This window comes from Tursiops truncatus, chromosome 11, assembly GCF_011762595.2.
Source record: "Tursiops truncatus isolate mTurTru1 chromosome 11, mTurTru1.mat.Y, whole genome shotgun sequence".
Taxonomy (NCBI): Eukaryota; Metazoa; Chordata; class Mammalia; order Artiodactyla; family Delphinidae; genus Tursiops; species Tursiops truncatus.
Genome location: NC_047044.1, coordinates 34,319,686 through 34,463,864, shown reverse-complemented (window position 1 = coordinate 34,463,864; position 144,179 = coordinate 34,319,686). Strand labels below are relative to the sequence as shown.

Here is a 144,179-nt window from a genome sequence, read left to right as displayed (position 1 = left end):
AAGTGATATTATAGATTTTAAACAGCCAAAAAGAAAAATTCCTAGCAACTGCTTTTTTTTAAATCTAAGCAAATCTGCTTCTGCCCACTCTTCAACCTAGATCCCAGATTCCTCTTACCAAATAATTTTTAAAAAACAAACAAAACAAAACAAACAACCTCTGTCATTGAATCTTCCTCTCTTTACCAGGTTCCTGAGAAGGTCTTGAAGCTCTTTCCCATGTTAATACAAGTGAAACGAGGTCCCCTAGTTTTTGTTTGTTTGTTTGTTTTATTAAAGATTTTTCTGATGTTGACCAGTTTTAACATCTTTATTGAATTTGTTACACTATTGCTTCTGTTTTATGTTTTGGTTTTTTGGCCGCGAGGCATGTGAGATCTTAGCTCCCCAACCAGGAATCGAACCCACACCCCCAGCATTGGAAGGCAAAGTCTTAACCGCTGGAGTGCCTGGGAAGTCCAAGGTCCCCTAGTTTGATCAGTTAATTATATAATTTCATATGGTCCCGAGGTGGTGGAAATCTTCATTGCTTTAGTGTCCATTGGGAATTCTTGCCAGGACATGAAGCTCCGTGTTACCTTCTTAGGCACAGCAAAGTCCATGGATCCACTCCCTTCTGAGGTCCCACTACCACTCCACAGTGGCACTGTTCTGCTGGGCTCAGGTCTTGCTATAAGGAATAAACCATTATCCCCTTCTCAGCATTGAGAATGTTTCTGTTTTGCCCCACCAGGATTGGTAGCTTTCACTTCTCCCCTACAAACCCTTTCCTCCATACCCTCTCTTTTTGGTGATGGAAGTCTGGATCCTTCATAATTTCACTTCAAAGAACCTTTAAAAATATAATGTTGGTCTCTTTTTCCTATTGTTTGACAGCCAGTTAAAAATGCTGAAATTCAAGTTTTGTGTTTTTGTTTTGTTTTGTTTTTAACTAGGTCCCCTTGTTACATTAACAAAGCATACACAGTTCAACACTAGCAAAAAAATTTTAAATAGCTGGTTTGATTTGTTAATATTTTAGTTTGTGGAAATGTAAACGGAGAGAGATAGTCTTGGAACTTAGAACTTTCACCAAGCCTGTTAACCTGAGACTACTGTCTTTCTAACAGCAGACAATAGTAATAGTATGCACTGCACATTATTGGACATGAGCAAAGTTAGAAAAAAATCTAATAAATTATCTTACTTCCCTTCTTGTTAAATTCCAAATTGGCCAATTTCCCTATGAATCACATTAGCTCTAGATGAAAGGAAGTTCTGTTCATTATTTATAATAAGTGTCTGACATCATGGATCAATTAATTAAATCATACAATTGACAGTGCTGGCCTTTCCTGAGTTATTTACATGGAAAATTCTAACTAAAATGAACTATGACGTAGAACTGAGTTATTTTTAAAGTTTAAAAATGTGTTTTGGGAATGATAAAACAGTATCCAGAGCACTCACATCAGCTTGAAATAAAATGGAAAATATTCATGAAAAAAATCCAAATCATACATGCTGAACATGAATAACCTGAAAATATCACCATTATAAGATGTCATGTTAAGGTAAGCAAAAGATCTGGAAGTTTTCCTTCTCTGGAAACCCCCTACCTACTGAGGACATTGTAGAAAAAGGAAGAAGACATTCTTAAACATTTGTTGCTACTGCCACAGACGAATTATGTTCATTTTAAGAGTCTTATAGAATGGATAGACCAAACGTTTCATTTTATGCTTGACAATCTACAGAGTTTCATCAGCCTGATTAAAGTCTGTCAAGATCAATTCCAAACAATGTGTAGGAAATTATGTAAAATAAGATACTCAGCAAAAAAGATATTATGCTGAGTGTCCCAACTTTTACAAAGACATTAGGATATCAAGCCTAATTTTGATTAGTCAAAATCACATGTTTCTTAAAAGAAATAATGTGACATTATTAAGGAAAATTGAAATAATGTATGCTTTTAAGTTTATAGTCCTGGCACTTAACATTAGGTCTCCTCTCCATAGACCCTGCCTAGTTCCATCCTGTGCTATAAATAGCTATATAATTAAAGAAAATATTTTCTCAACTTACTATTTCCGTTCAACGTGTGTGTTGTACATAGAACATATATTTGCTTGTCCATGCTACATGTTAGCTTCCAAAATTTGTGAAAAAGTATTCCTAGGAAGAACTAATTTTAAGTAAAATATTTATTTTAGGCTCTTAATACATCTAAATACCAGCATGTTCATATTGTGTTTATTTTATTTTAATCTGAATGCTTGAAATAATATATAAATTGTGGTAGATAGACTTCCAATACGGCACAAAAAGAGTCCAACCTCCTGATGTTCATGGCCTTGTGTAATCTCTTCCCGAGTAATGTATTCTAACCAAGAGAATATGGAAACACTGAGAGGGAGTTACTTCCATGATTAGGCTACAAAAGATTACGACTTTTGTCTTGCTAATAGATTCTCTCTCTCGTTGGCTTTGATGAAGTTAGATGCCATATGGAAAGGCCTGTGTGACAGCACTGAGGAAAAACTCCAGCCAACACCTTGTAAGGAACCAAGAGCCTCAGTTCAGCAGCCCACAAGGAACTAAATTCTGTCAGGATCCATCAAATGAGCTTGGAAGCAGATCCTTGCACACTCAAGCCTTCAGATAAGACCCCAGCCCTGGCTGATACTTTGTTCCCAGCCCTGTGAGAGATCCTGAATCAGAGGACCCAATTAGGTCATGCCTAGATTCCCAACCAATAGGTACTCTCTCTCTCTCTCTCTCTCTCTCTCTCTATATATATAGTATATATATACTTATATATATACTTTATATATATATATATATTAAACAATAGTTTTAATCACTGAATTTGTGGTAGTTTGTTATGCTGTAACAGATAATGAATAAGAGAACAGCATAGCAATGAAAATCAATTAAAAGAATAACATTTTAAATTGTTATATAAATTGTCATTATGAAGAGTTTCTTTGTACTCAAAAGTACATTTATATTTTCTGAGATATTCTCTGTATTAGCTTGGGTGTGTGGACCTAGCATTAATAATAACAAAATACAACCATCTGCTCAGTGGCTTACATCATGGTTCTTCTATCCTTGGCCCCTGACATCTATTTAATCAGTGAGCGCAGTTGATTCACACTCAAAAATTTTCTCATTTCCACCCACTTCTCTCCTTTTCCACTCATTTCACTATTACCTGGCATCTGAAACACTACATCATGCCCTCTCTATTCACTTTATAGGCCCTCTTTCTCCTACTTGTCCATTTTATTCAGATAATCCAGGGCAAAATTTTAAAATTCATGTCTGATCATGTTTCTAACATTTTATGGGTTTTGTAGAATAAAGTCCCAAATCTTTAATGGAATGCACCTGTGTAAATATAATGTGGCACCTGCTGACCTCTCCAGGTTTCATGTGATGGATTGCACTCCATACTTTACATAGACTGGCATTTTGTTTTCACTTTTTCAAATGGGCCATACTTTGTTCTTCTACATGATTCTTCCTCTGTCTGGAGTACTCTTTTCTTCTATACTCACTCCCCTTTCTCAGTCTCCTCTGATTAGCCTCTTCTTTTAGAATACTGATATTTCAGCTTACGATGACTTCGAGAAGGGAAAATTTTCCAGCCCCTAGTTTAGGTTACACTTCCCTGTTACATACTTTAATTTTAGCCTATAGTTCTTCATAGCACTGGTTTAAAATACTAATTCAGTATCTCTCTTTCCTACTAGATTTTAGTTTTTTGAGGGCAGGAAGAAAGCTTCTCATTTATTTTGTAATCTCAGCATCTAGCAAAATATGTAGGCCCCAACAGATATCTCTTCATCATGTTTCTTAACAGGGGTGTGGGGGGGTGTGATTTTTCCCTCCCAGGGCACACTTGGCAATGCTTGGAGACATTTATAGTTGTCACAACTAGGCAGAAGGTGAAAGAAAAGGGTGGGTGCTGCTAATGTCTAGTGAATAAAGATGAAGGATGCTGCTGTTCATCCTACAACTCACTGGGCAGCCCCCACAAGAAAGGACTATCCAGCACAGAATGTCAATAGTGCTGAGATTGAGAAACTCTGCTGTACAAGTTAATATGTATTGAACGAATAAGTCAAAAACTAATAAATAAACTAATTTTTCATTATGAAGAAAAGCAAGATTCAGAAACATGAAGAAACAAAACCTTTTGTTTCTACTAGTATATAATTTTCCTTTGCAATTTCTTTAATAAAGATAGATTCATTCATTCACCCAGTTTTTAAGTATTAATTGACTCTGAGGCATTGTGCTTGGTGGTGGTAGGGATTCTATGATAAACCAGGACCCTGTACTTGAGGATCGTAAATACCAGAGGAAGAGAGCGATGATAAACTCATAAATAATTAGGTTGTGATAAGTGTTAGAGACTAAATAAACAGAATAATATAATAGAAATTGATACAGGAGATAAAAGTTGCCAGCACTTTAACAAAGATATTCAAGGAGGCAGTCATGCAAAGAACTGGAGGGAGAATATTCCAGGTGTAGAAATAGTGAATGCAAACTCCACTAGACAGGAAAGACCTTGGTGTATTCAGGAAACTTAGGGAATTCCAGTAGAGTTGGATCATACACATTTGAAATTATTTCAGAGGGCAACGAGAATTTATTGAATGGTTTGTGGAAGAAGAATAACGCGATTTGGCTTATATTTTTAAAATGTCATTCTGCTGTGTGGAGAATGCATGAGGAGGGAAAGAGATACAGAAGGGAGTAAAATAAAACATTGCTTGCAACAGGCCAGTGAAAATTAATAGTGATCTGGAGATGAAAAGAAATGAATGGTTATGAAGTACATTTTGGAGATAGCATTTGTGTGACTTGTTGAGAAATTGAATGTTGATAATGAGAAGAAAGAGAGATATAAAAATTAACACTAATTTTTTTGCTTGAATAAATTAATTAAAGGTGATACCATTCATTGAATTTGTAAAGACTGAAGAAGAAAAACCTGTGACAGGGAAAATCAAGAGTGCTGTCTTAGATATGAGACATTTGAGATACCCATGGGTAATTCTATAAGAGATTTTATAGACCAAGTTCAGCTCGCTATAGGTCAAATATGGTGCACTACCTGGTCTTGTAAGTAAAGTTTTATTAGAACACAGACATTCTTATTCGCTTACATATTGTCTCTGACTGCTTCTCTGCTACAACAGCAGAGTTGCAGCAGGGAGCATATGGTCTGCAAAGCCTAAAATATTTTCTGTCTGGCTCTTTACAGTAAAAGTTTGTTGAGCCTGCTATATTTATTTATGTGATGTATCCCAAGCATCAAAAAGAAAAGTGCCTGGCATTTCATAGGTGCTTAATAAGTGTGTGTTATTGGAATGAATGTCAAGCGGACAGTTAGGCTTATAAACTTGAAGGTCAGAGATCAAGTCTTTTGAGATATACATTTTGAGATCATCAGCATGTTCAACATCTGAAATCCTAGAATTAAATAAATTGCCTAAAAGCACCTTGTTAATGAAAAGAAAGAAAAAAGAGGAGAGAATAGATGTAACAGAAGAAATAGTAAAGAGGAAGGCAAGGAAAAGGGAACAAGAGTTGAATCTCAGAAACAAGTTAAAATGTAGAGATGTCATAACAAAATACAATAAGGAGAAGCCTGTAAGGTAAGAAGAAAAAGTGTGTATGGTACTTCATGCTGAAACCGGGGATTGAGGAAAGAGAAGAAGATGATTTGTGTTAATTTGGAAATGGTGCTTCGAAGTAAAGGGGTAACAATGTGAAACAGATTGGAGTATTCCAAAAAGAGAAGTAAGTGATTAATGACAGTGTAGACAATACCTCCACTCTTTGCTGAAACTCAAGCAGAGCAATGTAATGGCATTTGGAGGATGGTGTAAAGGCAAGGGAAGAATTTCTTTTAAGTGATTATTCTTTAAGTGGGAGATACTGGAAGGTTTCAGTGAAAGGAATTATAGAAAGGGGGAAAAAAACTAATGTTGTAACTGTGAGGGAATAACTGAAGAACTTCTTGAGAAGTTGAGAGAGTTGGGATCCAGAGAACAAATGGAGGGTTTGTTGTTTGACAAGGGGAGGAACATTTATTCCATTGTAATAGGTGTTAAAATGGAAAAAAGGAAGCAAATGAAAGAAAAATTGAAGATTTGGTCATTGAAATATACTATTTTCAATTTCAAATAACAAAACTAAAGTTCAATGTGTTTACTTAAAAGAATGGAATTTACTATCTCATATAAGCTGAAAGTTCAGGAAAACTAGTTCCAAGAGTCTTTAAATCAGTTATAACAATGAATCAGTTATAAAAATATAATTATACCTGGTTGCTCTCTCTTGGGCCTGCCTCTATATGTGCATTAGTTCTCTGTAGTAGCCTATGGCATTGCATTAATGGCAGCAGCTTCAAATCTTATACATTTTTGCCACCTAATCTGAAAGAAATTGCAAACTTCATTTTCCTAGAAGCATCAGAAAGAAAGATCTTCCATTTCACTCTCTTTGATTGACTACATATTTTTCATCACATCATCTTTATGTAAGGATAGAGTATAAACGAATTGGTTTAACCCTATATTGGGTGGGGGTCAATTCTACCCAGACATATTGCTGAGTATTGAGAGGATGATTAGGAATTCCAGTGAATTCTAGAAGTATAGTAACCAAGAGAAAGGTGAATGATTGCTGATGAGCACAAACCATATAAGGTGAAGTTTTTGTATGTATGAATGATGTGAATTTTAAATTATACAATAAAATATTAATAAATCTTACTTTCTATGTACATTCTTTAATTATGCAAATATCTCAATTTTAAACACTCCAGAATTTGAGTAATTTCAACTATCAGAGACTAAGTGAACTGTAAACTATGTGTACTGTATTTTCACTTCGTGGAATCACTTTGAAAGATAACCCCAGAATCTGCCCCTGTAAGGGATTTTTTTATTCTTATGCTATTATTTCAATATCATTATATAATTTAAAATGTTGTCTTATAACAGTGTCACCTGAGCACTCATTAATTTATGAGTCTGGTACTAAAAATACGCTTAATACCCAATAACTTTAGAGAGAAAGTTAGAAGCCATATAAGCTAATGAAGAGGACAGATGACATTATTATGCACCATGTAGTTTATTTCAGGGATCACGCAGTGCAGAATACAAGAGAATTCTGCACAAATAAAAATCAGCATCAAAGAGAAAAATATATTAATGCTTTTAGATTTATTTGCTCCAAGAATGAGCACATGCAGACACATGTGCATGTTCATTCTTTGTATTCAGATGGAAATTTTAATCTTGAATTATGTAGACTTTGAGTACGAAATGTGGAAAAACTGTGCCTACAGTGTGTATCCACTACAGAAGTATCCGCTACAGAAATTTCCCCTTTAAAACAGTTTCTAAAGGAAGAATAAAATGTGGTCATTATGTAAGATTGAGAAAAAGAAAGAATTATCAGGCAGTTTCCCTCAAAGAGAAATCATTTAATACTATGGTAAATATGAATTATAGGCCACAAATGCCCTTTTGCAAGAAGTTGCATCTCTTTACTTTCTATTATTCATTTTAATTTCTGACTAAAATTTCCCAATCCAGGCTTTTGAGAAACTTAAAGTTGGAGCTTCATAGTATTTTTTTTCTTTTCAGTAGAGAACTTCAAACATCAAGAGAAAAGTAATATTGATTATCTAAACACACTGTGAAAATGTAGTGTAATTTTAAAACATTTTGAGTACTCAGCTGAGGTTTTGTGGTGATTTGTTTAAAGTGATGAGTCAGCTTAGGTGTGTGGCTTCTCTAACAGCTTTCAGCTGCCGGAGAGCAGGTGCAAACGTGGTGACTATTTGGATGAAGCCAGGAGAAGAGTGTTACCAGATGAGGGCCGTGGCAGGAGTATGCATCCAGGAAGTTGAGGTGTGGTTATACACTGCCATGGTGAGGTATCAACTGTAGATTGATAGTTGTCTTAAGATACGGAGATTGTTTATGTGGTATTTAAACTTTTTTAATGGCATAATGTGGAGGAAGGAGAATGGGCACCAGTCTCCCAACAGAATTGAATATTCAAATTTTATCCTAAAAGCTTTCAGAGTCCATATATGTAGCTACTCAATGTATGTATCTACTGAACATGTAAGTAGATAGCTCAGATAAAGTTGGCTCACATCAGGGATTGAAATTTGGTTTCTACTTTAAGATTTGGTAGCTTTCTGTTTTTATCATATGTGTGTATTAGAGTTTTATATATAGATATCGATGTATATGTGCATGTATACATGTATATCTAATATATATTACCAATATGAGGTAAAATATGGAATGCAATTAGAGGTATATTTTTCACGTAACCAAAACAGTTATTTTGACAATGATGAAGTTGTCATCAATATAAGAAAATAATCCTTAAAAATTTATCTTGACATCATAACTACATGACTCTTCCCCATATCTCTTGCTTACAATAAGTCCACATTAGAGTTTCATCTGTTTTATGCTGCTAATGCAGGTGTACACACACACACACACACACCCCCCCACACACACCCCTCTAGCAAGAGGCCAGTGTTTTCAGATCCTATTGATGTAGTTTGTTTCTAGTTCCAAGTGAATCTTCTATAAAATCTGCTAGAGGGAACACAAAGATAAACTGCTTTTACTCCTTTCATTCCATTTAACACTAAGGAAATATTGAACACTGAAGGGACTCTCAAACTATGTTGATGGATGAGGCAAATATTGAGTGTCCAAATTCTAAAGTCAATATTTACCTTGAGCAACAATATATCTTAATACTTCCTCAAGCAAGAAACCAATATAATATAGATCTCTGTTATCATATTATCTTGTCTATGTGTCATAGATTTGAGAGCATTAAAGTGTTTCAGAAATTATCCTGACAGTTTCCATCTGGAAATTTTCTATTACGGATATACTATAGAATATTTTAGTTTGTTTTATTTTTGAAAGATTATTACAAGAGTTCTGATTTTAACTGCTTAGCGTCTATAACTAGTGATTAATACATCAAAATAATTACGTGATTTTCACTTCCTCTTTAGACATAATTTTATGAACTTTATATGATTTTACTCTCTTACTAAATCATGAAAATAAAGTTTCTATAATAATGCCTCAAGGTTTTAGGCATAACATATACTCTCTGTATATAGAGTGAGTGACTATTGATGCATATCCACAGATGCAAATAAAACTTAGGAGGAATACATCAGAAAAAAATCATGGGGTCCCATGGTTAATATGTATTAGTTTCCTAGGGCTATTGTAACAAATTACCAGGAACTTCGTGGCTTAAAAATTTATTTAGGAAGTCTGTTCTCTCACAATTCTGGAGACAAGTCTGAAATCAAGGTATCCACAAAGTTAGGTCCTTCTGTAGGTTCTGAGGGAGAATGTATTCCACACCTGTCTCCTAGCTTCTGGTGGTTGCCTGCAATGCTTGGTGTTTTTTGGTGTGTAAGATACATCACTCCAATCTCTGCTTCTGTTTATCACATGGAATGATACTTGTGTGTGTTCTTTTCTGTGTCCCATCTTCATTGTTTACAAAGACACTGGTCATACTAAATATAGGGTCTCCTTTAATCTAGTATGGGCTCATTTTAACTTGATTACCCTACAAAGAACTTATTTCCAAATAAGGTTATGTTTGCAAGTTTCAGGTGGACATGAATTTTGAGGGGACACTATTCAACTCAGTACAATATACAACTAGACTCGTGAGGTGGCTGGTCCACATGCACTGTGTAGAACTAGGCTCACTTACCAGCCCATATTAAATATACAGAATTAGTTTAGGCACTTCTATTTCTAGAAACATGATAGACTAGATAACTAATGAAATCCATTCAAAACTGGAAAATTAAAAATTATGAGTCAAATATTTATTAATGTGCTTTGAATTTATAGCTGAACTAGCAATAAAGGGAGGGGAATTCTCAGAGAACAAAATCACAAAAAAACATGACTCTGGCGAGGCCAACAAGAACTAAAGCCAACAGCTGCCCTTAAGAAATCTGCCATTCCTTCTCTACAACTTTCCATTTTGAAAGTTCACATAAATGTGGGATGGAAAGAAAAGTCTAGGACCTGTGTGAGAAGAGAAGTTGGATGGATACCTTAATATGATGCCATGACCCAAAAGGAGATGTTATGAAAGATTGTCTCTGCCTTGGTTCTGGATAAGTAGAGGGGAAAAAAAAAATCTCCCTGAAGAATTCCTAATCACAAACCAGAATTGAATTTAAAATAGTTACAAATTGGTAGTGTCCCAGATGCATGGCAAGAGGAAACTCCTCCCTGGAAGAAATAACCTTCAGCCTGGAGCTCAATGTCTTACCACAGGGTAAAGTCCTGTGGAAATTAAGCTCACAGTAAAAGCTATAAAAAACAATGAAACATGCCAGCATGAGAGTAAGAAATAATAACAAACAGAAACAGATTCAAGGAGACTGCAGATTTTAGCATTATAATAGTTGACGTTTAAGTTGACATTTCAACTTAAATAAGAATTATTTAGTTGGTTTAAAATTAAAAAGAAGGTACTTAATATATGAAAAAGGAACAAGAGACTTTAAAAAAAGACCCAGAAGAATTTTTAAAAGAGCCAAATAGCCCTTCTAGGAATGAAAAAATAAAGTAACAATTACAATTAAAAATTCCTTCATAAACTAAACAGTACATGGGAAATAGTTGAAGTGAGAACTCGTGAGCTAGAAAATTTATCTGAAGGTTTTTTCCCATAATTCAGAGAGATGAAGAGGTTAACCATGAGAAAAAGAGAACGAAGAGATTCAGAAGGAGAAAACAGAGTATGAATGAGAAATGAAATTCAAAGAGCTATTGGATGAGATATCCAGAACTGTCTTAAAGTACAAATAATTAGATTTAGAGAAGCAAAAAAAAAACCTTACTATGATGAATGAAAGGAAATATAAGGCACATTATAATGAAACTTCAGATGAATGAAGATAAAGAGAATATCTTAAAAGAAGCCAGAGGAAAAAAGACAAACTATGCCCACCCCCCACAATTAAAGACAAATAAAAATTAAACTGACACTTGACATTTTCAACTGCCACAATGGAAATCAGAATTATATCCTCATATAACCAAGAAAAATAATTGGCAGTCTAAAATCATATATCTAGGGAAATCATTATTCAATGAGAGCATATTAAAAACAGTTTTTGGAAAACTGAGATGGTACAAACATTAGACCCTTGCTGAAGAAATTTTTTAGATTATATAGATGCAATTAGCAAAATGAATACAGAAGAAAAGTTGAAAATACAAAAAGCAATGCTGAATAAAGAAAATCCAAAAAGATGAATCTAAACAAACTTTAGCTGTACAAGATATTAATGATATATGTTTTATGAGATTATAAAACAAAATACAGGGGCTTCCCTGATGGCACAGTGGTTAAGAATCCACCTGCCAATGCAGGGGACGTGGGTTCGAGCCATGGTCCAGGAAGATCCCACATCCGTGGAGCAACTAAGCCCACGTGCCGCAACTACTTAGCCTGAGCTCTAAAGCCCGCGAGCCACAACTACTGAAGCCCGCATGCCTAGAGCCCGTGCTCCGCAACAAGAGAAGCCACCGCAATGAGAAGTCTGTGCACTGCAACGAAGAGTAGCCCCCGCTCACCACAACTAGAGAAGCCTGTGTGCAGCAATGAAGACCCAATGCAGCCAAAAAATTAATTAATTTAAAAATCTAAAATAAAAAAATAAAACAAAATACAATTAAAATACTGTACAACCTTATGAGTCATGAGGTTTCTAACTGGAATTAATATCTCTGAAGTTCCTTACGTTGTTTAAATGGAAGATGTAAATATATCTCCCAGTCAACAGAAAAGAGTAAAAACTGGGGAGCTGGGGTGGACAGGAGGCAGGGGGAATGTAAAAAGTAGGACAAAGAAAAACACATTAAAATGGTAGTAATCAATCCAAATTTTATTAGTAACCACATACCAAAACAAAACAAAAACAAAAAAGAACTATCCCACCTAAGTTATGTTTACAGAGGCATACCAAACATAAGGATCAATTTTGAAAGTAAATTCCTGGAACAGTATGCAGACACATGCAAGTCAAAGGAAAGCTAGAGAGCCTATAGTAATATCAGACCAAAATATTTTTAGGCAGCAGGCAGTACCAGGGAAACAGCTACACGTTATTTAAATACAAGACAAATAATTGGGAAATAAGTCACAAAAAGAGAACACAATTAGGGTAGCTGGATTACGCCCAGGGAACTCAATGAGTTTTGTATAAACTTAGAGGTTCCAAAGTTTCCTTGAGGATGGATAGCTTGGCGGCTTAGTTCTCAGAAATAATAGGCCTTCCTTTATGTACCTAGTCTGCAAAGTGTTGTTGAGAATTGAAGTTGTCTTGAGACATAGCTTGGACTTGTCATGAGTCCCAGACTTTTAGTGCATATGGCAGAACAGGTATAAAATGAGAATGTTATTGATGGTGGGGAAAAGGGGAGATTTTACTGAAAGCTTTGGACTACGCTGCAATCAAAGTTAATAAAGAATGTATATTATTTAAACACAAGAGAAAAGTTATTCATCTAACCAAGAGAGCCGTGTGCTAGACTATTGGTTTGGAATTGGAAAACTAAGTTACCTCATCATATAAGACAGAACACTGTGTAGATTTCTCTTCTGCACCCTGAACTTCAGTATATTCGATCACAGATAGTATTACATCAAAAATTTTAAGGAAAGTTTTTTTTTTAAATTTTGATTTAAAAATCTCATCAGACAGGATTATCTTATATAGTTATAGATTAATCTCAAAACAGGTATATTTCTAGAGATCCTAGAGTCTTTGTGATGAGTTTTATTATTATTATTAATTTTAGTTATGGTTAAAGGTCATGCTTTATAAAATATTTAAGCAATATTTTTTAACGTTAACTTATGCTCTCCTGAAAATCACGGGAAAGTTCTTTGTATTTACATAAAGATTATGCCACCCATACTCATTACCTTACATTACCATTACCATTCTCATTACTTTAACATTCAGGATTTTCTAAGCTTAAATTGCTCAGAGAAATAATGTTGGTTTGCCTCAAACTGGTTTCCTACTGCATAACTAAAATGAAGTGAATAAAGCATTAAAATCCACTGAGAATAAATATCCAAGGATGAAGCTAAAATTTTCTAATTATGAACCCATGATTTGATTTTTTCTTAGATAACTTGAGGTATGTTTGTTACTTTAAAGGAAATATCAAAGCTGCTTAAAAATAAAGTATGTTCTAGAGTCAGAACTACACAGAAACAGAAATGTAAATGTTTTGCTCTGTTTAACTAGTAATCATGTAAATGTAATTAAAAGACATATTGGGTTATTTCCTGTTCCTGTTAGCTAAGCTCATTCTTGGATTGTTTATAATGATACTAATTTGCATCAGCTTATTTAACATATGGGACTTTTTTTCTCTAAGCAGGAAAAAAGCACTTAGAAAATTTTACTATTTCATTATAGAAGTTTCACTAAAATGCCTTCGCAGATTGTCATTGTGAAGGGTAAAAGTAATCTTGAGAAATTTCTTTCAATTTCTGTTGTACATTTTTGTCTGTATACAAAGATTTTTCCATTGGTTTCTTCAGGGAGTACACATCTGTTATAGCACACATATCTGGAGCACTGCTATTTCTCAAATTGAGTACATGTGTATTCATGTCTACATATACTCATCTTGATAGTTATAAATCAAAGGAAGCATTTCAAGAAGTCATCTGGTCCATCCTCACATCTCCAGGCATAACTGCCTTGGAAAGAGGCCAGAAAAGGAATGATTTGGCTTAGCATTAATAACGTCAGAGAAAATGATTCCACACCCAGCATAGTTGTCCTCTCTAGCATTCCAAACCTTAAAAGACTCCATTTCTACCCGCTCTAACTTAAATACTTTTTGACATTTTTAGAAACCCACTAACTTTTGTGTCCCACGCTCATGATCACTATTTTCAACTACTCTGTAAAAACTAGTAAAATAATTTTTGCCTGCACTTTCTTCCCCAAGTCCTGTTTCTTTTCACTGATCTTTTTCTTTTTTTTTTTTTCACTGATCTTTTAAAACCAGAAAAACACTGTTCAAGTTCTTATTCATCTTTATTATAAAGATATTTACTATGTTTTTAACATATATAAAAAATTGAGGACTGAGTGAAGCAGGGCTCTGAGTTGGAGAATTTTAAAAATTAGCCGATGAGTATAGGAGGAAGGGAAGATCATGGTAGTCATTTTCCTTAGATTTCTTACCAAAAACTGACAGAATGTCACTTATTATTATGGCTCTACTATAGTTGAAGTGTGGATGTATGTGTCAGACTACTTTCTCGAGTGCTGAGAATAAGCTCATATTTCTTCTAAGATATCGTTATTGAGGTAGATATATAGATATAGCTATTGAACCAGATCTATCAAAAGTCCTCCATATTGCCCACAGTTTTTCAGTTATACAAATAAAAAACCTGTAATAAGAATAATGGCATAAACAATGAACTATAACAATGATTCATAAATTCTAATAACCAGGATGATATAATGTAAATTATAATTGTTTTGAGTTTTTCAATTTAATTTTTCAAAAACAAATGACTTTCCCTGAAAGAAAACTTTGATATTTTCCCTAAACTACTAGCCCTGTACATACCACATAAACCCTTCCTTTATGGTTTATAGTCCTTGATTTTCTCTTTATTGACATTCACTGAATCTTAGAACCGGCCAACTTAATAGAATACACTAAAATATAAATTTGTTTACTATGGGGAAACCATTGTTAGGGACCACTTGAATTCAAAATGAGCAAGCAAATATAGTACTCAAGAGTGTATTCTCTGGTAGAAGAAATGTTTTTAAAAGCTACATATAAATATTTCATTTGCAAATGAGTGTCAGGAACTCAGTTAAATTGGACTAATCTGAGATTGAGAATTTTTTTGGCTCAAATAACTAAGATGTCAGGCTACCACATCACAAAATTCCTGGAGGTACCACTGATACAGAATACAAGTGAACATTGTTCCCTGTAGTTATGCAATACAGAATTCCTAAATCCAGGGTCAAAATTTTTTCATTAGAATTGGCCTTTTTTCTCTTCATCCTCATTTTTCTCAATTCCATTTTAATCTACGTTGACTTAATTCCCAGGCCAGTCCTCTTCATGACATTAATTCTGTCACTTACATGACTCTAGTAGGAGGTGAACACATCATTCTTTATAGTGTCAGAAAAATCCAGATGTTGATGCTTGATTGTTCTACCCTCCTCTCTTGGATCATAAGCCAGTTAACCATGGCCATGGGAATAGGTTAATCCTATGTGAATGTAATCCTAGAACCACATGGCCTAGGTAGTCACCTAATTTTAACTAGGCTGCCATTAACAGAAGCGTATGGAATGGATGGTGAGCAGGCAAGCAATATATACATATATATCAACTAAAGTACCTAAATATGATAAAGAAAAGAGTATGTAAGTGCTATGAGGGAGGTCTGAAGGTACTTCAGAAGAATGAAAAACAGAAATGATCTGCAAGTAGAGAGAATCAGGGAGAGTCTAATTGAATAGACAGTATTAAATCTATAGCATGAAAGATGCCTCAGATATTGACATTGAGGAACTAAAAAGGTGATGTTCCCAAGTGGGAAAAATAAAAACATGAGAAAGAACATTCAGTCAAGAAATAGTGGAGTAAAAACCGAAAACTGCCTGTTACATAATTATTCAAACTGTGATGAAACATAAAAAAAATAAGGTAAGAAAAAATTGATTCAAAAGGGCTTTGAATTTCACAATAAAATTTGGGACTGTAAGTAATGACTAGTCCATGATGGCTTTTAAGCAAGGGAGTACTGTGTTCAAATTTGAGATTTGAAAAGATTCATATTGAAACTGTTTATAAAAGGCATTGTGCCAGGGAAGGGCTATTTAGGAGGCTATGGCTGTAACCCAAGTAAAATAGAATGAGGCTGTGAACCAGGAAAGTGGTACTAAAAAGAGGAGTGAAATTTCACAGCTTTTTCAGGTAACTTTCCCTTGACCTCTGACCCTCATCTTTTCTATCACCTGGTATATGTGTATGAAATATTGGACCTCCTAATGAAAAACCCAATGACCTCTCTGAAATCTTATCTTCACGGAGTTCTTTTCATTATTTGTCACTGTAAACCAGTAATTCTTTTAAAAAATCATTTTTCTCTTGGCTCTCATGGTACTACACTATAATATAAAGATTAATTTTTATCTGTATCCCTCACTTCTACAAATATTCCTTTTTTGAATCTCTCTCTCTCCCTCTCCCTCTCCCTCTCTCTCTCTCTCTCTCTCCCCCCCCACTTCTCTCTATGTTCTCATTATTTTCTCACTCAGATATTCTTAGGTCAAACGCTCCCTCATCCATGAAGGCCCTTCTGATATGTCTGACCATGCATGCTAATTCCTTCTCTAAAGAGCCAGTGTACCTGATGTATGCTTGTCATGTCATATACTTTAATACATTCATTATTTTTTTGGTGAATGCAACAAATATTGATTAAGCCTTATGTGTTTAGGCTCTATGCTAGTAATTGAAAAATATAACATTAAACACACCACCATCATTCCCTGCTTTTATGGAACATTTATATCCAATTGTAACGTCCTTGTGTATAGACTGTGTATTTGTATCTAGCACAGGAATTGTCACATAGGGTTTTTGTAATAAATATTAGTTGGATAAATTAATTAATAAATGGATGAGTTATCAACTTTATTTTCTTTAATTGAAGTATTTTGAGTGTTCGTACATAAAACATTCACAGTATAAGATTCTAAAGACAGGGTTGTGCTTTACTCCCTTCCATACAGAAAGATGGATTCCATAAAACTCTTCAGTTAGCCTTAGTGACTGGTAATAACAAGATTGTCTTTACCTTAGACATGGTTTCCTAACCTTGACACTATTGACATTTTATTCCAGATAATTTTTTGTTGTGGGAGCTGTCCTGTGCATTATACATTCAGCATATATGTCCTCTGCCCACTAGATGCCAGTAGCACCCCCAGACATAGCAATCAAAAATGTCTTCAGACATTACTAAATATCCCTGGGGTGGAGAGGTGAGGGGTGCAAGAATTGTACTGCTTGGGAACAAATGACCTTAGTGATATAGAATTATCCCAAATCTGCTGGAACTGAAACAGGAGTCATTTTTTTTAAAAGAAATTTCCTGAGAAACTGACAATGTGTTTCAAATTAACTAACTACTTTTTCTGATTTGTGTGACTATTATGCAATAAGAAATATACAAACTTCCCCTTTGATTCTCTGTAAAGATAAATCCTTCCTTGCTCTCCACAAGACTGCCAGTCCCTGGCTCTCTTTGGGGAGAACTGAATGTGATTTCATATTTTCAAGTGAACTTGTCTGACAAGACTTGTCTCATGAAAAATAAAATTACTATACATAATGTGAAAAATAAAAATACATTAGGAAAAAAATGTTTGTTTTTCCCAAATCATAATAAATTCCATACAGCCAAAGAATTTTGTAACAATAATGTGATTATTCTCAACAAGTAGGTTGTGCTAATGTTGTTTTGCTTTTCTCTGAGATAAAAAACTGAAAGGTTTTCTTAGAAAATTTAATTGATAAGCACTTTGTGACATAAAAATATCAAATATATTCCAGGCATTTTTGAGCTTTCATTTAAATAAAGGCACAAGAATATTTTATATTAGTTACCACTGTCTTGAAAAAGAAAACAAACACAGAATAAATGGAAATGTAGAGAGTAATATTTATCTTGCAAATGTAGCTTCGAAGGTAACAATTTGGAATTTTTTCAATCACATTTATATGTCCACTTGATTGTTTTCCCACAGTGGATTTAAAGAGTTCAAATAACAATTCCCTGGGCAGAGCAATTTTGCATGTGCATTTATATCTCCTATAATGAAGAAAACAGAGCTAAAGGATGATGTTCCTATCATTTAGAGCCATTTTCTTTCACCTAAATAAAAAGAAATAAAAGAAACTTAGTCTGTAAGACAGGAAAAAGATAGAAAAAAGTACAATGTGTTGAGCAGTGGCAATTATGACACGCTGATTATTATATTTTCTATTTTTAGGAGAAAATGCAAAATAAATGAAATACCTGGCAAGCCTGAATAATGACCGGGGGGCACTATTCCACTGCAGGTCTCCAAAGATTTCATTAAATGCCATGAAACCGTTTGCATCTGGTTTGGGCTCCAGAAGACAAGCACGGGTTAGAAATAGGGATGATGGTATGCATTGTCCTTTAGAAGCTATAATTTTCTGAACTGAAGTATCTTCATTTAATCCAACAAGAAACATGATCTTGAGGCCCATTTTAAACAGATGTTCAAACAGCTTTAGATCAGTGAATCAATTTAGATTCGTGATGCAACACCTTTTTCTTCTTATTAAAAATTGTCCTAGTTTTCATGTGCTGTTAGTTGGACTCTTTTAAAATATTTAATTTTGACTAATCAGCTGGGCTGCTACAACTATACATGTAGAAGGGTATCTAAAATATAGACAAATAAAATATAGATTAAAATAACAGTCCTATTTATGATTTATGCATCTTCAGGGAATTCCCTTAGTAGTCAAAACAACTTTGCTAGAATCTTTAAAATATCTTTCTTTTCAGAAGAACATTGTCTCAGGATTTATTTTTATCTTTGTCACTTAACAACTATTATGTATTTTCAACAACTACAGTAAGTCACTCTAAGGTAAAACAAGCTTATAAATGTATAAGAAATTAATTCAGCGCCCTGCATTAATAGTCATATAACTACATATTTGGTTGAAGATGAAGACCAACAAAGTCTATTTTAACAGAACTTTCTAAAAAAAACTTCCATATTATTGTACACTTAGAACTTTAAAGTAAGTTCCCATGTAACATACATTTTGTTAATTTATTTTATGTCTTTCTCTTACCTAAAATGTAAAAAACTCAGTGAGGTTCCAGAGTTTTGTCTGTGGTTATTGCTTTAGACCTTATATGTATCAAAACACCTGGTACATATTTGGTGCATAATAACTATTTGCTGAGTGAGTGAATAAAGTCTACTCAAATATGACTACAGAAAAAAGTGAAAGTTTTCCCTCATTTAGAAAGATATAAATGCCAAGGTCTAACATGAAAACAGTTTTACTTGTAAATCCAAACTTTTAATGTACCATAGGTTTTATATTCAGGTCAATCTGAGTATAAATCTTGATTGTTGCCACAGACTTTCTGTAACCTTAAGCAAGTAACTTAACCTCTCTGAGTTTCTATTTCTTTGTCTGTAAAATATAGCATCTACAAAAGTACCTGACAAAAGGTAGCTATTCAAATAAAAGCTATTTTCATTCCCTTTCAGAAATTTTGGGAAATCACTTAAAGGGAAAAATACTACTAGTATATGCCAAATGGAAATAGAATAGTATTTTATGGTATGTCCTTTTAATACTTACACCACTGAAGTAGCTGAGAAATTATGTATTTTCTCATCCCAAGCAAAAAAGTAAACTATCACCCTCTTAAATTGACCTGTTCCACGTGTAGTCTTGCATATAGTAGGCCTACTGTGTAGTTGATGTGGTTTCACGTTAGACTTTGTGCCTTGTGTAATTATAGCAATAGGAGTGTTATGCCAACTGTCAGAGCACATTAATCTATTCTCACACCAAAGTGGGAAGAGTATTTTTGAACAGTTTTCTTAAGGTGATATAAAATGAACACCTAGAGTCACATGAAACCCTTTCTACTTTGTCTTTTCCATCAGTGAAGTTCTTTAATTAAATTTAAGACAAGTAGGAAGAAAAGAAATTATGCAGATAGAGAGCAGCTGTTTTGTAGGAGTGAAGTTGAAGTCAGTCAAACTGGGTTCTAATCTAGGATTTACTACGTAATAGCTGGACAAAATTAATCAAATTATTTAACCTCAACCTTCCCAAATCTTATTATCTTTACCTGCCATAGTCCCTTCAGCACAGTATATGCTGGATTATTTAAATTTTTTGAGGAAATATGTAAAACATCAGTGTCCAAATCTTATTTGATATTTAATAAATTGTAGTTATTACTATTGTCTGCCTACACCTATGCCTTCATGTCTAGCATATAATAGAATTCTACAGCTAAAGCCAAGACTGATAAGCTAAGGGCATTTTATTGTCTTGGTGGCAGTTCCCAATGACTCACTCTGTGTTCATGCTCCTTCTTGGTTTATTCTTTCATCAAACTCCTGGCCCTCAGATTATATTTTATTTTTTGATGCTATATTGCCCATCGCACTTATCTTGATTCTTTTCTTAGTGGCTTGATTCCTAGCACTTACTAAAGTTTGTGGCTTAGAAATTCCTTTAGAAAATTCTGGTTAGGAAATTCTACTCTCAACCCTTACCTAAAAGCTCTCCAAGGTCAAAAAGGTTCACAGAAGTCATCACAGTGATTTACATTGGGTAAGAAATCAGATTCTGTATTAGAGTAAACCCCAAATAAAGATTTATTTTTTGTTAATTTTAATTTGTTATTTTCCTGATCAGAAAATGGTTCTCCTCCATATAGTAATTCAGGAATGCAGCTCCTTTCCATCTTGTGGCTCTAATATTTTCTACATTTTCATTGTCATTTGCATTAAGCCTTCCTAAAAGAAAGAGAATGGTGGTCTAGCAAGAACACACACTACTTCTACTTTCTTTCCCTTGGCTAGAATTTAATCACACAGGCCCTCCTTTACTTCAAGAGATGCTGGGAAACATAATTCTAGCAGTCTTCCTATAAAAAAAAGAATGTGGATTTTAGTAAATAATCTTTACCACAACTGTTAGATCTAGCTTTTAATGATCTATCGTATGTCTAGTTTTGTCATCTATCAGTTTCCTTCTGCTCTAAACTCAATTAGCTTCTTTCTTTGCCCCAAACATTTTTGTGGCATTGAATTTGCTGTTTCTTCTTGCCTGGAGTATTCTACCTCTAGATTACTCATTTCTGGATCTTTCTGATCCTTCAGATCTCAGCTCCAATGTCAACCCTGGGAGCCATTTTTGATTTTCCATTCTAGATATTAACTCACAGATACTGCCTTTCTTAGCACCTTGTTTAGCTGCCCTGAAAGCACTTACCTTTCTGCAATGACTTCTGAGGCTGACTACTGGAGTTAGGACAAATTTCATAGATTAAGGGCACAGTCTTTCACAAATCTGCCATCACTTCAGACACCAGCCTCAAGCTTGGGGTTCCTAAGCCACCTACAATTTCTGTCAAACTAGCTGCTACCAAGTTGGGGGTTCCCATTACCCCTTCATGTTTGATAATTCACAAGAACAAACCACAGAACCGAGAAGAGTGCTATACTTACTATTTCAGTTTTATTATAGCAAAAAGGATACAAATAAAGATCAGCTAAAAGAAGAGACACATAACGTGAGGTCTGGGAGGATCCCAAATGCAAATCCCCTGGTTCCCTCTCCCTAGGGAGTCAGGACAAGTCACCCTCCCTGCACATAAACGTGTATTACCAACCAGAGAAGCTCATCCAAGCTTTGTTTTCCAGTTTTACTGAGATTTTACTACATTTGTTGGAGGTTCATTGATTGAGTCATTGGTCATATGATTGAATTCAATCTCTTAGCCTCTCTCCTCCTCTCAGAAATCAGCTGCTCTCAATGAGCTCAAAACCCAAAGCTCTAATCGCATGGCTAGTCTTTCTGGCATGGCCAGCGCTTATTCTGAATCTTCTCATTTGTGCAAACTATCTGGGGGCCCACCATAAATCATTTCATTAGCATAAACTATCAGTATCTACCATGAAAAACAAAGACACTCCCATCACTTAGGAAAAGGATTGAGACTCCTCCTCAGGAACTGAGGCAAAGGCTAGCCATATTCTTTGTTATACAACACTTTCCCTGAAAAGATTCTGTGCATTTAGTTTTCAGTCTCTACTCTTTCTGAGCATAAGTTTCATGAGGCCAAAACCTTTTTCTGCTCTGTTAGTGCAGAAGAGTAACTGGCAAATAGTAAGTGCTAAATAAATACTTATGAATGAAAAAAACTATGAATTGTCAGTTCTGGCCTGGACAGTTCAATGGAAAGTTGTCGGTAATCAGTTGGTTCTTAAGGCAGCTTGAAGCAGTGATGTGTGGACCCTAAAATAATAGCTTCATTGAAGTTTTAATTATGGAGAAAAATTTGTCTTTGCTCATCGTTGTCTGGTCTTGAATCTCAGTTCTACTACTTACAGACTGTGTAGACTACTCTGTGCTTCCTTTTCCAATTTCAACACAGTGATAATAATTCTTTCTACCTCTTAGTGAGGATCAAATGAGATGTCATCTAAAAAGCTGTTAAAATCTTTAATATTAAAATCTTTAATAATCATTATTTATTGTTGAGAACAGTGTGATTATTGCGTAGAAAGGTGTAAAGTCATTGAAATGGAAGAGTCACTGAAGTAAATCAAGCATCATTATTAACCTTACAGAGATCAGTACAATCTAACCAAAAGCATTCATTAAATAACTTTGCTGTGCACACAGAAGCGCTTAATTAATAAGTTATTTAATTTAATTTGAAATTCACTATACTAGATGTGCTGTGGGAAAGTCAGATGGCCTATCCCTTAAAACTATACAACATAGCTAGAGGAAGAAAAAAGATTGACATCAGGATTATACCAGAATGCCCTTGAAAGCAGGGGATGTGTTTATTCAGATTTGTCTCTCCCCAGTATCTTAACTGGTACCTGACAGTAGGACCTAACTAAGTGAAGTAAATTTAAGAGATTAGATACATTGAATAAATGTATATATTATATGTTAAAATGTGTGTACTATATTAGGTTATATATATTTATGAAATTACTACCATGAAAATGGTTTCCAAATCACAAAAAGGTTGGGAAATTCAATGTTGGACCTTTTCATTTTAAATCTTCAACTGTTGACTATGACAATATTAAAATTTAATGTCTAAAAACAAAAGATGCATTAATAATAAAAGTATTTTTATTTTAGCAGTTTCAAAAAGCCATTCTTAAATATGTAGTCTTTACTTTTATAATTAAAAAAGACTAAAAAACAAAAGCTAATAACTACTTTTTTGTTTACATATCATACAAAACTGACAAATTTTATTTCTCATAAAATTAAAAATGCTTGACCTCATTTAGGAAAATCACATTTTCTCCTTTCTATACCAAGAATTTTATATTGAATTTTATTTCAGAGCAAATAGGCATTGCATTTTGAATGCTATAAAGAGGTTCTGCAGACTTCTTAATTCATGCAATAGGTATTTATTGAATGTCTAATACGTGCCAGACCTGCTCCTAGATGCTAAGATATACATTGAACAATGCAAGAAAAAATTCCATTCCTCATGGAGCTTTCATTCAAATCATGATACTACTTTGGGGGAAAAAGTCTATAATTTAACCAACATAAAGCCATATATCATTTTCACCTTATCATTCTGTACTACTCAGTATTCCTTCGATATCTGGACATTTATTTTATGCCGTCTAAGTGTGAAATACGTACTGAATCCTGAGAATACTATATTGAACAGGGGATAACTGATCTGTGTCATGATGAAACAAAGAAATTACAGAACAGAATTTCAAGGATAATAGAATTTTTAAATGGCTCTGCAAATAATGACTTGATTAAAGTTTTAATTACAGTGAGAAATATATCTTCACACTTTGTTAAATTTGAAAGGAGCTACCTTAGGAAGGACCTTTTTTTAAATTTATTTAAAGAGAAAGATGCTGAGTTTCTAAAAGATTACATTATTTGCTCTGGTTAAAGATAGAAATAAAGATAAAACACATCTCCTGAGTCCGAAGCCAATATTCTCTCTGGTGTAACACCCTCTTTTCAGTTCCTCATGAAAACACAAGCTCCACAGTATGTTTGGAAAGATTCAACCCTAGTATCTCCATGTCTTGAAAACGTTGAGCAGATTAATTAGCCTACTTTCCAGACTGATTTTTCTTTTTTTCTTTTGCAAATGTGTGTTCTTTGGAACAAGGGTGGAAGAAAAAGGAGCTCATGCCCCACTCAGTGAAGTTCAAATTTTAGGATTCTAAAAAGATTACAGAAACAAAACAGTCTGGGCACCATTGTGAGTGTCCAGCTTCAGCTGAGTGGATTAGAGCTCTAAATAAACTAGAAAGAAAATGATCTTCTTTCAGCATCCCAATAATACGTTTTATATTTTCAGGTTGAAACAGTGATAATCGGGGCTTCTTTGTCTTTTAATTCAAGTAGGGTTGCCAGTTAAATTTGAATTTCAGATAAACGATGAATAATCTTTTGTAAAAGAATGTTCCATGAAATATTTCTATCTGCTAAAATTACCAATCCTACTACAAAAAAAAAAGAAATTGCAATTGTTCTAGTCAGTGAAAGATTTTTTAAGAAAATTTTAAAACAGAAAAAGAATTCTATAGTATTTTTCTGACACACTCATGCTGACATTTAAAAAGAAGGGGAGGGGGCAACAAAAGTATTGGAATAGTTAGTAGTTGTTTATCTGACTCAGGACTCTGGTACCAAGACACCCATAGACACTTGGTTCAGCTTCATTGTGAAGTGCTGCACATCAAGATTTCCTCAGAGCTTTCTCAGTGAACTGTTGTTTTGCCTGGTATTGATTTTGCATCTGTATTTTGGGTGAATCAAGTTGAGTTGCTCCCAGTTTTCTACATATTTAGCATTTATATTTGTATACTGACTGAGCCTGACCAACAAAATAAATATGCCTTCATCTTCCACTGTCAATTTCTCCTCAGCTGAACTGTACCTGGGCGCAGAATAGTGAATAATTTTACAATGAACAACTTGTGTGAACTCTTTTCTAAATATTGTTCTATGGCCAATTTTCATAGTCGCTCTTGATGATTTTATCACTATAGAGAAATATGCCCTATGGCATGTTGAACCTGCTAATTTAAAAAAATTAACATTAAAATTTAGACTGGGAATTATATTTTCAGTTGCCTATGTTATTCAAAAGCATATACTTGAAGAGATCAAAGTGCCAATGGTCTTTGGTAATCAACATGCTCATTTATTTTGATAATAAACAAACCTGAATTCTCAAGGATAAATCAATACTGATAGAAAAAGTTGCTTATTTAATGGAACATCTTCTGTTACATAATTCTATTTAATATCTAGTATTACCAAATTTAAAATATTATAATTTTATTGATGAACTATAGCAGTGAATGTTTTCCTTTACCTTCTTTAAAGAATAAAAGTTAAATCAGCTACAGTCTCACATAAAATATAATGTTACATTTGTACCTTCATTAAAAAACACACACATATTTATAAAACTGAAAGGGATGCTGCTATGTCCAAAAAAACAAAAAAAAAACCCATTTGAAAATACATTAGGAAACTAAAATAAAATGAACTTTAAGGAATCTCTCTGAAAATACCTTGACCCAATTGCTGAACACTGACAGCTGCCTTTCTTCATGAAGATATGAGCTGATTATAGCCAGAGAATCCCATTCACCTGTCTTGACATCAAACAAAATGATCAGAGATAGAGGACATGTAGAAGAATCATCCACAAGATCGATAAAATAACCATAGGAAAAAGCAAGACTCCTGGCATTTTCAAGAACTGGTTTTCAGTCTAGGAAAAATAAATATTGTAGGTAACAGGGAATATGAACTTATATTCATTCATCAGCTGAATTAGATAAGAATGTAGTGTTTAGGGACTTACGTGGTGGTCCAGTGGTAAAGAATCTGCCTTACAATGCAGGGGACAGGAGTTTGATCCCTGGTCAGGGAACTAAGATCCCACATGCCGCTGGGCAACTAAGCCTGTGCACCACAACTACTGAGCTTGCACACCTCAACCAGAGCCTGCGTGCTGCAAGCTACAGAGCCCACGCACTCTGGACCCCACACGCCACAACTACAGAGTCCATGCGCCCTGGAGCTTGTGCACCACACTAGAGAGAGAAAACCCACACGCCGTAACTAGAGAGAAGCCCGCGCATGGCAATGAAAGATCGTGCGTGCCTCAGTGAAGATCCCACATGCCACAACTGTGACCCAATGCAGCCAAAAAATACATAAAATAAAATAAATAAATAATAAATAAATCTTTTAAAAAAATGTAGTGTTTACACAATTGGAAATTTCCCAGTTTTACTCTATGGCAATTGTGGAAACCTTGGCACCTCTCTCTGAAGAGTATTCAAACTCATTATAAATTACTTATCAAACAACAGATGTAAATTGCCTGCCAGAGCATCTTAGGCAGTGCCTCCATCTTGGCTTGAATATCTCTAAAGGGAATAGATCTTTCAAATCTATTCCGAACAGCCTAACACTTGAGCTCTTCTTGATGGGAGAAAAGAAACACCTTGTAATAAACAAAATATAGAAAATGGTGCACTCCCAAATCTCTAGGTCAAAAAACATGTTTTATTTCCTCTTTAGTTAATAGGCATACAATTTATATAAAAAATAATCACAGGGCTTCCCTGGTGGCGCAGTGGTTGAGAGTCCACCTGCCGATGCAGGGGACACGGTTTCGTGCCCCGGTCCAGGAAGATCCCGCGTGCCGCGGAGCGGCTGGGCCCATGAGCCATGGCCGCCGAGCCTGCGCGTCCGGAGCCTGTGTTCCGCAATGGGAGAGGCCACAACAGTGAGAGGCCCTCGTACCACAAAAAAAAAAATAAAAATAAAAATAATCACAGTGTAAGTATTCAACTGAAGGAACAACCAATGTGCAGTCAGGGAAAAGGCAGAGTTGAAACTTGAGATATAATTTACTGAAATTGTGCTCCATTTGATTTGAGTGTGGAGAGATCAAGTATTGTTCCTAACAGAGAATAATGAACATAACAGAGAAACTATGGAAGTTTTAGCATACAGCTGTAGAAATAGTCATGAAATGAACGGATGTTTTTGTTTCATTTCAACATTGTCTGAATTGGTTATATACTAAACACAGTATTCAGAACCACAACCACAAATAGAATAATTCATGGAAATTATTCATAGAAAAATTGTGGTAGTACAGCTATAAATCAATAATTAATAACAATTTGCAATTTCTCTAATGCTCTAGAAAATCTACTCTAGGACACTCACAGTAAAATATCCGTCTAGGTAACCATTTCTTTCACCACTGTTCCTAGTATACTCCCTGGAAAATTCAATAAATAATTGTTTAATGAATGCATAAGTGAGTTGTGAAATAGCAGAAGAGAGAGTAATTAGTTCTGCCTGGGAGAAGTCTAGAAAGGTTTCAAAGAGAAGTTGACCTTTGATTTGGGTCTTGAAAGATAAATAAAACATTAACAAGCAGTCATAAAGAGCAGAGCATCCAAGCCAGAAGCAACAACAGCAAAATATGTTCAATTTCCTGCTCTACTCAGGAATAGTATTTGGTCTGGTTTTTTGAGCTGTAAGTTGTATATGGAAGTTGAGAGGTCCATGGTAGAAGATGATATGAAAATGTAGATTAAAGGCAGATTGTAACATGATCTGAATTCAGGTCAGTTTTTATTTATATAACAGTAAGTTCATACAATTTATTTAAACTTTCTGGGCTTAAATTAATATTAATATTTTAACATATTCATTCATTTAACATCTATTGATCAGGTCTCACTATGAGGCAGACACTGGTCTAACCACAGGGGCACAGTCTCAAACAAAACAGATGAAAGCCCATTCTTATGTGGCCAGTATAGCCTAATGTATGTGATAGGTGGTTAGGGAGACAGAAACAAGCAAAGGTACCAAAAGTCTATAATATTTATTTATTTAGCCAATATTTGTTGAGCACCTCTGTGCGCCAATCACCATTTAAATCACACAAAAATCCTTGTACTACAGATTTATTATTTATTAGATTTTTTAAAACGTTAAGGAAAATAAAAGCAGGATATGGAGCTAGAGAGTTACTGAAGCCAGTTTTGGAAAGTTGGCTATTTTTAATAGAATCATCAACAAAGACCCCTTAAGAAAAGAGGACATTTGAGCAGAGACTTTAAAAAGGTGAGGAAGAAGAGTCAAAAGAACATGGTAGAAGTAACCCAAAACTGGAGTAACTTTGTTGTGGTCCAGAAGACTCTGTGGATAATGTGGCTGAAGTAAATCAGATGAGGGAATGAGAGGAGCTAAGGTCACAGAATTATCTGGGGCCATGATAATGAGTTCCTTGTAAGCCAGTGGAGTAAAATGAGGACATATTACTCATATAACCTCATATAAAATAATCTCATATAAAATGAGGGTTTTGAGCACGGAAGTAAGGATCTGATTTATTAATTTACATAATCCAATTGCTGTGTTGAAAAGGGTTAAAGAGAGCTAAGTATAGAAAGAGAGAAGTGAATTAGATGTAATTGTAATAATGCTGGTAGGAGACACAGTGGATTGGTCACACTGTAGACGACTTTCAAAGGTAGAATCAGCAGGATTTATTGATAAACTGGTTGTGAAGAATGAGAAAAAGGAAATATCAAGGGATGCACTTGATACAGTGCATCAAGGATGATCTGAGCAAATGGAAAAACAAGAGTTGCCATATACTCAGGAATGAGCATTTTTGTGAGGAAAAGAACAGAAGTGAAGTTTTGTAAACATTAATATTGGGGGGGTGTACCAGTATATTCAAATTTTTTAAAAGGTAAATAGGCAGTTGAAATATTTAAATGTGGAATTCAGGAGAGTGCACTTGGCTGAATGTGTAAATTTGGAGTAATCAGCATTCAGATGGTATTTACATATATACTCTGGATTAGGTCAAAATAGATTAATTGTAGATTATTTTTAATTGTAGATTTATTATGTAGATTTATGTAGATTAATTGTACATAAATCTAGATTTATGTAGATTAATTGTAGATTTATGTAGATTAATTGTAATTATGTAGATTATTATGTAGATTAATTGTAGATTTATTATGTAGATTAATTGTAGTTCTACAGGGACTGAGCCTGTAGAACTGCATTATTTAGAAGTCAGGAAAACAAGGAGAAAACTGCAAAGAAGAAATATGTAGGTAGTAAAGTAAGAGAACTACGTGAGATTGATATTCTCTATTCAAACGCTAAAAGGGTTCCAAATAGTGGTGTGGTTAGCAGGTTAAGGGCTGCTGACTGGTTAAATAAGATGTGGAATGAAAATTGACCCTTGAATTCCATAATGTAGAGATCACTGGTCACCTTGACGAGAGTGGTGTCAGTGGAATGATAGTGACAAAAAATATATATTGGAGTGGGTAATATGAGAATGGGAGGAGAATACTGAAACTCTCCAGAGAAATTTAGAGAATTGGTGTGTTAGATCAAGGGAGTGTGGGGTTAAGGGAGAAGTATTTTAAGAAAAAAGCTAACATAATATGTTTGTGTTTTGATGGAAGAAAGAGCAGAGAGGGAATATTGATGACACAGAAAAGAAAGTGAAAAAAATCATAAGTGATGTCCTTGAAGAGGTGAGAGGGGATGAGATGAACAAGTGGAAGAAGTGGCCTGAGAGCAAGAATGGTTCATTCTTTGCAATTAAAAGAAGAAGAAATATGTAGGTACTGACTCAGATAGAATGATAGATATAGTGATAGAATTTTTAGAAATCCTCTTCTAATTGCATCTATCTCAGTAATTGAGAAGCAAAGTTATCAGCTGAGAGTGAGGAAAGGGAAGGGTTGTGAAATAGTCATGTAAAAAGTAGGAGAGTAAACTGATGAGGGAAATGTGGTAAAATTGCCTGGCAGTGCTAAGGGCCCACTTGAGATTCCTGGTCATGAATTTAAAGTGAGATCAGCCAGCATGGTTTTCTATTTTTCTGTAGCTATTGTCAACTGCTGTCATGGAGTAGAGTAGGTGGTGAAATGAATTTAAAGATGAATTGCAGTTATTATAACAGTTGCTGAGGTTGCTACAGGATTCAAGTAACCAAACATATGTGAAAGAACTTTGAAAGCTGTAAACTATCATAGAGTTATACTTCATCACTGGGGTCCAATACCGTAAGGTCCCATGTAGTAGCTTTGCTTTATGAATGCAAGTCAGAGTGCCATTATTGGTGCCAATCTTTAAAGTAAATCAAAGATGCCTAGTAGTCTCACGAGTCTTGAAGCCTGTACCTGACAGATCATAAAGTAAATTAAATTTCACATTACTAGATGAGAAGAATTAAAAGGACCTGGCCAAGAATGTACGTATATGACTGAGACAAAGGCTGTGGCATTTTCATTTTTCAGGATGCTTGCAAGCTCCCTTGAAGCCAGTATTACTGTGGGAATCTAACCGACAAGCTTTGCTTTAGGATTTAAAATGTCCATGCTTTCTCTTATATGTCATGTTAATAAGTTTCCTTCCATGAAAAAAAAAAAGATGCTTTTGCCAGTTATTTCCCTGAAGATTCCTCTGTGAAACAAGTGTTGCACTCCAAGAAATTCTTTTCATATTGCAAGATTAGATCAATTTCATTCATTACCATCACCCTTGGCAATCCCTGTACAACTTTTTGGAATAATTGAGTAATTCAACAAATTCAGCAATGGCTTCAGCTTTCCCATAACTGAAGAATGGTTCTTTATACTCTTCATTTTTCACTCAGAGCTTTGGGAAGGGAATTGCAATTTTAAAGGAAAGAAAGAATATACATTTGATTGAATGGATTTTCAGTATTTGGTTTGAAAATAAGATCTTTCTGAGCAAGTAACATTTTCTCATTCCTTTTCAATCGCTTTTCTTTTAAACTTCCTACATTGCCTCTTAGTTTCATATATTCCTTTATATTTAAACACATGCTCTTTCTCAGACAATTACATTTACTTATTTTAGGACTACATTAAAATTGGTGTTTAGTTTTTTAAACAATTTTTGAAAACATCTGATTATTAATATTATAAAAATATCAATATGATTTGAAAATTGGTCATGATCAAGCAAATTCTTAAAATTGCTTTAACTAAGATGCACCGTTAGGTACCATTGTAACTAGTGTAACTCAAATATAAATTCCTAAGATCAATCATCAAGAGAAAAAGAAAAGAAGAAGAAAGAAAGAAAACTAATTACTATGTACTTATGAGCTTTACACTAGGAACAAAAACAATTAGCTATGTATGTTGTGATCCCAAACTTAGCTTTGTAAATTTTAATAAATAGTTGAGGAAATAATTTGATTTAGTCCAAACTTCAGTAATTATAGATGTAATTCTTATTGAGGTTTTATTTTGGTATGTATAACTAGGTTTTTTCTATGAGATTAATGTATTATAGTTCTGTGACCAATCAGGGAAAAATATAAAATTGATTTCAAATGAATAATAAAGTTAAAAAGAAGTAAGAATTTTTCTTCTCAAAATATTGACTCTATTTGAAATTTAAAAAATCTTAAATTGCTAAGAAGTAAGAGCATGGCATCATATACTGTATTGGAAATGATGCAAAGAATCACAAACCTGGAAGAAGCTCATACAGTTCCTCCTCTTTTTATGAAAATGAGGATAACGGGTATCCCAGAGAGGGAGGAGAGGAAGAAGGGAGAAGAGGCTTTAATTAAAGAAATAATAGCTGAGAACTTCACAAACCAGGGGAAAGAACTGGATACACAAGTCCATAGAACTAAGAGACCACCTAATTACCTCAACACAAAAAGACCTTCTCCAAGACACATTATATTAAAACTGTCAAAAGTCAATGATCAAGAATTTTAAAGACAATCAGAAAAAAAGGATGGCAAGCAACAAAGGAACCCCCATAAGCTATCAGCAGATTTCTCAGCAGAAACTCTATAGGCCAGGAAATTGGAATGATATACTCAAAATATTAAAAGATAAAAACTGTCAGCCAAGAATACTGACATCTAGCAGTGTTATCATTCAGATATGAGGAAGAAACAAAGGCTTTCCCAGTCAAACAAAACTGAGGGAGTTCATCACCACTAGACCTGCCTTATAAGAAATGTTGAAAGGAGCTCTTCTTCCTGAACCAAAAAGGCAAATGTATACAAAACTTTGAGTAAGTTGATATAAATAGATTGACAGAACCAGAAAATTGCAACTCTATATATCAGAATAAGTTTTAAAAATGTTATAGCATGAAGATTAAAGGGAAAAAATCAGTAAAAATAACTATAGCATTACTTCAGTTTGGTAACAACCTCACAACATAAAAAGGAATAAGTTGAGACAACAAAAACATAAAAGAATGAAAAGGATAGAACTTGTATAGGCAAATGAAGGTAAGATGCTATCAGCAGAAAAAGAACTATTTTATTTATGAGACATTTTATACAAACCTCATGATAACCACAAAACATAAATCTAGAGGAGAGACACAAAACATTAAAAAAATGAGGAAACAGAAACATCGTAGAAAACCACCAAACTAAAATATCAGACAGAAACATAAGGTAAAAGAAATGGGGAGATATAGAGCAACCATAAAACAAAAGATAAAATGGCAGTACTAAGTCCTTATTTACCAATAATCACTGTAAATGTAAATGGATTGAAATCACCAATCAAAAGACACACAGTGACTAGATAGATGAAAAAAAAACAAGACTCAACTGTGTGCTGCCTCCAGGAGACTCAACTCTAATGACAAACCTAGGCTTAAAGTGAAGGGATGGAAGATGATACTCCAAGGGAATGGCAACGAAAGTTGCCATTGCAGGTGCAGCCATACTCATTTTAGACAAAATAGATTTTAAGCCAAAAATGGTAACAAAAGAAAAAATGAATAATATATAATGATAAAGGAGACAATTCATCAAAAAGACATAGCAATTACTAATATATATGCACCTAACATAGGAGCACCAAAATATATAAAGCAATTAGTGTCACACCTAAAGAGAGAAATTGTCAGCAACACAGTAATTTCAGGGGACTCTAACAGCCCACTTACATCAATGAGTAGATCATCCAGACAGAAAATCAACAAGGAAACAGCCTCCTTAAATAAAACATTAGGCCAGATGGACTTAATAAATTTATACAGAACGTTCCATCCAAATAAGGCAGAATACATTCTTCTCAAGTGCAAATGGAACATTCTCAAGGCTGAACCATATGCTGGGATGTAAAACAAATCTCAATAAATTTAATAAGATTGCAATCATGTCAAGCATCTTTTCGAACCACAATGGTATGAAACTAGAAACAACTACAGGAAGAAAGCTGGGAAAAAAACCCCAAATATGTGGAGACTAAACAACATGCTACTAAACAACAATTGGGTCAATGAAGAAACCAAGGAAGAAATAAAAAAATACCTAAAGACAGATGAAAATGTGACAAAGCAAAATTATGGGATTCAGCAAAAGCAGTATTAAGAGGGACGTTTATAGCAATACAGGCCTACCTCAAGAAATGAAAAATTTCAGACAATCTATACTTACACCTAAAGGAACTAGAGAAAAAGAACAAACAAAGCCCAAACTCAGTAGAAGGAAGAAAATAATAAAGATCACAGCAGAAATAAATGAAATAGAGACTTAAAAGACAGTAGGAAAAAAATCAATGAAACTAAGAGTTGGTTCTTTGAAAAGATAAACAAAATTGACAAACCTTTAGGTAGACTCACAAAGAAAAAAAGAGATAGGCTCAGATAAGTCAAATCAGAAATTAGAGAGGAGAAATTACAATAGATACCACGGAAATACGAAAGATCATAAGAGAATACTATGAACAGCTATACACCAACAAATTGGACAACCTAAAAGAAATTAATAACCATTATACCATACACAAAAATCAACTCAAAAATATTTGAATGTAAGACCTGAAACCATAAAACTCCTAGAAGAATACATAGGCAATACATTATTTTTTTTTTTAAACATCTTTATTGGAGCATAATTGCTTTACAATGGTATGTTAGTTTCAGCTTCACAACAAAATGAATCAGTTATATATATACATATGTTCCCATATCTCTTCCCGCTTGCGTGACCCTCCCTCCCACCCTCCCTATCCCACCCCTCCAGGCGGTCACACAGCACCGAGCTGATCTCCCTGTGCTATGCGGCTGCTTCCCACTACCTATCTACCTTACGTTTGGTAGTGTATACATGTCCATGCCTCTTTATTGCTTTGTCACCGTTTACCCTTCCCCCTCCCCATAGCCTCAAGTCCATTCTCTAGTAAGTCTGTGTCTTTATTCCTGTTTCACCCCTAGGTTTTTCATGACATTTTTTTTTTTCTTAAATTCCATATATATGTGTTAGCATACGGTATTTGTCTCTCTCTTTCTGACTTACTTCACTCTGTATGACAGACTCTAGGTCTATCCACCTCATTACAAATAGCTCAATTTCGTCTCTTTTTATGGCTGAGTAATATTCCATTGTATATATGTGCCACATCTTCTTTATCCATTCATCCGATGATGGACACTTAGGTTGTTTCCATCTCTGGGCTATTGTAAATAGAGCTGCAATGAACATTTTGGTACATGACTCTTTTTGAATTATGGTTTTCTCAATACATTATTTGACATCAATCTTAGTAATATCTTTCTGGATATGTCTCCTCAGGCGAGGGAAACCAGTGCAAAAATATACAAATAGGACTATATCAAACTAAAAAAGCACTTCTGCCTAGCAAAGGAAACCATCAACAAAATGAAAAGACAACCTACTGAATGGGAGAATATATTTGCAAATCAGATATCTGATAAAAGGTTAGTAAGGAGTCTGTCATACAGAGTGAAGTAAGTCAGAGAAAAACAAATGCTAACGCATATATATCGAATCTAAAAAAAAAATGGTACCAATGAATCTAGTGGCAGAGCAGGAATAAATACGCAGACATAGAGAATATACTTGAGGACGCGGTGGGAGGGGAGGGGGAAGCTGGAGCGAAGTGAGAAAAGCATCGACATATATATAATACCAAATGTAAAATAGATAGCTAGTGGGAAGCAGCAGCGTAGCACAGGAAGATCAGCTCAGTGCTTTGCGATGACCTAGGGAGGTGAGATAGTGAGGGTGGGAGGGATGCTCAAGAGAGAGGGGATATGGGGATATATGTATGCATATGGCTGATTCACTTTGTTGTACAACAGAAACTAACACAGCATTGTGAAGCAATTATACTCCAATAAAGGTGTATAAAAATATATATATAAAGAACTCACATAGATCAACAACAAAAAACAACTTGATTAAAAATGGGCAGAGAGCTGAATAGACATTCCTCCCAAGAAGACATACAGATAGCCAACAGACACATGAAAAGCAGTTCAACATCATTAATTATTAGGGAAATGCAAATCAAAAGCATAGAGAGATATCACCTCAAGCCCTTTAGAATGGCTATTATCAAAAAGGCAAGAGATAACAAGTGTTGGAGAGGATATGGAGAAACAGGAACCCTCTACACTAGAGGTGGGCATGTCAATTGATGTAGCCACAATGGAAAACAATAGGGAGATTACAAAAAAAAATTAAGAGGAGAACTACCATATGATACAGCTATTCCACTTTTGGGTACTTATCCAAACAATATGAAAACACTAATTCAAAAAGATATATGCACTCCTATGTTCATCGTAGTATTATTTACAATAACCAAGATAGGGTAACAGCCTAACTGCCCATCATTGGGTTAATGGGTAAAGAAGTTTTGGTATTACATACAATGGAATACTACTCAGCAATAAAAAAAAGATGAAATTTTGCCATTTGCAGCAACATGGATGGACCTTAAGGGTATTATGCTAAGTGAAAGAAAGTCAGATGGAGAAGAATAAATACCTCATGATTGCACTATATGTGGAATATTTAAAAAGTAAACAAACCAAACCAAACAAAAACAAATACAGATACAGAGAGCAGAATGTGGTTACCAGGAAGAAGGGGTTTGGGGGAAGGCAGGATGGGTAAAGGAGATCAACTGTATGATGATGGATGTAAGCTAAACTTCTGGTGGTGAGCACACTGTAGTGTATACAGAATTTGAAATGTTTTACATATAAGACTTATATAATGTTATAAACCAATGTTAGTTATCTCAATAAAATAAATAAATAAAATATCACTACATACCTGTCAGAAAGGCTGAAAAAATAGTGATAACACAGAATGCTGGCAAGATTGTAGGTTATAAAAGGGTAAATGTTTTCCACGCTGGACAAGAGTTCAAATGTTTCTTGTAAAACTAAACATGTAATTACTATAAGATCGAGCAATTGCATTCTTGGGCATTTGCTCCAGATAACTGAAAACTATGTTCACAAAAAACTTCAGTTTATCTGTAAATGACTCTTCAGAGCAGTTTTCTTTGTTATAGCCCCAAACTGGAAACAACCCAGATGTTCTTCACTGGATGAATATTTAAGCAAACTGTGCATGGGGTACTACTCAGCAATCAAAAGGAAGGAAATATTGGTACATGCTACAACTTGAATGAATCTCCAGGGAATTATGCTGACTGAAAAAAGCTGATACCACAAAATTATATACTATACGATTCCACTTACATAATATCATTGAAATGAAAAATTATAGAAATGAAAAACAGACTAGTAGTTGTTAGAGGTTCGAGTTGGAGTTCGGGGGTGGTAAGGATGACAGGCAACAGGGCAAAACAAGGTATCCATGCTATAATGGAATTGTGTTGTATTTTGAATGCGGTAGTGGATGCCCAAATAGATATGCAAAAATTTTTGTAGTCCGAAATAAACATACACACACACACACACACACACACACACACTAATGAGTATATGAAAAACTGGGGAAATCTAAGTAAGACAATGGACTGTAGCAATGTCGGTTTCTTCGATGGGATATTCTTCTGTAGCTTTGAGAGATGGTATCACTGTATGAAACTAGATCAAGGGCACATAGGATCTGTCTATATTATTGCTGACAACTGCATGTGAATCAGTTCACATGAAATCAGTTCAATTACCTAAAAAATGAAAGGAAAAAGAATAAAATGTGTGTGTATTTGTGTGTATGTGTATATGTATTCTATTTTATTGATTTCAATATTAACTTTTCCATTTTAAGCTATCTGAAATTAAGATATATGTGTACTTTTTTACAAATGACAGTATGTTGTTATTTGGTATTTTTTTAATTGCACATAAATTAAAGATGTATTTACTATTTATGGCATCTTAATGAAGTACAATAATATTCTTTTAGAATATTATTTTTAAATCATATATATTCAACATTAAGTAGAAAAATACCATCAATCACTTCTAAATCACCAGGGAATCCATACACATATTTGTATTTTCAGATTTTCTATTAAAATTTTGAATTCTTAATATACTTTTGAAAGGTATTCATCAGATCTACTAAATATAAAGCAGACCAGGCAATTAATAATGTGAATTTCTTCAATGTACTTCAGTAGGTTCTACATTTTCATATAACCTCAGGGAAGACCAGAGAAGCACTTGATTATTAAAAACCCCCTTCTCCCATGTCAAATGGCCTTTCTAACTCTGAAGCTGCCAAGAAATAGTGATTTGAACATAAGAACTCCTGAGGATTTTATCTATGAAGCAAGTGCCTCACTTTTCAAAAAGTCAGGCAAGGACATTGGTGTATTTAGCCTGTATTCCCAATTTCCATCACAGTGCCTTCTGAAAGAATGAATAAACAAATGTCTCAATACAATTAGAATATTGAATATACATCTCCAAATTATAGTACTCATTTCAGAACACTCATTCCCAAAGCATCTCTATACATTCAGTCAAGAGATATTCTGTAGAAAGGATCAAGTATAGCATAGAGATTTTCTCACTAAGAGATAGTAGATTTTATTTTACCATTAATCTTATCACTGTCTTTGGTAACAGAGTTGTGCAGAAGCAATTACAATTTTTTATAAGTTCCAAAGTGAGAATCCAATCATCTGGTGATATCTTTTAAAAAAATCTTTTATATTTGTCTGAAAAAATAGTGGACAATATATTTCTACAATGATATTTAGCTATGTGAATTAACGTTTGACTAGGTAAGAGACCAACCTCCAACGTAAGTCAGATTCATGGCAAATGTAATTCTTCTCTCTAAAAATTTAATCGGTAATCCGTCCACTGTTTCCACTGGTTTTGATTTCGGTACAAGAGCTTTATCTAGAAAGAAACTGTATTAGTAAGTTTCTGTGTCACTTAATTCAAATTGAGACCATATTTTCTAGCAAATGATCTTTGTATTGAGAAAGCCATGTATTAACAGTTCCTTTTTCTATCGTGGCATATGACACAATTTAATTTTAATGTTTTTGGGGGGTTTTTTTGCGGTACGCGGGCTTCTCACTGTTGTGGCTTCTCCCGTTGTGGAGCACAGGCTCCGGATGCGCAGGCTCAGCGGCCATGGCTCACGGGCCCAGCCACTCCGTGGCATGTGGGATCCTCCTGGACCGGGGCACGAACCCGTGTCCCCTGCATCAGCAGGCGGACTCTCAACCGCTGCGCCACCAGGGAAGACCTAATTTTAATGTTTATCTCTGAAATTATATGTGAATTCAATAAAGTGCTTTTCTTTCCTCTCCCCATTTTTACATATTACAGATGGTATGCATGCCAAAGCTTTTTTGAGAAAATGTGCAAGAAATAACTTCATTTAGATACATTCTAAATAAAGTAAAATAGGAATATTTAAGACATAGCTCCAAATATTTTTCCTTTCTTCAGGATATAGACTATTTATGTATTTCTGTTTGTGTGTTCCAAAATTTTTGTTCAAACTACCACCATCCATTATTCCAGGCTCTCTCATTCTCTAACTCCAGTAGAGCTGTGTCTTTATCCTCATTTAAATATTTAGTCTCTTAGGTCTCCTATAAAAAAATCTTTTTTTTTTTTACTCTAGTAATTTACTATAGGAGCTTTTTTTTAGTCTTACCTAATGTGTACGCCACCATCAGTCATGTCAACCATGCCTTTTTAGTGCCCTAGAAGCTTCTATTATAACCACCTCCTAAACTCCTTTTCCCCATCATAGTCTAAATTTTATAGTTGGAAAAGCAGAACTTTTTAAATGATAGACCTCTACACAAGAAACATAGACTCACTAAGTTTAAGGGAAGTAGAGGAAGTGTTAATGTCATGCCTCCCATTGCCTGGAAACATAGAAGAGAAGTGGGAAAATTCCCAGAAAAGGGGTAGGAAAGGATTACTGTTTTTACTAAAAGCGGAATAAATCCACAGTGATATTAAAAAGGGAGATTTCCTACAGACTAGGCGATCTCTAGAGGATTGGGTCTCCTTATCCAGTAAAGAGAGATGAGGTAGATTTTTATTATTGTATCAGTCTAGAAAAAAAAGATATTTCTCCAATGAATTATGGGTGAGAATACATAAAGCAGAAAATGAATTTCAGAATGTACCACCAAAAGAGCCAACAGCATGGATTAAGAGATAGAAAACTTTCAGAATTCCTAATATTGACAGAGAAGAAACAGACTGAAAATGCTACTCAACTCCCAGAGATCATGTATTTCTCAGTGTTCTTTCCAGATATGGCCAAGGAAAGTCCTTGCTATGCTCTAAATGTTTGTGCTCCCCCCAAAAATCATATGTTGAAATCCTAATTCCCATATGATGTTATTAGTAGGTGGGGCTTTTGGGAAGTGCTTAAGTCATAATGGCAGAGCCCTCATAATGGGTTTAGTGCTCTTATAAGAGAGGCTCCATAGAGATCCCTAACCCTTCCACTAAACAGGAAGGGGCTGGCTATAAACAGAAAGGAAGTTCTCACCAGAAGCCTACCATGCTGGCACCTTGATCTTTGCCTTTTCAACCTCCAGAACTGTGAGCAATAAATTTCTGTTTTTATAAGTTACCCAGTCTGTGGTATTTTGTTATAGGAGCCGAAAAGGAATAAGACACGCCTCACAGAGGTGGAATCCAAAAACCATGGAGAAACTACTCCCAAGGAATATGGTTGAGGAATAATCCAAGAATATTCCCTATCATCAGGGTAGGGGGTCTGCACAACACTTAACCAGAGAGAATTGTTATTGACCAGTTAACGCTGTATGTCTTCCATTTTCCCCTTTATACACTAGACACTAGAGTGTGTATTGCAGTTATTATGTACCTGTTTCCCATTGTATGTTGTGTAACTGGGAAAAAGAGAACTTTTATTTATTTTTTAACTTTTAAATTTATTGATACCTGATGGAAGAGAAGCCACATCTAATCTGATACAGAGATTATCATGAGATCCTGGACTTGGAACCTAATACCATGATTGAATGAGACTTTGGGGTGTGTTGCTTGGGAAAGAGTGAGTGAATTTTGCATGCAAAAAGTAAATAAATATTTGTGTAGGGAGAGAGGATTACCATGGTTTCTATTACTGTTTCTAACTATTTATTCTCCTTCCCTGTAAGAGGATTAAATATCCTTGCCAATTGCTACGTGTCCAGCAGTAACTGCTTGTGGGAAGAGTATAATTTCCCATCCCATAGATACTGGGTTTAGCAATCTGACTTTCTTAGTCCATGGCATACAAGATGACTTTTTATGTGCCAAATCCAAGCCTATCATTACAAACATCTCATCTGAGATAAATTCAGACTACCCATTCAAATTAAATTACTTCAGTCTGCTTTTTATTTAAAGTCTTCAAGGGTCAATTTAAGGGACATTCTGGAGAAAGAAATTCTTACTACTATATGGTAGTTTCTTGGGGAAGTTTGAAGTCTCTCTTGCTAATTGATCTAATAGATCATAAAAAACTTACTACCTTTTTAAAAACATTTTTTTCACGTGCTTAATCCTAGACTGCTGATCATATCTGAAAAAAGCAAAATATGCCAATGAGTTGGTATTGTAGTGTTTACCAAAATGCATATTCTAGAATACTATTACCATGTGATATTCCAGAAACAAAAATTCCCATGATCTAATAAAGTAGGGAACTATTACATGATACATCCATCTTTGTGAAAATATACAATGCATAATGACATATTTCAAACACAGAGAAAAGTCCAGAGAATAGAATGATGAACAACCATATACTACTACAAAGCTCTATTGTATCTGAGTGTTTTGCTACACTTCATTTTATTTTTATAGATAAAATAATATGCATATAACCGAAGCCTCTCTGTATAGCCCTCTTGATAGGAGGGAATATTACTATTCCTATTTTACTGATGTTGAAACAAGCCAAGGGATGATCTTACTCAAGATCACAAAGCTAGTAAGGAAATTAAGTGATGCTTAAACTGCTTCTGGCTCATAATCCAGATTTCCTTCCTGAAAATAAATCACCGGTATAATGTAGGTTCATCTAAAAAAAGAAAAAGAATTACATATGATGTATATATGTGTTGTAATATCTCCTGCTAAGACTTTGAAGTTAAACATCTAATCCAAAATTTCTGTAGGTGATAGTCTATAAATATAAAATCATCTGTATATAAAGTTACTCAAACCTATCTCTTAAGATATAACTGTATATTTTAATTCAGTTGTTTGTCTGTTTTTCTCCATTGACTTTATACTCACTTTAATAAAACACTATCCTTTCAACGAAGATCTTGGCACATAGTAGGTATTCATTAAATGTTCAATGAATATAACTAAATTTACAACAAATAAAAGTGTATAAAAACTGCATACAATTAAAATGTTCTTTTAAGATATATAGAGTTATAATACTCTTCATAATCTTAAAATAGATTATAATGGAACTGAAATTATTTTAAAAAAATACTACAGTGAACATTTTATTTTGTAGAAGAGGCAAACAGACAAGACTCAAACTTTGCCAATTCTTTTACTTCTCTCTATTCTCTACTTTTAGTGAGAGTTAAGAAAAGCCACACATCACAAACCTTTTTACAATATAATGATCAAGTCAAATACTATCATAAGGTGACCTTATGCAGTTATTTATTCCCAAATACTCACTTACCATATTAATTTTCTGTCAGCATCAGTAACTGCATTCTAATTTATCTGTGCTTGACCTAGTGTTTCACACTGACAGCTAGTTTATAAGCATAAAACTATTTTGAAGTAAAACATCTAAACTCTCAGTTTTTTAATTGATTATTTTTTTTAAAAAAGCACTGAAATAAACAGCTCCATGCCATAAGGTGATAAAATTATATATGGATAGAAAAGCTTTTTAATTGTTCTCATAAAAATATAGTTTGTTAAAGACTATAGCATTTGAAAGGTTATTTAGAGTAAGAAATGTTATGATTTTCTCCCATGCAAATAAAACAATGGAAAAGTTTGCAACTAAACAGCAGTCAGATGTCAGGTTTTCTGTCTCTTGATACTTAAGCCTTTTTAAAATAAACTTACCTGATTTTCTTCTCCATCTTGCATTCTTGCATCATACTGTTTAAAGAACTTTTGTAACTGGATGTTTTTCTAATTATTCAATTGCTCATGATAATACATTATACCATAAGCACAAAGTCTAAAGTTTTGAGTCCAAAGAGTCCAAAGTGTTGTGACATTTGTGTTGTAGGGAAGGAAAACATTTTTCTCGACCCTGTTAGGGTCCCTGGATGGGTATGAAAATTAAACTGGCAATGATAGGTTAACAGGAGAGGAGCAAACAAATGTATTTAATATGTTTTACATAACATAGTAGCATTCACATGAGAAAAACAGATGAGTTTATTTAATATAAATTTTATGTGACAACGGTAGCCTTCATAAGGAAATGAAGACCTGAAGAAACAGACTTGAGTATTTTTATGCTAAGTTTGCTCAAGGGTGGAGAGTCACGAAGCAATATGATAGGTGAAGAGTATGACATAAGTAATAAACTTTAAACTGGGGGAAACTTAGCAAGACTCCTTTGGATTCTTGTCAGTGTCTCTTTGTCTTCAGAGATAAGGATGTTCATTTCCTCTGGGAATAGGGAGGGCAAATCTCATGTGAGAGTTTTCTGACTCATTGCAGGGGAGAGGCATGGGGAGAACGTCAGATGGCCTTCCTCTTTCTGCTGTCATCTTAAGTTCCTTCAACTTAAAATATCCAATATGCCAAAGTGCCATATTTTGAGGTAGCATGGCCTGAACCCCATCACTGTCAAATTATAATGCTGAATATTCAGTCACTATTTTAGATAGGTTAATCCACTCTTAAAATCATGTCCTGGAAGTGGAGAGGGTATAGTGAACACATTATATTAACCAATAGATAAGATCGATATCTTGGGTTAACAGGCTAATAACAAAAATATATATGGGGATATATATATCTATATATACTCAGCCATTTATACATAGATACAATTAGTCAGTGGAAAAATCAAGCTGAAGACAACAAAAGAGAATAAATTGAGCTTTATTAGAGACCATTTATAAAACCAAAATTTATAAAATCAAATAGTTATTTTATTAATACCATAGACTAGGATCTCATAGTGTAGTCTGTGAGCTTGGAGGGTTGCTAAAACACTTTCAGGAGGTGATCAAGGTCAAAATTATTTCTATAAGACATTTTTTGCCTTTGCCTTTTTTAAATGTTGACATTACACTAATGGTGGGTAAAATTACTGGCACTGAGCCTGAAATAAGGCAGTTGCACCAAACTGTAGTAGTCATTCTAATCTTTGCTATGCAACATGCACTCACAGATTTAAAAAAAAAAAAAAAAGATTCACTTAAGAACGCCCTTAATGAAGCAGTAATAAATATTAATTTGTATTAAATATTAACTCTTGAGTATGCATCTTTTTAATATTCTGCCTAATGCTCTTGATAAAGAAGTAAAATGATTGTACTTGAAACTTCTCTTTTTTTCTTTTAACATTTTTATTGGAGTATAATTGCTTTACAATGGTTTATTAGTTTCTGCTTTATCACTAAAGTGAATCAGCTATATGTATACATTTGTCCCTATATCCGCCTCCTTCTTGCGTCTCCCTCCCGCCCTATCCAACGCCTCTAGGTGGTCACAAAGCACCGAGCTGATCTCCCTGGGCTATGTGGCTGCTTCCCACTAGCTATTTTAAATTGGTAGTGTATATATGTCCATGCCACTCTCACTTCGTCCCAGCTTACCCTTCCCCCTCCCTGTGTCCTCAAGTCCATTCTCTATGTCTACATCGTCTTTATTCCTGTCCTACCCCTAGGTCCTTGAGAACCTTTTTTTTAGATTCCATATATATGTGTTAGCATACGGTATTTGTTTTTCTCTTTTTGACTTACTTCACTCTGTATGACAGACTCAGGGTCCATCCACCTCACTACAAATAACTCAATTTTGTTTCTTTTCATGGCTGAGTAATATTCCATTGTATATATGTGCCACATCTTTATCCATTCATCTGTTGATGGACACTTAGGTTTCTTCCATGTCCTGGCTATTGTAAATAGAGCTACAGTGAACATTGTGGTACGTGACTCGTTTTGAATTATGGTCTTCTCAGGGTATATGCCCAGTAGTGGGATTGCTGGGTCATATGGTAGTTCTATTTTTAGTTTTTTAAGGAACCTCCATACTGTTATCCATAGTGGCTGTATCAATTTACATTCCCACCAACAATGCAAGAGGGTTCCCTTTTCTCCACAGCCTCTCCAGCATTTATTGTTTGTAGATTTTTTGATGATGGCCATTCACATAGGTGTGAGGTGATACCTCATTGTAGTTTTGATTTGCATTTCTCTAATGGTTAGTGATGTTGAGCATTCTTTCATGTGTTTGTTGGCAATCTGTATATCTTCTTTGGAGAAATGTCTATTTAGGTCTTCTGCCCATTTTTGGATTGGGTTGTTTGTTTTTCTGATATTGAGCTGCATGAGCTGCTTGTAAATTTTGGAGATTAATCCTTTGTCAGTTGCTTCGTTTGCAAATATTTTCTCCCATTCTGAGGTTGTCTTTTTGTCTAGTTTACGGTTTCCTTTGCTGTGCAAAAGCTTTTAAGTTTCATTAGGTCCCATTTGTTTATTTTTGTTTTTATTTCCATTTCTCCAGAAGGTGGGTCTAAAAGGATATTGCTGTGATGTATGTCATAGAGTGTTCTGCCTATGTTTTCCTCTAAGAGTTTGATAGTGTCTGGCCTTATATTTAGGTCTTTAATCCATTTTGAGTTTATTTCTGTGTATGGTGTAAGGGAGTGTTCTAATTTCATTCTTTTACATGTAGCTGTCCAGTTTTCCCAGCACCACCTATTGAAGAGGCTGTTTTTCTCCATTGTATATTATTGCCTCCTTTATCAAAGATAAGGTGACCGTATGTGCATGGGTTTATCTCTTGGCTTTCTCTCCTGTTCCATTGATCTATCTTTCTCTTTTTGTGCCAGTACCATACTGTCTTGATTACTGTAGCTTTGCAGTATAGTCTGAAGCCTGGAAGCCTGATTTCTCCAGCTCTGTTTTTCTTTCTCAAGGTTGCTTTGGCTATTCGGGGTCTTTTGTGTTTCCATACACATTTTTTGTGAAAAATGCCATTGGTAGTTTGATAGAGATTGCACTGAATCTGCAGATTGCTTTGGATAGTATAGTCATTTTCACAGTGTTGATTCTTCCAATCCAAGAACATGGTATATCTCTCCATCTGTTTGTATCATCTTTAATTTATTTCATCAGTGTCTTATAGTTTTCTGCATACAGATTTTTTTTCTCTTAGGTAGGTTTATTCCTAGGTATTTCATTCTTTTTGTTGCAATGGTGGATGGGAGTGTCTCCTTAATTTTTCTTTCAGATTTTTCATCATTAGTGTATAGGTTTGCAAGGGATTTCTGTCCGTTAATTTTGTATCCTACTACTTTACCAATTTCATTGATTAGCTCTAGTAGTTTTCTGGTAGTATCTTTAGGATTCCCTATGTATAGTATCATGTCATCTGCAAACAGTGACAGTTTTACTTCTTCTTTTCCAATGTGTATTCCTTTTATTTCTTTTTCTTCTCTGACTGCCATGGCTAGGACTTCCAAAACTATGTTGAATAACAGTGGTGAGAGTGGACATCCTTGTCTTGTTCCTGATCTTAGAGGAAATGCTTTCAGTTTTTCACCATTGAGAATGATGTTTGCTGTGGGTTTGTCATATATGGCCTTTATTATGTTGAGGTAGGTTCCCTCTATGCCCACTTTCTGGAGAGTTTTCATCATAAATGGGTGTTGAATTTTGTCAAAAGTTTTTATGCATCTATTGAGATGATCATATGGTTTTTCTCCTTCAGTTTGTTAATATGGTTTATCACATTGATTGATTGGTGTATATTGAAGAATCCTTGCACTCCTGGGATAAACCCCACTTGATCATGGTGTATGACCTTTGTAAAGTGCTGTTGGATTCTTTTTGCTAGTATTTTGTTGAGGATTTTTGCATATATATTCATCAGTGATATTGGCCAGTGGTTTTCTTTCTTTGTGACATCTTTGTCTGGTTTTGGTATCAGGGTGATGGTGGCCTCGTAGAATGAGTTTGGGAGTGTTCCTCCCTCTGCTATATTTTGGAAGAGTTTGAGAAGGATAGGTGTTAGCTCTTCTCTCAATGTTGGATAGAATTAACCTGTGAAGCCATGTGGTCCTGGGCTTTTGTTTGTTGGAAGATTTTTAATCACAGTTTCAATTTCAGTGCTTGTGATTGGTCTGTTTATATTTTTTATTTCTTCCTGGTTCAGTCTCAGAAGGTTGTGCTTTTCTAAAAATTTGTCCATTTCTTCCAGGTTGTCCATTTTATTGGCATATAGTTGCTTGTAGTAATCTCTTATGATCCTTTGTATTTCTGCAGTGTCAGTTCTTCTTTTTCATTTCAAATTCTATTGATTTGAATCTTCTCCCGTTTTTTCATGATGAGTCTGGCTAAAGGTTTATCAATTTTGTTTATCTTCTCAAAGAACCAGCTTTTAGTTTTATTGATCTTTGCTATCGTTTCCTTCATTTCTTTTTCATTTATTTCTGATCTGATCTTTATGTTTTCTTTCTTTCTGCTAACTTTGGGGGGTTTTTTTGTTTGTTTTTTCTTCTTTCACTAATTGCTTTAGGTTTGAGGTTAGGTTGTTTCCTTGAGATTTTTCTTGTTTCTTGAGATAGGCTTGTATTGCTATAAACTTCTCTCTTAGAACTGCTTTTGGTGCATACCATGGGTTTTTGGGGTGTCCTGTTTTCCTTGTCATGTGTTCCTAGGAATTTTTTTATTTCCTCTTTGGTTTCTTCAGTGATCTCTTGGTTATTTAGTAATGTATTGTTTAGCCTCCATGTGTTTGTATTTTTTACAGATTTTTTCCTGTAATTGATATCCAGTCTTACAGTGTTGTAGTTGGAAAAGATACTTGATATGATTTCAATCTTCTTAAAGTTACCAAGGCTTGATCTGTGACCCAAGATGTGATGTATCCTGGAGAATGTTCCATGAGCAGTTGAGAAAAAAGTGTATTCTGTTGTTTTTGGATGGAATGTCCTATAAATATCAATTAAGTCCACCTTGTTTCATGTCTCATTTAAATCTCGTGTTTCCTTATTTATTTTCCTTTTGGATGATCTGTCCATTGGTCAAAGTGGGGTGTTAAAGTCCCCTACTATGATTGTGTTACTGTTGATTTCCCCTTTTATGGCTTTTATCATTTGCCTTATGTATTGAGGTGCTCCTATGTTGGGTGCATAAATATTTACAATTGTTATATCTTCTTCTTGGATCGATCCCTTGTTCACTATGTAGTGTCCTTTTTTGTCTCTTTTAATAGTCTTTATTTTAAAGTCTATTTTGTCTGATATGAGAACTGCTACTCCAACTTTCTTTGGATTTCCATTTGCATGGAATATCTTTTTCCATCCCCTCACTTTAAGTCTTTACGTATCCCTAGGTCTGAAATGAGTCTCTTGTAGACAGTATATATGCAGGTCTTGTTTTTGTATCCATTCAGCCAGTTTATGTCTTTTGGTTGGAGCATTTAATCCATTTACATTTGAGGCAATTATCGATATTTATGTTTTTATTCCCATTTTCTTAATTGTTTTGGGTTTGTTATTGTAGGTCTTTTCCTTCTCTTGTGTGTCCTGCCTAGAAAAGTTCCTTTAGCATTTGTTGTAAAGCTGGTTTGGTGGTGCTGAATTCTCTTAGCTTTTGCTTTCTGTAAATGTTTTAATTTCTCTGTTGAATCTGAATGAGATCCTTGTTGGGTAGAGTAATCTTGGTTATAGGTTTTTCCCTTTCATCACTTTAAATATGTCCTGCCACACCCTTCTGGCTTGCAGGGTTTCTGCTGAAAGATCAGCTGTTAACCTTATGGGGATTCCCTTGTGTGTTATTTTTTGCTTTTCCCTTGTTGCTTTTAATATTTTTTTCTTTGTATTTAATTTTTGATAGTTTGATTAATATGTGTCTTGGTGTGTTTCTCCTTGGATTTATCCTGTATGGGACTCTCTGCACTTCCTGGACTTGATTGACAATTTCCTTTCACATGTTAGGAAAGTTTTCAACATAATCTCTTCAAATATTTTCTCAGTCCCTTTCTTTTTCTCTTCTTCTTCTGGGACCCCTATAATTTGTATGTTGGTGTGTTTAATGTTGTCCCAGAGGTCTCTGAGACTGTCCTCATTTCTTTTCATTCTTTTTTCTTTATTCTGCTCTGCGGTATTTATTTCCACTATTTTATCTTCCATATCACTTATCTGTTCTTCTGCCTCAGGTATTCTGCTATTGATCCCTTCTAGAGAATTTTTAATTTCATTTATTGTGTTGTTCATCGTTTGTTTGCTCTTTAGTTCTTCTAGTTCCTTGTTAAACGTTTCTTGTATTGTCTCCATTCTATTTCCAGGATTTTGGATCATCTTTACTATCATTACTCGGAATTCTTTTTCAGGTAAACTGCCTATTTCCTCTTCATTTGTTTGGTCTGGTGGGTTTTTACCTTGCTCCTTCATCTGCTGTGTATTTCTCTGTCTTCTCATTTTGCTTAACTTACTGTGTTTGAGATCTCCTTTTCGCAGGCTGCACGTTCATAGTTCCTGTTGTTTTTGGTGTCTGGTCGCAGTGGGTAAGGTTTGTTCAGTGGGTTGTGTAAGCTTCCTGTTGGAGGGGACTGTCGCCTGTGTTCTGGTGGATGAGGCTGGATCTTGTCTTTCTGGTGCGCAGGACCGCATCTGGTGGTGTGTTTTGGGGTGTCTTTGAACTTATTATGATTTCTGGGATCCTCTCTGCTAATGGGTGGGGTTTTTTTCCTGACTTGCCAGTTGTTTGGCATGGGGTGTCCAGCACTGGAGCTTGCTGGTCGTTGAATGGAGCTGGGTCTTGGCATTGAGATGGAGATCTCTGGGAGAGCTCTCACCAACTGATATGACGAGAAGCCAGGAGATTTCTGGTGGACCAATGTCCTGAACTCTGCTCTCCCACCTCAGAGGCTCAGGCCTGACACCCGGCCGGAGTACCAAGACCCTGTCAGCTCTAGTCCCAAAAAACCCTGAAGGCTCTCACCTAGGACTCAGGTGGCCCTTTCTCACCTGGGCCTTGCAGAAAGAATCTTCTCTTGAATGATTCCAACAGAAGCACTTTTATGATTGTTTGGGTGGTGAGACGAACTAGCAGCTTTTTTGATGGTACAACATTTGTACTTGAAAGAACAGTGGATAAACTGTGATTATTCAGACCTGGGTATTTGGCAGATATTTTGCCACAAATGAACAGTTAGCCTGTCACTTCCAGGAAAAGGAATTACAGTATTTGCTGCCAAAGATAAAATTTGAGCTTTCAAACAAAAATTGTAATTTTACAAAAATTACATCCACCACCATGAGCTTGAAATTTTCTCAACACACAGAGACTTATTTGAGGATATTGGTGGTGATGTTAGCAAGTGTGATATTCAATATTGTATACAAAAATGTGTCAAAATTTGCAAGATCTGCATAACTTCGTTCACTAATATTTTCTAATACATCAGTGTAAGGGGTTAAGAAATAATGCATAGGTAAAAGATTTGTTTAAAATAGGAGAGAGGCTGATGGATTTTAATGCAAAACATTCATTGATATGGTTTCAGATTCCACATTGCCATTAACATTTAAGAAACTACAACTTGTCAAGTTTTGGTTTAGTATTAAAGATAAATGTCCACAATTATCTGAAAAGAATATTAAACTGCTTCTCCCTTTTCTAACTTATATGGGTTAGAGTTTCTTCGATACTTCAGTCAAAGCAACATAGAGCAATAGGTTGAATGCAGAAGCAGATATGTGAATTCGGGTGTCTTCAATTAAGTCAGGCATTAGATTTGCAAAACTGTAAAATAATGCCAATATTCTCATTATTTTTTGTTTGTAAAACATAGTCATGTTATATAAAACATGTTATTTATCTTAACATTAAAAGGTTTATTATTCTTAAATGAATTAATAAGTAGTTTTAAATTTCTTAATGTCTAGTATTGATAAATTATAAAAAAAATAATAATAAACCCCTTTACAATCATACTTTTAAGATTATAAAGGAGTCTTGAGATCAAAATTTAGAGAATCACTGTCATGGACTTTTAAAAATGTATTTATTTACTTTTATTGAAATATAGTTGATTTACAATGTTGTGTTAGTTACAGCAAAGTGAATCAGTTATAATACATATATATCTATTTTTTTCATATTCTCTTCCCTTATAGGTTATTACAAATATTGAGAATAGTTCCCTGTGCTATACAGTATTTATTGTGCTCTCCAGCATTTATTGTTTGTAGATTTTTTGATGATGGCCATTCTGACCAGAGTGAGGTGATATCTCATTGTAGTTTTGATCTGCATTTCTCTAATAATTAGCAATGTGAAGCATCTTTTCATGTGCCTTTTGGCCATCTGTGTGTCTTCTTTGGAGAAATATCTATTTAGACCTTCTGCTGACTTTTAAACACTTTGCCCTACCTCCTGGAACTGTGATTTTTTTTAAATCATTTTTTAAAAAAACTTTTATTGGAGTATAGTTGATTTACAATGTTGGGTTAGTTTCAGGTGTACAGGAAAGTGAATCAGTTATACGTATACATATATCCACTCTTTTTTTTTTTTTTTTAGATTCTTTTCCCATATAGGCCATTACAGAGTATTGAGTAGAGCTCCCTATGCCATACAGCAGATTCTTATTAGTTATCTATTTTATATATCATACTGTGTATATGTCTTGCTGTGCATTTGCAATGCCAGTGCCAGATAGTCCTACTAACGACTGATCACATCACTTTTGTAGGTTACGAAAGGTCAATGTTGCTTGGCTCCATCACCTCCTGCCTCGTATTTTTACCTAAGCCAGTCAGGTCCTTGCCCTTGAGATCCTTAGGAAGTTTCATTCTAACACACTTGCAGTATTAAACATTTTAGCATGAGTATAGTTGTCTTTTTCCTGTTATTTTTTGAGCTTCTTAAAAGCAGAGTCGTGCCTTTCCCAGTGCCTTGTACTTTGTAGGTGTTTTTATTCATGCATTCATTTAGTTACTACCTACCATATGCTGGAGAATGAATGATTGGTTAGATACAGAACTTTGCATCATGGTTTTTGATATTAGTTACAGAAAAGATCCGATTAGGTCTTGCTTTATGTAAAGTTCTTTCCATATAACAGCATTAAATCTCCACTCCATCTATAGCTGTTTAGCTAATTAATTCCCAGTGTTTTGTGGGTTACATTTACTCAGAATGACTCATTTCATGAGTTGAATGTATATCAGATTTGTTTTTATAAGAATATTTAGAATAATAAATAGAAGTTTATAGAGTAATAAATCAGTTCGGATACAGTCTAAATGCATTTCTGACACAAACCATGAGTGTATCCTTGTGCCACAGCCATAGTTCTAAAGATGTCACTCTGGGCAATTACCCTGAAATGTGATTGTAACTCTGTAAGTTAATATGATCACTATAATTATTCTAAAAGGTTCAGTCCTACTTCCTCTTTTAGAGTACTTTCTGTAGTTACAGTTTTATTTTTGTTGTATGATTATTTGATTGATATTTGATCCTTCTACTGGCCTGCAAAGTCATAAGGGCAAGAATATCACTATTGCTCATTATTGCATCCTCAGAACCTAACGCTGTGCCTGGCACACAGCTGATCCCATATATTTGTTAAATAAATAAGTGTAAAGAAATAAATTCTTCAAGATATTAATAACATGTTTTCATTATGATTTTTATAATTCTAACTTTGATGCACTTCAATGTCTGTCAGTGTTCTAACATAATTCAACCTTTGTTTATACAGTTACTAATGGAGAACAAGAAGTACAACATTTAGGATAGTGGTGGCTACAAAAAAATGCCATAGACAATATAGAAAATATTAGATGAAGCCAGAGCTGCTTGTTAAGCACTATAACAAATGATTAATAATTATTATGTATTTGGTAGTAATATTTGTATTCAGAATATGAGGCAATAGTCAAAAAGTCTGTGGGTTGGTCTTTTAGAGAAAGTTAAGTATTTACGGGAATTCCCTGGCAGGCCAGTGGTCAGGACTTGGTGTCCGGGGGGCACTGGGTTCAATCTCTGGTCGGGAAACTAAGATCCCACAAGCCATGCAGCACAGACAAAAAAAAAAAAAAGTTAAGCATTTACTTTGCTTACACTATTATTTCCTTTGCATGACCAAAAAAAAAAAAGTTAAGTATTCACTTTGGTTACACTATTATTCTGTTTGTCAAAGTATCCTTATTCATAGGAATAGAGAAAGGTATTGCAATACCTTTTTTTTTTTTTTTTTTGCGGTACGCAGGCCTCTCACTGTTGTGGCCTCTCCCGTTGCGGAGCACAGGCTCCGGACGCGCAGACTCAGCGGCCATGGCTCACGGGCCTAGCCACTCGGCATGTGGGATCTTCCCGGACCGGGGCACGAACCCGTGTCCCCTGCATCGGCAGGTGGACTCTCAACCACTGCGCCGCCAAGGAAGCCCTGCAATACCTTCTAAGCTGCATGATCAGCCTCTACTTTCTCTCTGTCCCCTCCACTTTTCATACAATACTCATTTGTCCTGCCACCAGAATTTCCTCTTTAAAGCCTAAGTCTCATCGTATAGCTCTATTACACTGCACCCTGTCATGATTATGAGATCCAGTGGTTCTTAACTGGGGAGCAATCTCTCCCTCCTGGGGAACATTTGGCAATGTGTGGAGATATTTTGGGTTGACACAACTGGGGGCGAGTTGAGCATTACTCAGATCTAGTGGGTAGAGGCCAACGAGTCAGCTAAACATTTTACAATGCACAAGAGAGCCCTCAACGACAAAGAATTATCAGGACCACAAAGTCAATAGTGCTGAGGTTGGGAAACTCTGACCAAGGAATAAAGTCCAAATTGGTATATATCCCAAGTGAAATAATCTTACCACTCTTTCTACATCTTTCACATAGGAAGAAATTTGTAGTTTAAAGGACACATCTGGCAAGCACATGTGTTTCAGTTGATTGTCTGCACCTTTTGGATGCTTCAGATGCTTTCCAGTTTGCCACATCCTCCACCACTTGTTACTGTCTTCAGCCAGCTGTCTTCACTTATTCATGTTTCCCACCTTACCTAAAACATCCAGTCTTGGCAAACACTGCTTCACACCCACACAAGAGCCCTGCAAACCTGCCTAAGTTCCTCAGTATGCCCTTTCATGTGCCCTTGTTTTTGCATTTGCTCCAAAATCGAACTGGAATTTTCTACAGCTGTGCCATTTGCCTGATGAATTAATCCATGTCCTTCCAAATTCACTTCTTTCATTTGTGTCTCAGCCATATATTTTATTGTGTCTATTATAACATAGTTTGCACAGAGTAACATTTTGATGCTTATGCCTTTGCCTTCCCTTGAGGTACTTCCATATTAGGGCCATGCTATAATTAGTATGCTTTCTTTGCAGCACCTAAGACAGTGCCACAGCACACATTTGAGAAATTTTGTTGAACTTCTGTAGTTAAATCAATTGTAGTGCACTGTTGAACTTTATAAACCACAACTGCCATACATCTAATCATCGTGGAATCCGAGTAAAGAATATTTTACACTATTTTTCTGTCATCAACATTATAGACAGTAGAATTAACATTGTTTTCTTGTGAAATTTCAGGTATTAAACTATCTAAGAAGAGAAAAATATATCTATGGCAAAAGACTAAAGAATAGTTAATATATTTAGTAGGGAAGAGTAATTTTCAAAATCAGTGAATTTAATATATGATAATTATAGATGTTTCTTTGCATTAGTCTGTATATCCTAAGTTTTCTAGATTAAAATTTAGTTTCTTTATTATAATATCAGAATAGGGAATTGCTGATTGGGCCCCCATTCTTGCTGTAAAGAACAAATAAAGTAACTCGTAGTTAGTGCAGCCATTATAGAGGTTCCTCAAAAAATTGGAAATAGAACTACCTTATGATCCAACAATCCTACTTCTAGGTATATATGCTTCTGGGTTAATGGTCAAAGGAAACAAAATCAGGATCTCAAAGAGATATTTTGCTCTACCATGATTATTTCGGCATTGTTTATAATACCCAATAGGGAAACAAGCTAAATGTCCATGGATGAGTAAATAAGTAAAAAAATGTGATGGATAGTATCTCCACAAAATAAATTATTATTCAGCCTTAAAAAAGAAGTCAATCCTGACATTTCCAACAGCATGGATGAACATGGAGGACATTATGCTAAGTGAAATAAGCCAGACACAGAAAGACAAATACTGTATGATCTCACTTATATTTGAAATCTAAATAGTCAAACTCGTAGAAACAAAAAGAAGAATAGTGATTACCATGGGCTGGTAGAAGAGGGAAACTGGGAGATGTTGCTCAAGGGATACAAAGTTTCGGTTATGCAAGACTGGTGTTCTGGAGATATAATGTATAACAATGTGACTGTAGTTAAGAATATTGTATTGTGTACTTTAAATTTGTAAGAGGATAGATCTTAAGTCTTCTCACCATAAACAAAGAAAAAAAAGAAAGAAAAACAAAATGGTAACTATGTGAGATGATGGATATATTAAGCAGTTTGTGGTGAATATTTCATAATGTATACATATATCATATTATCAAGTTGTATACCTCTAATATGTATAATTTTTAATTGTTAATTATACCTCCATGAAGCTTGGGGGTGGGATGGGGAAGCTCATAGTTTGACCATAATTATACAAACCGAACACATTTTACATTTCTTCAAGCATTTTGGAAGCAACTTTCAATGTGCATAGTATATGTGAAAACCACAATTCATTTAAATTTGTGCATTAATATACATGATAGATTTATCATAAGCTAATGTGTTTCTCAAAATTAGTATATGCAGTTTGTTAAGCTTATAATAGAGAGAAATAGGTGATGTAATCTCACACGTCAGGTAGTATGTTAGAATGATAACAAGTCTCCCATTGACTTCTGTTACAAATACACATAAAGGCAGACACACCTCTATTATGTAAGTTTGGAGAACCTCTTGGTCTCTTTTAAGTGTTCAAATGGCATAAGGAAAACACAATAGTCTTGTGGCAGAATTTGGCTAAACATTAGCTAAGAATCTAGTTTGGGTGAGGTGATAATCTGACAAATCATAAATCAGGGCAGAATCCTAAACCAAGGACACCATTCAAAAGAGAATAGTTTATTCAGCTTTCTAGATTCTTACACATACTTTAACAAAGATAAGTATTCCTCAGCCATCCCAGCACTTGAATACCACTTATTTCATTAAAACTACTTGTAATATTTGTTAGGATTGTAATTAACCATCCTCTGTTGTTTATGAGATATAAAACTAGATAAATCCACATACTTTCATTAGACTTCTGGAGTATGAGCTCTGAGTAGATCTTTCAAATGAGTACAAATGACCCCTGGTATGTCCATGTACATTTCAAATCAGGGCACTTCAATATTAGACTATTGTCTGTGTAGTATAATAAAGATTAAAACTAACTAGCGCACACACACACACCATTCATACTGAAGTAGATTTAAATAAACTATAAATAATATAAAACCATGGCTAATTTTAAAGTAGGCATATATTAAGTATAATAGAAATGTAGTTAAAACTCTGCTAATGATATAATAGCTAATATTTATTGAGAATGTACTAGTGTCATTACTAAGTGCCTGGAATATTTCCTGGCTCATTATAGATACTCCATCAACTTTAGCTATTTAGTAATGAATGAGTAAATATGTCAATGAATGGATGAATGAACACCAAGCACTCTTATAAGTACTTTACAAGTAGTATCTTACGAAGTCTTCTCAGTAACTCTATGAAGTGACATTACACAAAGGCATTTTTCTGAGGCTGACACATTAAGGATTAAAATGTGGTGGCATCAGCATTGTAGTTTGGATATTAGACATTTTTATTTGTCTGTTTTCTTCTCTTTCACTAATATGCATATCATTTATAGCACATGAACTGAATATAGGTGTTGAGTAAACAAAGGCATATGGCCAGGAAGCACACACATACCAGGACTGATGGAACAACATTCGTTGGAGAAAGCCTAGAGACAAGAGAGAAAGCAAGTGTTCATTAAACACAGGGATCCAGGAGTCAGATCCAGCAAATCCAGGAGTCAGATTATGGGAGAGGTATCTCAAATTTGGTCTGGGTGACTTCTAATCTAGATGCTGGAAAAGAAACAGCCTTCCTTCTTGTGATGGATGAAAAGGGAGGACTGGCATGGAAGTCCTGTAGTTGTCCAAAACTGATTGCCTTAAGCACCCAGCTACTGCTGGTTTCCGTGGAGCTTGGAAGGGAGCTCAGCTCTTCTCTGCAAAGCTAGGCTGTAAGGGATTAGCCTTGAACAAATTAACCCTTAATTCATAAAGTTAAATCTTAATAATGATTCCTATCATTTATTAAATGAGCATTTACTTTACCCGCGCTAAGTGCCTGGGACTGTCTGAGCCAGCCTCTGAACTCTGTAATGATTCTAATGCATTCCATATAAAAAAGCAGTCTAGAAACTCTAAAGCAAAAGTCCTTTATTTTTACCAATAAATAAAATCTACAGAATTGAACAAGATTGGCAATAAAGATACAGCTTCTCCTTGATGACTTCTTTAGTCTGACCCAGTAGAATCAGGTTTCTCGCAAACAGCTATGCAACTAGCACAACTGGGTGTTTGGGAACAGAGAATAAATAACCTTCCATTAAAAAGCTTAACATATTTACATTAGATTCAAATTTAAGTCTAAAAAGCAAAAGGTTTTGCTCCATAACAAAACCTTCATTAAAAATACAAACCCAAAATAGTGATTTAAATGGGATTGGCAAACCTCCAGTTTACACATTTCTCATGAAATTCAATTAAGTCAAACAAATACCAAATCCTGAGGAAATGTTAAGAATTTATTCTATTTAGATGAATAATATCAAATTTATTAGAGAAAGTGTTTTCAACTTTTTTAAGAAGTCAAGTACTTAATGGAGTTTGTAAAGCTATGTATTTCCTGACGGATGTTTAGCTTAAAATATTTCATAAATCTAAATACTTGCAAAGGAAGTGATTTCTGCATATGGAAAATACTGACTTTTTGAAATAAATTGGTTGCAGTACTTTTAAAAAAATGAATTCAGTGGTTCCTAAATACTAGAGGTATTTAATTCCTATGATCGCACATTTTAAAAATGCATGAAAAAGCCATTTTTAACATTCTTAACTTTTAAATTATTATTTTCTCTTGAACTTATATTTCCAGTTCACTTCTCTGATAGAATATTATCCTAAAACATGTTTTGATGCCTGAAATATTTTATTGATCACCTAAAATACTTCTCTGACACAAAATTATAAATCAGTGTTTGATATTCTCCAATGATTCAATAATGCTCACGTTTTCTTCTGGATGAAGTTATTATTACAGTTGTTTCTTAAGTTATTATTACAGTTCAGTTCTTTACAGTTGTTTCATGTATCCTTTGATGACTATAATTTATTGCTAGATTGAGACTGGGTCAAGCATTGATTCTATTCTTGTTTTCTTTTCTTTTAATAGATGTTAGCACTGATGACCACCTTCTCAGTGGTCCTCTGTTCCCCAGCATGGTTCCTCTGTGTGAAAAGTACTTTAACTCTCAGATACTTGCTTGTATCCATAAATAGCTAATAATATCAGGGGAAAAGCAACTGCTATCATCAGTTTATCTCTTTGTGATTCTCCCCTTTCTGGAATCCTAATCCTAATCCCATTTCTACTGAAATTTTCTGATATCTTTAACAGATCGTTTTATAAATTAGTTTTCTCTAGTTATTGTACTTAGGAACATTTGTCCACTCAAAGAATTACTCAACTCCATTCAAAAGTAGAAGTCTGTCCTAACAGTGCTATTTGTTTGTTTGTTTCTCTGTCTTTCAACCTGCCTGTTAACAAAGTAAAGAAATTTTGGTACATTCATGCAATTGAATACTATGCATGATTAAAAAGAATGAAGCAGATTTATATGTCCTGATATGGAAACATCACCAAGTTATATTGTTATGGAACTAGCCTTATTTTATATATACCTTCTTGAGTTAAATTTTTTCCTACATATATACATTAAAAAATACAAAAAAAAAATTTAAAAGTCCTGACAGTGGAGTTCTTTGAGTGAAGATATAAACTTAAGAATTGAGCCTCTTGTTACAGATTGAAAATGAAGGAAAAAAATGTTTACCTTCTAAATATATGGAGAGAGCATTAACAGACAAGCTTTAATGGGAGTACACCATATGTGAAAAATCTGGATGTTACAAGATTTGTACTCTTGTGTTAATCTTTTAGTTGAGTAATATTGGAAAGTCTCTGACTTCTCAGTGTCTCAAGATCCAATCTGTAGGTTGATAACACTAAATAATATAATTCCTTTCTAGACTTCTGTTACCCATTAATGTGTTATTCCATATCTGAAACCCTGACAAAATAAGTGGATAAGCATCTTATATAATCAATATATGCTCCACTGAGGCATATATAAATATATATATAAATAAATATTATTAAAAAATATAAATATATGTTATACAATATATATGTTAATAGTGTATAATATGTTATATTATAATTATATATGTTAATATATATAACATTCAATTTGTTAGCTACTCTGAAATAAAGTTTTAAAGTTGAACTACTACTTTCTCCATTGATACATTATATCAATGATATAATACATAATGAATATAATAAATAAATATATAATCCATAAGTAATATATAATATATACTGTTATATATATTATTATATTATAAATATAATATATAACATTCAATTTAATAATTTAATTCAGTTCAGTTAATTTAACTTTATCTGAAATAAGTTTTATGGTTTAACTAATACTTTTCTTTGATTTATTATATAAATATTACAATGATATATATGTGATATGATATTTTATATATGTATATACACTTATAGTATATAAGTGTATACTATATATAGTATAGTATATATACTATATATAGTAAATTATATATAGTATAAATAGTATATATAGTAAATATATATATAAAGTATATATAAAGTATATATATAAAGTATATATAGTAAATTCAATTTACTAACTAACTTGAAGTAAAGGTTTTTAAACTTTAACTCTTTTAACTTTAATTTAGGTTAACTTGTTATTCTGTGTGTGTGTGTGTGTGTGTGTGTGTGTGTGTGTGTGTGTGTGTGTGGTGTTCCATTTCGTTAAGTACAAGGTGTATTTCTAAATTATTAAGTTTATTTGATGATTACAAAAGAGCACTCTGGTTCCCAATAGCTTTTACTTTTATGGCTCTATTCCATTCTGAAAGCTTTTCGATTACTCTCTAATAGGCTTAGCTATTAAAGATCTTTTAAATTTTAAATAGCATTTATTAGAATACATTTTTTTTAAGTTTTAGGAGTTAATTACCCAAATTGATATAAATATTCCCCTCATAAGGTGTCAAATTTAATGAATGCATGAGCCAATTTATTATCAAAAAACATAAAAGCTAAATAATAATATCTAAATCTTATATCCATTTAATTAGAATAATTTCAAATGCAATACTTTTGTGTTTGACTATGTCTGTGAGAAAACTGGTAGTCTTATTTAGGCTGGTCAGTGTGTATTAAAAATGTACATTCCCTATTATATTTAACACTATATTAATTTAAGTAACAGCCACAGTGTTTTAGAATGCAGGTATAAAGCCACTGTAGCGGACACTGTGGGTGCCCTGTCCAGATCTCCTGAATCCCTTTAACTGTTTCCCCAGCTTCTGTCCATTGCTTCTAAGAGTTTATACCTACAGTTCTCTTCAGAGGATTTATCTTGTCTCCTAGGAAGCTTTGTCTGCCCTCAAATGCAAACAACTGAAAATGTTTGGAAGTTTCACCAAGCACTCCTTGCCATCCAATTTTGGTTCCTTTAGCCTATCGACTAGTGTAGAAGTATGAAAATATAAATCCTGTGCTTTGAGACATGACAAACTCTGAGATATCATTTACACTCCAGAAATGCCCCACAGGATCAGGCCCAGGGTGAGTGTCCCCCTAAAATCGCACCATTTCTTGACTTCTTCCCCTTCTCTGTCCTGCTTCTCCCACCCTTTGGCTGAGTTATACTGAAAGTAATCTTTTAAATAAATCACTTGTATACAAAACCTTGTCTATTTCTACTTCTGGGAGAACTGACTTAAGACAGTCAACTTGTCATTGAGCAGCATCTTGCCATAGTGTTAACGAGAAAAGACAAGACACTATCACCCTCACCCTGATCCTAACCACGCTTCCAAAGGAAACCACCACTTTGTAAGGATAGAGGCAACTGAACAATTCTTTTACCCTGTAGCTGTGCTGCTGTAGGTCTACATCGAAGGTAAAATGACTGTCCTTGTGCAGAACATTCAGAAGCTCTGCCCACCCTGCATTCATCCTCCCTCAGCATGAACATGGGACATGCAATTAGCTATGCAGATAACATTAGTCTTATTGGAATTTTTCCAATAAATGAAAAGAGCATTTGACTCTCACTGCATACCAAATGGATAATAGCTTCTTGTATGCAGTAAGGTTTTTCTAATCAAGTGCTTTAAAAGATATCTGTAGCCACTGTTTAAGTCCTGGAAGCAAAATATTCTTATCTTGATACGTTTGGGATTTTTTTCTCCAGAATTTAAATAACACAGCAGATGGCAGTATATTTGAAGCATTTCCAAATTATTTCACTTAAATGTAATTACATTATAGTCCTATTACAGAGAAAAAGAAAGGGGTGATAGAGGCCATGTTTAAATTAAAGAATCACATTCAGACTAAATTGTTAGGTATAAAAATACAGCTAGAGCAGATGGCAGAGGTGATATCATGCTTTGAAATCAAATAAATCCTTGTTTTAATATAAATGAATGTTTTTGAAATGTGAAAAATTGTAATAAAAATAACTAATTTTAACCTTATTTGTTATTGTTTTGTAATAAGGGAATTTTTTATTAAAACAAAAACCTTATTTAAATGCAACATACATTAATACTCTTAAAATTCCCTCCCAGATTAATTAATGCTGCAATTTCCCTGCTTCTTTTAAAAAAAAAATTCTCAAATTATACGAGGTTGTATTTCCCTGTGTGCTGGCATCAGAAATATACCCCAAAGAGCAGTATTATCTTTTTGTTTCATAAAATTACCATTTCTAGCAATAGGATTCTTGATTTTACACTTGTTTTTATCTTCTGGCCCTGATACATACGGTCCTTCAGGGGACAAAAAGTGTCCAGTGCTCTGCATTAATGCTTCTCAACTTTCAATTATGCATAAGAATTACATGGAAGAGTTGTTAAATCACAGGTTCCTGGTTGCCACTCCAGAGATTCTGTTGCAGTAGATCTGGGTTGGGACCAGAGAATCTGTTCTTTTTTATACAGTATAACCGTACTAATGCTGCCTGTACCAGGAATCACATTTTCAGTAACACCCTCTAAGTAAAGGTATTCTTTTTTTTCCAAATAAAAGATTAACTTGGTAGTGGTTATCTGGTCCCATAAATTCTTTTCACCTCTCTTTCTATATATGATAGAGAATGCAAGATATTTTGTTTTTTATTTGCTTTGAGTTTTGAAATTGCAGTTTTAGGTTATTTTGCAGTATAAATTTTGGGATTCATCAAAAGCCAAAAGATTAGGTTTCTCAAAGCACATATTTTGAAGAAAATATCTAGCTGTTGACATGCTCATCAGAGCATCATGTCTGGAAAACTAGATAAATCTCCCCAAAAGAATTGACTTTTGAGGAGTAGTGTCAACTCATTTCATCCTCACAACTATCACTTCAGCTCTAACTTGCCCTCACCTGTCTTTCATTGGATGTTTGGCCTGTCCTTGATTGCTTGATAGCTTCCCATTATTTTTTGCCACATTGGGAAAAAGAAGTAAAAAGTGAGAAACCCCATACTGATTCCATCCTCGAAAGAAAAGTTACTCCATGTGGCTTGGAATTAACTAAACCTGGGACTGAATCCTGGTGCAGTTCTGGGACTCAGTCACATGGTATCTTCAACTTCCAGGCAGCTTGGGTCTATAATGACCTCCAAATCTCAGAGGACCCTTATAAAGTATTTTATCAAACAGTTATCTGTCTCAAATTTGAATATTTTATTGCAAAAATCTTAGAAGTTTTAGCCAGACTTTTGTTGTAGTTGTTAAATATTTTAGAGAAAATTTCATAGTTTTTCGTTATTGGATTGAAATCCTGGACACTCCATCTGTAATTATCTGTTTTATGAGATCTTGTACAAGATACTTTTCTCGGCTTCACTTTCTCTCATCTGAAATATGAAATGGACAAGATATCTACATTCACAGCTCAGAAGTCATGCTATTCCAAAAACAGTTCCTTGTATCACATTTCTCAAGTAATTTTCTTTTGGAGATGGTAAATATACAACATACTCTTTTTCCATGAGAAAGAAGGAAGATGAAGACAAATTAGGTTTGCATATATTTTCCAGAAGAAAACCATAATAAAATTATATATGGGATTTAAACTACTTACCCAGGTCAATTTCCTAATCTCAGATGTAATGTTTAGGTTCTCTATAAACTTGCATTGCTTCATTATTTATACCCTTTGAGAAATCATACTACTACTCACTGCAATTAATTGACATTAGAGAGTAATGTTATTTAATAGATTTGAAATATTATCAAACTCTAGATTTGTTTAATAGACATAGCTTTCTGAATTCCTAAAATGGATTTTTAGAGAGGCATCATAAACATATAACGAAAATTAAATACTTTTAAGCAGCATATTTATATAAGAAGATACAGTTTGAAACAAGATCTAAAAGTACTAGTCTCAACTTATACCATTCCTAATTTTAATAACAGTTTGACAAAAACTTGGCTTTTATTATGCTTCCGTAGATATTCTTTAACTTTCAAAGGAGCCGGACCCTTGCCATACAGGGCCCCGGGCCAACCATTTTTACAACTTTGGCGCCTGTTGTTCTGCATCCAAGTTTGTCACTTCATCAGAGCTAAAGCATCTCTGTTAAATCTGGAGAACAGCTTTCTGGGCAGAGCAGGAACAAATCTCTTTGGCCTCCTCCTCATGAATTCCCTCCACATCGTCAAAAGAGTACCTCAACATGGTGGACATTCACGTTGGATAAATTGCATAGATAGTAAGATGGAGATGCAGTAGTTTAAGTGAAAAAGATAGAGATTCTTATTTAGCCACTTTCCTTGCAAAGTATAATACAAGCTAACAGTGTAATGATACTGTATATAGATTAACACCTTGTATTCTGCTAACTTCAGAAAGTTTGCCTAATTTCAAACCTTGTATCTGAAGAAAGTATTTTGAAAAGGTACCCAGAGTAATTTTTTTAAACCTTAATATAACATAATAAGAATGATTGAAGGAACTAATGCTAACAAAACCATCTGACCAGTTGTAGGTTAGAGATGGAGATAAATTATTGTTGGATAAGGAGTGGGAATATACTATTGTTTGTAAAAATTTACAGTTAGATTATTCTGTGCTATTCCTGAAGATGAAATTAGGATGGAGAAGGAAAATATAACTGAAACTTATTTTGGCTCAGATAAAAATCAGCTTCCAAGAAATCATCAGCGGATAGCAGAGAAATAAACTTCCTCACCAAAATGATTAGAAAACTAATCACTAAAAGAGGTGTGAGCAGATATCATGTAACTAATTCTTAAAAAGACTCCTACCCTAGAATTAAATTAGAAAATAGAACTGTTCTTCTGCCCAATTTAAAAAAAGAAAAAATCCATGATTCCTCAGTTTGAATGTGAGTTTCTTGAGGACAGGTCTTGCGTTCTTTCATACTCCTCAAGTTGGAAGCCTCTCTTAGAAATGGCTTCATGAATCACAGTGTCTCTTTTATCCTTAGTACAAGTGCATAATTTACCTAATGAGAGCAAATGAGCATCATAACAAAGGAAGAGAGTGATATAACCCAGTACTGAACACAGAGGAGATAGATGTTTTTAAATGAATGGATAGTTTTCAGTTTATCTCAAACCTTATTTTATAGAGCTTCATTTTAACCATTATTGCTCATGATTTCTTTAGCAAATGATAACCAGAATCATCGTTACTTTTTATTGCAATCTGAGAAGTGATATAAAAAAATTCTTCTGTCTATATAGCTTTAACCTTTGTTTTCCCCAGCAGTCTAGATTTCCAGTGGCAGAATGTTTCCTTGCAAATTTATAGATGATGGAATATAGGTAACAGAGTATAACTAAGATTCCTTCAAGTGTGTACAGTGGAAGGTTTTTTGTTTCACTTATTTATAGGGCATTTTAAAAGCGAAAAAATTCAGGGGGAAAACTAGCAAAAGTTTGAAAATGTTATTGCTTAAAAGTAAGCATCAGATTACATTTTAAAATAAGTTTCAAATGCTATGCTTTTGCTAGATTTTCATCTCGAAACAATTTCTATTTGGTTGATCTTTATGTGGTGTTTCATATTTCCTGCCCGTAAGAAAATGTTTTTGGGTGTATTGGTACATTACCTTTGTGCAACACCGTTACAAGTGTGTTTAAAGAAAAAAAGAAGAAAACAATCTAGCAGGTTAACATATTAACATTTCGGTGTTAGAAATAGAGGCTCAAATTTCAAACTGCTGAATGGGTTTGGTGCTAGGAGGTCATTCATCCCCTCCACAAAGATAGTACAAAATTGACAGCTTCGTATTAGGTGAACAAAATCATAGAATGAAAAGGAGACATACATAGTCTTCAGAATAAATCCTTTGTGTGGGTCCTTTCAAATTGTGCTGCACTATCATTTATATAAGGATGAATTTTCTGACATTTTCCAGTTCACAAAGATACATTCTCAAGTTTTCCTGAAGATGCCCCCATGTATTTCAAAGCTATTTTTAAATTTACATAATTAAAATGAAATAGGGGCTTCCCTGGTGGCGCAGTGGTTGAGAGTCCGCCTGCCGATGCAGGGGACACGGGTTCGTGCCCCGGTCTGGGAAGATCCCACATACCATGGAGCGGCTGGGCCCGTGAGCCATGGCCGCTGAGCCTGCGCGTCCAGAGCCTGTGCTCCGCAACGGAAGAGGCCACAACAGTGAGAGGCCCGCGTACCGCAAAACAAACGAATGAATGAATGAATGAATCTCATTTCCCCTCCATGTTTCTAATAGTTATGTTAAAACCTAAGGTATTTTAGTCTTTTCAAAAAATATTTCAGCCTTAATGCAAGTTAATTTGTCTCCTCAGAGGGCTTTTGATACTTTTTAAAATTAATTACAACACTCTGATATATTCTGATTATTTCAGGTTGAATATTTTGCTACAATTTCTATTAACATCAAATAGTGAAGTATAAGATGGTGCAAAAAGGTGCTACGGAAGATATTCTACAGAGAGGAATAAATTAAAGTAAATATTAGATTTTCTAAATGTTAACTTTTAGCTAAAATAATGGTCAGAAGTTTTTATGCTAACCATACAATTTTTTCTCTTGTGAATCTTAAGTTCAAAAAGCAAATTGTAAGTGCTAAACAAACTGCATGACAGAAAATAATCTTCTAGAGTTGAGTGTGCCTGCGGTTATATCTGCAAGAGAGTCCAAAGACGAGATTGACATCAATGAAAAGAACCTATAGTCAAGTTTCAAAGCATAATGCATCTCTTTTTAGTTGAAAAAGTGAGACACAAGAGGAGATGGAGGGTATTTTCCCCACTATAATGAGAAATATGATGGAGAAAAACAATAAAGGGTTGATTATGTGTCATAAGTGACAAAGGTCACTATCAAAGGATGCAAGGACCCCAGAAACGTGGATACGAAAATATTTGGTGATCCTCCCAATTGGAGGATTAGACATGTTTAACAAAACCTGTTAAACTCAAGCATGATCATATAACTTGCTTTGGCCAGGAAATGTGAGAGTGACATGTTCCATACTAGTCTGAAGGTTGAAATGTGGCTTACTACATTTTCTTGTCACTGTCAGCAATTCTGGAAGCATGCATCACAATAGAGTTTTCATCAGCCCACACCCTAGATAACTGTGATGAGCGTAACCTCCTTGCTTGCCCACAATAGAGATGAAACATGTGTAAGAAATAAACTTTGCTGTTTTAAGTAAGTGAAAATTTCAGTTTGTCTTCACTGTACCATAGTTTATGCTATTCTGACTGATACATTAAGCCATGTGGCCTATGAGGTCATCATTGGAAGTTATAGAAGAGAAAGATGCTCCCTGGTGGCTTGAAGGATAGCGGCACATTTAAGATACTTCATTAATTTCATCAGAAAAAAAATGTATCGGGACTGGATTTCTGTAATTCCATTGTGGGTATCTGTCATTCAAGAAGTTCACAGACACATATCACTAGCACCACACAGTGCAAATATAACATAGATTTTATGGGGGAAAAACTTACAAGCAGAGAAGTAGTAGAAAACATGCAGGCCTATGGTCCGTACAGGTACATATAAAATGCTAGGGTCTTGAGGGAGGCCAACAGTTCATACCCTGCTTCTCCACCTACGTTCTCATAGTACTGATAAAAAGAAACATCAATGTTAGAAAATGTAGGGATACCCTCATTATAACTATGATGTTATGAGTATTGGAACAGTCCAAATGGTATCACCACTTTCCTAATCACCAGTTTTAGCCTTAGAACAACCTCCCAAGGATTTGAGCCTACGTAAGAGAAATTCCCAGTGATAGACCTACTGATCTGAGTGGAGGAGTTTGAGAGAGAGCAAATTCCCCTCACATAGGAACTTCTAAAAGATTATCTACACTCAATCAAGAAATTTCAATCATGATGTCAACTCACTCTTTTTTCTTCTGTGAGTACGAGTAAGAAGTAAGACAAGAGGGCAAGAGTATTTAGAGAAAAATCTCTTTTTATAGAAACTAATTGTAAGGGAAAAACCCTTTCTCCTTAAGAACATTTTACTGTCTTAACCATTTGAGTTTAACCATGAGGTCAATGGTGATCCAGAAGTACGGCTGGATGCGTTAGAAGACATCATTGATCTCTCAGAACAATCCTGATCCAGCCTTCTGGAGGCAACTCTCCAATGTCAGCCATGTTGATGGCATAGATTAAGGCCCTAAAAGATTCTGAAATGAATATAAAAATAGTGCACTGAGTAAAATCATCCCAAGGCCACTTTTTACTCAGAACTAAAAATAAATTCTCTATTCCCTTTCCCTTCTAAGTTATGGCTGGTTATTTTGTGCAATATAGCCTATGAGACCATGAAATCAAAGTGGCGTTACAATAACCTCATGAAGACCTGCCATTGATAACGTGCTGATACTGTCCCTTATCAAATTCCCAAGGACAAATTAAATATCAGAAATAACATTGTTTTTACTATAAAGGGAATTAAGGCCAAATATTAAATTATTTTACTTTGTGAATTCAGAGAAATTTGAAAGCTAAAATCTACCCACCCCACCCCCTCTACTTTGTATTGTGCTTAGTCTCAGCTGGAATGTTTCTCAAAACCAAGTGGAGGGACTTCCCTGCTGGTGCAGTGGTTGAGAGTCCACCTGCCAACGCAGGGGACGTGGGTTCAAGCCCTGGTGCGGAAGGTTTGAAGATCACACATGTCGCGGAGCGACTAAGCCCTTGTGCCACAACTCCTGAGCCTGCTCTCTAGAGCCCGCGAGCCACAACTACTGAATCTGCCTGCCACAACTACTGAAACCTGAATGCCTAGAGCCCGTGCTCCACAGCAAGAGAAGCCACTGCAACGAGAAGCCCGCGCAACACAACGAAGAGTAGCCCCCATTCGCTGCAACTAGAGAAAGCCCACGTGCAGCAACGGAGACCCAACGCAGCCAAAAATAAATAAATAAAATTTAAAAGACAAGTGGAGTTGTGGCTTTTCTCAGCAGCTGCAGCCTGTGCTGTCTCTCCCGCCAGTTGCTTGTGGTTCCATGACATGAATTTAATGCCAAGTATTTCATAGGCTGAACATTTAAAGATTCTAAAGAATTAATCATCCTCACAAGATTATCACTGCACTGAGCAACATCCTCTAAATTCAGAAAACAAGCCAGTCTGCATTTCCTACCCCAGTCAGTCCAGACAACAAAGTGTTTTTCCCAGAATACAATTAGGGTTGCCACAGACTCGCTGCTATGTCGGTGATAGAGGGTAGGCAGACAAAGCCTTTGGCTTTAGCCTCAGCAATATCTCAGTTAATCTATAACCATCGAATGGGATTTACGACTTTGAAGTTATCCATTGAGAGTAATATCCCAAGAGCAGTTCATTTCCATACTCTGCCTATATCATACTTTTGAAGAGGACCAAATCCTGTCATCTTCCCTCAGAAAGTGGCATTTAAGTCCCTACTGCCTTCTCCATTAGTTGATACCTTCGTAGGCATGGAGACACTGGTTCGCAGTTCTAATCTGTGGTGCCTTTCCCCCTCTTTATTGAGATCTTAATTTCTGTTTCCCTCTTTAACTCTGTTTTTGGCATTTCAGTGCTGAATAGAATGCAAATTCTTTGTGTGTGCATGTGTTCATTAAATAATTCAGAACTAAGAGAATTGTTGCTAGAAAAGTGGCCATCGCATCTTCAGTTTGTTTCTGGGGAATCACCTGCAGCAGATTTTGAACTGAAGCTGCTGTAGAAACTTATGAATCTGTTTCACTAGAGAGGTGGTGAAAGCCAATATCTCGACCATTCAGTCCTCATGATGTCTTTTCCTCAGTGTTCTAATGTTCTAGCCCTTGAGTGGGTTTTCACTGTTTTCTCCACACACTAGATGGAGAGAATTCCAGTGGATTATTTCCTGATACTGTTCGTCTACTGTCTTCAGGAAGGCTCAGCTAGTGTGTACAGTTAAACCTACTTAATTTTGGCTCTTTCCTCACTATCCATGGTGAGCACTCTTTGCTGAGTCAGGTAGCCTTTTTTAGGTTTTTGGTCCAGTTATAGTTTTATTAGCATTTTCTAGTCGAGTCCATCTTGTTGTGTCCCCACAGTGAAACCATGAATTTGGGGACTGCCAAAGGCATCAACTCTTCCAACCTCGTGAACTGTTTCAGATTCTTGATTGGATAATCCTTCCCAGGAGATATTCTCCCATGTACATTATATTTAGCCAAATCTCAGACTTAAGCTAACATTGTCTCCCCTGTTTTTCTTTGTGTCATCATTCCCATGTCTTTCCTTGGAGTCCGATTTCCACACATTTTTATGGTATATTTTCTTGAGACCCAAATATTACCTGGGTACTTTGCTATACTACAGCACTTGGAATCTCAAAAAAATATTTATCTGATTATATTTAACTGACATTCAAGGTCTTCTTTTCTCAAATATGTTCAGATTTGTTTTCATATAGCTAGTACTCCAATTTTCAAAGGCGCATTCCCAATTTCTCTGATTATGGATATTATTAATACTGTTAAGAAGTCAACTCTAAACGTTTCTCTGGTTTTCCTTTTCTGTTTTGTTGTTTTGATGATCAAGTGCCTAGAACAATGAATGCCTGGCACAGGGCTGTTCCTCAATTAGTACTGACTGAATGAATGACTGATTATTTTTCATCCTTTATTCAAGATTAGTCTCTCCATGGGTTTAGTCTAGATGGAGTCATATTAAAGGCAACCAACGTACTGTCACTCTTCTAGGTCCACAGTTAAAATTTTCCACAGATACCAAGGGGAAAAGGGATGGGGTGGGAGGAATTGGGAGATTGCGACTGACACATATACACTACAATGTATAAAAAAACTAATGATAACCTACTGTATAGCACAGGGAACTCTACTTAATGCACTGCGGTGTCCTAAATGGGAGGGAAATCCAAAAGGAAGGGGATATATGTATATGTATGGCTGATTCATTTTGCTGTGCAGTAGAAGCTAACACAACATCATAAAGCAACTATACTCCAATAAAAATTAATTAAAAAAAGAAAAGAGTGGAGAGACAATAAAACATAGTGGTTAAGAGTAAAAAAAAATGTTTCCATAGAATCACTGAAATACAAGATACGATACAGCAAATAAGTGCTTTGCCTTCCTTATAGCTGTAAGGGAGTGAATACAAAAAATTCTCTTTTCGCTAGATTCTTCACTCCAGCCATGCTTGTATTCTTGGTGCTTGTTAAAGCTTCATGCCTTGCTTAAGGCCAGGGGATCTTCTATAGATATGGACACTCACCTCCATATAAAAGGACACATACCTCAATATGGGCAAAGCCACCCACAAAGTCTTCATTCAGAAAGTGGCATTTAAGGTTGTTTTTCTATTAATTTAGGCTCGGGAAACACCAATTGCCAGCTCTAATTTAAGGTGTTTTTTTCCCCTCTATATACAAATCTCAATTTTTGTTTCTTTTTTGAGCTCCTTGTTTTGGCTATCCAGGGCCAGGATAGTTGGAACCTACTAAAGTACCAACAACATTTAGAGCCACTCTGAGCAAGCCAGAATCCTTGAACTCTCTATGTCCATTAGTCTATAAAATTGTCCCCTGCCTTGTTTATTCCCAATGATTGTTCCCTTTGCAACCAGGTAACACACTTATTCATTATATATTTTCCTTACCAAACTGAAATTAAGCATTGTTTTACTATTCTGGGAAGAAGAAGAAAGAGTATAAGATAGGAGCCTCGGAATGCTTAGGGAAAATCCATAATGGAAACCAGGCTTAGGCAAGTGAATCCTATAGGATAATCCCCTTAGTTATGTCAGTATCTTGTTTGATCACCGAAATCCATCAAGTTTGCTTTATTTTCTCCATTTTTTAAAGATAAGGAATATGAGCTTTAAAACAGTAAGATAGTTTTGCAAAATTACACAGCCTATCATCAACCATAGTTTCTAAGTCTCTTATTCTCTCACTACTGAAATACTATCTGGATATGTAATTATATATAAGACCTCAATATCCCAAATACAATTCCAAAAAGCTTTTGAAATTCTGTTTATATCATCTCATCATTCCAGCGTTTTTCATGTAGGTGCTTTACCTTTAGATTATACAAACAAAGGCAAGGCTAGTATCACTGGAAACTGGAAAGAGAACTTGCCACCCTCCCCCTCTGCTTCCAGTGCTATTTTCAAATGAACTTGGGTTATTTTAAAGTTATGGTTTTCACTTTGTACTATGATATTAAACTATGGACTTCTCTGACTTATCATATTAAATGAAGGAGAGAAAAAGAAGAAAAACCAAAAATATCTAGAATTGAAAAAAATAGGTACTAAAATATGAGGAAACTAAACATTGAAACAAAAATAATAGATTCTAGGTTGGGAGAGGATCCCTGAGATACCATGATTTGCTCCCTTTATACTCACTCTCTCCCCATTTTAACTTTCTTCTCTTTTTCTAGTTTTTTCTCTCTTTACCCTGCCATATCAAGCTCCATAATACACAAAATAACTATAGGAAACACATGGAAATTCTAGAAGGATTTTGATGAAATGTAGATAGCAAGATGAATATAGATACAAAAGTTAGGTATGGTTTGGGATGTGCTTCTTTGTGAATCTCGGTGCAATTTGTTTTCAGGTAATTGGGCTCTCATATGCTTTATTAGAAGAAAACCCAACATCTCCCTCTTGAATTTCCCTCCTCTAACTATCTAAGGGCTAGTAATCTAGAAAGGATTTAGTTCCGACTTCTAGACCCCGGAGGGAGACTACTAGTTTGGAATGATTCTCCTTTGATCTGGCCCCTCCACACTGAATTGAAGCTGGCATTCCATACTATTCTATTGCTGAGATGAGACCTAGTTGACCCAGATCCCTATACAGGCCACGTGGCTCTTTGACAGAGAGCAACGTTATTCCTCAGTCTCAACTTGACCAAAGATACTAGATGCTTGTGCTCCTATGATTTCAGTCCTTATTACTGACTTCTTCAAGTTCATACACCTTAAAAATTCTGAACCACCATACTCTCACCTCCTGAGGAGCTACAATAGGGGATATAACAAGAAATGAATAAAATTTAAATAAATTATTACCCAAGCCTGTGCAATATGTGAATATGTCTCTTCTTTGTAGCCTAATAAAATTTTAATGGAAGTGGAAGTAAAATGAATACACCCACTTCAATGAGGAATATGCCTGAGGAAAGTAGAATGATGGAGTGGCAAATGTAAAGGTCAAAAATTAGGAAAGGATTTCAGCAACCTGGGCATCAGCTATACAAGAAACTTCAACAAAAACTCAACAGTAGAAGCCTAAGAACCATAAAACCGTTATTGGAAATGGTAGAAGAAAAGAATGCTGCTAATGACAAGGATTCCCTCGCAGGCCTTTCTAAGGGAGCTAACTTCAAGAATTCCAAGATAATATATGCTTCTAAGGGAAATCTGTATGTTTTCTGCCTTGCAGAAAAAAATTGTCTGTTTTCAGTGATTTCAAACTGAATTTTGAGGGGTTTTTTTTTTTTGCATTTTTGTAGGTAAAAAGGAAACTAGAAATTTATTCTTTGATGAGGCTTTTTGTTACATTTGAAATTAGTTTTAATTTTTGGTAATAACCTAAACTCATTAAGAACTGAGTGTATTAAATGGGAGGGATATTTAAGCTGTATAATACTGGTTTGGGTGAAAAATGATCTATTTCCCAAATAGATCATTCCCAAATGATCTATTTGAGAAATGGGTGATGGTGATAGCTGTACAACAATATGAATGTACTTAATTTCACTGAACTGTACACTTAAAAATGGTTAAGATAGTAAGTTTTATGTTATGTGTTTTTTACCACAATAAAATGAAATGATTTATAACTATAAATTAAGGACCAAGTAACTGAAAAACTGGTTCTGACAGTATTTTATGTCTATAGTCCTGGTATGTTTGCTTTTATAAAGATTTTGACCTCATAGTCACTCCTCATAAAGACAGATAATTTTACCAAAAAAAAAAAAAAACCCAAACATAATGCTTAACACCCCAAGATCTAGAAAAAATTCATTCAATGGTTTAACTTTGGAAAAAAACATTAAACTAATAAATAAAAAGATGTGAAAATATACTTTTTGAAAAATTAAAGTGTGACTTTCATACAAGTCTAACATGAAAATCTGTCAAAGATTATACTCAGTTTTATTATTCAAGAGGTAGCCAGTAGGACAAGACTAATTAAAAGAAGAATTTGAGAACCACGGGTTTATATAGTCAGTCAACAGAATGTTGAAATGAATTGTCTAATAGATACAAAACTGGCTTATGTCCTATAAGGCCACAAAACTGTAACCTTTGTGTTTATATATTTCTACCAAACAAAAATCTAAAAGTTCACATGTAACAGTTAACGGTTTTCAGGACTCAAATAAAATATTAAGTCAAGCACAGTGTTTACTCTTATAAAATTAAATAAGTTTTGGGTGAGCCTGTTTTCTAGACCTTAAAATATATGCAAGATTTGTAAGGAAGAAAGTCCATTCACCTGTTACATTTCAAATTTGGATAATTTTTCTTAACAAAAGCAAAGCAAAGCACAAAGAGAAGTTATGTAGAGAAGAATTAACATTAGGTTAACAGTTTAATTTGAGATTTTTTTTTCTCTTTATAATTGAACTGAGATACTAAGAAAGAACAAGGATGTTTATTATAAGTAGCAACACATCGTTTTTGCCAAATGCAAGCACAGATTTTAAGAAGACATTAACTCAAATAGAAATAGCATTCAATTCAGAATAGCACATATTCAATTCAAGCACTGGAAGTAAAAGGAGGCTAAAATTAGAAGGATATGGATAACTTTACTTTTTTAAAGTGGCTGTCACTCATAAAGCCTTTTTTGTTTAATTGTCGAAGTTTCCCTTAGAGGTTTGCCCCATACGGAAAATCATTCAATATCAATACGGCTCATCGGGATATAAGATTCAGCATACAGGGAGCAGACAACTATGTCCTTAATTTGGTAGTTCCATGTCAGGAAATAGTTTTTTTCCCTTTTATATTCTTGTTTTCATTCCAATGAAGACTCATTTTAAATAATTACAATACCAGCCTCAGCACACAAGTAGGACCAGCTAGCCAGTCATGAACATATGTGGGCATGACTTATATGTGTTTTATAACTTACCATCACTTATTTAACAGAGTAACAGAGTACTGTGTTTTTCTCAGTGGGTTTTATGAAATATTTTCAGTACTTTATCCCTAGGACAAAGTATGTCTTTATCCACAGGATCCAAATATTTGTCCACAGAAAAGTGAGCACAATTTGAAAGCAAAATGAAATTTGAGAATGTAAGCATCAAACAATCATCATTGAAAAGTAATTCTTTAATAAAAGAAAAAGTCCTAGAGTAATTAGCAACATACATATATATATATAGCGACAACTCATTGCCATAAACTTACATAAAATAATTTTAAAGTATCAGCGTATTTAATAAAGATATATCAGCAGCATTTGATTTGTAATAGACATTTAGCTATGGATATAGAAAATTCATTAGTACAAATTACTGCTCACATATCATCAGTTACATGAAGGGTCATATAAAATATTTGAGCTAGAACTTTTAAGCATATACTTAATAGTTCGCTCCCATTGCCCCCTAAGCCAACTATTCATATAACTAAATAACAAATACAAAATATATACTATCATTATTATAGCCTACATCCTCCACTTACTAACTGTATTGTGTCACCTTAAGCAAATTATTTATCCCTCTCATGCTTCATTTGCCCATCTGTGTAGTGAGATGATGTTAATAGTACGTACCTAATAACATTGGTGTGAAGTTAAAATGATTTAACAATACATATAAAGCGCTTAGTAAAGAGTCCAGTATGCTGTAATCACACAAAAATATTAGGTGATTGTATTATAATTGTAATTATTATTAATAGTAATAGAAGTAACATGTTCTTCTTTAAAGTCTCCTATTCACATTGATCAAACTGGAACATTGAACTTGTTTTCTTAGTCCAGTTCTTTTGATAGGATTACAGAAATTCAAAGCCATTGGTGGTACAGGGTAGAAAAGTGATTTTGGTTGATTTATTTTCTGGAAGAGGGATGTGTGTGTGTGTGTGTGTGTGTGTGTGTGTGTGTGTGTGTGTAAACCAAGGCACATATGTATTCTAAATTTATATCACTGGTACCATCTTAGCTTTACTTTTTTGTCTTTCCTCTGTTAGCTAAAAAGAAACTTCTTTAAATGCAGTTCTCAACTGTGTACTCTGCAGTGTACATCCTACACTACCAAGTTAAGTGCTCTGGAAATCCTATGAGGCCTATATCTAACCTAGACAATTTTTTATTTATCAAAAAAGGAAGAACAAATGCACATTAAGGTATGCATTTCCTAACTTCAATCGCTGGCATATTTAACACATCTTGTTAGAAAGAAATATTTTGTTACAGAATATGTTTCTATTAAACCACCTAACTGATATATCTGTTTTGTTTTACTTTTAAAAATAAATATTAGTATTATATTTTAATAAGAATAATTACTACAATTGATTAAGTGCCTACTCTGTGAAAACTCCTAAGTCTTATGTATTTTGTAATATCGTACCAATTTTACAAATGAGAAAATTGTGATTTAGAGAGGCATAGAACTTGACAAAATCCACCTGAAAGTAAAAAGTAGAGCAAGGAATTTACATCATATCAGAATGTATCCAAAGCCTAAGAACTGTCTGCACTATATTAAGAATGAACTAATTTGGGAAGGGGGGAGATATATGTTCTATGAAAGAAAAAAAATGGCCAAGAGTGGTTAAATCTACTCTATAGTGATAAGTGCTCTATTTAATTTTTTTTCTTTAGATACAAAATGTTCCTGTATGGGAATAGGATATTTAAAATATTTTATTGCAAATTTACTTTTAGTTCTACTCAATGTAAGAAAAAATTAGTATAATACGAAGTTATAACAGTCTGTGTGATTTTTTTAATATTGACAGATCAGAGAGTCTCAGAGACTACAGATACTATTTTTAATCATTTGTAACATTAAAGCTACTCAGCATCTGGAAAAAAACTTGGTTATAAAATAATGTATATAGCTGCATGGTTAGTACATCTGCCACTGAGTTGTCCTGTGGGGTTTTTTTAATCACAGCTGGAAAAAAATATATAAAATATTGCCATTAATATTAAAATTCCTACTTTAAACATTTGGGATATGTCAGTCTACACACTAAAAATAGATCGTTAAAATGAAAAAAATCAAGGAAAAGACTTGATAATAAATATTCAGATATCTCTGTGTCAAGTCTAAGGATTACTTTTATGTCTTAGTTATCCAATGAGATTCCCATACATTGCCTTTGGTTCTGCAATAGAAAATAAATAATTATGAATGAACTTAATAAATTTCTAGAATTTCAGTTAGCTACATCTAAACTTTGAATCTATCCAATATATAAACAAATGTTTCTGGAAAGAATCACAAAGAAGAATCTAATATGAAATTGAAAGGTTGAAAAAATGCAGTCTCCCAATGTTGTATCTACATTATGTTTCTCCCTAGTGTTCTATTGCTGCTGTAACAAATTGTCATGTACTTGGTGATTTCAAAATTACAAACACGTATTTTCTTACGGTTCTGTAGGTCGGAAGTCCAACACAGGTCTCACTGGGCTAAGATGAAGGTGTCGACATAATTGCATTCCATTCTATAGTCTCTAGGGGAGAATCTATTTCCTTGCATTTTCCAGCTTCTAGAGGCTGACCACAGTCCTTGGCTAGAGTCCCCTCCCTCCATCTTCAAAGCCTGCAACCTTGCATCTCTAGCAACATTCTTCCTAGATACATCACTATCTGATTCTCCTCTGCTGCCTCCCTCTTCCACTGATAACGACTGTTGTGATTATAGGGGGTCCACCAGGATAGTCTGTCTTAAGGTCAGCAGGTTAGCAATCTGAAATCCATCTGCAATCTTTATTCTTCTTTGTCATGTAAACTAGCATATTTATAGGTTCCACAGTAATCTCTGGAGGCAGCTATTCCTCTGCTTACCAAACTCCCCCACTGTTTTTACTGTATTCTAAAGTTATCAGCTACATTATTTTAGCAATATATTTACATCTTCAAGAAACTCTTGTGAAGAAGATACTATTCACTGGCTTAGCAAACAAAAATCCCAAAACCCAGGCTTCCCTGGTGGCGCAGTGGTTGAGAGTCCGCCTGCTGATGCAGGGGACACGGGTTCGTGCCCCAGTCCGGGAAGATCCCACATGCCGCGGAGCGGCTGGGCCCGTGAGCCATGGCCTCTGAGCCTGCGCGTCCGGAGCCTGTGCTCCGCAATGGGAGAGGCCACAACAGTGAGAGGCCCGCGTACCGCAAAAAAAAAAAAAAAAAAAAAAAAAAACCCCAAACCCCATTCTCCTTGAAGCCTCCACTGTGGAGAATGACATAGTTTGAACTTGCTTCCCCAGCCAGAATCCTGGCTAAGAGTGGCTATGTGACAGAGTTATGGCTAATAAGCCTGCCGAGAGCTTCTAGTTTCCCTTTGCTTTTGAAAGGGTCAGACCTAGCTGCTCTCATATATTATTTCTTCTCTCCACCTTTGTTGCAGATATGATTCCTGAAGATAGAAGAACCATATGGTCTGCAGGAGGAAAAGGCCAAGAGAATCACAGGTATGGCAGCCTTTAAATGGATGATCCATCAAACTAATGCCTGAAGCTGCTTATCTCAAGAGTTTCTGTCATGTGAGAAAAATCAGTACTTATTTGTTTATGTGACTATTAGTAGTTTACCCTGTTGCTTGCAGCTAAGTTGAGTATTCTGCAATTAGTAACCCAAAGTACTCATATCGAATTTACCTTGAAATTAGAAGCAGCATTTTGAGACTTTTTCTGAAAAAAAATCTTCTTAATCACTTTGACTATTCCTGTTATTTAAAAGAAAACCACAATTTTGGAGGGAGTCCTAATGTCTGTACAATGTCATCAAAGTAAACAAAGAATACAGAACACAAGGATTTATTTTCTTCTAAATTTTATAATTTTAAATGCCAGTTATCAACTTAATGTCTCTCACCTCAGAACTTACCCTTCCTTACCTGCTTTGCAAAAACAAATCTGGTACTTTAAATATATTTTTCCCTTGCCAGTTGGCAGTAAGCTTTGTCAATAGCTTTGCAGGAGAGAGGGCTTTTCCTCCTGGTTATAGCACTCACTTGGAAGCCTCATGCATTGCACTTGAGTACTTGGCTTCTCCAGCACTGCATTAACTGTGGTGTGGGTAGCTTCTCGGCTGCTCCAGTGTCCGGCTCTTAGAGCACACACTGCTTCTCCAGCATCAGGCTCCTACAGCTCTTGCAAACTTGTCTATCGCCCAATTTTTGCCATGTATAGCATCCAGCAGTCCTCAGCAGCAAGCAGCTTCCCCCAGAATCCCCTCAGGAAGTTCCACGGCAGAATGTTTCCATGAGACATCTTTCTGTGAATGGCTTTCTTCTATACCCCAGAGAATTGATTTCCAGCAAGTTCTAGAGGGAAGAGTTCCAGCAAGTTCCACCAGCACCTCATCACAATGATGTCTCTGCCTTTCAGTGAGAAATGGCCATGTCTTCTCCAAAAAGGTGTAGCTTTCAGCCCTGTCAGGATGGAGGGTGGGCTCTTCCATCGGTGTTCTGGTAGTGGCCAACACATATCTGCTATTCCCATATTCTTAACTCTTAACATTTTACCAGCTTATCTATCATTAATCTAATCCCCACTATGCTTAAAAACTCTTTATATTAAATGTTCCCTGTTCAAATTACTGCATAGTTCTATCTCCTGAGCAGACCGATTGACATTCTTTGAAGTACTGTTATATTCAGTTACAGTGACATTTAAGAAGTAATTGTAGAATGTACCTTAATGCAGCTTCTCTCAAAAATGTTTCTCAGAACCTGCCACATGATGTGCTCCAGGAAAAATGGGTTCCAAAATCCAACAACTTAAATAATTCTAATTTCAATTAGAGATTCATAGCACCTATATTAATTCTCCCAGAGATTTTGCAGCAAATATAATCTAATTTTAAGCCAGCATTTCCTGAACCTAAATGACTTTGAAGCAGTTTATTAAACAAAAACGACTGTAGCAATTTGTGAAACGTCGGAGTGGGAAACAGTCTTGGAAAATATTTTCCTATAAATATCAGTGTAATACACTAGCCTGTCAACAACAAAAAGCTTTTGAAGTGTATGGAAAATGCACCCTCCTGGCATTGTGTGCCATTCTTCGACTCTTCTTCTGCAAATGTTAGGAAAATTTTGACTGTAAGATGTGTTTCCCATTTTTCCATAAGTGCATTCCTATTCAGAGTGGGTATAATCCGGCATAATTTTAAATAGATCTTTAAATTGTAAATAACTGGGGAAAAAAGAGAGCTTTCAGTTCATGTTATCTCATACCAATCTTCTCCATGTGTGATATTGGTCACTTTATTTGTTATGAGCCTTGCTCTTAATCAAAAATAAATTCCTAACTGAAGTCTGGCTAGCCTCTCTCTCATCCAAAGAAGATTTAAATAGAAGAGTAGCTCTCTAACACTCAGTATCTGTGGCAGGCCGCTGCTGAGTGAGCTTAGCTGAAAAAAACTCAACACTAACTGCTGTAACAGGGAAAGTGACACTGTGTAATGGTGATGTGATCGTTATGTATTTAGACTAAAACTGCAAAAATTGCCATTCTTTTCCAAAGTCATAACCTGATTATAACAAAATATCCAGTCTCACTGCTCCCTTTATATAGCTCTGTGACGCCAGATTACATTAAAGAACTCAAATTGATTCTTCAGAAAGAAGAAATATTTTTTTACAATTTTACTGGTTAAAAAGACACAGCAAAAATATTTCAAGTTTTTCCCTCCTGAGTGCTTGAGATGTTTTTAGCAAAAATTTTGATATCACATTGATGTCTGTGTCCCTTGGCAGCCAATAGTAATTGTTATGAGACTACTATTGGAATTTTTTCGTGGTTTCTTGACATGCTGGCAACTTATAAAGTTCATGAGAGCAACATTATGCCTTATCTTTCTTTTGTTGCCCTGTGTACATAAGTAAATTAATAACCTATAGTGAATCTCCAATAAATGATGAAGTCAGAAATCATCATGATAAGTAATAAAGAGCCTAAGGTCTACAATTAAATGTTCAAAATGGCGTTAATAAACTTCTTTTTATGAAAGTTCTGTCTGAACTTTTCCAGTCTCATAATTTTACTGACACTAGTGCTTCTCAACTATACTGCAGGAACGCGATAAAGGCTTTTGGTGCCTCACCCTGTCCTCTTTACTAGTTTATCATCCGCTATGTGCTGTGAGTACTGAAATGAATGGCTTATAATTGTGGCCTTCTCAGAAGAACTGCCCTTGGCTGAAGGGAACCAACCTGCCTGGAAACACTTGGGCAGTTTCCCCACCCCCTTCCCATTTACTGACTAATAAAATTATACAAAATTCTGTCCCTTAGTCTCAAGGTGTACAACTCTATGGGGTAATTCATTCTTTAGGAATATCCGCCACTCCCTGTCTGTACCACAGCAAAACTAGTTTGCATCCTTGCTCAGATTTTCCCCTCACCTACTTGACTTCCTTCATTCTCTTACAGGATTTTCCTGCAGAGCACTCACTCAGTACATCGTGCACGCCTGAATCTTTGTCTCAACCTCTACTTCTAGGATGTAAGAAGTGATCTCTAGAAAGCTGACTCTAGAATGGGATTGTGGAGTTGAAAATTTGGTGGCCAGCTGAAGTGAAGACCCCATCTCAGATGGTAGGTAGAAAATTGACAGTCACTGGTCTACTGTGAAACTGCAATTCTTAAAACTTTCACCTCTAGTGAATTTAACTTATCTGCAGTTGGAAAGGGGTGCACTGACATTTGATATCTGATCACTAAAATATCTCTGGTCTTTGAGAAATATGGCTATTATAGTAATGATAATAGTTGAGAAATTAGATAGCTGCTGGTAAGCAACACTGGTACTTTGAAAAGAAAAAGTGGCAGACTTGGGGTGATCAAACATCAATTCCAATAATTTAAATAAAAATGTGAGAGTCAGTGCTTGCTTCAGCAGTACATACAATAAAATTGGAAAGATACAGAGAAGAATAGCATGGCCCCTGTCCAAGGATGACATGCAAATTCATGAAGCACTCCATATTAAAATAAAAATGTGAGTCAGAGGCTTCCTTAGTAACATCTGATAAAACAATCATTTCCTATAATGGGAGGGCTGATCATGTTAAGAGACTGGCATAGAAGTTTATTTAAAGAACAGAAAAATATAGAAGAAGGTTGAGTACTCATCTTGGCAAATCTCTTTCATGAAATTTGGATTACAGTTATGAAGGATCCTGAGACTTGGGATGGGAACATTAGGTAGATGAACTAGAATATCTTGAGGGCCCAAGTCCCTCTGAAATTTCTAGACCTAGAAAAGTAGCACTGTATTTTATCCTCTTGCTAAAGGATAAAATATAGCCCCTTGCTTTAGGACTATATGGAACCCTCAGATGTGCTTTCCCAGGCAGTTTTCCCCCCCCACCGGAGGAAAAAATACACAAGTTTTATTCATATGCGTGTGGGAGCATTCAGATGAAGAGGCTCACCGAACATCTCGAAATAGAAGTTTATATACCAGCTTAACAGGGAAAGGGAAGGGGGAGAGAGGGCTTCTATGGGAAGAACAAATGGACCTTTTTTAGGGAAGAAAAATGGATGGTATGAAAGTTTGTGATAATGCTCGTTTATGCAATTTCTCATCCAGTGAGAATGATTGGTCTTCCCCTGCGAGCGAAGCTTCCTGAAAGAGGGGATTTATGGCAGCTTCACTTCCAAAGTTTCTGCCTTTTAGTCAGATAAGGGAAGCTCTAAGCTTTCTATATCCGCTGTATCTCAAAAGTAAATAAAATAATGTTCATACTAACTCTGGGGACTGAGTGGGTCCCTACAAAGGGAAATGGGCTCTAAGTGAGGATCAAAACAATGTATGAGCTTTAGTGACATCTATGGTGACACTTCAGAGTCATTTAAAAAAATGTTCTGTTTCTTAGCTGTGCTCTGGGCAGGCGAGTCCCAGGCAATTTTTGTCTTCTTCAACATAGGCTCCCATAACCCCCCCTGCGTAACAGATCAAATCATAAGATAACCAACTGGAGAAGTGCTAGGCCTGCTAAGAGAGGAAAGGCTACATGACAAAGAGCTGCCATAAGTCACGTAGCAACAGGAAGTGGGAGGATATGACTGGGAGCAGATCCTGAGGGAGCTGAATCAAGGGGCACAGAATATAAAGGTGAAAAACAAAGAGTTTGCCAATATGGAAACTCTTTCATGACACAAAATTTAAACCTTGACTTCGGTCCTAGTAACCAATTCGAAAATGTTTCTGAGATGTCCCTTGGACACTTTGAAATAGATTGACCACACACAGTAAAGAAGATGCTAGAACTGCCGTGGCAGATTGTGGAGAAAAATGGTCGTACCTGAAGTGGGTATTGTAGAATGGATCTGTTATGAAAGATGATAAACTACGCCAGCTGTCTTTCCTCAGGAGGCCTGTGACTTGTCATTTAAAGATAAAAAGGAATGCACTGTGAGTGGGCAGCAGCACTGATAAAATGTTCAGCCATGTCTCTTCATTTTTAGACTAGGATTCTTGTTACAAGATGCTGTTATAGGACTGAAATCCCTAGTAACAATGAGGATGATTAATCTCTGAATAGCAGAAGACAAGTGCAGGCAAGGTGAGTATAGTTGCCGTTAATAGGAGAGCAAGGTTGAAATGGTAGTCTGTGGAGCATGACCATGCATGGCTATATACAAAGATGTATGTGGAGATGACTAAGCAAATATGGTGGTTTAGGGGTAAGAGACATAGGCAGCAAACAAGGATATATATATATATATATATTCCAAGGAGAGTCAAAACAGTTATATTAGGTTTCAAAAGAACAACATAACAATAGTATAATTAAGTCTAGACTCTTCACTGGTAACAACCTAGCAACAACTTAAAACAAAATAAGATAGTTTGAAACCAAGGAATAATAGATAAATCAATAATAAGCAAGTGCAAACAAAAAGAAATACTATTAGCTAAGATTGAATTTAAGTGTAATAATAATAAAGAGGATACATAAAATATGATGCAAGTGTCTAATAAAATATACAATAAACCTTTATTTTTATGTACCATATAACATAGAAACTAATAAATTATGCAAAAATTATCCAAAAGAAAAAAGACCGTTATAACAATATAATTGTACTAAGAGACAAATTTTTCCAAATTGGAAAAATATAATAGACAGAAAAGTAAAATAAGTAAAATCATAGCAGAATTGGGAAATACGATAAAAATTATTGACTCTATCTAGTACTCGTTAATAAGTAAATAAAGAATATGCATTATTTTTGGTATGAACATGAAATATTTATAATAGATTATCACCAAAATTATACATATTTAAAACAAGTGTCATGCTGTTATCAGGTAACTATATTAACAGTTATCTGATAATGATCCAATAAAATTGAAAATAAATCATAAAAAGATCTTAACCATTTAGAAATGATGAAATTTATACCTATATAATCCTTGTATCCAAAAGCTGTAGTTTAAAACTTTTAAGATTCAGAAAAACTGAATTCAAAAGTAAATGTATAGCCTTAATGAATTTGATAATAATTAAATGAAGAAAAGGAGGAAGGAAGAAAGGAACTTCTTACTCAGCCTGCAGAACATTTGAGAAAGAAATATAAAATAAACCAAAAAAATCAGAGGAAGAAATTAATATAGTTAAAATGTAAAATTAATAAGTAGAAAATATAAGAAATTTTTTTTTAAATATCTACAGGGTGTCTTTATTAAAAACAATTAGATTATTACTGTCCAGTAGAACTATTGATGATAGAAATTTCTATATCTCTACTGTCTAAAAAGTAGCTATATGGGACACTTGAAATGTGGTCAGTGAAACTGAGGAACTAAATTTTCAATTTTATTTAATTTTAATTAATATAAATTTAAATCTAAAGGACAGGTGACTAGTTGTTATAATGTTCAACAGCACAAATTTAGTTGAATAATTTTTCACAAGGATAATTCAAGGAAAAAGATAAAACTTTAAAATATATTTTATGGATTAAAAAATCTATAAATAAAGTCAATGTACAAATAATAGATTTGATTTGGAAAAAAATATATTTGATGAAAAATAAAGACAAAGGATAATATCTATAGTATATAAGGAGCTTTTACAAATTGGCCAGAAAGGAATAAACAACCATACAGGAAAAAAATAGATATGAAGAAACAATTTACAAAGAATAAATAAATAAGGCCAACTGTGACACTCAAAATTCTAAGGTGGCCTCCATAATTCCCCAGCATCCATTCCCTTGAGTATAGGTGGAAGTGTGACTTTTTTCTAACAAATAGAATATGGCAAATGTAAAGGGATTTTTTTCACTAGAGTTAAGGTTCTTAAATGGTTAACTTTGAGTTAATGACGTAAAAGATTGTCCTGCCTGCATCTGACCTAACTTTGAAGCAGTAGAGACTAACTCTCTTCACTGCTGGTTTTGAAGAAAAAAGCTGCCATGAGGAAATGAATTCTACCAACACCTAGAGGCTGCTTGAAAACAGACCCTTCCTTAGTCAAGCCTCCAGATGAGATTGCAGCCTTGCCAACACCTAGATTTCAGCCTTGTAACATTCTAAGCAGAGAATCCTTCTGAGCCATGCCTGAACTTCTGAATCCTTTTGAGCCATGCCTGAACTTCTGAGTGAGATGGGTATTGTTTTCAGCTGCAAAGCTCCTGGTACTCTGTTATTCTGCAATAGAAAACTGATACATGAGCAAACAAAAAGATGCTGAAAATAAGTAGTGAGAAAAATGAAAACTAGAGAAACAATGAATTATTTCTATTGTGATGGTTGCATGACTGAAAATTCTTTGAAATTCTTCCCAAAGGTGGAGTCCAATTCTCCATGATATAAGCTAGCCTTAGTGACTGACTTCTAATGAATATAATGAGGTAGAAGTGATACTAATGACTCTCCTGTGCTGAGAGTTCTCCCCTGGAATGCTTGCCCTGGAGCTGAGCCACCATACTATGAAGAAGCCAAAGAGCTCTTGGAAAAGCCACACGTACTTATTCTGGCTACTAACCCCAGCTGAAATCTTAGCCAACAACTATCGTCAACTTTGCCAGATCGTGAGTGAGCAAGGTTTTGGATGATTCCCTGCACAGCCTTTAAGCAAGCCCAACTGAAGCTGAATGAGGCAGAGAAGAACAAATTCTATCAAATCAACCCACACTGCATATTCCGCAGAAGACGTTGTCAATATTTTAAGCCACTAATTTGGGGTGGTTTGTTACAAAACAATAACAGAACATCTTTGTACTCATCTGACAGGTGAAAGTTTAAAAGAACAATAATACCTATGGCCGGTAGGGATGTTGGGGAAAAGCTAACTGTGGGGCAACAGGCAGAATTGTTCAAAAATGATTCTGAGTGCTCACTCTAATGAATGGTGAGGCAATGCCTGCACCCAAACCCTGCTTCCCACGGGCTTAAAGATTTCCAGGTGCTGGGCAGCTGGTTTTCCCAAACAAGCATAAACATCTGAAAAGGAAAATCGACCTTGCCCGGCAAAAACTAGAAAATATATTCCTCCATTTACAAGGTTGCAACAGTGAATTGTATCCCTCTCTTGGAACATTTATAGACTGTGTGTGTATTCAGCAAGCTGCTCTGGTCCTGGCAGGAGTCTCTATAGGAAATAATGAGGATGGAGGATCCGTGCCTTCTTCTCCTATTGGACTCTGGTTTAGAAGTTTTCTGAAGTGTTCCTATGTGATATTGTAGAAAATGTCCTGAAGTCTAGAGCAGGGCTAGTAGCAAACATAAAGGGGCCCACCTGTATGATATGGAGTGACAATAAAAGGTTTTCACCTTGCACAATATTTACTCAAATGTTGCTGGTGATTGTTTAAAGCAGAGGTTCAACAGTTAATAGAAAACAAACAAATGTAAATAGAAAACAAATATAAATACAATGAAAAACAAAAAAAAGAATTAATATAATTTTAATATCTATTGATAAAAGAATAGTTGAATACATTATTGTATATCAAGAACATGGAAAATAAGAACTCCCATATATAAACATATGCATATAAATTAATTATATATCATATATATGCTTTTGGTGAAAATGAGAAATATGAAGAACTCTCTACTAGGTTGTTCATATGAAGAGGATAGGTTCAGAGAAAAGGAAAATAAAAGTTGATTATTTTTTAAAAAATAAAAAGACATCAGAGTCACTGTGTGTCAAACTAAATAAGCATCAGTAATTTTAGCAGGCCAGAGTTTATTACCTCGAGGATATGTCACATCATGGGATTTTCAGCCTTTCCTTAGGTACTTCACAATTCCATAGCTCAAGATGGAAATAGTCACATTTTACTCATTCTATCTTTTTCATTTCTGACAAAAACTTTCAATTTTTGATGTTCAAACCAATCAGTAGAATAAAAGGCTGAATAATAGCATATTTTCTTCTAAGTCCAGGAGTCTGCATTATTCTATAACAGACACTATTTCAGAAAAGCAATGTCCTGATCAAACAATTGCTTGGTTACTACAGTTTCAAGCCCCCTGGGAAGCTGCTGGAAAGAGAGAGGAATATATTTTATCACAATTTTTGCATCTTCCTTGCATCCCAAGTGCAAGTAGAGTAAGTAAATCCCGTGAATGGTATGAAAGGAGAGAACAAATGGGGTGAGAGCTGGATGGTTGAGAGCAAGGCTTTGAAACCCTGCTACTGGATTCCCAACTCTGCTCCACCATTTATTAGCTCTGTAAATTTAGGCCATTCTTTGTAAAATAGAGGTAATAATAGTACCTATTTCATAGTATTTCATAGTATTGTAATGAGGTTTAAATGTGTTAATGCCTTTAGTGTTCTTAGAAGTGAACTTGGCATGCTGTAAGAGCTCAACGGATGTCAGCTGATATTATTATAATTATCATTCTTGACAACTGAGCAGTCTAGTTCCAAAAGCAGCAAATAACTAATTCCTATTATTTCTAAATGGCTAAGGTGTTTTATTCCACCAATAATGACATTGTAGCAAATGCTGTAGATGCCCCGTCCATATCCCCTGGACCTCACCACTTGTATGCACTCCAGCACCCTCCTGTTACTTGACGTCAAGCAGACTTGAAGAACTAGAGAACTAAACTCCCACCCCAAGAACAGCTCTCAACCAATGACCTGACAGGAGTTGGTGTCTAAATACTCTAGCGCCCTTTCCCCTCAGAGAAGTAATTTTGAGACATATATTTTACCCCTTCACTAGAGCTCTTATGCTTTGATTAAGGTGCATCACATAGGTTTATTGGCTGTCATCCTTCCACTATCTCATGGTCCCCCGCCCTACCAGGAATGCAGTGGAATCCTTCTTTCAGGGTTGGCTCCTGGAGGAACTGAAACTGAAACAGACTTCTAGTTCAGAAACACAGTAACATACACTGGACTTTTGAAATATAGAAAATATATTCAGAAATCCCTCAACTTATAAATAGCATTACTTTTGCCTTATGAAGTGCTATAAAATATAACTGAAAAAATAATTAAATGAATAATGGTTAAGAGCACAGATTCCAGTGTCAGTCTGCTCCAACTCTCACTCCACCTTGGCAATGTCACTTAATCTCTCTGTAACTAAATGTCTTCATCTATAAAATGAATATTACAATATTACCAACCATATAGGGTTGTTATGAAGAACTTATATAATATGCAAAGCACTTAGAATGTGATCAATGTTATTATTAATAAAACTGAGTTGGGCTTCCCTGGTGGCGCAGTGGTTGGGAGTCCGCCTGCCGATGCAGGGGACGCGGGTTCGTGCCCCGGTCCGGGAAGATCCCACATGCTGTGGGGCGGCTGGGCCCGTGAGCCATGGCCGCTGAGACTGCACGTCCAGAGCCTGTGCTCCGCAACGGGAGAGGCCACGGCAGTGACAGGCCCGCGTACCGTAAAAAAAAAACAAAAAACTGAGTTGATATGCAGAAGCTAGATTGCCATAGTACAAAGTAAAATATTGATCTAAGTCTCTCTCTCTCTCTCTCTCTCTCTCCCTCTCCCTCTCTCTCCCTCTCTCCCCACTCCCCTCTCAGTCTAATGCCTTCAATGCCATCCTACTCCCTGGAATACAGCTGACCTCTCTGCTGATCCCCAGCCCACTCCTGGCACTGTGGCCTGCCCCAGCCACTGACAACCAAAAGCAATATTGGCACAAATCTTGTCCCGCAATCTCCTTCATAATCATCGCTCTTGTTTCCAAACCCAACCCTAAAATGTGATTGAAAGTTGGACTTGGACATTCTGACAGGTGTGAAATGATATCTCACCGTGTTTTTGATTTGCATTTCCCTGATGACTAGTGATGTTGAGCACCTTTTCACATGCCTGTTGGCTATCTGTATGCTTTCTTTGGAAAAATGCCTATTCAGGTCCTCTGCCCAGTTTTAATCTTTTTTTTTATACTGAGTCGTATAAGTTCTCTATATATTTTGGATATTAACCCCTTATCAGACATATCATTTGCAAATATCTTCTCCCATTCAGTTGGTGGACTTTTTGTCTTGTTGATGGATTCCTTTGCTATGCAAAAGCATGAAACCATAAAACTCCTAGAAGAGAAAGAGAGAACATAGGCGTAACACTCTTTGACATAAATCATAGCAATATTTTCTTAGATCAGTCTCCCAGGCAAAAGAAATAAAGAAATAAAAGCAAAAATAAACATACGGGACCAAATTAAAAGTTTTTGCTTTTATACATATATGTATATATATATAATGGAGTATTATATTTACTATATAATATATATATATATGTGCTGGAATATTAGTCATAAAAAAGAATGAAATATTGCCATTTACAGCAACATGGATGGACCTAGAGAATATTATGCTTAGTGAAATAAGTCAGACAGAGAAAGACAGATACTATATGATATCACTTATATGTGGAATTTTAAAAATAATATAAAGGAATGCATATACAAAACAGAAACAGACTCACAGACATAGAAAACAAACCTGTGGTTGCCAAAGGGGAGAGGGCGTGGGGAGGGACAAATTGTGGGTATGGGATTAGCAGATATTAACTACTATAGATAAACAACAAGGATTTACTGTATAGCACAGGGAATTATACCCAATACCTTGTAATAACCTATAATGCAGTAGAATGTGCAAAAAATACTGAATCACTATGCAGTACACCTGAAACTAACACAATATTGTAAATCAACTATTCTTCAGTTTAAAAAAGCTTTTAAGTTTGAAAAGGTCCCTTTTGTTTATTTTTGCCCTTGTTTCCCTTGCCTGAGGAGACAGATCCAAAAAAATGTTGCTAAGACCTAAACTACTAGGTTTAAAACAACAAAGATACAAAGATATAATGTTCAGCACAGGAAATATAGCCAGTGTTTCGTAATTACTTTATATGCAGCATAATCCATAAAATATCAAATTGTTGTACACCTGAAACTGATATAATACTGTACGTCAACTATACTTCAATTTTTAAAAATTGGGCTTGAAAAAATTTCCAAATTGGTGCCCATCATAAATTCTATGTATAAAACTATGAACACATATTCCAAGTATTGAAGACCTAGTGTATATCTTCATAGTCATTAAGTAAGTTTCTAACCAAATTATTTTACCCTAAATTAAATATTCTTCTCATTTGAACTTGAGAAAGCATCCAATGTCAGTAATGACAAGTTATATTAACTAAAATTGAGGCTAAGTGATAGGTCTCTATCCCCTGTCCAACTGGTGCTGTCTCCTGCAGATGCTCCTGTAGAGGCTGGGTAACCTCTGGAAGCTGACTTTTTCTGCTACAGTCTTTGCAGTTCTTTTATTTGCATCCAGATCTTAACCCAGCTCTCCTCAGTGTCAGAGCCATCCATTTTCACTTACCTTCCCTCTGTCCTAGCTGAGAAATGGTCTTTCTTCATCATGCATTCTTCCAAATTTCTGTCTTCTGCCCTGAGTTCTTGCCTTCCTCTCCTGAAGTCCAGACTTTTACAATTTAATTACCTGTTCCTACTTTTCTGCAATAATGACCTTCATCTCAGGAAATGGATACCAAATGCCTAGTTGTTTCCTGATTTGGGGATCACAGGAGGCAGAGCAGTGTGGCTTATGTACATTTGTAATTGAAAAGTTATATTCCATCAAAGTTAGTTAAGGATCGTGTACACAGTCATCATTTGTTAATCTGTTTCGTTAACTATGATAAACTGCTTAAGGTCAGAAGCTGTCTCAAACACCTTTGGATACTTAAGCCTTAGCATGTTGCCTGATATATTAGAAGACCTCAGTGTATGTTGGCTCTTTGTTGGTGGCTGAATAAATTTATGAGATGCCAAAATGGGAAGACACAGAGAGATGCATGTTAGGTGGGTGGTATGTGAAATTTGATCACAGACCTAGGGTGGACCACATACCTTTATACTCAGAGGAAATTCCATTTTAGCTGGTTAGCATCAATACAGAACAAAAGGCAGCTCGCTTAGACCATAGCAAACTAGAGCTGTTTTACCCAAAAGGGAAAGATAATGACCATTCCTATGCCAATACACACACACCTAGAAAGAAAATCCCACTGAGAATAAAGTTTGATTTAAAAGGAGGGAAAAATAAGGCATTAGTTGAAATAGGTTATAATAAGGCAGTTTATTAAGGGCTTAATTATCCGCACCCCCAGAGGAGGGTATGATATTATGGTGGAGGAAGAAATCATAAAACTTAGCATCAGGGATTCATCTTCTTAGGTATTAAATAGGTAATTAATCTTAACTGCAAGAGGCAATTAAGCCTCACTCAGTAAGGTGAGGATTTTTAGGCTCACAGTCAAAAGCAAAACTTCAAGCCAAAGCAGAAATAGAAAAGGCAGGAGAGCAAAATAAATGACACCTGTGAGTACTTTTCTTTTGCAAAGTACATTAATCTTTACATTGTTTCTGTATTAATCTGTATCGTTTTGGAGAAATTTAAGTTGTACTTGAGATAAAATTTTATTTTCTTTTATTTAGAAAAGTACTCTGAATTTTCTCTTATTTTGGTGATTTTTGTTTTTCTGCAGTTGCTATAGGCATAATACCGTAGATGCCAAGAGTGCACCTTTGAACATTCTACATGTAATAGAAATGTAATTTGACAATAAATCTGTAGAAATACAGTCTGGGGGAAGCATGATTAGTAGGATCCTTTATACATACCTTAAAAAGTACGTGAATTCTAAGAGAAAGTTTTTATTAAAATAAAAAGAAGCATTAATTTTTGCCCTACATAAAATATTAAGTAAATAAATTTGAAAACATTTTAACTAATATTGTAACTTGAGGAGTAAGGAGGATAGCATGAATTTGCTAGAGTAGCCATTACAAAATGCAGCACTATTTAAATCTATTTAAACCATAGACTGGTTGGTTTAAACAACAAAAATGTATTTTCTCATGGGTCTGGAGGCTGGAAGTCCAAGATCAAAGTGTCAGCAGGTTTGATTTCTCCTGAAGCCTGTCTGCTTGGCTTACAGATCTCCATTTTCTTGCTGGGTCCTCAGGGACTTCTCTCTGTACACACAGGCCCCTGGTGCCTCTCTGTAAATCCTAATCTCCCCTTCTTAGAAGGATACCAGTTAGGTTGGATTAAGACCCAGCCTAACAGCCTCATTTTAAAATAATTACCTTTTTAAAGTCCTATCTCTAAATACAGTCACATTCTGAGGTACTGGGGGTTAGGGCTTTAATAAATAAATTTTTGCAGAACACAGTTCCATTCATAATATATACATATAGCCCCCCAGAAAAGCATAAACCTTTGAGATAAAGAGAACTGAGTCAAAATTCCAGTTCTACTCTTGCTTCATGATTTGAAGCAAACTATTTAAATCCACTGAGGCTTGGATTCTTAAGCATATGTACTTGGATAAAAGTATTAACGTGGATGTTCTCCCTGACTTCTGCCAGCCCCACAGTAGGATCCTATACTTGGATTTAAGCTCTCTTCTCACTACGACACACCTACATACTCCTATCGCCCCAGGTGAGTCAGTCTTTGCGAGACCAATTTCTGGATTTCTTGTCTGTAAAATGGGAACTATAGAGTACTTCAGAGGTTGTGAAGATTAAACAATTGAATACAAGAAAACTTCATACAAAAATGCCTAGCCAAGGGAAAGCACTACATATAAAAGATAGGAATTACTATTATGGCTATTAAATACCAGAGATAATATATACAAAGTACATGTGCCAGAGCTTGGTGCACAGTAAGGTTACATTACAAAATAGTTACTTGTATTATTACTAGTGTTTACTACAAGGGTCTGTTTATAACTACTGCTACTATTATAGTCATTATTATTATTTTAATTACTGCTATTACTATTATCATCCACTGCTGTTAATATTTTTACTGAAATGACTGATCTTTCTAAAATTCTAAAATTCAAGTTGGAAAAATGTTACTCCCCTGATGTAAACATTTTAGTGACTGCCAATTGCTTTTAGGACAAAGCACAGAGTCTTATATGGCTCATAATTTTCTGAAGACTCTAACCCCTCTGAGCCTCATCCCTAGCCATTTCCTACCTGCCACAATGTAGCCGCACAAATAATATTTCAGTTCCTTCCACAGCAACAAAAGCACTTACCATGGACCTGCCTACTGTGATAGAAGCACAGGGACTAGAGCTGTGGGGGAAACAAGATCCCTGTACTCGGGAAGCATGTATTCAGGAAGGAGGGGATTGTGGAGTCAAATAATAAGCAAGTAAACATATTAGCCAGTGAAACATGCTTTGAAGAAAGTCAAATACAAATACAAGAAAGAGACTGAATGGTGGACAGCTTGGGATGGATTGCATAGGAAAGATTTCGCTGAGGAAATGATATTTAAGGTGAGATATGAATGAGAAAAAGAAGTAGGGTGAACATTCCAGGCAGAGGGAAGACCACATGTAAAAGCTCTAAGATGAGAATGCACTTTGTGAATTCATTAAACTGACAAAAACATGGAGTGACTAGGGCCCACTGTGCACAGTTGAGAGAATCAAAAGATGAGATCTAGAGGCTGGGAGCAGCCAGATCCTTCAGGAGCTAACCTGTGTGAGGAGATTGGCTTCTTTATTTTTTTTTCTTTTCTTTTTTTTAATATGTATTTATTTCTTTGACTGCGCCGGGTCTTAGTTGCCGCATGCAGGATCTTCATTGTCGTGTGCAGGATCTTTAGTTGCAGCATGCTGTGTCTTTAGGCGGCCCAGTGGCTAAGACTCTGCGCTCCCAATGCAGGGGGCCCAGGGTTCGATCCCTCATCAGGTAACTAGATCCCACATGCTGCAACTAAGAGTTTGAGTGCCACAACTAAGGAGATTGGTTTTTATTATAAGGGCAGTGAAAGCCATTAGAAGAACTTGGACCTAATAAAACATGATCTGATTTCCATTTTCATAAGACAACTTCAACTTCTTTATTTAGAACTGATTGGGAAAATACAATCATGGAGACCAATTAGAGGGCGATAATGATAGTCCAGGTGAGGAGTGATGGTTCTTGGCTTTGAGCAACTAGGCAGATGATGCAAAAGGCTGGATGAGAAAGTTTTAGAGGGTAACACTGAGACCTATTTCACATATTATGGCAGATACTGTTATTCTCTCATATCTGTTCTTTCCTCCCTCCTTACTTGCAGAGCTAGTTGATTTTTAGCTGGACATGTGTCTGCCTAGAGTAAAGACCGTATTTCCTTACTGAAAGGAACACAGACTAAGGTCTGAACAGTGGAACATAGAAGGGTTGTGTGTAACATCACAAAGCATGCTTAAAGGCAAATTTCTCTTTCACAGTTCTTGTTCCTTCTGGTACAAAGTAGACCAGGAGTGACCATCTTAGCGTATTTACCGAGCATGGTGGAGCACACGGTACCAAGGAACATGGGTTACTGAGAATTAATCTTCAATATGGGTGAGAGAAAAATTAATCTTTATCTTTTTAAAACCACTGGTATATAGTTAGATATACAAGTCTGGAACTTAGTGAAGTTGTCAGGGAAAGATACATGAATTTAGAAATCGTTTGCTTAAAGATGTTATTTATCTAAAGCTTAAAACTGACTAGAATCACTGAGGAAGAAAATTTAGCCAGAGAAGTCCACAAACTGAGCCCTGGGGCACTAGAGTTAGGGAAGAGGAGGAAGCTTTATTAAAATAGGATAAAAAGGAGCAACCAGTGAGACTGTGCTACCTTAGAAAGCCAGAGGACAAGACTTCAAAGAAGGCATGAGTGGTTAAATAATAGGTCAATCAATGGGGACATAGAAGAAAACAGTGAATTTGCAGCAGCATGGTTGGTGACCTTGACAGGAACAATTTCAATTGTGTTGCGTGGACGGAAACCCAAATTTAGTGGGTTGAGGAGAGAGCAAGAGGGAAAAACATAAAGACAATGAAGACCATAGGCCACACATCTGAGTTTTTGAGTTTGTTTTGTTTTTGTTTGTTTGTTTTACCCTAACAGAGCAGTAAAAAGATGCAAAAGAGGAGAATGAAGGTAAGTCAAGGAAGAGGAATTTTCCTTTGTTTTGTTTTGTTTCAAGGCAAATAATAGATCTATTTATTCTTTAAAACATCCCCAGGCATAGTCTTTCTCATGGGCTTTTTCACATGTGTTCTCTGCCTAGAATAAACAATTTTCATTCACAATTTTCTCCTGGCTTTTCCACCCAGCGAAAATGAAATATATCCCTTTTTTTGTGCTGACAGTGAAATTCAGGCTAGAGAGAAAGAAGTCTCCTCTTTCAGAAATTTTTACAGTAGAAAAAGCAGGACCTGTGAGTCAAATGGACCTTCTAAATATAAGTTGTCTAATATTGAAGTAGTTGCTTAACGATTCTGTCTTAATTTTCTTATCACTAAAAAAATACGCTTTTTAAAAAATTACTGAAAGTCTGCTGTAAAACCTCAATGAGATAACATGTAAAAGGCTTTGCATAGAGCCTGTCACATACTTGGCCACCAATAAAAGTGATTCTTTTTATTGTGAGCCTGTCTGGGTCCCTCTTTCCCTCTTGTCCCTCAATTTCTAGATTCTGTGCTTCATCCTATTTTTGTCCATTTCTAGACTGAGCTAGAATATTGACTCCTTTTTCGGTAGTTTTAACTGCAAGGAACAGAGATACATTCATGTTCCCTCAACTTAAATAAATTTAAATATAGGAATGATTGGGAATAATCGATCTAATTCAGTAATTTAAATCTGAGTGCAAAGAGACTCAATAATTGGGGCAGAAGCATAAAGAGCAATGTCAATCTGCAGATGCCAAGAGGCAAAAAGAACTATGAGTAGGCAGAAACTGTGAATGAGTGTCTTTTTGAAAGACTATTAGAGTAGAGAGGAGATGGTTGACTTGCAGCAACAGTGGGAATAGAAATCAGAATTGGTTGAATCTGAATCAACACTGTGACGAGATTACTCATACACAGATGAATAGTGGCTGCTAAAGGCCAAAGATAAAACCCAGTCCTCAGAACCATGTCAGTCCTGAGTGACCTCCTATTTCCTGAACTATATTCCGGTCTCCTGCAGCCTTGCTATACTTGTTGCTATTTCTTCCATGATGTCGGTAGGATGTCTTTTCCTGATTCCAGTGAGGTGCCAGTCTTTTGTCTTACTTGACAAACAAAAAACAAAACAAACAAAAAGCAACAACAACAAATATAGTTGACCCTAACTATATCAGAAATAGAGTCTTATGGTGCAACAAAAACAAAAATACTCAGGAGTATATCTACCAACACCTCTAATGCAAAACAAAACAAAACAAAACTTAAAACAGGGAACTGAAATATGTTTCAGAAAGGAAAAAATAGGAGAAAACTTCAACTATTGTGCATAAAAGGCCGTCACTCAGTGATAAAATATTCTACATTTCCAAATCTTTCATAGCCTAAAACCATCCATATATGTTTTTTCTTAACTGCAGCAGCAAACCTTTCCATCTGACTACCTTCTGTATGGTGAGAGTACAGCAAAATGACTAAGAGGGTAGATTCTGGAGGCAGAAGGAGTTTATTGGAGGCCCAGATCCAACTCTTACAAGCTGTGTGATTAATCTTCCTGACCCCCAAACTTGACTTCCCTCTTTCATAAAGTTACAACTGCTCACCAGAACTCTCTCTTTGGGTGTCCTGTAGGTATTCATCATTTTCTTCCTCTAAACACCCTATGTCTTCAACAATACTGAACAAATGCAATTCCATGACAGTAATTTAGGGGAATTTCTGACCAAAGATCAGGCAGACACCCTTAACTGCAGGCCACTGATTAACTAAAAGGTTGTCATTTGTTTTCTTTTTTGTTTTAAGGCAGTGAGTCAAAGTTCAGAACAGCATGAGATAGGCATCATTCAGAAATCTTTTGTTGTTGCTATGGGTTTTTTTTTATTTTTGTTTTTAAATTTATTGTATTTATTTTTGGCTGCGTTGGGTCTTCGTTGCTGTATGCGGCTTTCTCCAGTTGCAGCGATAAGGGGCTTCACATTGCGGTGGCTTCTCTTGTCACAGAGCACGGGCTCTAGGTGCGCAGGCTTCAGTAGTTGTGGCATGTGGGCTCAGTAGTTGTGGCGCACGGGCTTAGTTGCTCTGCGGCATGTGGGATCTTCCCGGATCAGGGCTTGAACGCGTGCCCCCTGCATTGGCAGGCAGATTCTTAACCACTGCGCCACCAGGGAAGCCCCTGGGTTTTTTTTGTTTTTTTTAATGTTCCTTTATTCTGTACTCAAGATATGGAATATCAGATTATCAGCTAGTCCTATGGACATTGTTTTCTCAAGTGATGGTAGACCTTTCATATTTCTGAGAAATGAGGTCACGCTATTTTATGAGGGTAGGCAGGAGAAGACATCCAGACAAATCACATATTCTTTACTTGTCATTGTATTTCTCCTTGACAGAGTAATTTCCTTCCCTCTTTTATACCAAGATGATTGACAATATAAGAAGACTCAGTTATACTAGTTTCTTTCATCGGGATATGAAAATTAACCAGCATGTAGTGTTTTCATGATATAGCACAAGACGTATGTACTGTATCACATACCATGCTTTACAATTCTTCCACTTGGAAATTCTGTACGTTGTCCATTGGGAATGGAATAGCCCAATCCATGTGGTCCCATCCTCTCTGGTTGCAGTTTTTTAAGTCCATGTATTCCTGCAAGGAGGAAGCACTGTCACATTACAAATGACCCAAGGTCTTGGGTACCCAAGTGAGAATGTCTGGGGTCCTCCTACTCGTGCCTTTGTGCCTTTGTACATGCTACTGTCTTTTCCTAGAATGGCTTTCCACTTCCTGCCCCTTTCTTCATCTGGTTACCTCTTCACCATGGATAACTGCTCTTCTTATATATTTATTTTTATTTTTTTACATCTGTACACATAACTTTCCTGATATTTAGCACAATGGATTGCACTTGTGTAAACTCCTTGAGGAAAGAAACAATCTTAGTATGGACTTGTCACATAGTAGATACTTAAATATTTGACAGAGTGAATAAATTGATGGTTTACAAATTGATTTTACTTTACTGTTTGGCAGACACATTGCAAGGTATAATGTGATCAAAGGTGGGAAGAAGGGATTGAACTAATAATAGCGTGGTGTGGAAAATGGTATCTAGTGACAGAATTTGGGATAAGAAATTCACTACTTACATGAAAACAGGTTTGTGTGTGTGTGTGTGTGTGTGTGTGTGTGTATGAAGCAGTCTCTTCTAAAATGAAATCATAAAAAATAAGATTAAAATAAATGTACTCAAATAAAATCCCACTTCTCAGAATCTTTTAGTATGGCCTTTCAATTGAACCAACTAAATTGGGGAAAAAAACTTAATCTATCTTCATTTTCTGCTTTGGTATCATAGCTGAAAATATCAATGGTCAAGGTAGGATTGAATTTCTCAAAAGACAAAAACTAGCTTTTAAAAATAAGCACTTGTAAAAATTTTAAAGTTGATACATTTTAAAACATAGTAGAGATAAAGCTATACCTGTTTTTTATGTTAAGTACTTAGCATATTTGTTGCATGAATTAATTACCTGATTGATACAGCTTCATATTTCTTTAGTATGTGCCTTGAGGATTTTAACTGTAAATACAAAAGTCTAAAAATATAAAAGTTCATATCAAGAGTTAAGAGTTAGCATCCCACACTGGCAAAGACATTAAAATGTCAGACCTATAATCCCTTCAGACAAACAGGTTCTACGAGAAGAATAGAGCAGTAAAAGTATTTTTGTTTCCTCCACTGACCTGAATTATGCAACCACTACCTCTTTCATCTCTTTAAAAGGCAGAAATGACTAAGATGAAGTTCAGTTTTACATTACTTTTTTTATGTCCCATGACTAACTTTTACTTTTTATAAAGATATGTGCATTGCTTGAAGTAATTAACATTTTAGAATAAAATTGGAGATGAAAATTCTCTCAGAATTTAGATTGAAATCAATTACTACAATATGTAAAGTGAATGCTTTGAATATTTCAGCAGCTTTTCTAGTGAGGCAATTTTGCATTTTAATTACATATTTTTATCTTAATTTGGAGGAAGAAGTAGGTGTATCATACATAAAAAATGTCGCTTTAAATCATTAATGAAAATTTTCTCTATATTAGAATTGCATATTTTAACTCCACTCCTGACTAAAGTTCATATATCATCCACTTACACAGCTTTGATAGAACATCATTCTCCAATCTTTTCATTCCATGACAGATCATTCCAATTTTATGTGTGTAGAATTCAGGAAAGAAAGTGAAGATTAGTGAATTTCAATGGACTAATGAGTTTCTTTGATTAAATTTTTCTTAAAATAAAATCGACATTGTACATCAACTGTACTTCAATATAAACAAACGAATAAATAAATAAATAAAATTAAGACAATTTCATGTATGGGACAGTCTTCAAGAAAACCAGGTAATGCTGTCATACTCCAATGTAGTTAGTTGCGCTAAAATATGTTTTTGCTTTCAATCATCCCAAAGCTCTATCCCACAGTTACATCAGCTCTCTCACATTTATTGATGACCTGGAAAGCAGGTCTGTTCCGAAGGGTTACTGGAAATATTAGACGTAGATGCCAAGTCCCCATGTGGAATAGCCCTAGCCTTATGCCATGCATCTTTTTGTTTTAAAATGAATAAACTATGTTCAGTAGGAATCTGAGATCAGATTGTTCCATACTGCTGAAACGTGTTCTTATTTTATACTGAATCTCCATATTCTACTCTATCTTTTTTTTTTTTTTTTTGAGGTAAGCGAGCCTCTCACTGTTGTGGCCTCTCCTGTTGCGGAGCACAGGCTCCGGACGCGCAGGCTCAGCGGCCATGGCTCACAGGCCTAGCCGCTTCGCGGCATGTGGGATCTTCCCGGACCGGGGCACAAACCCGTGTCCCTTGCATCGGCAGGCAGACTCTCAACCACTGCGTCACCAGGGAAGCCCCTCTCCTCTCTCTTTTATAGAACATCATTTGGGAGGGAAAAATCAATGATGTAGTAGATGCTTTCTGAAATTATGTGTCTTAGACACGTGGATTGCTTGGGTCATTGCTTTTCTTCACTAGTGGAAAATCTAGTGAAAACTGCATAATGAAAAGAACAATCCCAATGAGAGCAGGTTAAACTGGTGCAGAATTTTAAACTTGAAATGTGAGCTATGGAATAAGTAATAAGTTGTCATCTTTGCAAAATAATAATTTCTTCATATGGAATACCACCAGATTAAAAATGATTTTTAAAAACTTTCTGAGATTAGAATCTTCTCTCTATATATCAAAAGATTTATTTTCATCTTTTTTTTAATAGAGCTTTATTGAAGTATAATTGCTTCACAATACTGTGTTAGTTTCTGTTGTCCACCAAAGTGAATCAGCCATTGGCATACATATATCCCTGTATCCCCTCCCTCTTGAACCTCCCTCCCATCCTCCCTATCCCATCCCTCTAAGTCATCACAAAGCACCGAGCTAATCTCCCCGTGCTGTGCGGCTGCTTCCCACTAGCTATTTTACATTCGGTAGTGTATATATGTCGATGCTACTCTCACTTCACCCCAGCTTCCCCCTCCCAGTCCTGTCCTCAAGTCCATTCTCTATGTCTACACCTTTATTCCTGCCCTGCAACTAGGTTCATCCGTACCCTTTTTTAAATTTTTTTATTCCATATATATGTATTAGCATATGGTATTTGTTTTTCTCTTTCTGACTTCACTCTGTATGACAGACTCTAGGTCCATCCATCCACCTCACTACAAATAACTCAATTTCATTTCCTTTTATGGCTGAGTAATATTCCATTGCATATGTGTGCCACATTTTCTTTATCCATTCATCTGTCGATGGACATTTAGGTTGGTTCCATGTCCTGGCTATTGTAAATAGTGCTGCAGTGAACATCGTGGTACATGACTCTTTTTGAATTATGGTTTTCTCAGTGTATATGCCCATTAGTGGGATTGCTGGGTCATATGGTAGTTCTAATTTTAGTTTTTTAAGGAACCTCCATACTGTTTTCCATAGTGGCTGTATCAATTTACATTTCCACCAAAAGTGCAGGAGGGTTCCCTTTTCACCACACCCTTTCCAGAATTTACTGTTTCTAGATTTTTTGATAATGGCCACTCTGACTGGCGGGATGTGATACCTCATTGTAGTTTTGATTTGCATTTCTCTAATAATTAGTGATGTTGAGCATCTTTTCATGTACCTCTTGGCCATCTTTTGCACAGCAAAAGAAACCATAAACAAGATAAAAAGACAACCCTCAGAATGGGAGACAATATTTGCAAATGAAACAACAGACAAAGTATTAATCTCCAAAGTATACAAACAGCTCATGGAGCTCAATATCAAAAAAAACAAACAATCCAATTTAAAAATGGGCAGAAGATATGGGAACATATGTTTATGTATGACTGATTCACTTTGTTATAAAGCAGAAACTAACACACCATTGTAAAGCAATTATACCCCAATAAAGATGTTAAAAAAAAAAAAATGGGCAGAAGACCTAAATAGGCATTTCACCAAGGAAGATATTTTAATCTTTAGTGAAGTTAACGTTCCTAATGAATCTAGAGCTAGGACACAAATTAAAAGGACCTGGTATGTTGAACAGGCAAGCGATCCTGGAAAGTGCACCCTTGAGGAAGTATCATTTAGGTATTATTTACATGAACAAATCCCTGAAGGGAGATGAGAAAGGAGTGAGTGTATTTGTCAGTTTTAGTTAGACTATATATACATGGAAATGACAAGAATATTGACTATAAACTTGTTAAAAAACACTATCTCAGAACAACTGTAAACTAGGACATGTTTAATAACATAAATACAAGAAGTGGCATGATATTCTTATTTCTCCCAAATGAAGGAAATCACCCCTGTATCCAGCCTGAATTGGGAATTTCTTCTATATTTCCCCACTCCACCCCCCAATAAAACTTGAATTCATCATCACATTATTACATATAAAACAGAAAGTGAATCAGGCTAAATTCAGAGAACTGTGAGAGAATAAATTTCTGTTGTTTAAGCAATCCAGTTTGTGATACTTCGTTAAGATAGCCCTAGGAAACAAACACAATGTAAGTAATAGCAAATTTTGGTATGAGAGATCTATTATGAGGCTGCTTTGACAATTCACCATTCTGCATCATGCAGATTAGTGGCAGAATACAATGGTAAATGGGAGTGTTTCCTTAATTTCTCTTTCAGGTTTTTCATCATTAGTGTGTAGGAAGGCAAGAGATTTCTGTGCATTAATTTTGTATCCTGCTAATTTACCAAATTCATTGATTAGCTCTAGTAGTTTTCTAGTGGCATCTTTAGGATTCTCTATGTATAGTATCATGTCATCTGCAAACAGTGACAGTTTTACTTCTTCTTTTCCAATTTGTATTCCTTTTATTTCTTTTTCTTCTCTGATTGCCGTGGCTAGGACTTCCAAAACTATGTTGAATACTGGTGAGAGTGGACATCCTCATCTTTTTCCTGATCTTAGAGGAAATGCTTTCAGTTTTTCACCATTGAGAATGATGTTTGCTGTGGGTTTGTCATATATGGCCTTTATTATGTTGAGGTAGGTTCCCTCTTTGCCCACTATCTGGAGAGTTTTTATCATAAATTGGTGTTGAATTTTGCCAGAAGCTTTTTCTGCGTCTACTGAGATGATCATATGGTTTCTATTTTTCAATTTGTTAATATAGTGTATCACATTGATTGATTTGCATTTGTTGAAGAATCCTTGTACCCCTGTGATAAATCCCACTTGATCATGATGTATGATCCTTTTAATGTGTTGTTGGATTCTGTTTGCTAGTATCTTGTTGAGGATTTTTGCATCTATATTCATCAGTGATATTGTTCTGTAATTTTCTTTTTTTGTAGTATCTTTGTCTGGTTTTGGTATGAGGGTGATGGTGGCCTCATAGAATGAGTTTGGGAGTGCTCCTTCCTCTGCAATATTTTGGAATAGGTTAAGAAGGATGGGTGTTACCTCTTCTCTGAATGTTTGATGAATTCATCTGTGAAGCCATCTGGTCCTGGACTTTTGTTTGTTGGAAGATTTTTTATCACAGTTTCCATTTCATTACTTATGATTGGTCTGTTGATATTTTCTATTTCTTCCTGGTTCAGTCCTGGAAGGTTATACATTTCTAAGAATTTGTCCATTTCTTCCAGGTTGTCCATTTTATTGGCATAGAGTTGCTTGTTGTAGTCTTTTAGGATGCTTTGTATTTCTGTGGTGTCTGTTTTAACTTCTCCTTTTTCATTTCTAATTTTATTGATTTGAGTCCTCTCCCTCTTTTTCTTGATGAGTCTGGCTAAAGGTTTATCAATTTTCTTTATCTTCTCAGAGAACCAGCTTTTAGTTTTATTGATCTTTGCTATTGTTTCCTTTGTTTCTATTTCATTTATTTCTGCTCTGATCCTTATGATTTCTTGATTTCTTTCCTTCTACTAACTTTGGGTTTTGTTTGTTTTTCTTTCTCTAGATATTTTAGGTGTAAGTTTAGATTGTTTATTTGAGATTTGTCTTGTTTCTTGAGGTATGCTTGTATTGCTATAAACTTCCCTCTTAGAACTGCTTTTGCTGCATCCCATAGGTTTTGGATCATCGTTTTTTTGTTGTCATTTGTCTCTAAGTATTTTCTGATTTCCTCTCTGATTTCTTCAGTGATCACTTGGTTATTTAGTAACATATTGTTTAGCCTCCATGTGTTTGTATTTTTTTACATTTTTTTCCCTGTAATTGATTTCTAGTCTCATAGCGTTGTGGTCAGAAAAGATGCTTGATATGATTCTAATTTTCTTAAATTTACTGAGCCTTGCTTTGTGACCCAAGATGTAATCTATCCTGGAGAATGTTTCGTGCGCACTTGAGAAGTGTAATCTGCTGTTTTTGGATGGAATGTCCTATAAATATCAATTAAACCTATCTGGTCTGTTGTATCATTTAAAGCTTGTATTTCCTTATTAATATTCTGTTTGGATGATCTGTCCATTGGTGTAAGTGAGGTGTTAAAGTCCCCCACTTTTATTGTGTTAGTGTCGATTTCCTCTTTTCTAGCTGTTAGCAGTTGCCTTATGTATTGAGGTACCCCTATCTTGAGTGCATATATATTTATAATTGTTATATCTTTTCAGAATGATCCCTTGATCATTATGTAGTGTCCTTCCTTGTCTCTTGTAACATTCTTTATTTTAAAGTCCATTTTACTTGACATGAGTATTGCTACTCCAGCTTTCTTTTGATTTCCATTTGCATGGAATATCTTTTTCCATCCCCTCACTTTCAGTCTGTATGTGTCTCTAGATTTGAAGTGGGTCTCTTATAGACCACATATATGGATCTTGTTTTTGTATCCATTACACGAGCCTGTGTCTTTTGATTGGAGCATTTAATCCATTCACGTTAAGGTAATTATCGATATGTATGTTCCTATTACCATTTTCTTAATTGTTTTGGGTTTGTTTTTTTAGGTCTTTATCTCCTCTTGTGTTTCCCACTTAGAGAAGTTCCTTTAGTATTTGTTGTGGAGCCGGTTTGGTGGTGCTGAATTCTCTTAGCTTTCTCTTGTCTGTAAAGCTTTTGATTTCTCTGTCCAATCTGAGTGAGATCCTTGCTGGGTAGAGTAATCTTGGTTGTAGGTTCTTCCCTTTCATCACTTTAAATATGTCATGGCACTCCCTTCTGGCTTGTAGAGTTTCTCCTGAGAAATCAGCTGTTAACCTTATGGGAGTTCCCTTGTATGTTATTTGTCATTTTTCTCTTGTTGCTTTCAATAATTTTTCTTTGTCTTTAATTTTTGTCAGTTTGATTACTATGTGTCTCAGCATGTTTCTCCTTGGTTTATCCTGCCTGGGACTCTCTGCACTTTCTGGACTTGGGTGTCTATTCCCTTTCCCGTGTTAGGGAAGTTTTCAACTATAGTCTCTTCAAATATTTTCTCGGGTCCTTTCTGTCTCTCTTCTCCTTCTGGGACCCCTGTAATGCAAATGTTGTTGCATTTAATGTTGTCCCAGAGGTCTCTTAGGCTGCCTTCATTTCTTTTCCTTCTTTCTTTTTTACTCTGCTCCAGGGCAGTGAATTCCACCATTCTGTCTTCCAGGTCATTTATCTGTTCTTCTGCCTCAGTTATTCTGCTATTGTTTCCTTCTAGTGTAGTTTTCATTTCAGTTACTGTATTGCTCATCTCTGTTTGTTCTTTAATTCTTCTAAGTCTTTCTTAAACATTTCTTGCATCTTCTTGATATTTGCCTCCATTCTTTTTCCGAGGTCCTGGGTCAACTTCACAATCATTATTCTGAATTCTTTTTCTGGAAGGTTTCCCCTCTCCACTTCATTTAGTTGTTTTTCTTGGGTTTTATCTTGTTCCTTCATCTGATACATAGCCCTCTGTCTTTTCATCTTGTGTATCTTTCTGTGAATGTGGTTTTTGTTCCACAGGCTGCAGGATTATAGTTCTTCTTGCTTCTGCTGTCTGCCCTCTCTCCTTTTATTATTCTTGTACAGTCTGCCATTGTAATATTCATAATAGTTGTGAAAATGGTGTGCAGTTTACCAGAAAGAAACTACAATGCCTAAAGAGCTTCTCAAGGTAAATCTTATTGGTGTTCTGGCAGAGTATATATAAGACATTATTTCGGGATTTTAACATCTTTCCTTACCCACTTTAGAAAGGCTGACAGTCGTTTAGTTGTGGAATTGAATACCTTTGTCAGGGGCTGGAATATGCACTCAGCTGATACATGGATATAAACATGTGATCCCCGTTCCCAAGTCCAGAGTGGAAATGTACTTATATGAGTTGCCATTTACAACACTTAGTGATAAATCCTGAGGGTGGGGGGACAGACAAGGTGCACTGGCCACAATGTCAGCTTAGTGGAATAGAAAATATCTGCGCTCACTTTTAATAAAGGAATAGTAATTTGCTCAGAAAATAAGGAAAAAGAGTTCCCTAGCAGGAAGAACTGTAAGAGCAATGATAAAAAGACCAGGGTATGTGTGGCATATTTGAGAGGTAAAAACTATTTAGTGTTCCTGAAGTATAAACAGAACATTTGTAGAGTCAAGATAGACAGCAGGATAAGAAAAGTAGTCCTTAAACTTAAGTGGTCCTGAATCTATGCCAAGCAATTTAAATTTAATTTTGTAGGTAATGGGGAGTCATTAAGGAATTTTGAAAAGGGTGGAACTGGAAGTAGAAACCAATCCTAGGCTGACAAAAGTCCAAGGAAGAGGAACACAAAGCAGATAAAACAAAGTAACACAGGAAGGTTAAAGAAATAAAGCTTTCATTTATTATTTAAGCAACTGCATGAGAAGATTTACAAGAATGGACAAGTCTGCATGATTTTCAAGTTTCTAACTTGTGATACTAGGTGAATTGTATGCTATTTTGTTACATAGAATATAATAGATTCAAAGAAAGTCAGTGTATTTAGTTTTGAGGTAACTGATGGACCTGACAAAATTTCCAGAAGAGGCTTAGACAAAAAAATAATGTTGGCTCTTAAGAGAGGAAAGAGATATTGACTGCAAATAAAGTTGTTGGTGTAGATGTAGCAATTAATGCCACAGGGTTAAATTCACTAATAATTCGACTCATCAATAAGTATTCATATATATCACAAGGTTATTAACTTTATATATTACAACATGTATAACGAATGTGAAAATAAAACATAAATCAACACCAAAATCAATTTTACAATACAACCTCTATTCATTTATCATGCATCTAACCCATGATGTCTCATATACTGTCCATTTCTCAACACATATGAAGTCAGAAATATTTAACAAATCATTTAAGCACTTTGCAGACTTACAGTAATTCATATAGAACATAAACATCTAATTACAGTCAACAAAATCTGACTGCTTCTGTAAACCACAAAGAGATGTTTTTGACATGCACATCAGTTGTTAGGGAGCTATTATAATGTTCCTAACAAATAACATTATGGTCTTGCAGTAATGCAGTGACATGGATATAGAAAAACGAGCTCAGACTAAAAGCACTTCTGTGTTTAAGAAAGAAGTTAGAAGTTAATTGAATACAATAGTAGCCAACAATTTTTATTTAACACCTGCTAGTCACCATTCTAAGCACTTTACATGTGTTGACTCATTTGATCCTCACTACAGTCGTAGGAGATAAATACTATTATTGCTTCCATTTTATGGATAGAAAACTGAAGTAAAAAAAGGAATCAAATTTAGGCCAGAATTTATACTGTAGTAAACACCCTTTAAAGACTGGAAGTCTGGGTTCAAATACATGCTGTAATCTTCTACACTAGATTTGTGGTCGTTCCTAGCCTTTTGATATACTCTACTATGTTCCATGAAGTAGTATCATACATATTTATAATAATAACTTTATCACAAATGAAAACGCTTAATCCGTTCATGAATCCAAATCGGTAAACCTACACAGAGGTGGTCAAGAAGTATGTATTTTTTATTCTGTCATGTGAATGTAGGCTCAATAAAGATAGGTAGAGATTTTTGCTTATAACCCTGTCGTATCCACAGCGCCTAGAACTAAAGTACTTAGTGAGCACTTAAAATATATCTTTAAATTAACAAATGAATAAACAAATTAATTAAGCCATAATGGTCTAAAATATGGGAGAATAGTCTATTTTAATTGAAGAATATATATTGGCAAACACAAGGCTTTTCCTTTAAGAGATTACTGCATAGAAAATTTGTTTAATATTAACAAGTGGTTAGAGAAAAAATAATACAATTTATTTGCAATATGCCCAAATACTAATGAAAGGCACTGACATAATTTTAATATAGGGGTTTGATTTCCAACTCCTCTTTAAAAATAACACTTTGTGATTGGTATGACTATACATATTTTTGAAGAAAATATGTACAATAAAAGAAGATATAAATACAAAATTGAAAAGAACTTATAATGCATCATCCAGGGATAACCACTGTTAAACATTCAGGGTCTGAATATCTAATATCCACTCTATGAATGTGATTAAATTTCAATTAAAAAATTAGACTTAAACTATGTATATTGTTTTATTATCTTCTTTCTTCTCTTAAGAGTGTACCGTCAGAATTTCCACATGCCATTAAATATTATTTGAAAACTTAGTTTTAGGGATACATAGCATTCCATTTTATGAATATATCACAATAAATCTGACTTTTGTGATTCCTAGTACAGTAAGTCTCCTACATATGAACCTTCAAGTTGCAAACTTTCAAAGATGCAAACGTGTGTTCGCATGTCCAATCACATAAGTTAGTTCACGTGTCTGGCGTACGTTGTCATGTGTGTACTTCTTCTACAAGTGGTTGTACTTTTGTGTACTTTACTGTACAGTACTGTATAGAGTACAGTAGTACAGTTTCTTTATTTCAAGCCCAGGATGTCCAGAAGCAAGAGTAAAAGCAGTGGTGATGTAGCTGGTACTGCTAAGAAGCGCCAGGAATTGGAGGCCCAGAGAAAGGAGGAAGAAAGACAAGAGGAAGAACTAACTGAAGAACTGAAGAGCTTTATGATGCAGGAAAGGGAAAGGGGATTTTCTTTATTTGAGGAGACACTGTTAGTTTTTGAGGCACGGGACCCAAACGTAGAAAGATACACGAAGGTTGCAGCAGCCGTTCAGAATGCAATCCAGTGTTATTGTGTCATCTATGACTAGAGAAAAAGAGCTACTACCCCGACATCACTGGATCATTTTTTCAAGAGGGTAGGTAGAATTGAATCCAGCAAGGAACCAGAACCTGTGCCATCAACGCCAGGCGTGAGTGAAACTGCAGCTCGCCCTCCATCTCCTATTGCTGACAATCCTTCAGCTCTACCATCTCCCACCTCCTCTCCCTCCTCCAGTCAGTAACTCTTCTTGCCTGTTCACTCGATGCCAGCCCCCGTATGCCAGCTGTTGTACTGTACTACTGTACTTTTCAAGATACTGTACTGTAAGATTAAAAATGTTTTCTTTATTTTTTGTTTGTTTTTTAAAGTATTATTTGTGTGAAAAGTATTATAAACCTATTACAGTGTAGTACTATATAGCTGACTGTGTTAGTTGGGTACCTAGGCTAATTTTGTTGGACTTATGAACAAACGACTTAACGAACGCGCTCTCAGAACGGAACTCATTCCTATGTAGGGGACTTACTGTATTTCATTTTACTGATTTCTGTAAATAACACTGTGCAGACATTCTTACATGTAAATACTTGAGCACATCTCTAATTATATTTAAGAATAAATTAGGAAAGCTTAAATTTAAGAGGTCAGAGTTGATTTAATAATTGTTAGAGCTTTAAGAAGGCTAAGTTATAATAGAAAATGATACATTTGTGTATAATGTTTATCTATTAAGTAAAAAATGGCTTGCATTATTCTATATAAATATCATCAGGTATAACTAAGCCTTCTTTATTTCTTTCATTATTTAGTATTTATAGAGAAGTCTACTATGGATCAAGCAAATTGCTGGTCATAAGACATAAAATTAAATGGCAATTATGTGATAGGTTTTCATGTATTTATTGTCTTCATCTATGCATGCTTAAAATTGACGAACTATTGATTTATGGAAGTGTTTGAAATAAAATTGGATCATTATTAAAAAAGAATAAATTTCTAGATTTGGTATCTATCATTATTTTTCAGTTGAAATGACTATCAACTCACTAATCATTAAATGTAGATTTGAGCGTCATATAGAATTGCCTGTTTCCCTCAAATGTTCTCTAATTTAATATGTTTTCCTTTAATCAGTAAAACAATTACAGGCTTTATTGGCACAACTTAGAGTAATAGGCATTAACACAATAAAAGTTAAGTAAATAGAAGTTAATGATTATGATCAAATATTATTCTGCTAAGAGTAATAAACCTCTGCCTAGAGGTTTAAGTTCTCTTTCATAACTGTTTGTTTACATTTGTTTTAATTTTATAGTGTTAAATTAATTTAGACATGATTTTTGATTCAAAATCAAATTTTGCAACTAGACAAGCTTGCAAAATCAAGAGATCTTAAATCACAAATCTATGAAAAGCCTGATAGCTTCCCGAATAGATGGCGGAGATGAAAATTTTAAAGCGAACCTACAAGAATAAACCCACTTATAAATTCTCATGTAAAATTCAACTGAATATTAACATCTTCACATTCCTTAAATTTAAAAGCAACACTTTTATTCACATTTTTACCCTAGAAATCATGATAAAATCAGACAAGATTTCATCTCAGGAAATATTGCACTCACTGTAGGCATACATGCTTTTATATTAGGAGCAGAGAGCAGAAATTTTTTTGCATGGTAGGAAAATTAAAGTCTGTCTGTAACACTCAACTGATACCTAACATATTATTTTCTATTGTAATTGCCTGGTTGCTTATCTCTTCAGGTGTGTGGAGCATTTTGAGAACTACTTATATAAATAATTTAATACTGACCCCTAAGTCATCTACCATTGACCACTTTTATCAGATATGTCCATGACTCAGTGTAAATGATTAACCCTCACATATGTCAGCATAAAATGGCCTTTTAAAACTTTCTGTATTGAAACTATGAGAACTGAGGATGTTTGTAGCAAGGACAGAAAAGGGGGGAAAATGAGTACTTTAAGAAAAAATACATAATAAACCTGAATCAAAAGATTAGTCAAATTAAATAATTATTTCAAAGAAAATAGAAACAATAAAGACATCACTACTTTGTATTCCTGGTAAACTATCCATTCAATATTACTGTTATTTTTGAATTCTACAGAAATGTCCAAAGTGTGCTCTACAGACTATTAAAGCAGATATGTAGCTGTTAATATTTTAAAACAAAAACCAAGGAGAGACAATCAAAGTTCTGTAGCCAAATAATTTGAGGAAACTTGGTTAAACAGAACTGTATACTTTTAATTGTTTTGGTTCTGTAGTTTCTTTTCTTATAGTTAATATGTTTATGGGTACGGTAAATTCTTAGGATATTTGTATCATTTATTTACTGATATATAACAAACCACCCCAAAGCTTTGAATCTATGAATTTTTGAGCAGCTCTGCTGACCTGGACCAGGCTCCACTGACGTCTGTGTTCTCTCATACTTCTCTCATCAGCAAGCAGGTCAGGGAGGGATGGTCTACTGATGGTCCTCAGCTGGGGCAACTTTACTCTGCTTCACATGGTCTTCCATCCTCCAATAGGCTAGCCTGAGCTTGCTCTCCTAGCAGAGGCAGAATACAAAAGAGAGAATGGAAGCATGCCAGATCTCCTGAACCTACACTTAAAAATGGCAAACATCACTTTCCCTGTATTCTATGGGCCGAAGCAAGTCACAGGTGCAGCACAAATTTAAGGGGTAGAGAAATAGATTCCACCTTTTGATAAAAACACCTCTTGGTAAGAGTTATACTGCAAAAGATATGTACAAAGAGAGAAATGGAATATGGGGAATAATACTGTAACTAATGTACTGTACACTTTGACTTGGGAACCCCTTTTATTTCACATAATGCCTTTCAAGATTGAATTTGTAGCTCATATCTCATAAATGCTAACATATAAGGATTTTATAATCCACCTTATTCAATAAATATTAATTGAGCACTGAGTCCAGTCAGCAACTAGATTTTTGGCACACAGGGTGAGTTGAGAGCATGTTCTCTATCTTCAAGATAATTCAGGGACTTCCCTGGTGGTCCAGTAGCTAAGACTCTGTGCTCCCAGGGCAGGGGGCCTGGGTTTGATCCCTGCTCAGGGAACTAGATCCCACGTGCTGCAACTAAAGATCCCACGTGCAAAATATAAGACCCAGAACAGCCATATATCTATATCTATATATACATATATATATATATACATATATATATATATAAAAGATAATTCAGTGCAGCTTTCAGTGGTTGCCCATGTAAGTGAAGCAAACTGTTGCATTGGTGTATTCCAGTAAACTACACTTAGTGTTGTTACATACCTGTATTCCTCTTCAATGCTGAAGCTTGGCCATGTAATTTGCATATCAGTGGGATATTAGTGAGTGTGATGAAAGTAGAGGCTTGATAAGTGCTAGCAAAGAGGTTTGTCCTCTTGGAATATTACCTCTTGAGCCTCAGAGACCACTATCTATGGGAAAACTCAAGCTAGTCACATGGAAAAGCTAATGCAGAAGAACCAAGAAATTGAATGGATATCCAGATCCAAGACCCCAGATATATGGTCCCAGTCAACGTACTTTAATCAGCTCCAGCCATTCAAGCCACAACATTTTAGGCTACAGTCATTATGGAACTGATACCAGCAGTCTCTGCTTTCCTTGCCTGAAATTCTGACCCACAGAATTATGAACAAATAAAGTGTTTCTTATTTTAATATACTGTTTGGGGTGGTATGCTATGTACCAATAGATAACTGTGAGAGAAATTGATACCAGAAGAGTAGTGCTGCTGTAACAAAAACCTAAATGCAATATTGGCCTTGGGACTTGAAAGCAGGCAAAGGTTTACATGTACATGGCATTTCTTATGGAAAACAAAGATAGACTCAGATGGAAGGAGAAAACCCAGAGACAACAACTCTATGGAAAAGAACTAGCCTATAATCAAGGACCATGTCCTGTCTCCCAAAAAAGGATACCTGGCTATATGGAGCTGGTTGGATTTTAGACTTGTTATGGACCAGTGACTGCTATGTGTTATACTTTTTTAATAGGAATGTGTGCTTCAGTTTTCCTATTATTATCTCATCATTAAATAGTGGGTATGTAAAGGCAGAAGACTTCCCTTTTTAGTTCACAGATTTCTGGATTAAGAAGAGTAATACCTGAGCAGCTGCATCCAAAGAACTATGTCTAAAGATCCTCATTTGTACCTGAACCTGATTCAAATGACAAGAGCCTAACTAAGCCTGATACCATAAGGAAATATGATGTTGAGGATCTTGGGAGGAGGGAAGTGTACTTTGCATATGGAAGGGCTGTGAATTATTAGACATCAAAGTATGGACTGAGGTAAACAGTTGCATCAGTTGCTGCCGCAAACCCATACCTTTCAATATTCATACCCTTATATAGTCTCCTCTAATTCCAGCTGATTCTGGAATCAGCTGTGTATCTTGCTTTGGCCAATGGGACATTAGAAATACACTTGATAGGCACCAACACATTGGTTTAGTCCTCATGTAGTGCACCCTCTTTGGACTCTGAGACCACCTTTTTATGAGAAAGTACAAGCTAGCTACATGGAGAGATCACATGCAGGAGAACTGAGGAACCCAGTTAGTCACTAAAACTGAATCTCCAGACATCTGGCCTCAACTGAGCTGTTGTAGTCAGCTCCCACCTGTTCAAGGCAGCCCACATGAGATCCCAACATCACGAAGCAAGATGAGTTACTTCCATTGTTCCCTGCTCAATTTCTGACTGTAGAATCATGGTCCAAGATGTTACTGTGAGTCACTAAGTTTTGGAATTGTTATGGAGAAATAGATAACTGAAACAACAGAGTATGCTGCAGGTTGGTAGAAGAGTGAACATCATTGAGGAATCAGATGGATCAACAAGTATCAGCGCAGGTATAACAGAAATATTATATAATGAAAAGTGTGGCTGCCTCACAGAGACGATAGATAGGTAGATAGATAGATATAGATAGATAGCCAGCCATTGGTCTTTTCCTTTTATTGAGATAATTGGATAATTGAAACCTAGCTCTATGACTTAGAGATTAACCTGTTCAAGCGCACATAACCCACCAGGTCCTTTCACATTATATTGTAAAATTTAATCACATTCTTACTTGATTAGCATAGGCTTTATAAAATCTAGACAGTCATATTATAAGCAAGTTACATATGCCTACTTTCATTTTAATTAGGTTTACGATCCTAAAGCAATTTAATGAAAACTGGCAAATAAAGGGAGATGGTCTTATTCCAAAGAAGTAGATGTAAAGAGAGACTACACAAGAAAGAAAATTTTCCTAAAGAATTCTTTATTAAGAATATCTGTTATAAGGCACAGTGTTTTATATTTGGATATTCTAAGTTGCATCTAACCCTATCTCGATCTGAGAACATTTTAATATGAAATATTATATATCTAATAATTTGAGAATTACTAAAAATGCCAATGCGGAAGTTTTCTATGATTTTCTATTTCTTAAAAAAATTTAACGTGAAATTTTAATATTTTTCTCTGTATAACTTACTATGAAGTTATATATACTAGTTAAATGATACACCTGTAATAGAAGGGAGGAAACGCATTAACATGTTTTCACTTAATACAAATGAGAAATCCCCATGTATAAAAATATTAAACAATTAATTCCTAAGTTATATCATATTTCTGTGATCTATGCTGATTGAAGGGAGGTTTTATGAGTATGTTTGTTTGTTTGAAACAATCCTATGGCCAATTGGTTAAGAACAACAACTTCAGAGCTCAATTTGCCAAGGTTCAAATCCTCACTCTGTCACTTCTTAACTGTATGATCTGTGTCTCTGATTCCACAATGTTAAAATGGAGACAATATTAGTAACTTTTTCAGAGCGTTGGTATGAGAATTAAATAAGGTAATATACATAAGGCAATCAAAGCAGTACCAGAAACAATATCACACGCAGTACCTAAGTGTAAGATATTGTTATTCTTAGCAGTTTAGTTGCTAAATTTCTCTTCAATTTAGGTAAATTGTCCATCCCAGTCATTCGTACTTCTTTGCGAATTGTTAATAATTTCTTTAAAAGGAAAAAGAAAGTAACACTTACCGACTGCCAAGAAATCTTTTAACAGCTTTACTATTAGAAGTAATGTATTGATTGATTTGATCATTAAAAGCACCACTATGAAGCAGAAACTATCATCATCCTCACTTTAGAAATGCAAAAACAGAGCTTCAAACAGTTTAAAGAGGCTGCCCATGATATGCCCCTAGTAAATGATGAAGTCAGCACTCAAAGTATTAGAGCTCCAGAACCTGCAGTCTTAATTATTATATTAAATGACCTCTGAACCACTCTGGATTATATAATTTCCAATTTTTTCTGTCAAAATCAGACCCTATGAAAATTATTGCCTCTAACAGTCTTCTTTCAACATCTTTATCTTTGCAGAAGACACAGAGAAGAAAATAATAGTGCATGAAAGAATCAACAGAAAATTCAGATGGGTGAGAGAGGAGAAAAGAACAAAGGGGTCCATAAACCATTGCAGTGAGCACCTGTGCTGTTCTAGGAACTGTGGATACCGGAATAAAAAAACTGACACTGAGAAGCTGTTTGCCTGTGAGGAGTTTGCATTGATTCCAGAGAAGTCTCGTAATGAAATGATGACAAAATTAAAGAATCAATACAAGTTAAATGAGTAATAAGCACTGGATAAAAGGTAAGGGAGAATCAGGATATGCCACACCAAAATATGCCACTTTGGCATACTGATTAATTTGAGCTGAAAGCAATTGAGAAACAGCAGATGCAGGAAAAGCTCTCTATCTTTCCTCTATCTGCCTAAAAACAGGACATAAATTTCCCGTGAAAAAGGTGCCCTCCCTGTACCAAGAGAAGAGAGCACTCTTTATCACCAGAGACAGAGTCGATGCCAAGATGATTCTGCATAAGCAAGCATTTCTAAAATAACCCTTATCTTCCATTAGTTTCTTCCATATATTTCTTAGTCACTTTCCCACAATTTATTGGCCCTAGAAGCCCAAACACCCTTTTTTTTGCCTAGTCACTTCCCTACAAGTTAATGCCCTCTGTTTAAATTGGTGCATAAGCTGTTAATTTGCCTTTTGTCAGTTTAATTCGCAGGTCCCAGTGACTTAACCTAAAAAGGCAGAGGAAAAGTTTCTCCTCCCTTACAAGGGTAATGACATAGAGAGGTCAGGGCATGCTATTTTGGAGACTGTACCAAGCAAAGCCTCTCTAAGTAAACATCATTTGTATTAAGACTTGAGAAACTAAAAACGTGTGTTGCAGGTAGAGGGACCAGCAATAGCTGTGGCCTGAAGTGAAAGGAATGGTGGTCTGTTCAAAGCACAATGAGACCAATGTGAATAGAGTATAGTGAGCAAGGGGGAGATGTGAAGAAGATAAGTTTCTAGAAGACAGAGACCCAGGGAGGGATTTGTGTACCAGGCTAAGGAGTTTAGAGTTTATTCTAATTAAACTAGAAAGCCACTGAACAACTTTAAGCAGGAGACTGACTCCATTTGATAAAAGAATATTTCGTGTCATTCATTCATGGAGGTCACCATGCATACCCCTCTGTGACAGAAATGCAAGCCAGTATGTGGAATTGTGTTTGTTATTTATTTTGTTAAGTGTAGAAAGGAAGCCTCTTATTGAAACAGATCCATGTGTCCAGCATAATATAGAACACATCTTCTGCATTGCGTTAGGTCTTTAATTGCCATTCAAACTTGTTAACAAACCTTAAATTTATTCTTTTCCTGAACTATTTTTTTTCTTTTTGTTTAAAACTGTACCCTAATGTGATTTAGTCTTAATGATTTTAAAATGTCACAGGTGTAGTAAATGTGAAAATTATACTTGAGACATTTTTATTAGCAAACAGTAAATATTTATACCATTACAGAGTAGGGTTTTTTTTTTAAGATCTGACTTTTAAGGTTGAATTAATAACAGATTGAAGCAGTTAGAATAAAGATAAAAATCATAAACTCCTAAGGATTTTATTAAATCTCTATAGCCCTCTAAGTATACTTTAGTTTTTTTCTTGCTAATTAGCATGCAATTGGGACACAAAATGAAGGCTTTTTCTCTGAGCCATTGTGGTCCCTCTGAAGCTGCTGCAAAAATTGAATAGTTCAGAAATAAACCAAAGTAGCTTTCAGTCCATTTTCTTGGAAAGGTCTTGCCTGAGGGGGTAGTTAGAGGTGTGCCATAATGTTTGATTTTAATGCTAAAGAGAAGTTATTTGATTTGCCCAAGGTCATCAATTGCCACTACAAGAACTGAGAAACAATTCCAGCTCTTTACATCATTCACTGTATCAATGATTTATATCATTTTGTTCTGAAACTGGAAAACATAACAAAACTTCCTATTGGGTAAGTGAATTTTTTATTATTTTCACTGAGATATAATTGACATACAACATTATATTAGTTTCAGGTGTACAACATAATAACTCAATATTTGTATATAAATTGCAAAATGATCACCATGACTTGTCTAGGTAATATCCATCACCATACACAGTTACAGCATTGAATTTTCACTTTTTACGTGACTTTCTCCATTTTGGCGTACTCTCCGGTATAATGTACTGGAAAGAGCACAAAATGTTGGGACAGGTAATCAGAAGACTTTAATTATAGTCTCAGGTACACTTACTAGTTCTTCCACTTACTATTGCAATAGAACATATCATCCTGATGCTTAGTGACTTAAAACAACAAAAGTCATTGTGCTATTATCACTCCCAGTTGCCGGGGGTTATTGAACTCTCATCTGGAATTTCTTACACCGTTGCTGTCAGATTGTAGCTGAGAATGGAGTCATCTCCAATACTTCTTCCCTCATGTGCCTGTTGATTGATGCTAGCTGTTGGCCGTATGGCCTATAGGAGGCCTTTTCGCAAGGCTTGAGGTGCCTCACAGCATAGTAGCTTTTATAACCTAACTTCAGAAGTCGCATAGCTTCAATTCCAGTCTAGCCAAGGGCCTGCCCTGCTTTGGGGGAGTGAACATGGACACTTGCATCTCTCAGTGGGAAGAATGTCGATGTCACTGTGTAAGAAGAGCATCTGGAACTGGACAGCTTGTTATAGCCATCATGGAAAATACACTCTGCATACTAGCTATGCTATCTTAATCAAGTTTCTGAATCCCTCTGTGCTTCCATTCTTCCATCTATAAAATAGAAATAGTAACTGCTTGACTTATTCCAAACTGGGGTTATGAAAGTCAGATATTAGGATGTATAAGAAAAGATGTAATAAACTTTCAAACACAGTAGCTGAAAGCTGTTATTAGGATATACATATTCTCTAACTTATGTGACAAGGAGGAGAGGATTGAAATCTTAGATTCCAGCTACTCGTCTAGAGTTATTTCTAGCTTGGCAATGACTTGCCCATATGAGATATGCAATCGAATTAACTAAATATTAAAACAAAAAAATCAAGCCCTATAAAGCTGATTCCAAAAATTCTGTACATGTACAAACTTAAAAATGAATTGTCATAAGAATTAAAATGCTTTATTTATGATAAAATAATGATTCAATATGCTGTGCAATTGTCAAAATCTTGGGAACTTTAAATTTAATTTTTCTAATGAAACAGTGCTTTTGCATATAACTTTTCTATGCTTCAGTTGTCTTCATCAGTAAAATTAAAATATTAGCACTTTTTAATATATATTAAATAATCAATTAGATAAGTTTAGAATAATACCAACATCAGTGGTAAATATAATCTGGTATAAAAATTATCGTTGGGGGCTTCCCTGGTGGCGCAGTGGTTGAGAGTCCACCTGCCAATGCAGGGGACACGGGTTCGTGCCCCCGTCCGGGAGGATCCCACATGCCGCAGAGCGTCTAGGCCTGTGAGCCATGGCCGCTGGGCCTGCACGTCCCGAGCCTGTGCTCCGCAACGGGAGAGGCCACAACAGTGAGAGACCCACATACCGCAAAAAAAAATAAATATCGTTGGAATTTGATTCTGAGTTAGGCTTGATCAGACCACATAGAAAGCATGAAATAATGACCAAATTTATGCCCCCCTGCCAGATATCCTACTCATATCAAGGGCATATATTTAAGCATATCAAGGGTCTTATATTTGGATTTTTCTTTGCCTATGAAATCTGATGATAACACTTTTTAGTTCTGGCTTTCACTAAAGTTGTTTTCTAATGATTCAAATGCAGAAAAACATGACAAATACTATTTAACTAAGAAACTCAGAGAGTAGGATCATGGATCAATATGCGTGTACCTGCCTAAGAAAATAAACTGAAGACTATATAGTTTAATAATTCATCGTCATTATCTTAGTGAACAATGATAGAAGGAAAAGAATTATTTTTTTAATTAAAATCCAAACAATTATAATTTAAAAAATCATTTTGACTGAGCTATCAAGTGATTTCTTTTTTCTCTAAATAAGTAAGCACAAATCATTCTAAAATAGGGAGATTGACTGCATATGCCATCACTTTTTTCAACTAAAATTTATACAATACCAGCAATACTAACTTTGAAGATTTTAAGGAATGTAAGTGGTACAGTGGAGTGTGATTAAAGGCAGCAATTTTCACAGTCATCTAAAAATATCACCCCTCACCAACAGTGATTCATTTAAAAAATATTTACTGGGCACCATAGTTTCTATGTGCATGGCATTTTTCTTAGATCTAAGAAGACAGAAATGGAAGAGACACAAGCACTGTCCTTAAGGGACTTCAAACAAAGCAACATGATGATTTTCTATAAAGAAATCATGTGATTTAATTGTATAATTGTATTTTCAACAATTATCTTCCTATGGCAGAGACTAGTATACTGTTTATCAAACTAGTTGCATATTCTTTTTGGATACTAATTATCCACATTTTTCCCAGCCTCATTTGCAATTGAATGTGGCTTTGTGTCTGAGATTTAGCCAGTGGGATAATAGTGACAGTGAAAAGTACCACTTTCAGGACTAGACCATGAACTTCGTAGGGTATCATTCACTGTCATTCCTCACACAACCTGTTTGATATTGAAAAACAATGAAAACTTCAAAGCTATGTGAAGATGATGCAAAACTCAAGAAGTGACCAAAATCACGTTAATGTTTCCCTCAGCTTGACTAAACTTTAAACAGGTTTCTTATTGACTGTAGACCCCTGACCTCCCTTTTCTTAGAGCATTTACTAGAATATTTGCAATCCAGTACTTCTCCACTAGCTGACCCTAGCACTTAAAAAAATCTCCCATCCTATGTTGAGTTCAACCTCTCCCTCCGATTGCAATAGTCTTGACACCTATTGCCATAGTCTTGAATAGTCTTCTTTGCCAGTTTAACTTTTCTGATGCATTTTCTTTTGATATAGGAAAACTGGGTCTCTATATCACCTCATGGATTCCAACACAAGCTATACAGTAATACCTGTTTTGGACTTAGCATAAATGAAAAATCAATTATCTTGATTGAGCTATAAAACTTGGGATTTGTTGCTTAGAAAAATTAGCTTTCCCTTAGTTAATATAATCCCCACAATAATGCAAGCCTCTGAGGACAAATATCCTTTTTTTCTTATTCACCATTGTTGTCCTATAACTGTGAGAACATAGAAGAAGGGACAAGATCTAATTAGGATGATTCAGGAAAGTCTTCATATAAGATAACATTGATTTGAAACATTAGTGAGAAGGAATTTTCTGAGAGTTGATGCTCTCCAAAGAGTGATCAACGTATATGAAACCCTGGCCATAGAAGTAAGCATAATATATAGAAACTAGTCCTTAGCTATAATTAGGTTACTTAAAGGCAAGAAGTTTGCATTAGTATTAGATGAATAAATAGGGGGTGAATTTTAGTATCTGAATCTCTCTCTCACTGATTGATGAATTTTAAGGTTCACCAGAGCAATGGGTTTTCTTTGGACCAAGGATGAGAGAAAAAGGCAAAGAATCAGAGGACATGAAAATCAGAGGACTGAACAAATCCAGGAGGTTATTTGGGAACTTAATTTAAAAATCTGAAGAAATAATTAGGCCAGAAGCAAATACCAAAGCCAAGCTCATAGAGCCAAGAATATATGAATCACAGATATTAGCCAGAAGAATGTAGTTGGTTACTGCAATGGTTCAGGAGAAGTCTAAAGACCTGCATTTGTGGCATTATGGTAGAGGAAAGAAACCAGACAGAAGATATGAAATCTGTAGAATTCTGTGATCAACAGACTTTGAGAAATTATATAGAGGAAAATCCACTGGGCTTTGGTTTATGGCTTCTGGCCTAGGAAAGTAAACGACAATGTACTTATTCACTGAAAGTGATTTAAAAGGGAGCAACTATTTTTGAAGTAAAAAAAAAAGAATTACAAGATCATTTAGGATCAATTAAATTTTGAAACCCTTATGGGCTATCCAGGTGGAATCCAATCTTCTTAAGTTGTCTGAAACTTGAATCATCACCTAGATACCCCATAAGAGTTTCAAAAAGAAGATGAAGGATGAAGAGTTGAGGAGTTTGGAAGTTTTTTTTGTTATGAAATAGGGGTGGTAGAGCACACAGTAGATTATAAAGGGGGTCATCAGTTGCAAATGAGTCAGTGACAGAGCAAAAGTAAAACACTGAACTTCAGTAATGAGAAAAAGACTGATGGCTGGAGGTGCTTGTCAGGGTCTGTGGATATTTGTTTTATATAAAAATAAGTCATGTACTACACAGACTAGAGTGCATGACACCTACTGGCATGGCTAGTGCAGTGAGGAAATTAGTCTTCAGATGCCATCCTTTTCACTGCCAAAAACCATCCTCAACAAAGTTACATGTTGGATTAGCCCAAGCTGAGAATAAATATGATATTGAAAGTAGGATTTATTAGATTATCTGTTTGATTCCTGCAATCAACAGCAGGTAATAAGCAGATTTTGAGTGAATAAGGCAAAAAATAGTATTTTTGATTAACTGAGAATTTAAGGGCAGTTGACATTGGAGCACCAGCTATCTGAACCAGAAAATGGTGGCCAGTGATCAATATGAAAGTTATTTTCCCCACTTGAAGATGTAGTAGGAGTGGACATATGATGTAGTAAGTGGGGTGGACATCGAACATACAGTACACACTTGACTTTTGTTAAGTTTGTTAAGTAATCATTGCATTCATTTTAGAAATGTTTTCACATGATTATTTTTTCCTAAAATTTAAAGAAGATTTTTTTGTAATTTTTACAACTATCTCAGGGAGATTGTCAAACATTGAGCTGTCTGTAAAATTTTGTCAGCTCTCTTTCACTAGATTGATTATACAGTCTTCTAATTAAAGTGTTTATTTTCCTTTTTCCATTATTAAAAAGAAGTCAAAACCTTGAGATTGAGAACTTGTATGTGAACTGTAAGATTCTCAAGCATTACATCTTAAGACAAAAGACTATTTATTGGCCTTTACAGAGTTACATATAACTTGTTTGAAGGTTTTAACTGGAAAAATGGTAAGAATATTTTGGAACCTCAATCATCACAGCACCTTGTCAATAGACAGTGCTCTCTCTCTCTCTCTCTCTCTCTCTCTCTCTCTCTCTCTTTAAAGCTATCCATTGTTCTTCATTCAGGTCAAAATTTTAAAAGCAGGGTAAAATACAAAGTATATGCACTAGAAAACTATCAGTTATTCTCGACACTACAGTGCAGTGTTTTGTGAGGTGCTGTCAATTTTGGAATGGGTTACACTATCAGGAACTCTGGGAAATATTGCGATGTCATTTTATTTAGGAACAATTGACTTACAAAGTAGCTAATTTATTTTTAAATACAGCTGTGCTAAGGCATCAAATAAAACTAATTAGGCAACAAGATGTTTATTGCTCAGGCTCTAAAGACAAGCCGACTGGTTTCAAATTAAGTTTCTGTCACTTACTGGCATGTGACTTTGTTCAGGCTGTTAAACTCCTGAAACCTCAGTTTTTTCACCTTTAACATTAGTAAAATAACAATACCTACTACACCCTACTTAAATAGGGGTTTTATAAAATAATGTACATTAAATGCTTTAAAATACATATTGTTTTTTAAATAAATAATTGAAGCTTTCATTGGAAGATGAGTATAACAGGGCAGAGGTGCGGGCTAGGAGCACAATTAAAGTACTGTGGAGAGGCACTTTAATCACTGGATAAAATTATTTCCTTTATCCTAAACAATATGGTCTAATTTATAGCACAACACTGTTAACTGACTCATGACCAGATAATTTTGTTATTAATTGTGAAGATCTGCTCAAATTGCACCATGAGGAAAACTCTTTTACTTTCTTACATCTTTCCCCCTAATTCACAGATAGGAAGCATCCCCTTCACTGTACTTTCTTAATGTATACCTAGTGAATTCCAAAAAGAGGAATCGATTCAGCAGCATAATATTACGGTGATATCTGCCATCAAAGAACGGGTGCTATTTTAACAGCAATTCCCCTGGTGGTTGATCATTTATCCCTGGTGACACTAGAAATGCAAAGCCATCAGCAGCCACCAGTTAAGTGAAAAGATTAGTAGAGCACATGTTCAACAAATAGATTTACTCTAGAAAGATCCATTTGAGTCCTTATTTGATTTTACACTTTCTCTATAAATTGTAGCTTTATTGATTCATGAAGCTACATTTGATTGAATAAAAATAACTAAACATAATTTCTTCCATTTACATATTAGCAGTCAAAGAAAATTCTGTTTGAAGCATGTAAGAATATTGAGTTTATCCAGATGCAAGGTGTTAACGAGGCTTCAAGATGAATGTGTCAATACTAAATGTGTGGAAATGGAGTGAGAGTGGGAAAGTATGGAGTCCGATTAGTCAGCAAGTGCTAGAAGTAAAGGAAGGTCATAATAAAGCAGTGACCATTCATTGTTCAGCTTTTTTAATTTCTAAAACTAGCTATAGAGAATATAATGGGAAAGCCCTTCAGAGACTGAGAAGTGGAGTTTGTACTATAACAGATGAAGCAAAAAACAGAGTAAGAGAGTGTTACAGACTGAATTGTGTCCCTCCAAAATGTGTTTGTTGAAGTCCTAACCCCCCAGCACCTCAGAATGTAACCATGTTTGGAGATAAGGTTTTTAAAGATGTGATTAATTAGGGCTTCCCTGGTGGTGCAGTGGTTGAGAGTCCGCCTGCCGATGCAGGGGACACGGGTTTGTGCCCCGGTCCGGGAAGATCCCACATGCCGTGGAGCGGCTGGGCCCGTGAGCCATGGCCACTGAGCCTGCGCGTCCAGAGCCTGTGCTCTGCAACGGGAGAGGCCACAACAGTGAGAGGCCTGCGTATCGCCAAAAAAAAAAAAAAAAAGGTGTGATTAATTAAATATCGAGGTCTTTAGCATGGGTCCTTATCCAATATGACTTGGTATCGTAGTAAGAGGAAATTTGAATACAGACATGCACACCCACAGATGCCTTGATCTCAGACTTACAGCCTCCAGAACAATGAGAAAGTAAATGTTTAAGCCACCTAGTCTGTAGTGCTTTGTTATGGCAGCACTATAAAACTAATACAGAGAGAAAAAGAAGAGGGCAAGGTTGGGGAAGGCAGGTATTCCAGGTCCTCCAAGATCATACTATGCCATCATCATCTCCTTCCTGCTGAGGTGACCCTTATTCAGTCTCTAAGAGCCTAGATCTGCAAGAGGGTACTTGAGGTATAAACCTTTTCCTTGATCTCCTTGGTGGTCCGTATTTAAAATTCTTTGTACATTATGTTGAAAAAAATCATTGACTATTCCTGTTTCTTGGAAACTTTTCTGTAATAATTCTCCATCAAAGGTGGAAACCTTTGACCGGTTGAGTGTTGGCACAAGAAATCATGGGAGTTGACACATAGATTGACTTTCTCAGATATATAATATTACCCTTGCACATGAAATATTCAAGTCTATATGTTAGTAAAAATTTTCAATTGTAAGTTAACTCATTAGTATCCAAGAACATTAATAAATCAAGATAACTTATTGAAATATTAATGTCTGCTTGTTCTTTCATTTTTCTTTTTTGCTTCTCTGCCACTCTCACTGTCTTCTACCAAAGTAGGTAGCCAGGCTTTGGAAGTCCAGGGACTTTTGGTGGGGTGGAAAACTTCAGAAGTAAGTGATGTAATAAATTATTTTTGTCTTTTGAAAAAAAGATGTTTAACGGGGAGCTGAAACAGGCCAGCAGGAGTGTCAATATTGTTAAAAATATGAAATTCGCAACAGGCTTCACCATTCTTTATTATAGTCAGTCTGATTCTAGGAGACAAGTCAGCTTGAAATCCCTGAGCCCTAAACCAATAAAAAAAAGATTATGTTAGGTGTATGGGCAGAGTGTGGAAGAAAGAGTATCTTTAAGAATCAAGGAGGCAGAGAAAAGGATTATGGAATGAAAGATAGTATTCTGAGTTCCACAGGTAATGGGGCATCTAAGTACTCCTCCATGTGGCACCAGGGAAGATGACTCAGTCTTTAAAAAGACGGCTGTATAATCTATCTTAAGGAGATGCTATATCTATTACAAAAAGACAGAAAAACAGATCCAAGAGCTTGAAGAAAAGCAGTTTATTGGCTTACATGGCTGAAAATTTCAGGAGTTATTTGATCAGCTGTTGAAGTGATGCCCCAGGATTCAGTTTCCTGTCCTCTACCTTTCAGTTCTATTCACCTTAACATCAGTGCTATTCTCCAGCAAACTCTCCCCTCTTGGTTTTAAGACAGCTTAAGTAGCTCCAAACTATACATGATCTGAGCTTCATATTTTAAAGGAAAAATGAGATTCTCTTATCCAGGATCCCCTCCCTGAGGTAAGGTATCATTCATTTCATTAGCCCTGAATGTATCACATGTCATCTATGAACCAATCACTGTAGCCAGAGGAATGCACTGTGCTGATTGGCCAGGCTAAGGTAGTACACATACTGCTGGGTCTTGAGGTTAAAATCAGCTTTACCCAAACCACATAGGATGAGATTGAAAGAAATGACAGCTTTCAAGGACAAAAATGGTTTCCAAAAATAGAATAATTAGACAAAGATTTCTATAGCCCACATCTAACATGAAAGCACAAAACTGCAGGACACCAAGGGAACACTGCAGACTTAGACAAAAAAGATACCAGCATTAAATAGTAAACAAGAGCTTACAACTCATTATCTCATTTGGGAGGTAGTATCTAGATCTCCTGATTTCTGAGTGAAACTGGAAGAGGAAGGATCCTATAATGACTGAGAAGGAATTCTCATCCAGCACAGGAAAAGTGCAACTTTGAGACCAATCTGAATTGATTTAATGGTATGTACAAAGTAATATTTCTTTTACTCTTGGACTTGTGGAGTAAATTTAATATCCTTTCATAAGGGTCTTAGACTTCCTTTTAAATGCTGACCCAGCCAGGTTACTGAACTTGTAAGATTAAATGATATCACTGAAATCATGAAAAGTCACCACAGAAATGCCAACATATGATAACTATATATGACTTGGGATAATTTCATTATGACATATTCATGAATTAATGAATATGTAAAACTATAACCATCCATTTACTGAAGCCTATCTTAAAAACTATACCATTTCTTCCAAAGTTATCAAATGAATTTAAGAAAAATAAATAGAGTAGACAGAGGGGAATGTTTTACTTAAAGACAAAGCCTCTTTAAAGAAATAAAATCAAAGAAGAAGACAAAATCCATGTATCACATTCCTCTTGATACCTCTCTAATTTAACTCCTTTTTCTGGAAATATTAAAAATGTATGTCTGTACTTCAGAAAGAGGAGACCCTTCTGTTACCAGCGTTAGGGTTGTGTTTTAATTAAAAAAAAACAATGAAAAACTATAATGTGGATCCAACCATAAATAAATATGGAAGTATTTCAAGTCCTAAAAACCTACATTTTTGCCCACACATTCCAGCAGAATAAAAAATGAAACCAGATGACCTCCAGTGGTGACAGATGGGCTCAGTTTTTGACAATGTGATTCTTATATTTTGCCCTAAGCTAGAACATCTTTAAACTTGATGAGGAATAAAATGAGAATTTTATTGCACAATTTAAAATAAGACTCAGTCATATAAATTGAGCATGAACCTGGAGCATTAATTTGCAATAACTTGAGCAACATATAATTATACAAACATTTATTCTAAGTAAAGCAGAAGCAATTTTACAATATAGTAGTTCAGTTTGCCAGGATGGTGCAGGGTTGATAGTTAATTAGTTTTTTCCTTTATTTCGCAAGAATATTTGAAAATTAATTTGTTTTCTTTCTCTTGGTTACTTGGTTAATTTAGTGAATGTTTCCCCAAAAGTAAATACCTTCATGCCAAAAGTAAATACCTTCAAAAGCCTAAGAAATTGTCTTCATTTGATTACCTGTATGTCTATGATTTAGAAACCAGTTCTCTATAGAAAGTTTGTTTTATTAATTATTAGGTTATATAGTTTTCTTTCCTCCCTCTGGTACCCAAAACATTTATTTTAGAAAAATAGGTGTTCTTTTTATTATTCATAATATTTTGAGTCAATAAGTAAGAAAAAATCCAAAGAAACTTAAAGTTTGAGATTTTACATAAGGTTTCGGTACCCCTCAGTATACTGAGATAAACTACCTGCCAAAACATTTATGTGTTTATTTCATGCAAGATGCCAAATTTTCCTCTTCTTTTTCCAAGTTATAGTTAGCTAGGGATCTTTTCATTTTGGTCTTAAATTGAATCAATGGGGGGCAAGTATGCATGCATTTTAGAATATATCACAGAATGATTTTCCACTATAACTGTCCTATGGGAGCAGTCTGCTACCAGACAAGTGTTTTAGCTGCTTTCCACCAGATCATTCCAGTTATGGAATGCATAACTACTTTGAATCCTGCTTTGTATTAGGTTGGGTTGTTGACATTAATATCTAGGGTGCATTAAAAAAAAACCAAGTATAGGTAAATCAAGTAGTTAGGGAAAGGAGAGGGCTCCCTTTTTGACTCATTTGAACCAATATACATGTGAAACAAAAATTTTTGTTTGATTAATTGAAATATTTAAGGCAAACTGACCAATCAGCCTTCTTAATTCTCCTCTCTCTCTTTGCTTTTGCTTGTCAAGGGCAAGCTATAGGCAATGGTGAGTGACAATACAGATTCTTCAGTCAGATTATTATACAGGTAGTCAGGAATACTAAAATGATTTTTTTCAAAATGCAAAACTACTGAATGTCCACAGGGCAATAATTATTGTGTTCCACTTGACAGAATTCATTTATATTTCTATGGATATGAATTATTTACTTTTCTATCAATATCCTACACCTTGGAACAGTAAAATACCAACAACCAAAGTCACAGATAACCCAGCAGGCTGAGTTAAACAGGTCTTCCAGGAATCATTTTTACCCATTTCAAAGTCTCCCACATTTTTTCTTGACAATAAAATGGATAGGAAGCAGAAGCATATTAGTTGTTTGATGAGAATAGCATGTTACATCTTCCAGATAAAGAAAAAAAAGGAAAGGAAGAGAACAAGGAAGAGAGAGGACGGATGGGAAGAAAGAAGGCAGACAAATAGAAACTTCACAAAGAAAAGGAGTCTACAAAAACAATAGTCCAAATAGGACACAGCTAAAATGTGACATAATTTAAATGACTGAGGGATGTAAGAAAATATAATCCATTTGACCTTGACTCTAAGAACATTCTCTTTCAAAGAGCAATCCAGAACCTACCAGATGTTATCTGCAGTGGCTAAAACTCACAGTCATAATAATGGAAATGGAATTTATTTGTTTTCACCCTTTGGAATCTGTTAAAACAAAAGTGAAAGAATAATTTATGAGATAGCTAGTGGGAAGCAGCTTCACAACACAGGGAGATCAGCTCGGTGCTTTGTGACCACCTAGAGGGGTGGGATAGGGAGGGTGGGAGAGAGATGCAAGAGGGAAAGGATATGGGGATATATGTATACATATAGCTGATTCACTTTGTTATACAGCAGAAACTAACACAACAATGTAAGGCAATTATACTCCAATAAAGATGTTAAAAAATAATTTATGGTTTACACAAAAATATATAAATATGAAAGATATAAAATACACTGCAGAAGGATCCAAATGTGTCTCAGCATTCAAAACAGAAAATAAAAGCAAAGAATATTTCATCATTAAGCGGTAAAAAATAGCTAACATTTATTTAAAATGTGAAAGACACCTTAGTAAGCAGTTTACATTTATCATCTCATTTATTCCTCACAAAACCACTATCAGTAAGGTGCATTTTTATTGCCAATTTACTACTAAGGAAAATGAGGCACAGAGAAACTTTGTAGCTGGTGATCAGATTACACAACGAGTGTCAGAATCTGGACTTAAACCAGACAGTTTGACACCTAGGCTAACATAGGAGAAATTGGAAACTAAGATTTCTCAAGAAAATACTACAAATACACAGAAAACCAAACATCTGTATTATAACTCTTTCTGTAGTGAGTATCAGAAAATAGAATCCAAACTGGATTGGGCAAAAGGAGAATTTATGGGTTAACAGATCTGACAGGCCCAAGAGTATAAATAACTTCAAGAACAGCTTGATTCAAGGGCATAGACAATGCCATCTCTCTCCGTTTGCAGTTATGTTTTCCATGGCTTCTATATTTAGGTTTCATTTGGTATCAAGATGGTTCTCAGCAGCTCTAAGTCCACATCTGCCAGGTTAAATTCCAAAGAGGAAAGGAAAGAGGGAGGGGGGAGAAGGAAGAGATATAGTTCCACAGATGTCCTAGCCTGTGTCCCTGTTGAATTGTTATAAAACCATCCTGAACCAATCAATGTGACCAGCACAACGTGATGTTCTGCTTGGCTTGGTTTAATATGCATATCTATTCTGGACCTAGAATCTGAGCTAAAGCAACCAAATCATCACAGACTGATCTTGGGACATGTTTCATTTCCTGCAGAAAAATTGGGTTGCTAATCCCTAAAGGGTGAAAAAAATACTAGTTGGTAAAAATGAGATATCTAATATATCAGATATATGCAGTCCTTCGTCAATTTGTAGGAATTACAACTCTCTCCTTATATATAAGCCTGTGTCCAGAAAAATGTCCAGAACTCACAAAAATAGAATAATAGCTTGAATTATGATAGAATATTGGATTTTTGTTCTCAAAAGCTCTAGCAGTATTGTAACTTCATTGTATGAATGCAGTGTGAGTAACTCTTAATAAGTCAGCTGATTATTCGTAAGAAATTATTGTTTATACCTAAAAATAAAAGGCAATGGGATAATATATCATTTGACTGTAAGAACTAAATAAGGGAATAGTTTTATTTTTATCAGTTCCTCCCCATGAGGCAGATACTCCAACTCCACAGTTTGGGAACACCTGGCCTAGAGCACTGAAATACTTACCATGACATACAACATATTACAAAAGTTAATCTAACTTACCTTCGTGGTACACTGCTGCATCCCACAACTCTCACCTTCTCACATATGAAACATGTCATCACTTTTGAAACAATCTGTACCTTCATGCCTTTATGCTTTGGTGTTTTCTCCTTATTTTTTTTTTTAGACAGCTCTTTCCTGTCTACCTGTCTTCTCAACCAGGTGAATTGATAATCACCATTCATAACTAAATATATATCACTTCTTGGAAATTTTCCCGGAAAAGTCCACATGAGTTTAGATGCTCCTACAAAGTGGACTCACATGACACAATTATATTACTGATTATATTTGTGTAACTGGTATATTTCCTTTCCCAAATTTTCACTCTTCAATGACAGGGATTGTGTTTTATTCATCAGTCTACTTCTAGCACCTACTATAGCATGGTGTTGAGAACACAGAAGGAACTCATAAATGCCATATTTCATTAAACCTAAAAACGTCATCTGATGTAAGATGCACTGTCATACTATATACCATTAAGAAAGAACATACTAACTTTAGCAATTAGAGTTCTCATTTTATAATTCCTGAGAGGCTTTATCATACATTCCTGAAACTTCTTGAGTCTGACTTCTCAGAATTCTTTTTCAACTCTGATAGATTGATACCTATTTTTTCCACACAATGTCAGCCTCTGTGCTATTACCAACATCAATGATGCAGCATTTCATTAAAAGTTTCTTAACAATTATTCAGAATTTTCTTTTCAAAGTGCTGACATGTTTTTATACTGGGCTTCCTTGGTATTAATAGGCCAAGGACTCACTTGCCACTTCAATTGTACTTAAATGTACTTAAGTACTTTAGCAATTAAATGTTTACTGATGAAAATGTCAGTAGTTTACAGTTGTCTTGTTTTATCACCAATAAGAAAAATCAAGTTAGTGTATGCCTTAGGCTGAAGTATGTTAAAAATGAATAAATAACTAAAAGAAAATTTATAGCCTATATTTATTTTTTCTAAGATATTATAATAAAAACTTTCCAACATGGAAAAAACTTGAAAGGTTTTTTCAGTAAAGACCTAGTTCATAGGTGATACAATTAATACTTTGTTATGTTTGCTTTATCATATATCTACTCATTAATTCATCCCTCTATTCATCCATCAACCTATATTACTTTTGGTGTACTACAAGATTATTTGCAGACATCAGTACACTTCCCTATAAAGACTTCAGGATATATATAATTACCTACAGTTTAAGCTTTGTTTCTTTTGAGATAAAACTTACAAACAAATGCATAAATATTTGTGTACCATTTAATGAGTTCTCACAAATGCATACACCTGTGCAACCTAGTAAAGATATAGAATATTACCATCACCCCAGAAAGTTCCCTCATGCCTCTTCATAGTAAATCACTGCACCAACTCCCCAGAGACAAATACTATTTTGATTTTTTTTTGCCTATTCTAGAACCTCTTTTAAATGAAGTCATACAGTATTTATTCTTCTGTACAATCTTTCTTTCACATCCATATTGTTTGAGATTCATTCATGTATGAATAGCTCATTCTTTTTATTGCTGAGTAGTATTTCATTTTATGAATATATCACAATTTGTTTATCAGTTCTGTTACTGATGGACACTTGGGATATTTCCAGAAAGTTTGGGCTGTTATGAATATAACCGATATGAATATTTTTATAGGTATTTTTTGTGGACATGTTTTTAATTCTATTGGATAAATACCTAGGCTTGGAATTTCTGGTTTATGGGTAAATATGTGTTTGGTTTTTTCTTTTTTTTTTTTTGCGGTACGCGGGCCTCTCACTGTTGTGGCCTCTCCCATTGCGGAGCACAGGCTCCAGACGCGCAGGCTCAGCGGCCATGGCTCACGGACCCAGCTGCTCCACGGCATGTAGAATCTTCCCGGACGGGGGCACGAACCCGTGTCCCCTGCATCGGCAGGCGGACTCACAACCACTGCGCCACCAGGGAAGCCCTCAGACTGTGTCTTGAACATTATGCATGAAATGTTGTAGAAGTTCTAACTATTATATTCCTCCAAACTTTTTTCTTTTTTAACCAAGACTAAATTTACACTTCAAACTGCAAGTTCTTGTTTCCCCTTTAGTGGAAGATAGCTTAAACCTCAGATCAGTTCATTTAGCGTTTTCTGGGCTGCTTGGAGTCTTTTCCACGCATACATATTCAGGGGTCAACCAAGATATAGGCAGAGTTTATACATAGAACATGGGTTCCTCTCTCTGACTTCCCTCCTCTTAGGATTTAACTTCTAGCTTTCCAGGAAGTTTGGCCCTGAACCCTGTCCTGTTCTTCATGACAGCAAGAAACAAGGTTTTCCATTGAAGTTTTAGCTGACCCACAAGGTGTTGTCTGGGACCTGCCCTTCTGGTAAAAGCTGTAAAAATAGGATATTCACCTAGTGTCATTCTCTCCTTCCAAATGTCACCTCGTCTTCAGAATCTACCTACTTCTGTCTACTCTCCAGGCTTCAGGTAGTTGTTTTATACATAGCTTCCAGAGTTTGCAGTTATTATCTATGGTATGGTTGGTCCAACAAGTGCTACACAACCATAGCTGAAGTAGAACTCCTACATTCATTCTTTACTTACAACTATATGTAATTAATTTCTTCCACCAATAAAACACATTGTGGTACATTGTGATTTTTCAATAGTATTGGTGATAATTTTACTCCATCTTTATAAAACTAATGGAAAATACTGGGTTAATAAAGTTTGAACTGGTAGTGAAAAGATAAAAGTTATTTAGAAAAAAAACAAAGATAATATTAAGCTTTCTCTTTTTGTTTGATAAGTTTTTGCCAAATGCATAAAAAATCCCAGAACAAAACTATTCCTTTGTCTTTTCTTTTTTGGAAATAGAAACATTTCACATGCCTAATAAATAGCTTTTATGTTAGCTTTTATGTTACTGAGAGATAACCACTTTAAGGCCAATGCCTTAAAACAAGATACCAAATTTATCAGAAAATTCTGAATAAAATAATTTTTTATTCCTCTAATACTCCTAAATACAAAATGATACCTTCAAGCCCTTTATATATAAATGTGTAACTCTCTGTAAATGTAATAGGAAAATATGAAAATTGTAGAATATTGTTACAGTGAAATCAATAAAAAACACCAAAGCCAGCTAATCTGCCACTATAGATTTTAAGATCTAGCCTCTTAGCAATTTTGAAGTATATAATACAGTACTGTTGACTATAGTCACTATGCTATGCATTAGATCTTCATAACTTATTCATCTTCCAGAGGCAAGATTATACTCTTTAACATCTCCCCAATTCCCCCACCATTATTGATTTTAATACATTGTATGAAAACACTGGAATAAATGTGAATCTATCAATCATGTCTCTATGAATTTACCAAAAATAATCCAAATTATCTAAATAAGTGTCTGAATGTTTTTAACATACTATATAAAAGGTGTTTTGGATTAGTTATTGCCATAATTCCATCAAGCAGTCAATATTTTTGAGTACTTACCTGTGCAGACCTGTACAAAGAAGAGTTATTAAAAATGAAAAAAGTTAAAAGAATGATAGACAGAGAAACAGAGCACAACCATAAGAAAGAAAAACACAAATGGCATTATTAAAAAAAAAAGATTGAGACTGGCATTTGGAAAGAATTAGAAATAGAAAATAGGAAGTTATGAGATTAAAAAGTTTAAAAGGTAAAAACAATGAAATCCAAATTAGAACCAGCTTTTCCAGAATGAAATGAAATCCAAGTTACAAGAGGGAAAGAAAATTATGAAACATGTTTATAACAAACTGAAATCCATCGTAGGGCACTTATATGTTAAGTCCAGTTGACATAAGTGCTTAGTAGACAGATGACTGTAGTTAAAATTGGAAAAAATAATTAAGATAGAATTTAGTTAGAATATAAGTGTAAATAGACTCATAAAATCAAATCAAAGGTAAAGGGTCTAAAACAAGTTGAAATAGATGGGGCTTGAAGTATACCACTTTCAAAAAGCACAGATTGGTATTTGACAGTGTAAAGATATTTCTCACTAGACAGATGAAAGAATACCATTTGACATTTGTTGCTTTCCAAAGTTCATCCTTATTATAACATATTTCCCTAGTCTCATGTATAAAACTTAAATAAAAAACACACACTATTTTTTCATTTTCTATGAGAACTTGTGATTCATATATATTTGGAATGGAGTTATAATTTTTTTAGCCTGTGATGTTAAAGTCTTCATTCCCAGTCCTAAGAGAATTGAATGAAATTTTTTATCTTGAACTTGCAGAAATGAATAGTCAAATAATAAAAACAATAAAATGAAATGTGTTCCATTTTGAAAGAATCTTAGAGAGGTCTTGGTTCTCACCAAAAAAAAAAAAAAAAAAAAAGTATTGGCATTTATATGTGCTCCTAATATCTCCTAGTTACTACTGTCTACATTTGATTCATGGACCTGCCTTAGATTCCATTATCTAGAGTAGATAAACTATGTAATAAATGATTTAGCTTCATTTTTCAGTATGATTTTTAGATAAGAGCAATGTAGCAAAGAAAGATGGTAAGGGAGAAACTTTCAAAGATAAAAATGAAAGTTATATTTACTCTAAATATTTCTGTTTTTATAATAACTGAACTAAGTTATCACTATTCTAGGAAATAATAATAAAAATAATAAATATTTACATTTAAATTAGTAACAGATATTATTGCATATGTAGTATATCTTATATAGTACCCTATGTTGCTAAAGAGGCTGAGCTCTGGGGACAGATGTTTTGTTCAAATCCTGTCTTCAAATGTTTTGTCACATTATTTAGTTTCCTTACGTTGCAGCTTTATATCTGTACTATGGGGATCGTGATGTTACCTTTCAGGTTTATTGTAAAGTTAGTATATAAAAAGTGCTTATAATAGTGCTTCCTATGTTATTACTATTATAGTTATTTGTACATAATACACAAGGAAGTGGAACTCAAAATTAAAAACTATGAATATTACGAACCATTGAGTGTTTACTTATCAACCTTTTCTAGTCTCATTATCAGTATGTGATCTTTGAAGCCAAGAGTAAGAGATGAGGCATGTGGAGAGATATCTGCAACCACAGAGGATTTTTTTTTCTCAAAATAGATCTGCCTTAAAGCTATATAAAGCTACAAAATTAGAATTCAGGACACAGGTGAAATTGAGAGGAGAGGCAAATTTTGTCTGTCACCCTCTCATCCTCAACCTTTGAAAGCCATTTGTCCAGGATCTAGACTCCTGAATGACTCACCCAGAGACTGCCTGATGACAGTAACTATGACAGTATTAGGCTTTTCTCTAGATGTATATAACACTTTCTGAAATGTTAGTTCCATTTTTTTGTGTGTGTGTTAATTTGGTGACTATTTTGGGTTCTCTTTGTGTGGTTATTTATAAACTTTTCATCTCTTCATTTAACAAAATAATTTGTGAGCCTATCATGTACCTGGCAAAACAAAAAAAGAACAAAGTACATTTCCTGGCTTCACAATAAACTGGGAAGAAAGCCTGAAACTCACTGGGGAGAAAGTCTAAATTTTCGAAAAAGAATAGAAGGCAACTCTCCAGCTAGGCTTTCTTGAAGGTAGGGTTTACTGGGTTTCAGGTTAAGGTCTAAGATGAAGAGAGTCTACTGAAGCAGAAGCCCAACATTGTGAGAGAATGTTTTCCCCTGGGTTCTTGGAGATCTTAGAAGCAACAGCCATGAGAATCTCAACAGGGTAAAGAGAAAGAGAAGGAAATGTTTCATTATTTCTATGTTGCAAAATACACAAATATTCTTAATTTAAAAGAACCTAACTAGTAATTTGCTAACTTTCCACTTACTTTATAGCCCTGTTGGCATTGGTCTAATTTGTTTCCAGTAGCTTCTCAATCTTTCCCTGCATTCATTCCCACTCTACATGAGAAGCCCCAAATGTCATTTCTGTCTGTGATCTGTGTTCATCAAGAAATTGAGCATTTATCTACCAAGATCATTTAGTCCCCAAATTGGAACCATTTACTTTTTTCTAAATACTTCCCATGCTTGATCTTATGTGTGACCCTTCCTCACTCTTCCCGCATTTCTCCCCAGCCCTACAGGTTAATCCTACTTATACTTCAAGGCCTGGTTCTCCTTCTGTGCTCTCAGCAGCCCTCTGTTCCTTCTTTATGATACCTCATATTGTATTTTGTCATAATTTATTGTTACCTGTTCCATTTTTATGCATTCTCTACCAGATCTATTCAATAGTTACATTCCTACAAAATTCAGTGTCCATTAAAATTATGCAAAAATATCCTTTGTGTTTATATATAAAATGAAAGGAGGTTCTAGTCTCAAATAATTATAAGTGAGATTTTCCACCTGCAAGATTGGCTATGGAAATATTTAAAAGTCATTAGGACACAGGAAAATTATTTTTTATGTGGGACTCTCTCCCACATTCCAGGATTTCTAGCGCTCTGATGTAAGAGCTCTGAATGATAGCAGTGCAAAATGATAGTGACACCCAAAAACCCACTCCACAACATTCCAACTCCTGCCCAACTCTCAGGAGTTAATGTGATTTTTAAAGTAGCCAGTATTAAGATTAATTTTACTCAGGGAGAAGTACCCTACCAACACCATCACCATCCAGGATATAGTGAAAATATTTCTTAGTGATGGGAAAGTGTTTGAAGAACTCACTCCTTCCTGTTCTCTGGGAACTAATTTTTAGATGATTGTTTAATGGACCATGAAGGTATAATTTGACAGAAAAAGACCTAGGGAGGAACACAAAGAATGTGGGGCAGAACTCCAGCACAGCTTCCCCGAATTATGTTCCAGAAAAGAAAGGAGAGAAGTGGAGTCCCGCTGTTGGTGAAGAGAAGGGAAAATAGGGCTTGCATTTATTAATGTTTATTTTTAATTTAGGGGCAGGTTGTCTCTGACCTGCTATCCAAATGATCCAGATCATAAGACATTTGATCTGCCTCTTCCAGGCGGACAACAGGAGGGAATTATTCTTCCAAACCACCATATCTCACCTGCTAACTGCACACCTGGGAAGTCAGGCAGCCCAGAAGATTTTGCTCTGACGCTCTCTGTCTACCACTGGGTACATATTCCACAATATCTGAGAACGCACATTGGCCTAAAATGAGTTTCTGAGTGTGCAGCAGTGCATTTCTGGTGGGGTACAATTCCCATACCTGCCTTTGACAGAGAGTGCTAGAGTGAGTGAATTGAGACCTTGGAGGTGGTTCTTATAATTCATAAGGATTATAAACCCCTTGAAGGTGAGATGATCATTTATCTTTGTAATCCCACCCCTACCACCACAACCACCATGAGATCTTAACACACTCTGCCAAAGATATATTCCCAACACATTTTTTAATTGATTCCAATCTCTTTTTTCATTATTTACTATTCCTTTGCAAAGAGAGTGTGCTTTTAAAGTGTTGCCTCTTCGTTATACTCTAGGATTTTTCTAAACCCAAACTGTTTATAGCTTTCAAATGTATGTGTGTATAGTATGGAACTAATAATTGGTCAAACCAACTGTGCGTATGTACAGGTGTTATATTTGGAACACAAAACGAGTACCTTAAGAAATATTTGTCGAATTGGATATAAACTTGTTACACTCACTACATCCATGATCCTTTTTTCTGTTTTTTTCCCATATTTTGCATAATTAGAATTGTTGAGGTTTGTCCCTAAGTGCTTTGCACAATATTGTGTACATTATAGGATTAAGTAAAACTTCTTGAGTGAATTAATAAATGAATGACTGAATAAAGTGACTACTAATTGTTAGGCAAGAGGTGTAGCCAGAGACCCAAAATGATCTGCATTTAGCTTCTATCTTGTCAATTCTGAATTGATTACTTTGATTTTAACCATTCTTGTAATTTTAGAAAATAAGACTGGGGGATTTTGAAGCCGAGAGTGGAGTCTTTTCTTCTTTCCTATACCTACTTGTGTTTGCAATTACATCAAGAACAACAAATGCACAACCATCTTTTCATCTTTTGAGTGTGGTCTCCTGTGCCACTAACTACGTAAATAAATCACAACTGGATGGCCTAGGTCAGGGAAGAGCACACAGGCACCAGCTTCAATTCTGTTTAGCCAGTCTAGGGATCAATGCCTCATATATGCCCTGTCAGTGTGGGCAACCTCTGCAGCTACGGGGTTGCTGAAGTGCTGTATAATGGAAACTGTAGACCCTGTTGGACCAAAAGTAAACAATGATGAAATAGTGAGTTCTTGAGAGACCACAAGTGTATTTAAGTAGAAAAACAGCATCCCACCATGTGATGACTTTAGCCAGCTGTGTGAATTTTCCTTGGACTGAACCAGACTTTTGGCAGTGCCAATTCCTCATTAGTAGAACTCTGGGCATGCACCTTTTGGAGCCAAGAAAATGAGATGGGATGGGGGGAGGGAGACTCTGAGTACCTGGGTGCTTTTTGGCAAGCAAACCGGCTGGACACAATCATAATCTAAACTTTGCTTGGTCATAGCATAAATGTTGGGAATAAATGTCTAACTGATTTGTTTGCCCTTGCTTGCTTGAATAATAGAGCATTAAATCAGCCATGAACACCAGACAATGTTTCTCTATCCGGAGAAATGTAAAACAGCAATTATTCATTACATTATAGCAATGCAGAGAAGCTAACATATCTTTATACTCCCCCCTTTTTAAAAAGAGTCAACAAATATTTATTACCCATCTACCCTGTGCTAGGAGGTGTTATGTTTGCTTAGTACATACCTCTGAAATAATACCACTGTCCTTAAAAAATTTATGTTCTAATAATAAACTCAAAAACAAATAAAAATAATGTATGTGTATACATGTGGAGAGAGAGAGAAGGGGAGAGAGAGAGCCTAAGGAATATATAATAAGCTAGTGTAATAGGCTACTGTAATAAAGAGGGATGAAGATAGGACATTTGAAGGTGGGTACTTCTTTTACAGGGGCAGTTACAGAAGACCTCTCTGAAGTGACATCTGAGTTTATATGTTTTCATTCATTTATCAAACACATGCTATGGTATAGGAATTTCCTATCAGTTTGGCAATATCTGTGAACAAAGATCCCCTACATCACTACCTTCTAGTGATGGTAAAGAGGAGTGAGAACAGAAATTGATTAGTAAACATAATAAATAATGTGATAGAATGTGAAATGTGCTATAGAAAAAGTGATGCAAAAAAGGAAGAGCAGAAGAGCTAGTGGCAAGTTGTCATTTGAATGGGGTGATCAGAAGGCTTACTGAGGAGACAATATTTGATCAAATACTTGAAAAAGTAAGAGATCTGCTAAGGGATATTTGGGGTAAAATTATTCCAGGCTGAAGAAACATTCAGTGCAAAATTTGGGGATGGTTTGCTTAGGGATTTTCAGAAACAACAAGGAAGCCAGTTATGACCAGAGCAGAGTTGGGGAGGGGAAGAGAATTGAGAAATGATTGCAGAGGTCTCTGGGTTTAGTTCTGAATAATGAGGCTGTGACAATGTGTCAGATTTTTACGTCACCAATCGGTACTTCTCTGTTTGGGAGGAAAGAAACTTTGAGAGGAGGAGGTTCACCTGCTCAGAATAAAACTCTCCTCTTCTTTCTTATCCGTAAAAAACTTCCACCCCTAAACCCCGTCCACATGCCTCCCCAACACACACCTATACCTGTGTGCACTCTCGGCAGAGAGGAACATTAGTCTAAGCCCGTGGTTTGCCACCTTAGCTGAGACTCAGAATCAGCGGTGCAGCTTATTAACTGCACACGTGTCAGGGGCCCACTGGGTGATCCAGATTCAGATCTGTGTGATGGCACAGGCCTCTCTTTTGGTGTAGAATCTCCCCGAGGTAACTTTGATGGGCAGTCAGGCATAGAATCCAGTGCTCTACATGTACTTGGTGTGTGGTCTGAGCAATGTGAGTGTTATCTGGGAGCTTGTTACAAATGTACAATCTCAGACCTCATCAGAGAACTGTGGAATCAGAATCTGTGTTTTAACAAACTCAAGAGATATGTATGCACATCCAAGTTTGAGACACACATCTCCACATCGTTGCCTTAATTCTCTATTCTTTTATACCTAGTCTGTGTAGATATGCCCAAGTACTTCAGACCTGTTTCTTAGAGGGAAGTAAGCATAGCCCAACGAAATAGAATAATCTTCCCCCCAAGAGGAACTCTTCATGGGACTTCCTGTGTAAATCTGTTCTGCTCACAGTATTTTTATAACCTGGAAACAATTTGTAAAATAGTGTATGTGGCCAGAAATCCATGATGCTAATTATATGTAATTTGATATCATAATAATATAAGTATTCGTTAATTCATTGGTTAAACATTTTTTATAAAGTTTTTCAGAAGTATTCTTGAAATTGAAAATTTCTTTTCTCTCAGCTTGAAAGTATGAATAGGCTCTTCTGAATGTGTGAAATTAGAAAATGATCACATTCATACAAAAAATTTATGGGGTACATTTTCAGGGTCTGGTAAACAATATGTTTTCTTTTTCAGTTTGTTTTTTTCTCTCTCTCTTTGCTTTTAATAAGTGGACATGAGTATTAAAGCTATGGGCTCAGAATTTCTTTATGTAAGTTTTTAAGAGTAAATAATAGCCTATAGATGAAATAAAATATTTTTAATTAAAAAATAAATCAAAAGTATTTAAGGTCCCTTCTTCATATATATGTGTATACATATATGTGTTAAATGCAATAACATATCCAACAGAAATAATAAACTTCAAAACCATATATAATTATGCCCACATAATTTCCACAGCTGTAAGAGTAATATCTCATGAACTCCAAAACCACCACCAAGGAACAAATAAATACATCAAAGGATATTTTTCTCTTTAGGTTCATGGCAAAGAAGATTTATAATTCTATTTGAACATCACATCTGAAAGTGAATATATTGCAGAAATAGGAACCTGCAATATCAGCTGTTGTTGACAATGAATTGAAGCCATTCCCAATGACTCATCTTTTTTTCTGCACTGGCAGTCAGTTGAAAAACCGGGTAGTCTATTTAATATCTAATTTTGAAGCTAGATGTGTTTCCATCATTAAGGGTCCATGCTTTATGACATGGGAAAAACTTCATTTGGAAAAGGGCAAAGCTGATTTGTTAAGTGATATTTAGTCCAATTCTGTATGGTACACTAAAGAATATCAGCCTTTGGTAGGGTCACCTCTAATGATGAAAGATCATTAATTGAGCCACAAATCAGCAAAACAAGTCATTTGTTCAGGACAGCAAAGTAAGTAATACTTTGCAAGGAACATCAAAACACTGTCACAAATTTTAACAACTAGCCTGTGTCTTCTAAATCTAAACTTGACTTAAAACTTTGTCAGATAAAATGTACCGCATATAAAAAGTGTTATTGGAAAACAATTCATAGATTTCATGTACAATATTTCATTTCAGCTACACTATAATTCTGTGAATTCAGAAGGACAGAAGTTTGATTGCTTCTCAGAAAACCATTTATTAACAAATCTTCCATCTAAATGTACACATTTCTGAAATAACTCCCTTCTCTGGTTCTTTCCACATCTTCTAAAGATCCAGTGGTATAGAAGGCATGGAAGGATGAGAGAAGGCATGATATCTGTAATATGATCTATTGGCGTACTGAGGATTCAAAAGGAAATGCCACTATTCCATTTTTAATACTACAGAAATTGTTCATTATAGTTAAATTAAATTACCCTTATTTTAACTAAAACCATCAGAACGTCTAAGACACAGTCATGATAGCATAAATTAGAAAAAATATGCAGTTTTCAATATGCTATTAAGGTAGTTTGGATAATTCAGGCAAAAAAAAAACTTTTACTGAATTATCTTGGTAAAAGAAAAATATGGGTTATATCTGTTTTCTTGAGTTGCCTGGAAATTGGAGAGATAAGAGACTAATTAAAGATGACTTATTTTTAGCAAATCTAAACAGTAATATCAAATCTTTCCTCAAAATGGAGCCACTGCAAGAGTAAAAATATATCAGTTTGAGTCAATTACAATCAAAAGGCTGTCATCTGGGGAACAAAATTCTGGAAAGAAGTTCAAATATTTTGAAAACTATTTTTAAAGGAAAACAACTTTTTAGGGACACCCTCATCTTTTTGTCCTATTTCAATCATTCCCAAACTTGGCCACACACTAGAGTTACTCGTGTTATTTAATAAAAATAAAGAATTCAGAGGTTAATCCCTGGAGATTCTGACTCAGTGGAGAGAGTTCTAGAAGTGAAAAAAATTTTAAAGACCTCAACAGACTTGGATGGGGCTAGTCTAGATACAAGGATTTAAGATCAATGCCAACAGATACAAATATAAAGGACCATGTTAAGGAAACTATAAACAAACCAATCAACAACAAAAACAAAAACAGGTAATAGGTAAGGATTGGCTAAAAGTATACCAGTATTGTATTTAAGTGCTGTTACTAGTCGGAGATTTAGATAAATCACACTTTTTTCTATAAACTATTAAATCTAACTTGCTTTAAGCATTTTATTGTCTCAGAGATCAACCATATTGACCACTAAGTGCAACTGGGCATCCATACCAATGTCCTGTGGTAAACAGGATCATTTCAGGCAAGAAGAAAACCTCAAGTAAATGTCTCGGCTATTATTATATTCCACACTCCATTATGTCATGTTCATTCTTACTGGTCTTTCCTATGCGATTGCTTGGGAAATAAAGGAATAAAGTGATTGCTGTAGAGATATTAGGGTTGTAAATAAAGGAATAAAGTGATTGCTGTAGAGATTTTAGGGTTGTAAATAAAGGAATAAAGTGATTGCTGTAGAGATTTTAGGGTTGTAAATAAAGGAATAAAGTGATTGCTGTAGAGATTTTAGGGTTGTTGAGAAAAAGTTTATTAAAAACTTTTCCAGATTATTTTCTGGTTTGTGGTATTATGGGTGATTTTATTTACTTTTATAATTTTTCAGTATTTTCCAAGTTTATATACTGTATATAAATTACTTTCAAAATTAGAAAAAATAATATTTCAAAAATATACCAAATGGGAATTTTAAGTGGAATGAATATTGTTATAATGATCAAAGATATCAATACCAGTAGATTTACTCAGTAGCATGATAATATATTGTGTTGATAATTTGTGCATTTTCATTCTTGTTAATTTCTTTTTATTAAGTCATGACTTTGGGCTCAAAAGCAAAGCAAAAGTTCCTTGCAGCCCTGCTATCCTACCCTTCTTTCACACAGAAATTTTAGTTCATGGAGGGTATAGAGATTGAGGGCTTGAGGAGAAAGAAAGCAGAGAAAGTGTCTTTGCAAGGGGAGAGAATAAAAGAAAGCCTGTGTGGTGGATCTAAGGGAGCCAGATTCTTTCGACACAGGTGTTTCACAGTGTGCTGGAGCTAAGAGCATTTGTTAAAGTTTGAAATAATTTGTGCATCTGAGTTAGTGGAATATGACATCTATTCACTACACTGTTTGCTTCATATATTTACACCTGATGGTAGTATATTTCTCATAGTAAATGATGCAGATCTTTTGTATCCAGATCTGCAAAAATATCCATTAAAAATAATGTCAATCACTGAGTCCTTCCCAGACTTATTAAATCAGAATATCTGAGAACTAGAAAGTAGTAATTTAAATAAGCTTCCTAAGTCATTTTAATCACAGTAAAGCTTGAATACTATTATTTAAAGGCATAAATTAATATTTATTAAAGACTTTTATCTTTAGAAATTAGCATTTATCATATCATTACACATCTAATTTTAACACTGGGAACAAATCTCTCATATTTCCCTCAAACAGAAAGTCTCCTTTGGTCCACAACAAGATGGGGAAATGAGGATCAAGCAGTGAATATGTAACTGAGACACCATGCTTCTCCCTTCCCTCATTCTTGACCCACCAGAGAATTGATTCTGATGGACAGAAGGATAATAAC

General features: G+C 35.2%; 1 long non-coding RNA gene and 1 other non-coding gene across 2 annotated transcripts; both read left to right on the top strand.

Moving 5' to 3' along the window:
- Positions 1–39,769: 39,769 nt before the first annotated feature.
- LOC141275768 (uncharacterized) lies at positions 39,770–92,557 on the top strand. The gene is made up of 5 exons (XR_012324057.1): positions 39,770–39,863; positions 78,002–78,065; positions 81,032–81,196; positions 83,072–83,169; positions 92,495–92,557. It is a non-coding gene; the product is annotated as an uncharacterized lncRNA (long non-coding RNA).
- On the top strand, positions 81,485–81,591 carry LOC117314425 (U6 spliceosomal RNA). The gene has a single exon (XR_004529169.1). It is a non-coding gene; the product is annotated as a U6 spliceosomal RNA (small nuclear RNA).
- Positions 92,558–144,179: the final 51,622 nt, after the last annotated feature.